Raw genomic sequence first — 121,896 nt, 5'->3', positions numbered from 1 at the left:
ACCATCTTTATATTATTGTTACTGTACAGATGGTAATGTTTCCAGTGATATTAGACAAATACATGCCTTGTGGTCTGAATGACCCCACAATGTGTCTGACCTCCTCTTGAATCTGTGTTTACTGCACTGAATTACTATCAAGCATTTCTATCTCCAACAACTTTTTTTATTATGGTAGAGTTGCACAGTGAAAATTCAGGAGCTCTTCTCAATACCTCTTCTGTAATAAGTTGCTATCATGGCACAGGCAATGTAGAAGGCTTCTCACTAAACTGTAAATCTTTAGATAAATCTATAATTATTCTCAGGTTCAGACCTTCATTTTACAGCCCATATCTGGACCTAATACTTATAATTTCCTTAATCTGTTTCCCAGAAATATTTTGTATCTTCATCATTGTAGTGGAATTCCAGGGTCACAGCCTGAACAAACGTGTGAGCTGGGAGAGTACATGAGTGCCTGGAGCCACCCTATTTCTGTGCAGCCTGAGTCTGTGCAGGTTCCCCCTTCTGCCCTGCCTTTTCTCCTGCAGTGGGACTGTACAAATAGGGGAGTGTCACAGTCCTCAGCTGGTCCCTTTCTCCAAGCTGCTACTGGGAGTGGTGTGTTAATTCCTTCTGATATTTTTTCCTATAGCGCCTATTTCTCAAATGAAAGCTCTCTCACAAACCTTTGAAACTAGTTGATTTAAGAAAAAACAGAAATAGAAAAGAAGCAAAGGCTTAATGAAGTGCAGTCAACAGGCCAGCTAATCAACTTGGGATACTTTGTTCCATTCTAAGATGTTATCCAAAGTGTTTTTTATTGTCAGTATTATCAGACAGAAATAATGTAGAAAAAACAAATGGTTTTGTATCTGTAAAGTAACTTTCAGCCTTCATACAGCAAGCATTCAATTACTTGACCTAAGGAACACTGAGTTGGTTTTGGTCGTTGAATAACAGAATTTTCAGAGGATTTTCTGCATGAAGTTTTTGTTAGAGTGGCCTTGAGGCCACTTCAGGATCATGACTGATTCCCACTGCAGTAAACTTGAGAGATCTAAGAACCTCTTGAACGTGAGTTACTTTTCATGTTTTGTAATATAATTATTTGTTTCTATTCATAAGGCACTTTTCCCTATCTTGATGTCTGTAGTTGATTATGCTGCCTGTCACAGATATTAAAGAATGTGAATACAGATTAAGGCTGATGATGGTGTGGAAAAAAAAGTGAGTTTGAACTGGAGGTTCAAACAGTGGACGCTTACAGGCACTCTCAGTTCCCTCTTATTCCAGAGGCAAAGAAACATAGAGAGCAGCTGTGCTTATTACCAGTGGTATGAACATGACCCCAGAAGTAAAGCAAGATGTGCTTTGAGAGCATGTAGAGTTCTACCCAGAGTTCTGATTAATGTCTATAAAGATCCTAAGCTTTAGCAGGAGGATTGGACTCGATCTCTTGAGGACCTGTGGTTGTGTGTGTGTGTTTCTATCAACTCTAGCCCTGTTGCAAGCAGTGCTTTTAAAGAGCCACTAGCCTGGTGAGGGAAATAAAAGAATACAGAGTTGTTTGAAGACAATGCTTCTCTGACTGTAGGAAATATCATTGAGTTTGGGACTGTTGCACAACACACGCATCGATGTTGCTTAATACTTTCTTAATTCTCTTCAGTCTGTTTAGATATTCAGGAACTGGAAACCATATTTTTTCTGTGTCCTCTGCTTGTAATGCAGCTGTTGCCTTTGCTCAGTTCCTTCATAAATTTCCATCTGCTCTACAATTTACTGTTAAGTTTCAGCTGTTATAGGTTTAAGTATTTTAGAACAGATTCTCATGTATATGCCACGTCGCTTGGTCGTGCTATTTATCATGAGAAGAAAAACGATTCTAGCTTTGTTTAAATAAATATGATAAAAACTATTTGATATGTCCTGCAAAAAAATCAGTATGCTGGAGGGTGGTATTCTCTTCAGAAAAGGCAAACTAAAATTTGCAGCATGTGGTTTTAAGTGTAGCTGATGATACACGCACATGAAAGCATTCAAGATAGATAACAATGAACACAATGTAGCTAAGGAGAGTTAAGCCAAGCATGTTGTGAATATTAGTTTACTCCTTGTACCTAAAACCATCTGGATGCTGTATACTACTACCTAGTACTCATTTAAGGCTCAGATAGAGTATGTAGGATGTCATATACAGTCACATGATGCCAGACATGTGTAGCACTGATGTATTTGGAGGAAAAAAGCACTGAAAGTGCTCATGTGCTGCAGAGGTATTCAAGTAATTAGGTCGAATTCTATTCTGCCAATCTAGTCACAGAATATACTCTTGAAATTATTTTTCTCCTTAAGTACGAGAACTTCTTTGCTTAGCTTGAGTGTTTGTATTTAGGATTTGATAGTAAAACGAATGACAGGCATTATAATTCAGTTCTCTTCCCCACCAAAACCATGTGGTCACTGGTGACCAAAAAAGAAATGCATCATCTTCTGAGACTTTGTATCTGCTCTTTGCTTTCAAAGTAGTTCTCACAAAGATGATAAATGCTCCTAACAGTCTATTCCCTATGCCCCATCACACATCAGCATACATCCCATTGATCAAGTAATCCAACCTGGTGTATTGCCTCTTCTGAAGAGATTCATGCATTTTCTTCCCTGTGAGTGCAATAACTAACAGCAAGAATATGACCCCAAAAAGTAAAGCTGCTATAAGTCTGCTTTTGTCTTCCAGCTGAACAAAGCCTTTTCTTCTCTGAACATCCTCTAGGAGGTTGCCTTCTGAATCAGATGGAATATAATCCTGATGGTTGTTTTGGGAAGCCATGGGGGAAGCACTAGTAGAGAGAGCAAAACTTGAAGAGACAAGGGAAACATGACTGGTATAACTGGTAGAGACAGCTGTTGGTTCAGGAGGGATGGATGAAGTTCTGAGCCCTGCTGAGCGGGTAGCTGTTATGGGATTTGAGGTCACCCACTTGGCTGTAGAAGTAGAAGCTGTGGGACTGGAAAGAAAAACATAAGTAGCAGCAATCTTGGCAGTAGGGATACCAGGTTCAGCTCTAGTAATTGCAGTAAGCATAAAGGTGGTTGTTCTAGTGTCACTACTAGGTGTGGTACCACCTGTAGGCAAAGAAGTTGTGTGAGAATTCAGTCTGGCGGTACTTGCAGGCAGAGGAGTAACAGCTGTACTGCTGGGAACACTAGACTCAGTGGTGGGGAACAAAGCAGATGGGTTTCCAATTTGATCAGTATATGATAAATTTGGTGGTGGATTAATTACTTTCTGCCTTGGCAAGGGGTCTAAGCTCTTGGGACTGTCTGCCCTTTGTGATTCAGGAAAAACTGTATGAAATTCAGCGTCGTCTACATGTTTGGCCATATGGTTCAGGAGTTCAGATTCTTGATGAAAAACAGACTGTTGCAAAGCAGTGGTGAGATTCTGATGGCTAGCCTGACTTTGAGGAATAAAAGCTCCGGCATCTGAAGGTACAGAGAGTTCATCTGAATTGAAGGATGTGTCCTCCAGGGCATGGGTGTCTGTAAACAGAAAGGAAATATCAGTTTTTAATTGCTGAATCTATTTTAAATTACCGTGAGCTTACTCTAATTAGTTATTTCATAGGAATAGCAATATTAGGGGGCTTCAGAAAGTAATGAGTAAACAAACAGAAGCATCAAGATGTTTTATTTAAAGTATGCAGTGACTTTTATGTTGTCTTTGTTGTAAGGCCTATTGATCTCAAGCCAGAACACACTAGACCCTGACTGCAGCTTCTTAATAGAATTTACCTGTGCAGACTGATCATTCCTATCTGTTTTGTACTCATATGGCATGCATGTGGTTATTCAGGGGTGAAAGTAGAGTAAGATTTCATTTACGTGACTGCAACATTTTGATATTTTACTATGCAGATGAGCTGTCCTTGGGGCTTCTATGTACAGAGAATCCCTAATTTTTGAGAGATTTTTCTTTCTCAACTGTAAGAAATTGTTGCTGTTCCTACAAACATATCATACAGAGCAGGAGACCAGGCCTGCTGAGTTTGCAAAATACATTTCTGATCAAAGCACTTAGCCAAAGAATGTAAGATTGCATGTTTCCATGTCGCCAACGCATTCAATGAATAGTGTCACTAAAAAGATTCAAAGGTTTTAATGTATTTCTGGGTGTGCAAACAACTATTGCACAAGTGCTCTAAGTGTGTGGCAATGACAGTGAACTCCATTTTTCACTATTGTGGTAAAATGTACTTTTCTATATAGAGCCAGCTTTAGTCCAAGAGTTTACTAGTCCAATCTATGTCCAAAAACATGAAAGATAGAATGTGCTCTCGTTCTTCTTCTAAAGAAACAAAGAGGTTTGTTAACTGCATTGAAGTTTAAAGGAATAATAAAAAGTCATTTATGTTTTCATTGTCACTTCTTTCTCAAGTAGTAACTCTTATCTAAAGGGATGTGTTTCTTTCAGACTTACTATACACGCAAAGAAATCTAACTGGCTGCTGTTAGAAGATACATTTGCAAGCCCTACATTCCTATAAAAACTGAACTGAAAAACAAATAAAAAAAGGCAGTGCTTTGCTTAAGAGGACAGATACTTAACTTGAACTATAGACACCGATTTTTATCCTAACCTTCCAGTCGGGCACTGGTATGTTAGCAAAGTATAAGAGGCTGACAAATAACAGTGCATAATCAGAAGCTGTTTGGCCAAAGACAGCCAAATTCTCAGCTGCAGTCTGCAGATCTGAACACATTTCCACACCAGGAAGGACATGGCCTGTCACAACCACTGAGTCAGTCACCAGTGCGTTTGTCCCTCTTCCCAGTGCACTCCGATAGCCTCCTCCATGCATTTAAATGAATAATTGATGCTATGTGCCAACCATAAAGCATTTGCAGCATGCTATGTGATCTTCAGCTCACTCTCCTCAGCTACAGCTAGGAAAATGGGCAGTATTCATACAGCTTTCAAAGGACAAAATATGGAGGCAGGACAGTGATGAGTCCTGCAAAGCAGTTAAGTATCTGCTTTCCTGCAGCACTCAGATTAATTAACACAACTGCCTGCATTTACTAATGCTACTTTATTTTCAGCTTTAAATGCTAACTGTATTCTTTGTCTCCATTTTAGACTATAAGCTCCACAACATAACTGCCCGTAACTACTGTGTTAGGTGCAGCTGTGGCACTAAATATTCTTGTTGGCAGAAAGAACAAGGGCACTACAGAAGACAACCTCTAAAAAGAAACTGAAAGAACAAGGTGGTCCTGATGGTCTCTCAAATCCAATAAACCGCATTAGAAACAAAACCTCAAACTGTCAATCTGAAAAACCAAATAAACATCTCTTGAGCATATGTGGACTGTATTCATCAGTCCTGTGTGGCTATCTCGGTGCAGTGGAAAAAGCAAACTCCACAAAAGTAGAGCAAAAAAACCAGACATGTTATTTCTTTTTCATCAATAGCTATTTGTGATTGGAATCAGGAAGTGTTTTACTTCCTAAGACAGAGGTTGTTTCCAGCAGTTAACAAGCTACAAGAATAGTTTAAAATTAAACAAACAAAAATCAAAGCAAAACTAACCAGCAAACAAGTTTGTTACTAACACAATTTCAGTATTTCGATTTATTTTTATTTTCTATGTGATTTCATCAAGATTCCTGTATGTTAAGAACAAACAAACAAAAACCAACACAAAGATTAAGATGTTCAAAGATTCAGTACCAACACCCCCAGGTGCTACCTTTGAAAGCTTACCGGGAACCTGAGGTAAATAAGCTAACAGCATCTTTACAATTAGCATTAACTGAGCAGTACACTATCTGCAGGACAAAAGCACAAGCACAACTAAGTCTTCTTTCTTTCTTTGCATTCTTTATGTTCAAACGGGTCTGCTGCAAGTCAGTGCCAGTCAGCAAGTAAGTCTTGCTATTAAAAATCCTACAGCACATGACAGGTAGTGAGAAATTTGTGACCGTAAAGCCCAAATGCCATAAAGCTTAGAGATTAGTCAGTTTGCATCTGTGCTTCAGGTTCTGTAACTGAAAACAGAAAATAATGATTACTATCATCAATTACTCACTAACATCCCAGTGGTGCTCCAAGACTTGCCTAACATCTGTGTATATATGGTATTCATCAGTGTTGCACGAATCCTTTGAATGCACAGATGGCTGCAAGGGCATCATATTTCTATTGCTTTCAGCACCGCCTTCACATGTTATATACTAGAAATTTTCCTTGGACAGAATACTTTGAGATGGATAAAGCTTCTATTTTTGTTTTAAACAAAAGAAAACAAAAGAAGGAGTTTTGAACTTTATGTGAAGGAATTTCATAATGGTTAGGCCTGTGTAGGTGCGCACCACACACCTGCTTACCCACCTCCCACAGAGCAAAAGAACAGTATTTTCACATTAGAGCACTTGGTTTAAAACATTTTACTGAAGATGCAGCTCCCAAGTGTTATTTAGTCACTGCTGAAAAGACACAGGGTCTCACCAGAGAGGGGAGCTGTGGCTTTTACTATTACACACACTTACCTTGATCTATCTTGTAGCTTACAAGTCCCATTGCAGGTTTCATCGGACATGCCTCTGTGCTAGGGCAATGAAACAGGTAGCAGTTTGGTTGTGTGCTTGTCCTTTGAGCGTCAAAAATCACCAAATTACAGTTCTTGTCTCCTGCAAAAGAGCATATACACTTTTCAGTAACAAGAACTTCTATAGCATCTTGATAATAAATTCTGGTTTGCTAAAAATTAAGTTTTCCTCCTGTGGGCAAGAGGAAAACTACCAACATCTAGCATTCCTATGGGAAAAACAACATGGGACTGCAAAAGAATGGCCGAAGGCCAACATATGAAAGGTTACACCTTCCTCTTCCTGTACAGATGAATATGTGGAAATAATGAGTCTAATCCCTCATTTTCCCTTCACCCATACCATGCTGGCAGCACTTTATATAATGATTTTTTTTGCTTACGAATCCTGATAAATCTGAAAATTTCCTCAATGTGCCTGTGGATACGCACTTTTTCCATCCACTTACGGGTCCCTTTTACACACAGTCATTTCTGCTTGCTGCTGTATCTCCTACCACTCTAAAAGCCTGACGGAAATGAGCAGTCCCAGGGCAGCAAAAGCATTTTCACTTCTGGCTAAAACCAGTGTTACTTTGTAGTGTGTCCACTGAAGTGATGCCTCTAGATCGGAGTGGCTTTAATATTCAAAGCTACCTCCGCTTTACCGCAGTTACTTTCTGGAGTAGACTGATACCAACGCTGTGGCATCACATTAGGCTGGGACAGGCAGCAGCCACATGCCACAACTACTGTAAATGGCAGAGGAATGAACATTTCGGTCCCGAGCATAGCAGACTCCCTTGTCCCTTCCCGGTGAGAACTATGCAAGCCCGGGCAATTCCATAAGCAATTTCCACAGTGTTCATAAGCAGTAAGAGAAAAGGATGAAGAGAATTCGATTACCTGACAGCTTTTTTTCCAAGCAGCAGGCATGTATGCAAGCCTCTGCTGTTGCAACGTGCACCGGTTCTGCACCTCGGATACCCATGGGGAGAGACAAGTTGATATCGACGATGGCGTTGTCCATTCGCTGCGAGGCACAGCTCCGGCCCCAGCTCGGCACAGGCATCGTGCAGCTGACGGCCAGCAGGCAGAACGGGAGGCAACGGGCAGCCATAGCCACCCTCCTGCGGCCTGCCCCGCTCTCACCGCCGCATGGCCGGGCCGAGGGGCGGGGCGGCCCGGTACCGCCTCTGCTGCCCTGAGCTCTCGGCTCCCGCTGGCCGAAGGGTTCGTTGTCGGTGCAGAGCGGTCTTTGAGCCTGTAACAAAAGCAGTTAATATGCATATCCTGGTTTAAATGTATTCGTGCATACTTCAGTGCTTGTGTAAGACTGTCTTGGCTACCTGAGTAATCCTGTTCAAATCCTTGCAAAGCCAGGCAGTGTTTGCTGAATGGGAGTCGTGCACCAAGGGCTGTGTGCTGGCAGTGCCGACTGCTCCTGCTTGCTTAACTCACGTTTGTACTTGGAAAATATTCAGTTCCTCTTTTCTCCTTTTCCCTCTTCACCTTCCCCAGCCCCTCACCTTCATCAGGGCAGCGTTTAGGCACGGAAGAGGCCCAGAGAGTAAGGAATGCAAGGAAGCAACAAAAGGGCTGTGCCACATATTCCTTCTTTTTTTGTGTATCTCATTCTGCATCATATCTACAATAACATAATTGTAAATAAAATGTTATTTTTCTTTGAAGACCATCCATTATGTGAACAAGTCAGAAGTGTCAAAGTGGGTTTCCTTCTCCCTTCGACTTGCTTTTCTGACCCTGCTGTGCGTGTGCTGTTCGGTGCTTTGGGATATCACACTGGGATGTTTGATTGTGCAACCATAAATATTAGTGCTGATAACTAAAAATCCAGATTAGCACCATCTCTCCCAACCCCTTACTCTCAGGAGGTTGTGGATGCCCCGTCCTTGGAGGTGTTCAAGACCAGGTTGGACGGGGCCCTGGGCAACCTGATCTAGTAAAGGTGTATGTTTGGTGGCCCTGCCAGGCAGGGGGGTTGGAACTACATGATCCTTGAGGTCCCTTCCAACCTGGGTCATTCTGTGATTCTGTGTGTGTGTGAAGCCACACGGGACAGACAGCAGCCAAGAGGCCGCAAACCCTACTCCCAGCCGCTAAATCCGCCTCAGGGCCGAGCAGCACACCCCGCCCCGCCGCGCACGGCGAGCAGGCGGGCAGAGCCCGGCCTTGAAGCGGAGCTCCGCCTGCTCGCTGAGTCGCACCAGGCGGGGCCTGCTCCTGCCGCTGAGGCCGGCCGGCCCAGCCGGAAGCCCGGGCGGCTGCGGGAGCAGCGTGGCTGTGCGCTGCAGGGTGGCGGGCAGGAAGGGAGTCGGCGCAGCGCGTTGCGTTGCGGGCTCCGTTGGTGTTGCCGCTATGGGAGCGGAGCAGAGCGCGGAGGCCGAGAGCCGCCCGGGCGAGCCCAGCGCCTCAGGTCGGTGGAGGTGGCTGCCCGCCCCCAGCAGCGCCGCGGGGACGGGGTTATAGGGAAGCTGCGGGGCCGGGGACGTGCGGGAGGGGCTCAGCTGTGCCGTAGGGGCGGGGGAAGCTGTAGGGTGGGGAATGGTTTGGGTGCTGGCGGCTCTGCAGGACGAGGCGCGGGCGTCGTGACCTCTGGTAATACTGATAGACTCGTGCGGGGGAGGGAGATGCTGTAGGCATGGCAGGTACGAATGGGAGCTACGGTGGGTGCTGCGCTGCCAGCCGGGGTGCCTGTCCGGTGGGTGTGAGGATGCTGATCTCAGTAGGGAGAAGTGGGAGGTGTCATAGGGATATAGAGCGGTTTGGGTTGGAAATGACCTTAAAGATCAGCAAGTTCCCCCCCTCCTGCTGTTGGCAGGTTTGACACCCACTAGATCAGGTTGTCCAGAGCCCTATGTAACGTGGCTTTCCATGCCTTCAGGGATGGGACACTCACAACTTCTGCAGGCGCCCTGCAGAAGAAAAAATTAAAATACCTGAGTGTGGATAATAAGGCATGTATAGCATTACAATAAGAGCCTCAGATGTATCTGAATTTAAGTTACTGAGTTGAATCTTTCCTATGAAGGTATCTAAGACTATAAGAGAGCATTAGTGCAGCAGCATAACGCTGGCCAATAAGACGTTTGTTAGTTTGTACCTTCTGCCTTCACTGAAAGCATGTCAAATTATCTCTAGAGTGAGTCGGCAGCACATCCTTAATCAGCGTTGTTATCTCCTTCTGAAAGACTTTGTTGAATGGAGTACGTTACCTGAGAAGGAAGTGTACAGCTAGTGGTTTCAGAGATGTATTTATGTTATAGAAAACATGCTTGCACAGCATTAAATGTGATAGCTTTCTCATAGGGTTAAATTCAGATGGAATCTGCTTATTAACTTGATTGTTCCTTATCCTCTCTCCCTTTGTTCTTCCAGCATCTCCATCCCCAGCTAAACAGCGTGCAAAAATGGATGACATTGTGGTGGTAGCCCAAGGAACACAGTCTTCGCGGAACGTGAGCAATGATCCAGATGTCATAAAACTGCAGGAAATTCCAACGTTTCAGCCCCTTTTAAAAGGTAAGTGATTGTTTCTTCTTTGTTTTTAAAGGCTCCTTGTGTGTGTGTGTGTGTGTTTTTACTTTGTGTATCTTGAGGTTCCTGGTGAAGTTTATGTTTCCATCCATGTTTTTTACTCCCTTGCTTTAAACCTCTCTTTTCTTTTTTGTCTTTCGAAATTATTTCCAACCTTCTACATGAGGTGTGAACTAGAGGTGTGCTAGTAATGATCTCTGAAGCACAACCATCTATTGTGCAGACAGAGTGGCTCCAAGTTTCCCAGTTTGCCAGTTCCATTTGGTTGAAAGGATGTTCAATAAGGATGCTACATGATGTGCTGACCACAATCTCTAGTTTTGCTCTAAGTTCTTAGAAACGTTTGTGTGTTGCTATCTCAGACTAAAGCTACGTGCGCTTGGATTCAGCTACTTGAAATGGGGATTTATTCTCGAGGTTTCCATTCTGGAGCAGATTTTGTCCTTATTTAGGAGTGGGGAAAACTGTCAGTGCACCCTATGACCCGACCTGAGCTATCTCTCTCTCTGGAGGCTGCACAGAGCATCTTTCCTGTTACCTGAAAGTTCCTTGAGAAGAAAAATGTATGGAGCAGCCTGTATGAATTGAGCTGGTAGCAGCTGATTTCTTCTTCCTGTAACATGGCTCAGCAAACTTGTGTGAATACATCATGTAGTGAACACTTAGCTTTGGAAGTTAGAGTTTTAGTGTACGTATGTGCATCGGCTGGGTTTCTTATGCATGCCTTGTAGGCCCGTTGTGACAGTGAGGAGATGCTGGGCTGCTAGTCCTTGCTGCTAGAAGGGAGTGGTTTTGTACAACTGAAGGTTTAAGCACTGCTTGCCACTGATCTGTGCGTGGCTGGTGGGAAGGTGTGGTAGCTGCTTTGCCCTGTGGGTGTTGGTGGAGTGGATGTAACCTTGCTATTCTGGTAAACTCTTCACTTTTAGTTATTTTAATATGGAACACACCTAGGACTTGTGGATGCTACGATAGCCCAGTGGGCCAAATGTCTGACACTTTATTGGGTACTACTGGAGCGGGATCTGGCTCTATGTGACACTGGCAGTACTCTTTCCAGCAGAAAGAAATGAAAGAGGGGATGCCGCTGAATACCAGAAAAGCAACCACTGATGTTTTTAGGGCTAGCATTACTGCCCCCCTTGACTAAGGAGAATGTGTACTGCCTATAGCTTTTCTTTGTGTTTGTTTGTTTTACACTTTACAGACAGTGATGTTATAGAAGTGTGTTTTGATGTATTCCTAATACTTTTACTACCATTTTAGGGCTGGCTGTGAGATTGCTGAAGCTGGTACTGCAGACTTTTGGCAGAATGTTCTTTGCTTGTGTCCTGCCTTACATGAAAATCAAAATCAGGATCTCACCACTGACAGCTTGCAAACCCAATTTCACAAAGGGAGTAAGGGAGCTTTAATCTAAGAGATCAAATTTATGTGTTCAAATCCAGTGCTGAGATTCTGCATTTATGAACGTGTGATAGCAAAGAGCTTCAGTTCCACATAGACTATGTTTGTACAAGAACTGTGAAAGTCTTGAGAAGCAGAGCTGCGCTCACTTGCAGGGCTTGGTTCCTGTGTAGGTGCTGAGAAGTAAGATGGCTTGAGATGGGAAGTGAGAAAGGAGAGGTAGCAGCAGCCATCTGGCTGAGAGAGACAAATTGTAAGGTTGTCAGTCCAGACTCTTTAACTTGTAAATATGCGTGCATTAAGATAATTAGTGGTCCATTGTCTTTGTTTCCGGGTTGCTTTTGCTGATCATATTTTGGACCTGAAATTGTAAATAAAAGAAAGCTTCTGTTGGTTTTCTATCACTTGATCTGCTAAGACGTCCCCTTAAGATGTGGGGACATCTGGTGACTACTTACGAGCATTGCATGCTTAATTGCATCAACTAACATGAACAGATTTTGCATCCTCAAGTATACCGTTGCTTGATCAACAGGACTATGAACTGAGCTAAGTCTTTAGAGATCCCAAGTGTGCCACAGACATAATGGAGAGCCTGTTCTGTTTTGGATTGGTCTCTTCTCTGTTCTTCGCGTGCAAGACCATGTTTCTGGAATGGATAAAGAGGGATACTGGAGTTCTCTTAGGATTTGATCCCAAAGCTTGCAAGCAACTTGGAGAGCTTAAAGCATGAACTGATAGCTCTTTTGGGCATAGCTATACTTTTCAGTTTGCCCTTGGCTAAGCAAAGCTAAGGGCTTTTCAAGTCTCAAGAGTAGCCTAATGGTTAAGTTAATCAATTAGGAAACCTGTCAGACAGTTATTCAGAAAGCTAGACGCTGCTATCTTGAATTGTTGGTATAGCTCCTAGAATGGTGGGCGAGTCAAAGATAGGAGTGTAATTTTTCTTTTATATGCTGGGGAATATCTTCCTATCGTCTTCAGAACTATATTCTTGTAGACAGAAAGGGGTGACTGTTACCAGATGTGGTTAGGAAAGCATTCCAGTGGATGCCTGTTGTATTGCTATTCACAAAATCCTACTCAAACAGAGGAAGACTTTTCCTTAAAGAGTACACCTGGGAGTTAGATGCCTGACTGTTTTTTCTATGTTAAGTGCTGTGTATTTGGGGTACAGAGAAGTTGAGTGCGCAGACTTCTAGTAGAAATACTAGCAGAGAACTTTACTGTTTGAGAGTTTATTTGTTTTTGAGCAGGGAGAAAATATAGAATCTAAACTCCTGAGGGCAACAGAGTCTCCAATGGGAATTCTCCTTTGAGTCATTCATTCCCTGTAGTAACTACTTTGTTATACAGAATGAAATATATGCTGTTTCTTTTCTTTATGCTGCTTCCTGGAGATATATGCACACAAATGAAGCTGTTTCTGTTTAGTGTCCCTGATTCTTGAAGCCTGTTTATAGCATAAAGCCGTAACCAGCTGTGTATAAAAGTCTTCATCTGCGAATTCCAGAGAAAAGTGGATAATTTGCACGTGGAATACCGTGCTTTTAACCTGTACAAATTTTCTTGGTGAAATATGTTTAGTGCAGTAATAATTTATTGTTGCAAACTTCACAAAGCTCTGGAGAGGGGTGTTCAGCTATTTTTTGTGTTGTGGAAGCAAAACTCTTACTGCGTTCTTCCAGAGGGCATCATCATCTTTCTCAAAGTTCAGGAAAGACTGAGATCTGCCTTTCTGATAGGAGTGCAGTGTTATGTTAAACAAAAAAGGCAGACAAATATAAAGAACATGTTGATGCATGTTAGCAACATAAGAGAAAATGTTCAAGAGCTAATCGGCCAAATACAGATGTAATTCCTATTTTGTGCAGTGGTCAGCAAGACCTTTATGCAAACGTAACATGCAGGGAGCTTGATAGCAAGAATAAAAGCCTTGACTGGTGCATCTGTTAAACTTACTTAAAATGAGATGAGAATCACACGTGTTCTTTACTGATCAGCTCTGAGAAAGAGAGGAGGACATGGATGAGAGGGGGGTTTGTTGTCTGAGGGGTCTGTGCAGTTGTGACGTACTATAGGCATCCTAGTGCAAAGTACATTTAACAAGTTTTGTTTGTTTTTCTTTTTAAGGAAGACAACATAATCGATGCCCACTTGTGGCATTCTTCTTTCAGGAGAAACAATTCAGCTTTATTGGCATTGGGTCACCTGAAAAGCAGAAGGCTTCCAGGTTTCTAATAGAAGAAAAGTCATGTTTCTTCATAGCGAGTTGTCAGCCATTGTCACAGAGGTGTTCTAAGTTATGGTGGTTAGGTTGTTGATATACTTTAGAAACTTGAGGTGCAAGAGAATGTCTTAAAGACTTGTCTGTGTGATCTTGAAATAAATTACGTCTGTATTTGTTCTTTGCAGGGAAATTTATTTGAAAATAAATTTGTTTCTACGTATGAGTAGCATCTTGTACTGATAAAAGGTCTTCTCTGTGAAGAAGTAAGCAGAGAGATTAGTGTCTCACAGCAGAGACGTGGTATGAGCAGCAGAATCTTTCTTACATTGCTGTGTCCCTACCTTTTTCCCTTAGGATTTTGTGATTAGCTTAATCTCCAGTCAAATGTAATGATACTTCTGGCTATGTTGGTCGTACCGGGAGCACTTGTGACTTACTGCCTCTGCCAGTGCTGCCTAAAGGGCACTGATTTTTCTTCTTTTGCTCACCAAGCTCAGTTGTTAACTTTAAGCCATGTATGTATTTTGTCATTTCCAAATCCACTTAGCTATTGGAACAGCTAATGGTACTGGGATTGTGTCTAATAAGTTGCTTTCAGAATTCTTACTTTTCGTTTTTAAAGAGAATGTCATAGCAAATGGTCAGTGTGCTTTATTGAGAGATATTTCTGGAAAAGCTGAAAACCAAACTTGTGCTGACCAGTTGCCTGTGTAATGCTGGCAGCTCTTTTGCACAGCCATTTTTCTTGCTCCTTTCCTTCTCTTTTGAAGGAAGCTGTTGCCAATGTCTTGGGAGCTTCTTTTGGAAGCATAAGTGATACTGAGTGATTCTGAATGCCACACAGTGAATTTGCTGAGTAATTCTTGCAGATATTTGAAGATAATTCAGTGTCCCTGTCTTGAGTTCTGTATTGCCTCTGGAGGGAATCATAACTAAAACATAGCATGAAATCTAGCATAATAATTCAATATTTCAATTTCAGCCTGGAGAAGAGAAGGTTGCGGGGTGACCTCATTGCAGCCTTTCAATACCTGAAGGGAACTTACTCCCAGGAGGGGAGTAAACTCTTTGAAAAGGCTGATAATAGCAGGACACGGGGAAATGGTTTTAAGTTAAAAGAGGGAAGATTTAGGTTGGGTGTTAGGGGGAAGTTCTTCACTAGGGGAGTGGTTAGGCCCTGGAACAGGCTGCCCAGGGAGGTTGTGGATGCCCCGTCCTTGGAGGTGTTCACGACCAGGTTGGACGGGGCCCTGGGCAACCTGATCTAGTAAAGGTGTATGTTTGGTGGCCCTGCCAGGCAGGGGGTTGGAACTACATGATCCTTGAGGTCCCTTCCAACCTGGGTCATTCTGTGATTCTGTGAATATAAGTATTGGCTGTATTCTTTATCCCTGCTTATTCTTTAGTGTCTGTGTGTGTATTTCCTCTGATATCTCTACCTGCAGAACTTCACTGAGCCGCTGTGCTACTTACAGCTTGTATGGGAACTGTTCAGTCATGGCCTGAACCATTGATTGATCACCTGAGGTGAATGATGGGATGAATGACTGGGTCAGCCATGGGAGCACAAGTGAAGGCAATTCAGCTGTTTGACTGGAAGGGGTGGAGCACCCCTTCTGGACCCCATTTAAGGGCTGACTGCCACTGGGGAAGGATCTCTTTTGGGAGATCCCTCCTTTTTGGAGTTTTCCACCTTTTGCAACTGTAACACTTATAGGACACCATGCTAACTGTGCTACTTTTTCAACTGTACACAGCTCCATTCACTTTTGTTCTTCCAGTTGTTAATGTCATGAGGTACTGGGTTCACAAGATAGCAGCAACTGTTGTAAACATCTGATGTTTGGATGTATAGAAAACAAAATTGTGTCAAGGATGTGTCAGTCACACAGAGACTGAAGTAACTTGTTGGTCAGAGACTTGATGGTACCTTGAAATGCTCACTGAATTCCTGGGTGAAGCTGACATACAGACAGTAAATTGCAAAGATGCTACAGCTTTCTATGGCAGTGAGCGCTGTAGGCGTGTTAAAGTAGGTGCAGAGAAGATGACCATGTATGCTGAAGAAAAATAGCTGAGTTTTTTGGAAGGAATGCCTGCTGTGTTGGAGGAAAGGAAAAAAAAACCAAGTCTGCTCAAGCCATAAATCATGTTATCAAAGTGCTATTGAGAGCTTATCGTCACTGTGTTCTCACTGCGTGGTTATGTGAGATGAGATCAGCAAGCAAGCAATAGAGCACAGGTCAGCAGGCTCATTGTTACAAAACCTTGAACTCGAGAAACAAATTTGATCTGCCTCTATTCCTCTTAGGGAAGCTTGACAGAGAAGGAAAATGCCATGAATTTCATGGTTCATTTGGCTTGAACAGTGAGGTCTGAAACACTGAATTTTATAACATTCTCTCTATTTTCTCTGTGAACTTAGTTGTGGTATACTTTACTATGCTGTGAGCACTCTTTTACACATACACCAGGAGTTACACTGTTACATATTGAATTCTGAGTAGTATTTTGAAATGCAATTCGTGTGCTGACGATGATTTGTAGTAGTAAAGTGAAATTACTGGCAGTTCTATTACGTAGCAAGTGGAATTCATGTATGTTATAGTGGCGTGTCTTGCTTGGAAGCCCATGTCATTCTGAGGTGGCTGTCAGAGAAGAAACTGCAGTAAGGAAGGACAAGAAGCTGGGGTGGATGTATGCGCTGTGAAGCAATTGTTTGTGTTGGTTAAATGACATGAGCTTCAAATGCTTTCTAGCTTAGGAGAAGGGATTGAGAGCAGAGTTCCTGCTGCCTTGCTCACTCCTGCTTCCCCTTTAATTTCCCAGCCTCTGACTTCACTCTGCCTTCATCTCTCACTCAGTCCTGCATGTGGGGCTGCAGGCTTCCCAATAGTGGTGTGAGAGGTGCTGCTGGGAAGCTGCTTGGCTCTGGTAAAACCAGGGGCATCCTTGGCACCCTTTTTAACAAGGGATTAGTGCCTGGGTGGTTTTGTGGTGGAAAGCCTGTCTCGCTGCTGTCTTAAGGTGCTTAAGATTGCACTAGGGTGATGTGAGCACCTTTTAGATTCTGATGTCTTAGATGCTTGTGGATGGTTTTTGTTCCAGCTTTTCTTTTGTGTGTGCAAGTAATTGAGTTTCCTAGATACTTTTATTGTACTAATCTACCTCTCTTATGTTCCAGAATGTTTACAGACTGCAGTTCTGTCATATAGTTTCCATGGAGGCATGTGAATGCCTTGGTTGGCTTTGATGTGTTTATGAAGTATAAAATGTCACATGGGGCAGTAGTGCCTGCTTGATGGATTGTTGTACTGGACACCCACTTTAAGCTGTTCTGTGGCTCTGTATCACTCTGGCTTTCAACTCTACCAAGTGAAAGGGCAGAAGTTGGTGCACATGTTGTTAACAAGTGTTTTTTGGGAGGTTAAGAGCAAAGATTCAGCAGCAAGCCTGAAATTCAGTGCTGCGTGTTCACTTCTTTTTCTGATTCCTTGCCCTTTGTATATTGCTATTAATATGGATTAGAAAAGACTGCAGTCAGGGCAGCTGCCACTAGGTGCCAGTGTAATACATAAGTGTTGGTGGATTTCTTTGAAAACAGCTGGGTGCAGTGTTGAACTAGCCTGTTGAAAACTGCCTTTTTGCTTATTTATGGGCTTTCATTTGTGTTCTAGTTACAATCACTGGGGCGAACGACCTGGGATTTGGTGGCCTTGCTGGCAAACTGTAGTTGCTACCAACTGGAAATGTAAGCTGAGTCACATATAGCTGAGAGATGACCGTAGACGGAAACAATACTGGATCTGTAAGGAGAAATGCTACAGAGGTTTAGTTCTTTGGCTGAAAGCATTTTAGAGATCTCTGTGGTCTTCAAAAGTAAAAATCTTGGTAACACCTGTCTTGTGTTCATCCTAGATGTTTGTGAAGTGTGTATGGTAAGGAAAAGTGTAAATCAATGGTAGTGCAGGTGAAAGCACTTCAGGTTCATCTCCTGTTCATGTCTGTTAATCCTAAGTACACCTTCTGTAACATGGAGTTTAATAGTATTTTCTTGGCAAGTCTGATCTGGTCATAAGTGTGCTAAAGACTGAAATTGTTGTGTACTAAGTCTTTCTCTAGAGGTCCACTGTTCTGGGAAAGATGTTTTTCCAGCTCAGGGAATGGAACTGGGGAACTGATGTGTATAGAAAATGATTTTAACATGCTCTCCTTCCCACAGCCCCCAAACGTTCAGCTCAATCAAATCTTCCCTCCAGCTCCCCACTGGCCTTACAAACCATTGCTGCTGTCAGAGCACACAGCACAGCATGAACTGAGACCCTCTGCTGAATGGGCAGGGAGGGATAGGAGAAGTGAGAGAGAGGGGAGGAAGAAAACGTATGAAATCTTGATATTCTTATTTTTTAAGTGAGTGTCAAAAATTCCAGTTGATTTGTGTTTTGGTTTTGTTTTGTTTTTTTTTCATCCCTCCTTCCTTGAGCTAGTCAAGTGAATATGTCTGTTTGGGGTGGATGTTTGCATTAATCAGATCTGTGCTCAACTTAAAAGTCTTTTACTGCGTTACTGATTCCCAAGTAATTTCTGTGGGGAGGGTGAGCAGAAGGGGAATTTCTTAAACCTGCATCTCTGTTGCCTTGGAAATGTCATTAAGATATTTTCTCTTGAGTCTATTATGCCAGTAAGGGTCCTTTGACTTTGCAAAGGATTGACTGCGTTCTCTGTTCATCAGTGTACTGTGTACCAAAACATCTGGGCGTCAACTGGGGAGTAATGTCCTTCTTTTATGTGCAGTGTGAGTCTGTTGGTACTAAAGGAGGTGTTGCAGTTTATCAGAAATTTAAAGTTGTAACCTAATTTGCAGGTAACCGGTTTTTAAAAATGTTAATATAGGCAACTTTAAATACTTGCCTAAACTTGTTTGCAGTGAGTCACCATGCTAAATTGCTTCTGTGTGCACTCTCTGATCTCTGTTTAAAGTGAGATTGCTGGCAGCGCATGCCTCCTTAGCACTCAGACTCTGGTACAGTTCTACTGCAGTCCACTCTTCCTCTGTTAAAATTCATTGCTTCTTTAACCTTTCTAAACATACATTGCTTCCTATCCATTTTAGTTGGCATGTATCAAGTTGAAGTGGAAGCAGAGTGCGCAGAACGCAGAGGAAAACCTTTCTCCTTTCTTTTTCAGATGTTATGCAGCCTGGACAAGTAATCATCTCTTCATACTATGCTCTTATTGTTGTGGTGGATTGTTTTGTTTTGTTTCTTTCTGTGTGCTTAGACAAACTCTCAAGGACAGGACACTATTGCAACTGGCCCTGGCCTATACAGGTGTACATGTTCTGTGCCTAGTACGTCGTTGGAATCTGACCCAGGGAGCCTTAGATGGCAGGTGTAACTCGCTGTTGTGGTGGTGTAAATGGAATGTTTCCAGGGAGCTCCCTAGAAAGTGTGATTGCTGTGTTGTAAATTATAGTGGTTAAGAGATTTTGGGGGGGATCGGAGGGGAGAACAAAAAAACCCAACCAAGCTGGTAACTTTTGGCTGTGTTGTTTTGTAAACCCTTTGCTTTTCGTTTTTCTGGGTGAGCCCAAAGAAGCGATATGATGAACTCAAAGAAGTCAGAGATAGGTGCTGCAACCCAGTGATGTTTCACAATTTTGAAATTATATTGCTTAGTAAAATATTTATTTCAATTGCTAGTAAATAATTTCTTTTGGCATGATACCCATCACAAATACAATGATCAGGAAGAAACTAGAGACACTTGTGATCTTGACTGATCAGTTTACAAGGAAGGGGTTGGGTTGTCTGTCTGGCTGGGGAGGAGGGCAGACAAAAGATTGGTCAGATTTTGTATTAATTTTTTTCCTTCATAGTAGCACTTCTGTCATCTAAACAAAGCCTGAATTTAAAGGGAAAGCTGAGTGGCAGAAGAGGGGATTCTGTGATTCTGTGAAAATTAGAATGGCCCTGTTTGGAAGGGGCCTCAGGGATCATGAATCTCCAACCTCCCTGCCGCATGCGGGGCTACCAACTTCCATATTTAATACTAGACCAGGCTGGCTGGTCAGGGCCCCATCCAACGTGGCCTTGAGCACCTCCATGGACAGGGCATCCTCAGCATCTCTGCACAGCCTGATCCAGCACCTCACCACTCTCATTGTGAAGAACTTTTCCTTTTATTCATGAGGCTTCTTGATTTCATCTGAGTAAACCAAAGTTTATGTTTTAACAGGAAGTGGAAGAGATAGTGGAGGTGGAACTTTTTAAAAATAAGCCTTGTTGCTTTCCCTCCTGCAAGATTAAATCTTGATATTCTGTGGCATAAAAATACCAAAAGCAGATCATTGGAGTGATAGTAGGCACTTGTGTTTATGCATTTTATACTTTCGCTCCAACTGGATTCACTTGGAGTACCTGCCCAGTCAGCCTAGCAGGCAACATAGGATGCTGCAGGACCCTGTTTCAAAGATGAAGGAAATTCAGCTGTGCCTCCGAGTTCTATTGAAAGTTTGGTATGTTGCCTGAACCTGGCTACAGAGAAGTTGCAAGAAGTACGAATGCACAAGTGTCTGTCTTTTCTCAGTCTGCATTGTTTTGCCAGTAATGTAGCAAAGAAACAGGGCAGTAGCAAATGCAGTGTGTGCTAAGAGCAGACAGCTGGCATTTGCTTTTTGTATTTCCTACTAAAGACAACAGAAGATAAAAGTTATACTTGGGTTCACATGTTGAGTTGGTCTCAAGCTACAATCATTTCAGTGAGTCCAGATAACTCGTTTGGGGAGCAGATTTTTTTTCACAGTGAGAATCTAATTAAACTGACTGCTAACCTGACTTGGACTAATTGTGGGCAGATGTTATAAAATGATGATAGCTGCTTATTTGATGGCCAGTAAAAAAGAAGAATGAAATGTCGTATGAGTTTTAATCCTTCATAATAAGTAGCTGCCAGTGAAGCAGTAGTGTGTCTATGTATTTAAAAAAGAGATACTGCCTATAGTGCTGTCTTGTGTTAGGAGATAAGTATGTGTACTCCCATCTTGCTTTGTTGTCAAGTGAAATATCTTTAATGCTTGGAAATTAGAATATGTGCTTTTTTTTTTTCTTTCTTTTTTCTTCTTAAAATAAGTAAGTAGAAATAAAGCTCATACAGACCTGTTTGAATAACAGCTTTATAGAAGTAGAGAGGCTCATTTTTGGCAAGAGAAGGGAGGAACTGACTCACTGAATGTTGAAGTGGACAAATGAAGTATTCAAGGGACTTTACTAGATCTTCTAACTTAGAGAGATTGATAAGAAACTTGATAGAAATCTAAATATAATATTTGCCGGGTTATTATTATAACAGTGGTAAATATGGCATGTGGTCAGTAATGAAATGGATCTTGTAACATGATGTTTAATGAAGGCTACCATGTTAATAAGCTAATATATCAGATGTCAGAGGCACTGTAGCAAAAAAAGTAATTAACAGATATGATGGAAAACAAGCAGATTATTCTGCCATAAAGCAGTGATTGAAAGGAGCTGTTAATTGCAAGAATGGATTTTGACTTGTTTTAAAAATGTGGAAAGTCTGTTTTACATGGTTGTTCTGTTTTAAACATAAAGTTATACCTGACTTTTTGCAGTGACAGAGAGAGATGTGATGTTTAGTTGGCCTGGAGGGTGGAGGCTCCAAATCAGCTTTTAGATTGTCTCCAGTATTTTTGTTTTAGAAAGACAGGCTTTCTCATCTTAAGAAACTCTGACCAGAAAGTGTAAAAAAAATTTAAACACCACAGCCTTTCGTACACTCCCCGTTCCTTGCCCCTAGTCAGTTAAAAATGTTTTCTTCAAGTATGTTTCTCCAAGAAGGCTTAAAAATGTGTAATTGAAAATACGTGGCAGGTTAGAAAAGAGCTGGGCTCTAAAGTTGGCTACCATGCAAGCATTGCATGGCCTTGTAGACTTAATTGCTTGAGTGCACAAATTGTTCCTCAGCTGCTGATTGAGCTGTGGTGGTATTTTAGTCTTTTTTTTTCCCATTCTTCATTTTAAATGCCAAATGACTTCATCCTCCAGTTACTTTTGTTACCAGTGTTAACACCTTTATTTGGATGATGAATGTGAAGAATCAGACTAGCCATTAGTGCAGCAAAATGGGGCAACCATAGGAAATTTATTTTTTTTCTTGTCACAGCCTTTACCTGTGATGGAAAAAATCTACAAAGTTGGACTGGAGTTTTGGTTGCCACCAATTAAAATAGTTTTCCTGTTCAGTGAATCTACAAGGGTGAATTAGATACAGAGGCCAAGTACCTTAGTACTTGGGCTTCTGTGATCAGCTTGGTATCCAAATAAAGAGGCAGAACTGGTTAAGTGAGTTGGCTAAAAATGAGCTGTGTATGTGCCACTATGGTCAGTGTGCAACAGGGGAGGATAAGGTTAGTATGCGCAGGACAAAAGAGGAAGGAGAAATTGTTAAATATTGACGGATAAGATATGCTTTTCGAAACAGGAGAAATTGAGGCTGTTTGTTTTCCAACCTGTGATCAATTAATATTTAACCAGTACTCATTGGTAACTCATCTTTTTTTCCAATTCTGTTCTCCCCCATCATGATTTCCAGAGCAGCGTAGCTGAGGCTGCTGCGCTCCTGTGCTGCCTAGTGCTGAGCCCTGCCTTGTACCTTCACTGGTTGTAAAAGATTTTTGTGTAAAAAGCGTCTTGTGTGTCTCAAAGTCTGTTGGGTCTCCTAGTCTCTGTCTCTGATTGCTGAGAGATGAGTGCGTCACCTTAGGAATGCTGCTAGAGCAGCAGGATGCCCACCAGCAGTTGTGGGTGTTGCTGCCACAACAGGAGTGGAGAGCCCACCTTCTCAATGGGTTTTTGTGCAAAGATTTGATATTCTGCTCTGATTCACTCTTGGATTTAGTTTCTGAAAGCAGGTGTGAAGAGAATGGGTTAAAGCTAATGGTTTGGGACTTAACTCCTTAAAGCAAAAAAACTGATGGCTTGCTTCTGGAAAGTGGTCATTGGAGGGAAGTGTGGAAATGCTGACCTTGTTCACAGGCCTTACGCTTAGAAACTGCTTGCTGCCTACTTTGATGGGAAATACAATGTTGATCACTTTGTCTGCTTTCTCCTAACTTTTCAATATACTGAAGTTTTTCAGACTATGCTATATGAAAGATACCATACTAAACTAGCTGATCTTCCTAGATTATCAAAATAAGGTAAAGTGAAATCAAGAAGTGTGTATTATTACATTATTCAAGCCTAAGGAAATAAAAAAGAATAAATGTTGCTGTGCAGTAGAAGAACACAAGTATCATCCTCCTCTTGAGCCTTTCCCTAATTTCTAGCCTACAACCATTTCTTAAATGAAACCTATATTGTGTGTGGGTTCCTGCCTTTTTGACTGAAGTCTCTGTCTACCATTATACATTTTAATGTGACTTTTTGCTCATTGCTTTTTTTCCTTCTCTGACACACCACAACAGTTACTTCCTCTTCTCACAAAATGGAGGTAGAAATACATCCTTAGATGAAATAAAAGGGATTTGGGTTTCTGACAGTGGGTTTTAAAAAAAAAAAAAAAGCTCAGATGCGAGCAAATTCTGTGTATATATTCATCCATTTGCTTTGACCTCTTCCATTAAACAGTAATATTAATGTTTAGTGTCACCCTGCCCTCCACCCTCACTGGCTTTCTTCATTAAGGTGATAGCTTCTGCAGACTGTGACACAGCCTCTTTCCCACCCCACTGGTACTGTGTACTACAATCCCCTGTGGAGAAGACAGGTTAGGATAGGAAAGGACTTGTGCCAAGGTCCTAGCTGTAATATGTCTTAACATACTAATGCCAGCTAGTCTGTAAGTATATTTCAACTCTGTGTTTGTAATAGCAAAAGAAGTTAATGTTTTGAGTCACACACTTACTGCATGTATTGTCTGTTCAAAACAGGGTCAGTATAGCTAACAGGAGGAGCAAGAATTCTGGTGGGAGCTTAAGTGGTACTTCATTAGATGCTGGTATTTTACTCAGTGCTATTGGTATCCTGCTGCTTGCATTCTCAGCTGTGGGATTTTTTCTCCTGAAATGAAGCCAGAATGTGCTCATTTGCACGAAGCTGTGTGTAAATGCCTTTTCCTCCCTTGAGTCTCAGTTATCAAAGTTTTGGAGTCCACTGTGCCTAATTTATATGTTTTTTTGTTTTGTTTTTTTTTTTTTTAATTAAGCAAATGTCCATCATGAAGCATGAGGACAAAAACAATGTTGCGTTAGAAAGAAAATTTTCTTTCACAGGAAATGTAATAAATGACCTTAAAATAGCGTCTTATCTCATATTTATACTAAGCTTCAATTCTTGTTTATTTTTTCTTTCAAAAGAAATAAATATTCTCAGAACCTACAAGGATCGCAGAGCTGGAGGACTCTTGTTTTGGTCTTGTTTTTTTCCTTTCTACTTTTTCTTTACAAAGATATTTTAGATTCTGCCTGCTTGAAGAGTTTTATCCTTAAAATAACACTTTTTACTAAGGTGCATGATGGCTGAAGAGCAGCTGCTCCGCATGTGAATCTTTCCTGTAGACCAACAGACACTTGAAGCAAGGGATGCTGCTGAAGGAGCCAGTTCCTGTTCTCCTGGCCTGCTCTCTTGTGGTGCTGTTGTAAAATGGACTAGGGAAGGGAGATTAGCTTTTTAGAAGTGCCAGTTTATACAGGCCAATACAAAGAAGTCAAATAGCTGATTTGGTTCATTATTAAGTAGTAATGGACCATCAGCACTTCTGTGTGTTGATATTGACACGCCTGCGTTCTAACTTTTTTTCTTCTGCCTTATCCTTAACTGTGTATCCCCATGACGCTTATCAAGCACAAAACAGGCCCACTCAGAAGTGGACAGTAATATTCAAAATTGCCTCAAGTCACACTACAGTAGCTCTTGATTTAGAGCTGAGGTTGGGAAAATAATGTTAGTATTCTCATCCCTTGCTTTGGGATAATCACCATAGTTTTTCACTGGTGCAGAAAGTTGTTCAATCTGCACTGACAAACGTGTTACTCAAATGAAATGTTTTATAGGTATATGAGAAATCTCTGGTTAATGTCTTATCTTGGGATGTTGAGTATTTGGGATTTTTATGGGTCTTGTGTGTGTATATATACACATATACTGCAGTGTGCTGTGTTATACGTGGTTTTAATATTTGGAGTAGGTTAGATAAAATATAACTGAATGCTGATCTAGAGAAGTAGATAACGTTCCTTATACTAAAGCAGATATAACGAGAGCCCTTAGCTTTATCTAGCTCTAATATAATAATGTTGGTGGAAGTGAACTTTGTTGCTAGCTAGATGCATACTTTCCTTGTAGAAGATTTAATGAAAGAGATCTTTGTACAGTGTTTCTTTATAAGTAAAAACTATTTTCATGAGAAATCTGCAATATGGGCACCTTTTGGTTTTTGGATACTCAGTTTTGATAACATCTTAAAGTCCTAAAATGAAGCCTTCCCTTTCTGGAAACTGCAAACCTTTGTGGAGTCCTAGTAATAAAAGCATCTCTGGAATGTCAGGCTGCAGCTCTATGTGTGCTCTAGGAGCAGATGTGAAGCCTTGAAAGGGGCTGAGGGCTGCTGCACATCACATCTCTGGCGTGGCTTGTGGGAAGGCTCTACACAAGGCCTTGCTGACCAGCCTTGCACTTCTAAGAGTAGGTTGTACCATGTCTCTGCCACCTGTCTTTCCTTCTTCCTATTGTTCCCGCTACTGACCTGGTGTGTGGATCTCTATTGGCAGTTCGTATTGCTAACACAGCAGAGAATGTTAGAATCGCAGAATCATTTCTGCGATGCTTGGCTCACCTATTAGTGCCACTGGGGATTATTACTTGTCTCTTATTTGCAGATTGAACACAGGATCTTTGTACCTTGCTTGTCTGTCATGGTGAGTGGGAGAACATTAAAAACAGTGCTGTACACAACTGGAAAACTGAATGCAGTGGCTGATGGAGGAGTGTTGGTATCCTCTCCAAGGCTCAGTGAGACAAGCTAGCTCCTTGGGGTCAGCTTGTGCAATGTAGCCTGAGCTGATGTAATAGCTTGCTCCTGTCCAGCAGAGGAGAATACACCCGCTCATGTTCTTCCTCTGTGTGATGTTCCCCTTGTGCTCATCCTCGTAGTCTGAATCTGATCAGATTGTGCATAAAAACTTACTGTTCTGTCTGACAAGTGTCAGGGTTGGCACAGTAGAGTCAGAGGCAACACCTTCTGTTCCTGATAGTGATGGACCATTAGGAATGAGCTGACATGATGTCAAGGCTTCATTTCTGCAGTACTTCAGCCATTTGCTGCGTGCTGACCCAGTCCTCCCCACCTTGCTCATATGTCTGCCTCTGGGGCTTGCTGCATGATACGCTGAGAAACACAGGCATCCAAGTTGCCATCAAACTACTGTTCCCATGTATGATACAAGCTTTACCTCTTTAACTCCTGCTGAGACACTGATTTTTTTGCAGAGGGACTTAATTTCCTGCTGGCATTAGCCCAGTGTGCGTATGCTGATTGATACACATACATCACACTTTTTCTCTTCTGAGTCCTGCTCAAAACTCCAGGGTAACTCCATCCCTCTGGGTGGAGTCATGCCTTCTATGCCTGACTGCAGCATTTGCTAGGTAAAATTGCCCTAATATTTACATTGATAATATAAATAGCAAAAGTACTATCAGACCTGTATATTGATCACATCAGCTGAACTGTTTGATTTTCCACTCCAGCAGACTGCAATGAGACATTTGGATCCAGTGTGAAGTCTCTAGTGCAATAAAATCAGATTATTATTTTTTATTTGTAAGGGCTGCAGTACTTCTGGATATCAAACTCATACTAATTCTTCTTCTTCTTTTTTTTTTTTTTTTTTTTTTTTTTTCTTTTTTCTTTTTTCTTTTTTCTTTTTTAAATTTATTGGGTAGCCTAATCATTCTTGGCTGTTTTTTTTTTTTCTATTCCTTGTCCTCTCAAGTGGTTATACAACTTGATGTTGAAGTCAGTAATTCTTCATTGATAATTGCTCTCAGGCTATGACATCAGGGTTTCTGGCAATATAAATCCATAGCGTTGATAGCAGACCATATGATTTCATTCTGGGAGCTGGCCAATGCAATTGGGCTCACTGATGTATATAGGATGCAAGGGTGGAGATGATACGCTAGTCTGCTTGTGTGCCTGACACACTTGCTCTGTTTCTAGGGACTGCTGTTTTACAATAGCAGATTTTAATTCAGATGCTCTGTGATTAAAAACAGAGCAGCTCCTTGCTATTAATTACTTAGATATTTTGTTGTTCTGATAGATCTTTCCTGATTCCCACTTCCGTGTATTTGTTGTGGCTGATGGCATGAATTAATTACTCAAGAAAGTTGCTGCAGGGCTTAGTGTCCCAGAAGTGTTATACTTACCATTCTGCAATTCCTGGTAGTCTATCACATGCGTTTTGGAGGCCTGATGTAGACTTGCATGTAGGGCAGAGCTGGGCTCTGAAATAGATATGTTCAAAAGTATTATCAGGAATATTCTTCATTTTGCACGTGGGTGGAGTAGGCTTAGTCCTCTGATGAGGGAGACCACTGCGGGCTGCTCCAGAAGTTAGGAAATGTAATTAAGTACTGGAATGACCAACCACAAGATGCTGACAGGGCCAAGAATTTTACAAGGTTCAAAAAGTAAGTGGATGTTTGCTTAAGGATAAGGAATAGAGGGAGTTGTCAGTATAAATGATTACCAAACGTTTTGGAGGGCGTTTCAAACCTCATGTTCTTGAGTCTGTGCAAATTTCTAGGTATTAGTCTGCATTGTATTGCTTCAGCTGATTCTGGGACTCCTGGTATCACAGAGGAATGGCAGGAGTAGTCGTACCTATAGCCATCAGGGAACTATCCCAAGGCTTTTGGAGACTAAGAACATCACAGTGGTAGGTTTGTCTCCTGGTGTGGTGTCCTCTTGATTTGAGACACTTCCCTGTGATGGGGGAAGAACCTTCAGTAGTAGTGCTGTTCCTGTATGAACACCCAAAATGCCTTTAGGGTGGATAATGTCTGTTAGGAGTTGACACACTGTGTAAAGCTGTCTCGGGAAGACTCAAGCCAAACTGGTGAAGTGGAATCATTCTTGGCTAATGAAGTTACTAAGTGCATCTCTGGGCCTGGGCTGTACGGCTCTTCAGACCAAAGTCTGTAGTTTTTGCTTGAGACTACACTGGGCTTTGTAGCTGTGCTGGCTCATTCAGAGTAACTAGTACCTCTTCACAAAGTGTTTTGTTTTCAAATGTTTGCTTTGCATACGCGTTGTACATACCTCAAGCGATGAAGTGATTGTTGGGGAGCAGTGGCATATTTGATTTTCCAGATGGCTTGCCAGATTCAGTTTGATCTTAAAGCTGGTTGAAGGCAGAATTGCTGTAGTCATGTTTTCCCTACTCCCTTGTGTTATCCCTGCCTTGCATGCAGCCCAGACAGAGAGCTGAGCCAGCTGAAAAGTTAACCCTAACCTGCCAAAAATTAAACTAATTTTCCTGAAACTCGGTTTCCTGATATAGCTGTCCACTGTAGGAGTGCTGGTGGTGGTGTGAAGAAGGGGTATAACATGGTAAGCTAATTCTGGGTAACTGGGATGGCAGATAGGACTTAAGATGCCTGCTTTGGCAGGGGGGTTGGACTCGATGATCTTTAGAGGTCCCTTCCAACCCCTACAATTCTGTGATTCTGTGAAGATGACTTAACCTGTATGTAGAGATACTGCAATCCTAAAACAGTATGCAAAACAGAAACAAGAAAGAGGGGAAACACACACTTACGAAAAACAAAACTTCCAAACTTGAACTTAAACCTCTGTGAACTGACTTCATCTGCAAGAGTTTATTTTGCTGTCCATTATAAGATTTAAAAAAATGGGTAGAAATGTCACTTGAACATTAAAGTTGTCCTGTGGGTTAATTTCAGTGCTTTTGGATAAAAATGAAAAGGAGAGGATTTTCATCCTATTCCTGTATTTATTAGAAAAACATGTAGTGAAGAAGGATAGTGATACTGTGTCAGAACTCTGATTAATGTTTTATTTCTTTAGCAGCAACATAATTTTTTGATATTTAAATGGTAGGTGAAAGTTAGTTAACATATGGATTGCAGCTTGCTTGTTATCATGCAGACTCTCTAAGGAGCAGAGAGCAATAGAGATCACCCCTACCTTTAATGGGAGTCTTGCAGTGAAACCTGAAGGATACACCCTGCTGCAAACCTTATGCATCAACCCGTGCTCCACGTGGTTAAAACAGGACATAATGTTTAGAACATGTGGTTGTAATTTAACAAACTATTTCAGAGAACTGGATTAGCTATTTTGAGGCATACAAGGATTTTTTGCCTCCTTTCAGATATACAGAGACATCAGGGCGCTCCAGTCTTAAAACTAGTGGATCCTACAAAACATGTTTTATTTTGTTGGGCTGGGAGAAAAGTGAGTATACTGTTACAGACTGAAGATGGAGCAGTTGGAGGTAAATGGAAGTTTGGAGTGCTCATTATGGGCAGAGGTTGGGATAAATGTGGCAAAAAGTGTGGCTTTCTGACCTACAGCTCAGGATTCTTTTTTTGACACGGGGGAGCTTCAGGCCTTTCACTTGGGTGTTAGAAATGCACGTGCAGCATGGTTAAAGAAAGTGGCTATGGGTGACTTGCTAAGCTGGTGAGGTCAGTAGTTACTTCCTGTGTGACATCAGGGAGCATTTTTATGTGCTGCAGCTCTGCGTTATAAGCATGCCTGATTTTTAAGCACTTACAGTTCCTGCGACGCTCACGTAAGTGGGAACATCTGTGCTTACTCTGGTTATCTCTAAATAAAGGCTTTATGGATTGAGGTGTTGTGGATGAGTGACAGCTGTCTTTATCAGCCCCAAGCACTGACGAGTTGCACACTAACAGCCAAAACTGCTACTTCATATAGAGAAGATAAATTCGAAAGACAAATGAGGAACTACGTGAAGAACATATGTTTTCAAGTTCTCTGCTGCCAGGATGTCTAGAAGTGCAGGAGATAGCCCTGTAACTTCTCTAAAGCTGTAAGAAAAATTGCTAAACACTGTGAGACTTTCAGAGCCGTTGTGGGAGTAGCACTGAGTCTAAGCATGTGGGATGCTCACACATACAACAGCAATTACAATTCATGTCCCAGCCACAATTATGCTGCTCCATTTTTCAGTAACTAAGAAAGGAATTTGGCCCAGTGAATGAATCTGAAACACTCTCAGTTGGACTGAATGATACAGAAGCATTCCTTCCTGTTATGAGAACCATGTGCATTTTGTGTTCAGCTCAGACTAGACTAGCTTGTATAAACCAAGTGGTGTCAAGAGACATGGTACATGCACTGAATTAGAGCTGGGAATAAGTTTAAAATATATAAATATATATATAAAATAAATCCTTTTTGGTAACAGTTTTTCAAAATTCTGTCAGAATTGCATGGGATGATCCTGCTTCAGAGCAGTAATGTGCAGAGTAGTTTTATAATACTCTTTGATAGCAGTAGGTATTAAAAGGTAAGTACTGTCTACAAGATATTGGTGCTGTTCATAAGCTTCATTTTTGTCTCTGCCTGTGACTTAGAAAATCACAGAATGGCTGAAGCCAGAAGGTGCCTCTGGAGATACAACTGCTCAGCTCAGAGCAGGATCTATCAGAGCACGTTGCCCAGGACTATGTCCTGTGGAGTTTTGAGCATCTATGAGGATAAGAGACTTTGCAGTCTCTCTGGGTTATTTGTTCCAGTGTTTGATTACCTTCACAATAAAAATACAAAACAAAACTTTGTGTAGTATTTTCAGTATTCCAGTTTTTGTTACTTCTTGTCACTTGAATCTTAAGGGGAGTCTGACTCCATCTTTATGCATTTACAGATCAGCTTCCTCCCACGTCCTTTGTGTCCTGTGGCTGAACAGTCCCAGCTTTGTGCTTACTCTTGTATGGCTGTGCTCTAGTGCTGAACTTGGCTGGTATGTTCACGTCTGTCTCACACTGGGAATCTCAACTCTGGATGGAGTACTACAAAGGTAGTTCCACCAGTGCTGAGTACAGGGGAAGGATCATCTCCTGTTGGCTGGCTGCTCTTCCAAATGCAGCCTTGGGTACTGTTGGCTTTATTTACTGTAGTGTTTAACTTGTTGTTTGCAAGGACCTCCATATCCATCCCTCCCTTTCTATAAAGCTGCCTTCCAGTCGGTTGGCCCCCAGTGTGTGCTGGTACATGGCCTGATTCCTTGCAAGGTATAGAATGTCAGATTTCCAAGTGCTGAACTGTGTCAGATTACTATGAGCACGTATCTACAGCCTGTCAGGGTCTCTGTGCATGGCAGCGCAACCTTCTGGTGTTATCAGCCACTCCTAGCCTTGTATAATCTGAATATTTGGAGGTGTTCAAGACCAGGTTGGACGGGGCCCTGGGCAACCGAATCTAGTAAATGTGTATGCTTGGTGGCCCTGCCAGGCAGGGGGGTTGGAACTACATGATCCTTGAGGTCCCGTCCAACCCGGATCATTCTGTGATTCTGTGATTTGCTGAAGGTGCCATGTATTTGCTGAGGGTCGGTAATAACAATCGTAAACGGTATTGGGCCCAGTATATCTCATCATAATCCATTTAGAGATCGTATGAGACTAGAATGTCAGTAAATAAGGATCTGTTGAACTACTACTCCTTCAAGAATTCAGATAAATAGTGCTGGAAAGAAGAGAATACCAATGTAGAAAAAAGACAGAGAAAGCCACAAAAGAACTGGGAGGGTAAGGAAGGGAGAAGTACAGTTTGGAGTGGATAGGGAATTCTGCTAATCAGCTGTGGCTTAGCTTTTCCTTTATTTGTGTTCTTTAGAATTCTGGACTGAATTCTACTTTTTTATTATTATTATTTTTGAAGGAAAATGAGTAAAAATGCTAAGGAAAAGTTTGCAATCTGGTTTTGAGATCTTGGAAAGCTGTTCAACAAGTTGAAGCCTTCCTGTTGCTCAGTTTCACAGGGACAACTGGCTGAAATCAGTGTACTAATTTCTAGCCCTTCTCATCCCCATAGGAGAAAAACTTGCCTTTGATTGCTGGAGATTTATACATTGTTATTTTTTTTTCCTGTACTTAATAATTAGGCATTGTGAATCACAAGGTTATGCATGTTCTGTACATGTTTATTGCAGCTCGTTCTGTTTAAATTGGTACTAATTGATTATGTTGAAAGCAAAGCTTCTGATATCTTGTTATCAGTGTTTCTGCTGAGCTAATTAAGCCCCTGAGACAGTGCTGCTATGTTGTTTTTCTTCCTGATGTGAAGAAGGTATTTATTTTGCTCATAGGAATTCACATACCTGTATTATTACATGAGAGGTGATAGTTGTGTTGGGGACTTATCTTGCTGAAACACTGACACATTCTGTAGTCAGTCTGTCTACTGAGACAAAGCAGCCAGGGACTGCTGGAGAGGTGTTAGTAGTTTAAATGCTACTGTAATTAGGTGATTAAGTCAAGGTCATTTGGGTATTTGTGATCAAACACCCCATTTCCAGATGCTAGAAGTACTCATGCAGATGTCATGAATTGCAGTACCTTAAGCAGTAATTCAGCCCTAGAATGAGCACAGCTGCAAATATCACCTGTATTTCCTATGGAGATATCACTTCATGCATCAAACAACAGTTGTTTCACCTTTAGTAAAGCAACGTGACCACCAGTGCAGTAGCATCAAAATGATGCATTTGTATAATTTATGAATATATATATATCTTTTCCTTCTACCTAAGCTCTGACCACCAAATTCAGGTGTGCTTCAGTGCAAATGTTTGTAAGGAACTTGGTGTTGAAGATTTACTGCCCGTATTTTGGAAAATCTCTCTACTGTTGCTGTTTGGGGTGACGTGTATTGTTTCTGAGTAGGTTTTTTATGTGTGCTTCCTGGAAGGATGTTACGTATTTGGTTAGAGATTGATAGTGTTCTTTCTCAGTGAAGCACTGGTGCATCCTGATGTCTGTTTGATCATTCTGAGGGACAGGTCAGCCTTGAGTGCAGTCTGTTGTAGTGACAAAGAGTGTTACCAGTCATTAGAATGTCCATTCCTTTAAAGGTCTGTCTTATTAGCACCCGCACTCTCTTTTCAGTAATAGGCACATGTCGGACTCATCTGCTAGACTTGTTTTGGAAAAATAGGTATTTTCCAGCTGAGCTAATGAGTTAATGTTTAAAATTAATAATATATAGCTTTGAAAAAGGTATGTAAAGAGCAAGTAAGACCTTGATCTTCCCAGAGACCTTTTTAAATGGTAAGCATGCTTCCCATTGGAAACTGTGATATAGGGTGTCTTGTTTGCTGTTAAAAGTATGTTTAGGAGCTTACATGAACTGCCTTTCTGTTTTTTTTTTTTTTATGAACGTGTTTCTTGCCTGCCCTAGATAGATATTATAGATATTACCTTTACTCTGTGCCTACTTCTTTAGGAGCCTACTTCTTTAGGACACTGAATAGTGATGAAGTTCCGTGGGAGCAGCCAAGGCTTTTAGAAAAATGGGGCTGTGAGTTGAGGACATGAGGACAATGTTTGTTAACATAATCTATCTGAAACAGAATAAAAAACAGATTCTACATAAGGAAAAATGTTTGCTACTTCGTGATAGGATGTTGGGTCCTTTGGCTGCAGGTATCTGTAACGCTTTTGAGTCTGCAGGAGCAGCAGCATCCAGGCAACGGTACCTGCACCTGCTGAGAAGGTAACGTGAAAACTGAAGGGCAGGCTGCCTGGTCTGTTTGAACCCTGGAGCACTACGCTTTGTTTTAAAGTAAATCATAATCTTTCTGTCCTCTAGTGAATGTCCTTAAATGGTGGTGGAGTTTTCTCCGTACTTCTAGAGGTTTACCACAGTTGCTATGTATTAATGATGACATTTGAAAATAACTTTTTTTTTTTTTCAGTTGCGTTCTCAGGTAACTGACTTCAGTTTTTTAGCATATAAGCTGGAAGGTTGTTATTTTTACAAGCTTTTCTGAACAGCTGCAACCCTTCAAACACCAGAGGAGATGTTAGGCCTAGTTTTCTGGAAGAGCAGGATCCTGCAGGTTGATGCTATCGGGGCATCTCTTTCCAATTGCAACTTTTCCTTTTGGAAAACTCTGTTAATTGATTTTTCCTTCTTCTATTGAGCTGAGAAAGAACACAATTGTGAACAGAGTATATTCTTCCTACTGTAAGCTGAGATTTCCATAGCTCTTCCTCATCAGAGGTGTTTTAAGTATAGTCACCACAGGCCTGAAAATGGCAGTTCACATCTCAGGGCTGATTGTTCCTTGATTTTACTCAGCCGTTCTGTTTATGCTGAAATCTTCTCTCCTTGCTTTAATGGTTTGCCTGAGACTCCCACATTGGTAGAAGAAACAATAATGAATTTTGTTGAGAATTCTTTGCTCAAAAATGCAATTTGATGCACTTTGGGTAAATGTCAGCTTCGATAAAACAATGAGGGAGTGAGGAAAGAAGGATCAGCTGCTTTCCTGCTCTCCAAAAAGCTGGCTGCTTTGGAAAGAGGACGGGAAGAGGAGGGAGAGTGAAAGAAGAAAGATTCTGAGGTACATTATTAGAAGGGGGTGAGCGCCAGAAGCACAAGACAGTGTGAGTGCCAAATGTGAGCAAATATTGCTGAGTTTTCATCAACGCTGCTGCTGCAAGGAGAGAAGTTGCATGTACTTTTTTCCTGCTTTTTGCACTTTTTCTTGCTTCTCCACAGTATCAGCCTTTTATTGTTCATGAGGAGACAGATGGACTCTTGTTCCAGAGTAGGGGGAGGAGGGAAGAAACGTGTAAGCGCAGAGGAATGTTCTTTTTAGTGTCTCTCTGGCTCCAGGTTTGACATGTGGGGATTTTAACATATAACAAGCAGCAAAGTGTCAGAGTACAAGTGACAATGAAAACAAAATTCAGTCAGTAACCTTGGGGCTCTGAAGCTGAGCAAATGTTTATCAGAGTAAGATTCTGCTGGACATCATTGAATAAGAATGAGCTGATGTCACACTTGGCAAGAGCAGGAACTGGTTTTTTTCCGCACAAACAGCACAACATATTAAGGAGAAAGCAGAGGGAAGGGTAGGAAAGTGGGGGGGGGGGGGAGGGGGGAAAGAGGAAAAGAGGAGAGGAGCTGTTTGCTATAAATTGAACTATTAAAGATATGTAAAGACATGGTTTGTTTTGTTGGAAGGAGTCTTGGTGCGAGGGTGTAAATAGACAAAGGTTAAGGATGCTTCAAGGCTCCTCCTACACTGTGGCCTTGAAGAGCTGCATACAGATTCCTGACAGCCCTTGCGTAATTTGCTTTGACTTGCTCCAAGTAGACAGTGTACTATAGGCTTGTTTCTGTGGTCCTGATTCAATGAGAACTCATTTGGCTTTAATGGGAATTTTTGCTGGAATGATGAAGTCCAGCTTTTGTGATTCTTGGTAGCTTTAGTGCCTGATCAGTGAATAGGAAGATCTCCGCTCCCTCAGCACTGCTTGCCCTGTTTTTAAAGCTTCATCTTGTTTTGTATTTCAAGTAACGTGATACGTTAACTGCAGAAAGAGAGATCCGCAGCAGGCACAAAATGGAGTAGCAAAACCAGGTAGCATCTGAAGCTAAGAACTAACAAGCTGGTGAATCTGCAAGTGAGCAGAATGGGAAAGTGACTCAGAAGAGGCATAGATATGATACATACAGCATTGTGGGGTGTTGCTCTGTGTTCTTGTATTCTAGATTGGCGGGCTGCTTTTGAAGTGGTACAAGTTTAACTGGAAAAGAGCTCTCCTGTACTGGACTAAGCATCAGTGCCAAACATCATAGCAGTAAATCTATGAGGTGGTAGTTGTGTCCTATCAGGCTCCTTTCCTCATCTCATCAAGTACCTGAGTTGTTAAGAGTTGAGAGCAACCCAAACGTCTACAGGTATTTGTTTAGTTAACAAACAACCTTTCATAATACCAAACAGAAAACTGGGTGTTATTCTTTCAAGATTTAAAAAAAAAAGAATTAAAAAAATGGGCTGTTGTGGGGGCAGCAAGCACAAACTGTACTAATTGGTTTGCAGTTATAATTTACATTCAGCGAGTTGTCATCACAAGGCTTTTGAAGCTCCTGCTTTGGGAAAGCAGGCAAAGCTTTACAACTGAGCCACTCAGCATGCAGTTCCCTCAGGTGTATGCAGCTCTCCAGAAGCATTTGGATTTGATGACTTCCTGCTAGACCACACTATCTCATTCAGAAAAATCCCGCTCATTCAGATTGAATAGATTTGAGTGTTCTCATCTGCTGAATGACCTTACTAGACACATGCACACATCTGACCTCTTCTGCAATGACTCAGCGCTGGGTGTAAGTGAAGAAGAGCACATCTGACTTCAAGACAGGCTGGACAAAGAAAAGCTGTTGCATTTGTGCAAGAGGAGGAACAGTTGTGTTTGTGTGCTCTGTTCGTTGCTGAAAGCTGCTGGAGTCAGATGAGTATTTTAGCTGTTTCTGCAGCACAGTCCTCTATTAAGAGGGCTTTATAAATAACGGCAGAACTAAAGACAGTTGCATATTTATTAACTAGGGAGTTGGATGAAAACATTGAAGGTAAATGTATTTCTAAGAGAGTCTTAAGATTTAATGTTCAATTAAAAGTTTTAACACATTCTAAATTTTTGGTTCTTTTAAGTCAGTCCAAGATTGAGATGCTGTTTTATGTTATGGTTACTAATGTTTATGCACTTAGTTTTCCTATTCTCTTTTTCCTCTGGTTCAAAAAGAGAAGTGTACATGTCAGTACTGCTGTGGTTTGTTTGTTTTCATACCACTTTAAAATGGTTCTGTTGAAATGGAGGTGTAGATTCAAGGTGTAACAGTGAGGGCAATATGAACAGGTACTAAGAAAGCAAGGTCTATTAGCTTGCTAAGAAGTCTAAGGAAGCATAGATTGCATCCTGAAAGTGAAAAACAGTTGCTGTGGGTCAGTGTTAGATGTGGTAGGTTGAGGTCACTTAGATCTGGATTTACCGACTTAAGTATTTTGCTGGATTCGGTGTTAAACTGGGCCTGATGGAGGCTTTCATGCAGAGGATGCTGAAGCTACCTAGTCTTTAGACAGCACAGGAACAAGTTACTGGAGTGTGAGGAGTTAGTGCAGGTGAGCTGTGCTGTAGTGCCTGCCTAATTTTCAGGCTGCTTAGGCGCTTGGAGCTGTGCAGCTGCCTCACCCTCCATGTGTTCATGCAGAAGGAGCAGCTGAGCCTGTATCTGCTTAAACAGCCACAGTACATCGCTGTGGAGCAGCCGTTCTGGCCACTGGTGCAACGCTGAGCAACTGCTTGCAAGCCTCAGAGCTTTATCTATTCTTAAATCTTGACTGATCTATAAAGGAAAATCTTTCAGGTGCTGTGATTTGCTCAAGTTGTCTAATTGCAAAGTTTTTAAAGATGCCAAAAATATTGGAAGTAGCTTTCTCACCTCTGTGGAAATAAAGGAATAAACAGAGATTTTCTTCACCAAATGCTTAATTTTCATTTGTTTTCATGAGTAATCTTGAAAACCTAATTTGGAATCAAGTCTGCTTTTTTTTTTTTTCCTTTTTTTTCCTTTTCCCTATTTTGGTGACAAAGAAGATTTGTCAGGCAGCAAAACTCTTTGGCTTCCGAGATCATCCCTTCCTGCTATTTTATTCCTTATCTGAAGTCAGAACCTTCTGTACAGAATGTAAGAATTAGTAACTGTCTGTGTCACAAGCAAAGCAGTAGTTTTAGATAGCGAGTGAAGAAAAATACTGCTTTATATGCATTTTTAGTATATTAATAAAGAATAAGGTGGTTTTTGTTGTTGTTGCTTTAAAATCTGTGTTTTCTTTTTGTCCCGGTGCTCTGCCACAACCCATGGGTTTACCTGTGGCTGCTGATCTCTTCACATCTTACGGTCCTGCTGTGGCTGCCTACCCAGACTTGCTTCTTGGGGTCTTGAGGGGCCAGGGGGTGGTGGAAGACAGAGCTGTCAGATGGGTGTGATGGGGTGGAGGGTTTGGGAAGGAGGTGGTGCACAGCCTAGGGGCCTGGACTGACAGCAAGCCTTCCTCCTTAGGCCATTGCTTTAGTGGCTGAACCGTGCAGCTCTGTGCTCTGATTCAGGTACTTCTTAAGCATTTTGAAGGTTCCACTGCCGTATCCTTGCTGAGATCTCTGGCTGGCTTTGTGTGCAAGCAGAGAACCCAGTGGGGATGTGGTATTTGAAATGTCAAGTTTCACTTCTATTCAAGCAAGTCAGACAGTCTGATTTGGTTGTTTTTTCTGTTGTTGTTTTTGTTTTTTTAATGCTGAACAGACAAAATGCTGAACAGTTGACTAATATTTTTGTTTTATTTGGCCATTGTGTGTATTTTCTAGTGTAATGAGCAGAAGGAGATGATGTGCTGGCAGTCACACTAGCTAGTATTACAGAACCACAGGGGTTGGAAGGACCTCAAGAGATCATCAAGTCCAACCCCCCAGCTAAAGCAGGTTCCCTACAGTAGGTTGCACAGGTAGGCATCCAGACAGGTCTTGAGTATTTCCATAGGAGACTCCACAGTCTCTCTGGATAACTTGTTCCAGTGCTCTGTCACCCTTGCCATAAAGGGTACTATGCTTTATGCATCCATTGTATGCTATATTTTTCTAACTTTAGTGTGTGCATGTAATGTAGTCAGAGGATGCTGAGAGTTACTCTTGTGCCTTATGAAGCCTTGTACTACATGCCAAGCTCTGGCCCAGGCTAGAAGAATACTTGCCTCTCTGCTCCTCTTAGGGCTCTTGTCCCAGCTGCTCTAAGATTCCTGTTCCATCTACAAGGCTGCTGCCTCTTGTGCCAGCCCTTATAAGAGCTGTGAGGAAGATGTGGTTTGGGTGAGTAAAACTCTGCACTGAGTAAATAGAAAGGTACCTAGTAGAAACACTATGGTGAGGGAAGTAAAGTTTTGCTGTAACATGATTGAAACTTTCTGTGGTGGGTTCAGAAAATAGATTTGCACTCTGTGTGAGTGTGTCATCAACAGATTCTATATTAATAACTTAAAGAATCGGTGTTGGGAGAGGGGTGTGTTTTCACAGCTATGCTGTCTGAAGTAGAGGTTAAGTGGAGGCAGCAGTGAGCTGTTATATCCTGGGTACATCTGACTGCAGAGGGAGTGATGCAGGAGGCATCAGTGCTGAAACATGGAATTTGCCAGCCGTGTCATAAAACTGTTTACTAAGACAGACAAAAGGAAAATAGTTAGGACTATTTATATAACAAGCAACTGCTCTGCGCACCCTCCAACTGATACCCAGCTGGCCCCTTGAGTGGTGGAAGGGAGTGAGATGAACTCCCACCCTATTCAAAACTTCTTCCACATCATATGGTATGGAGTATCCCTTTGGCCAGTTTAAGTCAGCTGTCCTAATTGTGTTTCCTCCCAGCTCCTTGGGCCCTTTGCTGAGAACGGCCTTGCCTCTGTACAACACTGCTTAGTAGCAGCTATAAACATCAGTGTATTAATTGATATTGTTGATCTCCAAACATCATACCAGATGCTGAAGAAAATAATATTCTCCCAGCTGAAACTAAGACACTCTTGAGCTTTTTTCTAAAATCAGTTTTAGTGGATGCAGGAGAGGAATAAAAACAGACTGAGTAATTACCAGAGTAATGCAGCTACTTCCATGGCATGCTTGTGGAGCCTTCAGAGAATACCTTTGTACACATTTCTTTAAAATAAGGGGCTTATGAACTGAAAACTTTCAGATCATGTTACTGCAGCACATAGGGGAAAAAAAATGAGCTAGCAGTTTAGGAAATGAGTATCAGCCCAATAAAAACTTATGTGAAATGGCAGCCCACACTGCTAGCAGAATGGTGGAGTGATAAATTAGGTTGCATGTCAGAAAAGAAAATAAAGTAAAAATGCCAGCTCTATAGCATTTACAAATCTCTCCTGTTCTTTGGTATATTTTTTTTCTGAATGTGCATAAAAGACAGAAAATCCTGTTCCTGGGCCCTGTGGCCAGGTATATTTCAGTTCTTTATGTAGTTCAGTAGTATATTTTAAATAGTGCTTTTGGAAACTTGGACAAAGGCCATGACGTGGCCATAACTCTTTTGTTGTGACGTTATTTTTGCTACAGCAGTGTGCCTTGGCTCAAGCCCTTACGTTGTGGGGCTGCAGTTGTAGCTGAGGCCAGTGTTTGTCAGAGCAGAACTGCGCAGTTTTAGTCCTAACACTCAACTGTACGTTGCTTCGAAACAGAAATTATGGAAGAGGGGAAAAAGTTTAACATCTGCTTTTTGTGATGATACAAAAAAGATAAAGGCACATTAAAAGTATTGCTGCATACCAAGTAGAAACTATGTATTTAATGTACCTTAATGGCGGTTATACCACAATCAGTGCAGTGCTTTTTTTGCAGTGAACATCAATAACTATATCACAGTATCACAGTCTCGTGCAGGTTGGAAGGGACCTTAGAGATCATCGAGTCCAATCCCCAGGATTCGAGCCTCTGTGTAGCAGAGCGGCACTTCTACCACTTGCACCACAGGGGGGATTCGAACCCAGGCCTCTGGGTTCGAATCTATGTCAATAGATCCTGTTATTTAAAAGGAATTATTTTTGTTTCACTCTCTAAACATTTCTCTGCCACTTTTAAACCAGCTGGAGACTTATGCTTGCTGGCTCTGTAGGTGAGTGGCCTGCTCACCATTCTTGCTCTGTGTCATGTTTTGATGTTAGTTCTCTGCTGCTTTAGTGAAGTGAATGGTTATGTGTAATAACAGCCAGGCAGTGCTGGCTTGTGGTGAGCATGATAAAAGTGGGAGTTGGACTTTCCCTTTAGAGGAGCGTATATATGGGGGTCTGGAGGGAGGAATCTTAATTTGGCTGTGGTTGTCTCACAAAGTTTTATTGGATGTCTGAGAAGCTGTGTGGGAGAGACTGCATAAATGTGTTTAATACTGACAGTTCTACAGGAAAACAGGCTGTGCCGCTTCCTGCACTGCTGGAATGTGTTACGTGAGGGTGAGAGAAGGGGAGGGATGTTCTGGTAGTGGAGTCATCAGGCAGGGGGACAGCAGCTTCCATGTGGTCTCAGATAAATCACTTCTCAGTGCTGCAGTTCCTCATCTTCTAAAATGACGTTAGTATTCTGCCCTTTGTACATGCATAGCACTTGGGATAATGAGCTCTGTCGTAGCCTGCAGATATCATCTGCTTACATAAGCAAGTGATGGTAGGTCTTAATGTGTTTGCCACAAAGAAAAAAAAACAAAAGGAGGAGCTGTGGAGGAACTGCAGTTTATTGCGTGAGACAGAATCGCCGCTCTCACATTCCTGTGAATTATGCCATCCATTTTCCCAGTCTTTTCCTTGTGTTTCTCCTTTCAGGTCAGTAGAAGGAAGTGGACTGCACAACTCGGCAACTGCCAAGTCAAGAGCACTCCCGTGTATTACTTTTGTGCTCCAGAAGTTAAAATGAATAAGTAAATCAGTTGAGAGGTGTGCTTGGTAGGATCTTGGTTGCTTGGTTGCTTTTATTTGGTGCGGTGCAGCAGTTGGCTTTTCTTCAGAGCGTGTTGTGAGTCTTTTTCCCTACCTGAAGTTTCAAAATAAGTGTTGACACGTAACTGATTTTTGGCAGCCATTAGCAACTTCTCTGAGGCTTGATTCTCAACCTTGCAGTTACAATGAAGCACATGTAAGTGACTTTCAGTGCACACAAACTCAGGTAATGCTTTCCCCTTTTGGATATTCAGGTTGAGGAAGCGTTTCTCATTTGCTTGTGGTGAAGTTTCTTTAAAAAAAGAGATCTTAATTTAGGAATCTTTTGCATCATTCAACAAATAGGGTTTGCAGCAGTCTTCAAAGTCCCAGTCAGGATCAGATTCCATCCGCTAACTGCTTTGCAGGTTCTTTAAGGTGTGGGGCAGAAGGTACTGCTTTGGAGACACTGTAAACTTCAGTGGTTATTGATTGTGTATAATCATCCCTGTGTGGTAGGAGGAAGTTTTAATGGTATACAGATCTTTGCAGTATCTAAGTCTAAATAAAAATGAAACTCAGAAGGCAAAAATATTTTGCAAATTCTCTCTTTGTTCGATTAATATTAACAAAACCTTTTTTTCTGTGTAAGATCTGTGCCTTTAGTAGGTAGAGATTCATAAAAGTTTGTGGGGTTTTTTTTGTCTCTGCTATAGGAAACTGCATTTTTTAAAGAAACTTAAATGTCTTGGATCTCCTTAAGTTCTGTTGTATTAAGGTAAAGTGGAGGTGATTTCTGTATCTTTGTGAGTATTGTTTTACAGGCAGCAGCTCACAGTGTTGGGAAACTGGAGTACAGCATTCACACTGTGAGAATACTTGGGCTCTTTAGTCAGAAAGGTTGCCTGTTAAATGATGTGACAGGACAAGAGTTTTCAGCCCATCTGTCACCCATGCAGAAATAAAAGATCACATGGTATGAGCTCCAAAGTAGGGGAAAATTTGCTGTTACAGCCAACATTCCTTGTCACAATACAAATATGTTCCTTGCTCACATAATAGCTGCTCAGTTTGCCTACAGTCAATTTGCCATCCTCTGTGCCATCTTCCCTTGTTACACGGGGGTAACTTGCATCACTCATGCTGAGCAATCTATTCTCCAGTTTTTAATCGGTGTTGTAGTGATTCCGGTGTGCTTCTCTCTTTGAACAAGAGCGAGCAGCTTGGAAAACGAGTATCTAGTTTAATAAGAAATGGAAATCTTAGGTTGTTTTCTCTTACTGTCTAAGAGTAGAAATGTGTTCTGGAAGGGGGCAGGAAAAATAAGGCAGTAATCATGCGAATGAAGTTGTGAGGACAGCAGTGAGGTCTGGCGTGCTGATGAACAAGTTCACATGCTGGCTGCTTCAGGAGGCAGCCTGAGCCACCAGGGACCTCTGTCCTCTCCACCTTTTGGCACTTGAGAGACTGACCTAATAAATATTTTGTTACACCAGATATGATCTCATATCCTTTCAAAACCCGCATATTGGCCAACTCTACTTCCATCCCATAGGATGGGCTTATTCAGTGAAGAGTTCAAAGTGTGGGACAGAGCTTGGAGAAGGAAGCAGTGATTTTCAAGAAGAAAGTTATTAAATAATACCTGGAAGTTCACAGTTCTCCAGAAATGAAGCTGTCTCAGTGTTGAATTGCTGGAGGTTTGTGGTTTATCTCCTCAGCTCTCTGTTGTACAGGAACAAAGGATACCAGCAACACCCTTTTTAACCTCCTGCCCTTTTTCTCCATGTCTTTTGGTTGTTTTTTTTTGGTTTTTTTTTTTCCTCCTGTGAATCTTAAGCTTTTCGTGGCTATAGGGCAGCTTGCTGCTCTGCTATCCTGTAGGGCAGATCTTGAGTTAGTGCATGATAGCCTTCTAGGATCACCGCTGCCTGCTTACAAGGAGAGAATGAAGGGGAGAGATGTGGAGCAGCACGTTGCAGCATCAGATCCTTCAGTTCCTCCTGGGCTCCCCAACTATCTTAACTGTTTTCAGTGTCTTCCATAATGTATCAAGATGACTTACTGCTGCCATTGGCTCTTTTGGAGTAAGGCTACTGGCTTGCTCAAAAATGAATAGCTGTGAATTAATAAAAAGTTAATATTTACAGTGTGGGTAGTAAGTAGTCACTGTGAACAAGAAAAGATGGGAGACAGATATTTGTTGAGAGGTTTTTTTTATTTGCCAGATTGAAAAGTATGTGGCCTTTTCCTTTCTGTTGCTTACTATTATTTTTCTTTGCCTATAAATTGAGATAAATTGTTCTCTGACACTGTCAGCATGAACCCAGAGATCTGGAGAGAAGCTAATTGCCTTGGATTCAGCATCGTCCCAAATAATGCCATCTTCTGTCTTTGAACAACGTATATTACTTATTTGAACTTCTGTGTTCACTTGAGCTCATGTTTTGTTGGATGGTCATTCAAGGCTCCTTGTAGTTTATTCATTTTGCTTTTAGCATTATATAACCTGTACATGGTTGTAAGTACACACTGTGAGTTTAGGTAGCATAGTCCTTTGTAGCTCATTTTACTGCCCTTGGCCTATTCTTCCTTAAAACTCTTAAAAGCAGCCTAAATTAGCCCAAATGCACGCTTCATTTTAATTAAAACTATTAAATGGAGCATAATTCTCTTTACTCCTCTTGAAGTTGATGAGAAGTTAGTAACTGAAGAAAATTAGTTAGTTGATAGCATCATGTATTTAAATCAGCGAGGAAACAGGGTAAATGCCTCGGGTGTATGGTGAACTCTTCATTATCTTGTGAACATTCAGCATAGTGAAAGTTGACGATGTTATCACTGAACATTTTTCCCGACAAGTTAAACGTACAGAGGATCAGAGCTAAGAAACTGATGGAATGCTGAAACGTGTCATGTGTACGTTTAAAAAGCCTGATTTCCTGTTCGCACTCATTAAAGTGTTGCACTTCATCAGAGAGTAATTTAGAAAGGTTTGCAATTGATATTGCTGGACCTAAGGTTTTGTTGGAGGTGGTTCTTTAGATACATAAAAAATGCTTTGGTTAATACAGAGCGTTGAGACCAAACAGTTAACAGTATTTCTAATCCTGACCTCTTGACTCACGTGGTGCTGTTGCAATGGGCAAGTCAGCAAAACAAAACTGTCTTTAAGATGAGGAAAAGAAAGGGTTTGTGTAAGGGGAAATGGAGAGCATCCTGAGAGGATAAAATGTTGACTGCTAATGCAAAGTAAACCTACTGTAACGTATTTGATTTTGTTTTCATTTCTGTCTGGAAATGTTTTGGTTTAACTTTCTCAAATTCATAAGATGCTTCAGCCTCAATCTTTCTGCCTTGTTTTTGATCCTTTTGGCAAAATACTTGATGTCATGACTTGTTTGTAGCTTCTATTACGCACCGAGGCCATTCAGATAATTTCTATTTCCCAGTGAGGTACATTCTTAGAACATTTCCAATCCAGTTAACCTGCATTTATTACTTCTTTTAATTGCCTGATGTGATACTTTCTTGCATTTGCTGTTTTAAAGTCCTTTCCTGTCTGTAAATGGAGAGCCCCAAAGGACATGTGCGTGCAGTTGCTGAATTCAACTTACGTAGCCTGGCGGATGTGTTGGAAAAAGCAGACTGTATTTGTGTGTGCTGCTTGTCGCAGATGATTTCCCAGCTAGGAAAGTGTTCTGCTAATGCTGGAGCAAAGTGAAATGAAAATAAATAAAGGAAATAAAAATCATATATATTTTACAAAAAATAAAATTAAATACATGTAGCTTGTCTTGGAGATTGTAAAGAAAAATATTTCAGCACGAAAGGATTCTGAAGCTTCTAAAGGTCAAGGTAGGCAAAGCCTGGACATTTTATCCCATTTAACTTAGTTGGGATCTTTTTTTATTCAGCCTTGCTTTGGATAACCAGTGGATTTTTAATGGTTTTTAGAAATTGGTTTGAGACTCATGCCCTTAGGGGAGCACAGAACTGACCTTCTCTCTTTGGCACACTTAAATGAGAAGGAGGGGTCATTTCTGGAGTTCCAGAATGATTTGTGACAAAGAAGCAGGACTTGTTTCATGCAGTTTACCAGTGTAAAGCAAGCTGTCGTGCCTTATGGTGCTATGTTTAGATTCTCTGTTTAAGCTCTGTCGAGGAGGGCTAAGCTGTATGGCAACCTGTTCTTCACGCTGCTGTGAAACCTAAATATCCAAAAATCCATGTCCTTCCCACTTGTAGCCTCCCTTGGACCTTTGTATTGCCGAAGTCCATTCAGTAGCCTTGCAGCCCAGATTACCTACTAATTATTCCTTTAAAAGTGTGTATTCTGGATGTGCTGTGCTGCTGCTGCCTGCAGCTGGGCTGGTGATGTGAGCAGCTGACTTAACTCCACTGCTTCCCTTGCTTTGCAGGACTCCTCAGTGGGCAGACATCTCCAGCCAACGCCAAGCTGGAGAAGCTGGATCCACACCAAGTGCTGCAGCTGTGTCTCCGATACCAGGACCATCTTCACCAGTGTGCAGAGGCTGTTGCCTTTGACCAGAATGCTCTGGTGAAGCGCATCAAAGAGGTACTTGCTCATTGTGCACCTGCTTTGGGAGGGAGGGCCTGGGCCTCTGCATGTCCCTAGTGAGCTGTGGGTGCCAGTGCTTGCTGTGAGTGATCTGTAGTTGCTTGAGGCAGTCTGCCTCAGAGAAAACACTCTGGAGAAACTCTGTGCATTTCAAACAAAGCCCCCTGACTACCTTATTTTAGATTTTCAAGTGGTGTATTTATTGGTTATGCTCTGTGATTCTTGGCTGCAAACGTTTTGTGTTCCTCTATTATTGCAAGTACTACAAGCGAATGTTGAAGAAGTAAAGGATCATGATTTTTCAAAGTATTGTTCCTTATTTAGATCTCCACACTTAGCACTTTATTAGGTGTCATGGTTAAGTTCTAAGGAAAGGAGTGCCTAGCATAACTGTCATTGCAGGTAACATTTCTTTATTTCTTCAGTGGATTTGTAGAGCTGTATCTTTGTTTTCAAAGCCTCTCTCCTCTGTTCTGTATGGCTTTTAAAGATCTTCCTGTACTGCTGTTCTTGTCACTAAATGATCTCTTGGAAATCACTGTCTGTTTAACTATTTGATGATACTATTAGGAAGGAAATTAATTCTTCATGTGAGCATCCTGTAATATAATTGCCCACCTCATTGTGTGTAGCTACTGATTCTGGAAGTAGAATGGCTGACATTTCTAAAGTTAAGATGGACCGTCACAAGTGGAGATGCTCTTTGAGAGTGGTTTCTTGCGTGTTCCCAAAACTGGTAAATGTTGTAGATGTCAAAAGTCTCTGAGACCAAATACCATTCAGTGTCAAAAGGTAAAACTTTGAACAGGTGGTTAATTTTTATTCGTGTACAATAAACAATGACCTTGATTCTTTATTGCTATATTGGCTTAGAGTTAAGAAGTCCCACGTGACAAACTGGATAATAAATTTGATTCATGGGCTGTTTTGAGAAGCCGCTGTCATCACCAAGTTTTAAGTCCAAAATAACGTGGGAGCCATTAAGAAGGCCTTTTTCCTTTGGTGTATCGTGATCTGGGGCCAGCTGTTACGCAAGATGTAAACATATTTGCAGATGTTGGTAACTCAGATCACACAATCTCAGAAATGGGATTTAATTGCCAGCCTAATGACAGCGTGCAGCATTAATCCAGCAGACTGTAATTCTTCTGGCTATTAGAGAGTGACTGTCCGCATGATTTAAAGTCATGGTAGGCTCCACCAATGCAATCTGCGTTACTTGGATTTACCTTCTATGGAGAAGTTACAGACCGCTTTTCAAATTACCAGCGCTGTTACTTTCTTATAGTTTATAACACTTCTGATGATACGTGATACTGATTTTGTTACTGCACTCTTTATCACAGATTCCTCTGTGACTCTGACTTGGGAAACTGACAAATCATGTTTTTTGGTTCGTTGGCCTTTTTCTGGGATTTTTTTTTTCTTCTCTTGACTCTTAAGTAACTTCAGATGCTTTGAACCCCATTGCCAGATCTGATGGTTTTTTTACTGTTAGATAACCTAATAATTTTTAAATGTTTTTCTTGCCTTGGCTGTTCTGCATGTGTGTTCTGGAGGAGCTGGGTGGGACCCACTCCACTTAAATCATTCTTTCCAAATTGTTGGGACTCTCTTTAGTGCGCTAAATTGAACCAGTGCTGACAGTTGTTATAACGAAGGGTGCAGCTGAACTAGAACAGGGTATGTCTCTTGTTACAAGCGTAGATATAGGAAATCACATTTGTGTGTGACCATTTGTCAGCAATGATTTCGCTTTGCAGTCAAATTTTTGACCATTGGTAAGGAGTAAAAATGAATGACAGCATTGTAAAAAGCAGAATGTATGCGTGAGCTATAAACTCTTATATTCTCTCTTTAGTAATCATTATTTCCCTTTTTTTCCTCCGTAACATGGAAAGCATTGAATTGTTTTTTCCTCTTATAACAGACTTTTCTGATGAATTATGCTCTTAACTTTACTACAAAATATTGAGCTTTAGTCCCTGATTCCTGCCATTTATCTGAGGTCTGTTCACTTCTCAGACTTTAACTGTTTTTATTCAATGTGGCTCTACAGCATCACTGTACAATGTGCTGTAGTCATACAAGCTGCAGCTCGATTTTAGTTTTCCCTTGACAGAAAGTCTCGGGGTAAGTATCTTGTGCTTATTATGTGTCTGGAAAAAAAGTTTCCCAATTTCTGGCAAAACTCATAAGTACTGTTGTAAATTTATTGGCCCTTGATAGTTCATAATTGACTGCAGTGGTTTGTAAATCAGCACACAATCTAAATTAAAATGGTTCTTAATTGAAAACTAAGGAAAACTAAACATGCCAGTTGTTACTGCGGATCTAAGCTGACCCATTGGTGTGTTTCTTTGCTTTGGGGACCAAAACAGTCTAGTGCTGCTCTACATCTCATTTCCTGGGTTAGCCAGTTTGCAGAATGTTGGCTAGGGCTCTGAAACATAGAACCTGTGTGCTTTCCAGGTTGTTCTTTTTCAAATGATATCTACCCAAGAATTTCCTTGGGGAAAGAATTGAAGACATGCTTGAAAGCAGATGACTCAATTGCTCATCTGCCCATCTTCAGCAGTTAACCATTAAGGATCAGTGCCTGAACTGTCTGGTTTCGGAACGATTTGAATGTATCAGGATGGGCTTTGTCTTTATTCAGAAGTGGGGAAAAAAAAAAAAGTGTTTGCGTTTTAAGATAAAATAATCAGTGTGCATTAAATATTATGTTTCGTATTAAGTTTTGGCAACTGCCTCACCATCTGTCACAATACTTTAATTTTTAAAGTATTTAAAAATACTTTGCGTTAATTCCATAGAACCATTGAAATATTTAGAATTCCTTCTAATTTTTCCCCTGTAGTGGTTTGAAGAACAGCAGACTGGGACTGATACACATGTTAATTCAGGGTTATGGCATCTGATAAAACTTGTCAATTCTGGGGGGGAAGAAGTCAACGTGTAGGTTTTTTTTCTGGGCAGTGTATCTACTCTTTGGTATTTTGTAGGATGAATGTTCTTAGCATGTCATATGCTAAGACTTCGGGGGCAGACTGCTCAGATAGGACTGGAAATGGAATCTTATTTGTCTGCTGGTGGTATGTGGAACTTGTGTAGACTCAGCTTATGCAGAACATGATGATTCAGGCAAGAAGTCCCCACTGTAGCCACGAGGTCCTGCTGTATCCCACTTCTGCCGTAACAATGCTGTAGGTCTGTGTTAGAACTACTGCAACACTTGGAGCAACTCCAGCTTACTTCTAGGCTTGAGATCATTGTGCTTCTGTCACCAGGAGTCTGCTTCAGTTTTGTGATCTGTAAAATGGGAGACTTCTTCCAAGGTGAGTTTAGAGGTGAATATTGACGAGCACTAAATGCCAGGTATGCCTGCAGGTAGAAAACAAGTGAAGCAAGGAGAGTTATTACCTGCAGAGAGCATTTGATGTGGATGGCAGGGAGAGAATCTGGTAAATCATTTGATAGGGAATAACAGGAATTGAGGAACAAATGAGATAAGTAAATGCTGGGGAACAGCTTAATGTTCAGAAAGGGACCATGATTTATATACTCAAAACTTTTTAGTTTCAGTGTCTTAAATATGGTTTTCTGTGTGCTGGTTGCTAAGCTTGTTAAAGATGACATCTTTCATAATATCATAAGGTGACTATCTGAAAGTTACTCATCTATTTGAAAATTTAAGCTGAACTTCTTTCTGTGAAAGCAGAATGGAAACTAAAGGCCATCTAAGTTCCTTTCAAAGTTGTTTTGAAATAAAACCACCATTGACATTTATTATTAGACTTCTTATGCTCTTTTTTTTCTCCCTTCTCATTTGATGAAGTGTTATTTATAAACACTGGAATTTTAATGGGATAGACACCATCATGCAAAACTAACTGCACAGTGCTGTTAAGATGGAAAACCTTGATGTCTTTTAGCTGATCTTGGTTTTTTACCTCCAACCTAACGTGCTTTTAACTAGAATTCTCCAATGGTGTGGCAATGTCCTAACCAGCCAACAGCAAAATAGGAAATTGCTTTTGAAAAAGCTTTGTGGTTGTTATTTCAATACACAGAACAAACATCTTGCTGTGTGTGCCACAGGCAGATGGCCAGTGCTGTGCTATATGTGAACATTATGAAGTGATCGAGTGGTTATGACGTTGAATTCTGTTGTATTAACATACACAGCTTCATTTGTTTCATAAAACAGGCCAGTCACTCATTCCCAGAATGCGTATATGAAATCATTTCCATCGTGTTCCTTTCTCTTGTGCTTTGCTGTCTTGTGGCTGTTTGGGAAAAGTTGTCAACTGAAATCCTTTCCACCTTGGTTAAGATGAACTTATAACCAAGCATCTTGAAGACAGAAAGATTTGTGTTACGATAGAAATGCAGTGCTTTAAGAGACTGGCAGTGAAGATCAGAAGTCTGATGTGCTAAGACCCGTATTGATGCTTTCATCAGTATTAGTGCCTGGAGTTTAGGATTATGAAGTATCGGAAGGAGTAGAATGCAGTTTCTTCTCTCACCTTGCTTAAACTAGAAAATTGCGTTTCTTATTCGAGCCTTATTTCCCCATGTAGGAAAACAAACGAAAAAACACTGTGAAGCTTCAAATAGGAAGAAGAGGTATTGAAGTTCATCCCAGAATTAGTTTTGATACTGAGCTTGTGTATGAAATAGATTAGTGAGAAGAAAAATTCAAATCTCAGCCTGGGAGTGTGTCAGGCAAGGTGTTCCCATGAGACAGTCTCATTTGTCAGCATGAGGCAGCTATTTCAACAAAACAGAGTTTGTAGTATGGCAGGAGGGATATAAGGATGCTTGGGGACTGGAGAATCTCTGGGAAGAAACTGGAAATGCTTTACTTGGCTTAGTAAAGTGAATGCAGAAAGTAGCACCATTTGTTTTTCTAATCAAGTTTGGATTTAACTTGGGCTGAAGATGCTTTGCTCCCTCCCTACTGGATTCTCTTGGATACAGAAGGAGTCCCTTTACAAACTGGTTTTAAGCATTGCTTCCTGTTTCAACGTGCAGTGAAACATTTAAGGTGTCAACTCTCTACCCCTAAGTGAGAATTGTGTGTTGTATTTGTTATTGTTGTTGTTTTCAATATTAGCTAACAAATAGTTCAGCAATTTGACATGAATAGACAGGTTAGCCAGGAGCATCTGCAAATACTTGGAGTTGTAATGTTGACTTAAAGATGCCAGGTGAGAGGTTGGTGTAGCAGGTTTGACCTTGTGTTAGCAACCCCGTAATTAGCATTCAGATCTGCAAAAATGACTTCGTGTTAAAATATTATAAAGCCTTAGAGCAGGTAAGGGTGTTGATGTAGTTTACATAGACTTCAGCAAAGCCTTTGATGCTGTCTTCCACAGTGTTGTCCTGGAGAAACTGGCAGCCCATGGTTTGGATAGGTGTGCTTTTTGCGCAGTAAAGAACTGGCTGGAGGGCTGGGCCCAGAGGGTGGTGGTGAATGGACGTAAATGCAGCTGGAGACTGGTCACAAGTGGTGTTCCCCAGGGGTCAGTACTGGGGCCTGTTCTGTTTAATGTCTTTATTGGTGACCTGGATGAGGGGATTGAGTGCCCCCTCAATAAGTTTGTAGATGACACCAAACTGGGAGGAAGTGCTGATCTGCCTGAGGGTAGGAAGGCCCTACAGATTGATCTAATTGGGCTGCATTGCTGGCCTGAGGCCACTTGGATGAAGTTCAAGAAGACCAGACGCTGGGTCCTGCACTTTGCCCGCAATAACCCGAGCCAACTTCACCCTGTGCCCCGCTCACTGAACTTTTTTCTGAACCGTTGATCCTTGGTGATGGCGTACATTCTTTATCATGCTTTGAACAGTAGTCTGTAGCCTCAGAAGAACTTGTTCTGATAATGATTCACAGTCCAGCATTTCCTTGAGGCTTTTCTGAAGCTGAAGACTCACTGTGAAAAGCTGTGATCTCTAGAAAAAATTTTGAACATGAGCCTCGTCAGTGGGAATGTGTGATGGAGCCGGTCTTAAAGGTGACTCTTCTGAGGATGAAGGAATAGATCCTCCCCTTCCCACCATCACTGGGAAGTTGTTGACTTATGTTCAGCTTGAATATGAAAGAACTGATGTAGAGGTTCAAAAGCATATTTCAAAAGTCTTATGGATTATTAGTCATATTTCAAACTGAAGCTTGTTCTTTATAGGAAAAACAGCTTGCTTCTAACTAATTATTCTGACGTACTGAAAATACAGAACGGAGATTTGTAATAAAATAAGACAATAATGGTAAATAACATTTGCAAGTACTTGTAATTTAATATACTAGCTCTGGATGGATATAGCAGTCTCTCGAGTGAGTAGTAAGACGCCAGTGTGAAATGAGGAGATTAAATGCTGTGTTTTGTAGAAGAGTTATTAGGATGCCTGAAATAAGAGTTGTGCAAGTTATCACTTAAGCAACAAATCAGTCTGTAGCAGATAGAGATTTTTCTTTTCTCTAGGAACAGCTAATTAAATGCAGACTAGGATCTGGATCCATGCAAAGGATATTGTGGAGCTCCTCAGTGCTGAGGCCTGCGGGGCTGGCAGAGCAACATGGGCCAGAGGCAGGAGGCCCCTGATGGGAGGTGATGGGGCTGGGGGTGTCTGCAGGGCTGTCCTTGAGCAGTACTGACATCCCAGTGGACCTACTGTCAGTGAATCTCTGGGCTGTACAGGGCTGTGGCTGTGGTGATGAGCCCCTCACATAATGAAGCACCATGAGGTCTTTGAGGCACAGCTGCAGTACCCTTAACAGGACTACCACATTGTGCATGTTCATACACAAGAAGCCCACAACAGTGCTCTCTCCTGCAAGCAAGCACCTCCCACCACTTGCTGCTGTAGATGCTCTCAATCTCTCATTGGAGCTAGTGGAGCAAGAGTTTGAGGTCCTCTGGATGTTGTTGATAAAAGGCAGCCCAGGCCTCAGGTGGGATGTTGTGCTCCAGAGCCAGGAGCACTGTCTTTGCAGGCCATAACCTAAGTGTTTTCCAGCTGCAGATCAGAACACTCAAGATAATATTCAACCTCACCAAGTATCAGATGGTCTTCATCTTGTGCCTGTATATGGTACCACTCAGCTCTTTCTTTGCCTACCAGAATGCACAACTGTAGCAGAGCTGTTGGAGACAGGATCATGAAGGCAATACAGTCCTGACTGTGGCCCACAGACCGGGCAAGTCTAGTCTGATGCCACCTCCATGGCCCTGAGCTGTGCTGGGCTTTTTTGCCTGTTGTGGTTTGGATGCAGTACAAATGCTTTCCTATGCAACCTATTGTAGGTAACTTCCTTAAGGTTGGGGTTGGACTAGATGATCTCCAGTGATCTCTTCCAACCCCTGTGATTCTGTGGAGCAGTACTCATGAGAACTGTACTCGTGATTGGTCCTGAAGGGAAGGATGTGGGATCCTTAACTGAAAAGTGAGGCTTAGACATAAACGACCTTGTTGCTGCAACTGTCCTTGGGTGAGTCATGGGTTTAGGATTTGGATCTGTTTATGTTACAAAGTGTCACTGGCTGTGCAAAAATTGTGTAGTGTGCATACTAGACTGCCGTGAGCAACTGGCCCTGCAGCATCTTGCTGGCCTTCCTAAGCACTGCTGAGCATGGGGTGGGCAAGAAGATGGGGACCTGGACCTCTGTCAGACCTGCAGCCTGTCACAGGCGTTGCAGTTGCTGTGGCCTCTCACAGCAGATGAACTATAATGTTAGGTGTAGGGAAACTATAGGAAATGCTCACTTCCAGTCCTTCTCTGTTTTGTGAGGCAGCTTTTATAGAGCCACTGTGAACATTTCCAAAAGTAGTTTGGAAGGCTACTCTGCTCTTCTTCTTTTTCTGGTCCCCCCCTCCAGCTTTTCTCCATGCTCCCCTCCACAAGTGGACATCACTGGGATTTACCTGAGGAGCCTAAAAGTCACCAAATGAAATTGCTGGAGGAGAAAGGGAGCTTTGTTATTCCAGAGCTGGCTGGAACCTGCCTGGAGAGGAAGGTTTTGAAGCAAGGGAGGTTTCTGCTCCTATCCCCGTGCTGCCATTCAGCTGGCTGCTGTTCCGCACTAGCTGCTGCTTTGCACTGGCTCTTGTTAGGTAGGACATTTTTAGGTACTGGATTGGATTTACTTCCACCCTGTGCAGACCTGCTGGTGGTCTGCTTTTACACGCTCCGATTTACAGAGCTAGTGCCAAGCTACTAAATTATTAAGCTAGGGTTTTAATAGAAACCCCTATGTAGGCTTAAATTGTTTCCACTCCATTTGGTGTTTCCTGCTCTGCTGGGTTTATGTTTTTCCATGCATGGAAGTGTGGAGGGAGGAATTCACAGGAAAGCACAGAGGCAAGGAGGAAGAATTCAGCCTGAGAATGCTAGAAAATATAGAAGAAATGCAAGGTTAATTGGTGCTGCATCCAGCTCTGATGGAGGTGAGAGGAAAAAAAGCCTTCCTAATCCCCATGACGATTTAGCAGAAACTTTTCTGTTTGCTTTCAGTGCTGTTTGTAGCTTTGGTTCCTCAATAAAAGTTTCTTGCCTGACTATTTTTTGTTTTGACTCCTTCCCCAGGGCCTGAGAGCGATGTTTGTCAGCAGTGCAGCTCCCTCTCCAGCCCTGCATTACTCCCTGAACCTCTTCCCCTTGCTGCTGATTCCCCCTTGTGTCCCCAAATCACTGCTGGGTCACCATTACACCTGCTGATTAAATGCTGTCCAAGGCAGCAGTGGGATTTTTAATAGCTCTGCACTTACAGCATTTTTGTCTGTGCTGAGAGCTCTTTCTCTTCTCTTGCTTCTGGCTCAGGGATACCAGCTGTGGGGCGAGTGGCGTTGCTGAACCTAGCTATGGCGAGTTGAAGTAGCTGAGCTTTCAGTGTGCTTTTAGAGAACGGAATAGATCTGTTACGGAGCAGGCTCTGAATGAGAGATTTATGTACAGCGTATCTCACAGAGCAGTGAAAAGCTTAGAGTCTAAGTTGGCTGGTGTGTGTGTGGTGTGGTCCTAGCAGCTGAGTCCTCCGTGGGGTTTGCAGTCTAGCTGTAGGGAAAGTTGAGCTGTGAATTACAAAAGCTACCTCTGTAGTTCAATGGCAGGAATAGCACTGCAGTTCCTGTCATTGTAGTAATGCTCTGGCTGTGTTTAGGTACTTACCGTACTTAATTGCATGACTGATTTACCTAATGTCTCTCCTGGGGTCATTCATAACACTTTTATTTTTAGGATTCAGGGAAATTAGGGACACTATTAAATCTGCTGTGGTGCTTTCTCAAGACAGGAGTTTTCCAGCTGGTAATGGCAGTAACAGCAGTGGCTCAGTCACAGAGCAACCTGCTGAAGCCAGTGATGTTACTGCTGGCAAATAAAGCAAACTTAATGCTTGGAATTGAACAAGTTTTACTGAAAATACACAGGTGTGGGCAGAGGCCATGATTTCCTTGTGTTTGGATATCATGTGTGATCTAGTGCATCCAATAATCGGCGTATAGGTGGTTGCATGTCCTCCATGTACAGCTATAATTTATCCAATTTCGTGGCAGACTGGCTGAGCACCTCTAGATGAGCTCCTACACCGGGCTGGTAGATCTGGCGGGGTGTCTGACATGCTTGTAGGGGAGGTGGTGTGCTGCAAGGACTGTGTAACAGCTGGCCTAATGTGGCTGGCTCCTCTGCTTCTTTTCGAACAGATGGACCTCTCAGTGGAAACTCTTTACAGCTTCATGCAGGAGCGCCAGAAGAAGTATGCCAAGTATGCGGAGCAGATCCAGAAGGTCAACGAGATGTCTGCCATCCTCCGCCGCATTCAGATGGGCATCGACCAGACTGTCCCGCTGATGGAGAGGCTGAACAGCATGCTGCCTGAGAGCGAGCAGCTTGAGCCCTTCAGCATGAAACCTGACCGAGAGATAAAGTCCTAGCTGCTCCAGCTCCCTCCACCTCCTGCACCCCAGTGCTTGGCACAGGCGTGCCTCTGGACTGGCCGATGTTGGGAGCGAACAGCCGTGTTGTCTGACTTTCCGCTAGGGCACCAGAGGAGGAACAGTCCCAGCTTCCAGGGCTGTGCAACCAGGAATCCAGGAGCTCCCCTGGCCTCGTTGTTTGGAGAGGAACACTTAACTGTGCTTTCATCTCCCTCCACCTGCCCTGCTTTCTCCTCTTCCACTGCCACCACCTGTGCTGAGACGTTTGTTTCATTGCTGTAATTAGATGTGGGTTTGCAGAGGAGTTCTTTCATCCATTCTTTTTACTAGAAGAATTCAGTGGGATATGGGGTGTGACAAACCACCTAACATGCTTTCTGTGCTGCATGGGTTTAGAGAATTAGATGGCTGGCGAGTATTTTTGAGATCCTCTGCCCTTGGAAATATGTATGTTTTATAGGTGAAAGTGTGGGAGCCAGGAACTGGCTTATTAAAATATGTCTATTATCATAATTAACACGGCTTGCATGGCAGGGTTTTGGCATGTCCTTTCTTGAGGCTCTTTGTTTTTATGGGCTCACTCATTTATGAGGCTGTAAAGGAATAACTGTTCCAGATATGTCTGTTATTGCTGAGCAGCCTTCATGTTCTCTCCCCTTGCCCTGGCTGTGTCCCATGCCCCAGCTGACGGCTGTTCACGTCCCTTACTTTGCGCTGCGATTCTTACAGACGCTGGTACCTGCCTGTTTGCTTGGCACCCCAAAGCTGGACACAAGGGATCAGATCTTGTGTATTTTTTGTATTTATTGGCATACACCGGATATCTTGGTGCTCTTTAATACCAAAGGGATGCAGTCGGAGGGAGAGATTTGAAAACTCCTTCAGACTCCGTGCTGGCTGAACTGCCGTCATGCTGAGAGCTTGCCTGAGCATGGTGTTTTATGACTGAAACCACACGGCCCGTTGGGATCACGCTCCACAAACTGCTCCAAAGGCAACAGGATGTTCCTGCGTTCCTGTGGACTGAGCCCCAGCTGGTCGGTCGGCAGCCTGCTCGTGGGGCCGAGGCACTGCTCTGGGACTCGGGGGACTGCAGACCGCCAGGACCGCTACTGGGCTGCTGCCACGGGCTTTGGTTTCTCCCCATATAAAATGGGATATTTTTCACACTGCTGTGAAGTATTTACACATCTAGAAATGGTGTTCGAACAGCCTGCGCTGCAATTGCGCAGCAGCTCTTATCCCAGCAGAAAGAGCATGAAAGCAGAAGTGAGGAGCCCTGGGCTTGCAGGGCCGGTGGCAGGTTTGTGTTCATTACAGACCTCCCAGAATGCTGCTGCTGCTGAGGAGGTTGAACTTGAATGGTGGTTTTATTTCAGAGGTGTTCATCCCAGAATTTGAGAGAGTCCCAGCCACAACCATCTGTCAGTACAGGCTTTGGGATTTCCTGGAATAGCTCTTAGCATTTGAGTGTACCTAATGAGCAAAAGGTTGTCTCCAAACATTTGGGTATGAAAGCATCATAGGTTTCTGATTGTGTAAATGGCTCCTGCAGGCAGGGAGCAACAGGCTGTTAGTTTTGCTTCATTACCAGAGGCCGCATTAGCCCAGAGGCCCTATGGGCCCTATGGATGGTGCACAGTGAAGAATGGTTGGCAAAGATGTGAACAGAACATTCTGTGGGAAGGGCTGCAGTGAGCCCATTTTGTTACTGCTCTCACAGCAGCGTTGGTACGTAGTTGTGCATACAGAGTATAACAGTGTGAAGAGCAGGCTCCCACCTGTGCTCCTGTGTTTTGTAGTATTTTACACTTGGTTTGTTTAAAAGAAAAAAAAAAAAAAGCTGATGCTTACAGGAGAATGCAGTGTGCTTCCCATGGTCATGGTATCTGTGCCATCCTTCCTGGAGACATCTCTGCCTTCTGCCACCAGACATGCTCCAGCAGTCAGTAACTTGAAAGGCGTTTTGTCCTCGCTGTTCAGACCGAGCTGCTTGGAAGCACGTAAAGTGCAGCATTCAGCTGCTGTCTCCATCCAGTGTGACGGTCCCTGTGCTTTGGAGTGCAGGCAGCTTAGGCCAGGAGTAGATCTAGATACCAGATCTGCCAGCAGGGGCAAGGTTGTGGGTGCTCTCTCATGTAAAGTTTTGGATGTTTTCCTTGCACTTCAAGCATCAGATGAAAGCGTTGTTCCTTGTGCTGATGCAGATGAGCGAATGGTGCTTCTGTCTGGAATGTGCGGGAGTAGGGGCTGCAAATCAGTTTCTTATTTGCCTAGATATTGGGCTGATAATGGGAGGAAATGTGTATTCCTATGCACTAACTGCCTTTTAAGCTTCTGGGTTTCCCAGCTAGTGACTCCTGAATAGCAAGGGTAAGTTGTAAATGTAATAACTGAACTAGAAGGAAATCAGGGTTGAAATGTCAGCCTCTTCCAAAGAACACAGCTCCATCACTTCCATTCGACAGGTCTCATGTGTGTCCTGCAAAATCCCTGTATCCTCTAATAGTTCTTAAGGGATGGCTTACACTTCAACTTCAAACATCGTCAGCAGCTTTATCACCCATCGTTCTTAGACCTCTTGCAGAAGGGAAGCCTTTTTTTGCTGCGTGTTGCTGTTGCTTGGCTGCTCCGTGCTTTGCTCCGTGTGCTGCTTTTGGATTCACCGTAGGTATGGGTGATGCTTAAGGTGAGACATTGCGTTACTCTCTCACTCCGTGCAGTAAGACATGACTACAGTTACCCTTCTGCCTACATGTTTCCTTTTCCAAGCCAGTCGGTGGTGGAGAAAGCTCAGGTCTCTGTTGTAACTGTACTGCTGCTTTGAACATGAAGGACAGGTTGTTAGTGCTATGAACAGGATTATCTGTAGCAGACTCCTGAAAACAAGCATTTCTGCCCGTTCCTGTTTTGTGATGTGAAATGAAACTCATGTGAAGCAGGTGCAGACAGAGCCTGCTGGTGTGTAACCTGAAAAGCTGGTGAGCGAAGCCAGGCCCTGAGCCATGTTTCTCCAGGGGCCTGAGCTGCTCCAATTCCTTTGCTGCCTTGGGTGCTTGTGACACAAACCCCTGGGGCACCGTACAGTGCTGCACTGGAGGGAAAGGTTTCCTTTGTGATTTTACATGTTCTATACTGTAATGCATTGTCAGGGTGCTGAAGTACCAACCTGTCTGCTGCTCCGTTTCTGTGAAAATCCAGTGAAGGGGACAGAAAATTTGGTTGGTTTATTTTTTTTTATTATTATTATTTTTAATAAATGTATTTTAAATTATACATATTTAAATATATTTAAATATTTAAAAGGTCTGTTCCCTCCTCTAGGCTTTTACACAGAGCGAGCAGAAATAGGCACATCCACAGGCCCCGTTGGCTGACGTTCCACTGGTACTGTGCAGCAGTGCTGCGCCTCCCCTCTGCATCTTATGCTGCCCAGTGTGTGATCTGACTGTGAGCCTTGTGCTCCAGTACCCCTTGGTCTGTGCATTACCATCCTCTTCACTGACTTGCTCTGTATACAGCTGTGTGCGCTACATGTTCCAGCTCCAACATTAAAACGTTTGGTATCGCTCTTTTCCAAGTGTGTTGTTTCTCCAAGTGCCTTTGCTTGTTCTGCACTTAGACTGCTTCCTGCCGTGATGGCTGGGGACTGTGCTGTCGTACCTGAGCTGCCCTGCTCTGTTTGTGTCCCAGAGATGGCCCGGTGATGGTAAGGACATGTGCGTCCAAGAATGAAACAGCTGGTTTCTTTGGATGCTGCCCCAGCTGTGCTTGGCACAGGTATCTACTTCAAGTAAACGAATATTTACAGTGATGCTGTACTGTGCCAGTGGTGGGGCTGCAGCTGGGCTGGATGCCCACCCTGTGCTGGGCCAGGGAATCACTGAGAGGCTGCCCCTCGCCCTGAGACAGGGCTGTGCACTTCCCCAGGGCAGAGGGTGTGGGGTGATGCTATAAGAACATCCCTGCATCCTGCAGAGAAAGCCACTGTGAGATTTTCTTTCCACTCCAGGAATTAAACTGGGATGGTTAAATCAAGAACACAGTGACCTCCAGCCCCTCCCACCAAAAAATCAATCTCCTTCAACAGATTTCTGTTGCCTCTTGAGTTCTCACTGGGGTCGGTCTTAAGGCTGTCTCTGTGAAGAGCCGTCTGCTGGCAGGGGTGAGAGGGGAGGCCTGTTTTGTAGGACAGCAAGCTGATGCCATTTTAACGATACAACCTTGGCATCCGCACTCTGCTGCAGGACTTGATTCTAATATAGGCTATGTGTGTATAAGCTGCTTTCTGAAGGGGCAGTGAGGAGGGATGTACCCTGCCCTTGGTATTTCCAAGCTGCTCTGGATGTTTCAGGACTGGTAGAAACCGTCACAAGTATGAGTGTAGTTCAAGGATGAAGTGTGGGAGACAAGAAGAAATGCGGTGCGTCCCAGGTAAATTGAACAAGCCGAAATACTTGCTCCAGAAAAAGCCAGTGCTGCAATTGTATTCCCCAGCATTAAAAATGGCAATAGAAAGGAAAGTGCTGTTACTCCTCCTCAGTGGAATGGATGGACAGCAGGGACGCACCCCGCCAGCCCTGGCTGCTGCCAGCACTCCTGCTGCAGGCAGGTAGCAGCCAGACGCACACACAGGCTTCTTCTGCAGCCGTTCTGTATAAACAGGTACCATTTCTGATTTTATTTCATCGTAACATACAGGTAATGCTCATGACACAAGATGAGAAACTCACATCTCTCCGAACCATTTAAACACCTTCCATACACCGAAGAACATAATATTCATATTGAACATGTACACATTCCCCTCTCGCACCCTCCCTTTTGCTTGCCGTCCTTCTAGAAACCATTTCCAGCATCATCGAGGTGCAGGACGCTGCTGTAGACGTAAGGCAGGCCGGCACCCTGCATAGGACCTGGATTTAAGGCTTCCTCCTACAGCCCCCCGTCCCCCAATGCTGAGGGGCCAGGCATCCCAATTCCATCCCTCAGAAAGGGTCACCCAACAAAACTCAAGCATACCAATGTACGTATGTAGGGAGACGGGGCCTCCACACACTCACGTGAGCGTGGGGACACTCACAAGAAATCACAAAAACCAGCAAAATTCTGATCCTGCTTGCGGGGATTTCTTTGTGCTTACCCCCAGCGACTGATTTACATCCAAGAAAGCCACAGGTCCCTACTGAAATCTGCCTGAGAGGAGCACAACTAAATGGCTTCCATGTATATATATATTCACACGCACAGTGAGTGTATATGCTGGAAGCGGTCATAGTGTAATTGCTTCCACTTGATACGTACACACAGCCAAGTGGCAGCATGTTTAATGAGCAGCCCCAGCGTGACCTGCTTCACAGCACAGAGCCAGCTGCCCCTGCACACGCTGCCCTTCTTCCTGCACTTCACACACACCTCACAAACAGCCCCTGGGTTCAGCCCCTCCTTGCGCTGCCTCTCTGTGTCTTTTGCACAATTTAGGATCAAGTTAATCACTGCTGTAGCTTTCAGTGCTATTATTTGATACAGTCCGCTGTAGGAAACTGTCACATCCTAGCCATAAAACAAAGGCGAGATTTTTCTCTGCTTTTCAATACAGTAAAACCTGAGATTTGAGTCACAAACTAGCTAAACTTACAGTAAAAAAAAAAAAAAAAGCAATAATATTGTCCCAAGCTGCTGACTTGAATGAGGGCTTCACTTTGCCGCAGACCATTGGTTTTTTTTTAAAGCTGTTGGCCAGGGGTAAGTGTTTGTTGCATGTGATTTAAGGTGTTCAGCCGCCTGCACTGCAGTTGGACAAAACAATACATTTCCCCCATATCTGTGTTCTGCAGGGCCTTGGGGAAGCCCGAGCTAACACTGTGCAGCTCCCATCCCAGCACCAGGGGGAGGATGGAGCGCTGCACTGCACGTCTGCTCCCACTCATTGCCCGCTGCCAGCTCTGCACGGCGGCAGCTGACATCCCTCAAGAATGGCACGCTGCTGGGGGAGCGGCTGCTTCTCTGTCAAAAACAACACGAGGAGGCCGTGCCTCATCTCCCACAGAACACCTCGCTGGCAGTGGGGAAACAACACCTCCACACGCTGGCGCGTTCTCGGTTGGTGGAGATCAGAAAGCAGAACGCTGGCCCGTGGCAGCGCAGCTAGAAGCAATTGCAGCCAAATCCTGCATCAGCACGCTGGGAAAGCGGGACCCTACGCTGGGATAGAGGACAACAGCCAAAACTGAAGTTCCTTTGGATCTGCAAGTGGAGGAGGTGAGCAGGCTTTCCATTAAAGCTGTCTCTTCTCAAACTCTCGTTTCTTTCACAGCACGTTATGAGATGGGACTCTGGAGTTCCCCCTTCTGTTTTCCCTGGACAGCTGAACCGAGGCTCTCTTTCTCAAATGAAGTCAGCAAACCTGAAACGGGCATCTGCCTCAGAGTGCTCAGTCTGGGTGAGGATGGTGGAGGAGGAAAAAGAAAGCCAGAACCATGGATCTCTCTCATCCCACACACAGATTGGAGCTGGGTGTGAGAACGGGCCTGTAAGTTACTGCTCAGTTCAGAACACAAAGCCAGCCCAGCCGAGCTTACCGCTCCTATTTTTCCAGAGCCATCTACTGAATTGTCAGCTGGCAAGAAGACGGCTTTGTGGCGTTGTACTGGCCACTTCTCCTGCATGTAATTCTAAGTGGTAACCGCTCCGTTACAGATTAGAAGTCAAACTGCCCCTCTCCCAGAAGCCAGCTTAATAGCAGAAATACAAACACCGCTTATTTTATATTGCAAAATAATGGGGGAAACAGCCACAAATTGGGATCATTTGTCTTAAGAATTACTGCTAGGCCGACTGAAACACTTGTGCGTAGACAGCTTTAAAAAAAATCCCATGTGGCCAGTTGTTCACATTGCTTACCAACTGACTGCCGGCACCCGGCAGCCATACAGCCCTACCTTATTTGTTATCTTTTTGAGGTACTGGTTTCTTCTCTGAAGCAGCTCTCTAGAAAATCACCTAAAGCCTATCCATGAGAACAATAGTTACACCAGTATCTACACGTGTCTGAATTGTCTTTTCAGAGCAGCCTTGCTGTGATCAGTCCCTGGTTCCTTTGGAATCACTCCCAGTCTCCTTTCTCCTCAGGTCTCCTTCCAGAGGTTGGCTCAGCGTCAGAGCTAAGGTGCACCGGTGAGGACTTGGGGCTTGAGGAGGGGAGAATAAAACTAGCTTTGATGGGTAGGAGCGTGTTTCAGTGGAACCAGAGACGTGGTCTGAGACCAAGAGAGTCTCCTTTCTGAAAACACTGAAAGGATGTGCAACCCATTGCACGTAGCTGCTTCTGGTGTCAGGGAAAGATCTTTGAAACGTTCTGCCCTTCTCCAGGATGGGAGGAGAAAACCCCAACAGTAGGCTCAGTCTCCTCGTGCGGGTGCTCACCGGTTGCCTTGCTCTTATCAGTCTAGTCCTTGTGCTCCCACCAAAGCTCCGTGTCTCCTCCCTCCCCCTTCTGCACAGGGTTTGTCCTTTTCAGACTTGCAGGGAGGAGGAGAGGGAGTGCCTCCGCTCCAGTCACACTAGTCCACTGCTCCTCAGGACACTTCAATGATTTCCATGCTGCCTGAAAAGCTCGACTGGCTGCCCATCTTCCCCAGTTCTTCTCTGGATCTGTTGTCTGATATGATGCTTTCCCCAAACTCCATCTGGCAGCTTCTGCGCTTAAACTGCTTTTCAAAAGAACTCTCCTCGTGCCAGCTCCGCCTGGAGTCTCCACGGTTTCCCTGCTTCGTCCTCCTGCGCACAGCACAGGCTTGCTCGCAGCCCGTGGGCAGCTGGCTGCAGCTGTAGGCAGAGTAGGCAGCGCTGTTCCCATAGATGGTGGAGGCAGAGTAGAAATGCGAGGACTCGGCTGCAAAGTACCAGCTGCTGGTAAGGGATGGGGCCGATGTCTGAGGAGCCAAGATGTCCGAGTGCCAGCCTTTGAGGCCCAGCCCTGCCGCGGATTTCGCCAAGTGCTGCTGGCTGGTGGACAGCCCAAACAAGAAGTTCGTTCGGTAATTGTCTTCCACGCTCCCACTGCGGTGCAGCGGATACAGGAGCGCCCGCTGAGTGACTGCGCCACTGCTGGATCTCCCCACGTGCTGCCGCTTGCTCTGGCTATCCAGCTGCCAGGCATTCTGGGGCTTCTTCGGAGGGTTTGCTTCCTCCTTATCTGGGCTGGCTTCTGGGGTCTGCTCTGAGACCTCCTGCACAGGGGAGAACTGACACAGCTTGCTGCTTCCCTCTAAAGCTGTCGCGTGTTTGTAGTACTCCAGGGTGTCTTCAGAAGAAGCAAAGCCTTGCACCGACGCAGCCACACAGCTGCTGGTGGCAGAGTAGGACACAGATTTAATATCCAATGAAAAGGAGCGCTTCAGCCGGTTACTGTCTTCCACCTTATCTAGGGAGACGTGCAGCCCATTTATGCCCTGTACCAGTGGGCTGTCCTCCAGTGAGGGCAAGTGTGTGCATGGCACGCTCCCAGGGTCTGCAGGCTTCGGTTCTACGATCTCTGAGGTAGCAGTGATGCAGAGCTGACTTGTGGCGAGGCTGCTCTGCCCCCCCTCTGGCACCAGCACGTGCTCGCCGCTTTTCTCCAAGTGCAGAAGTTTCAGCTTACTGATGTGTCCGGGCTGACCGCTCTGATTCTTGATTTTTTTCTCAAAGTCCAAAAGCTGGCCCAGAAAGTTGAAGTTGGGGGAAATGGTTGGCCTTTTCTCTTTCACAAATCTGCAAAGGGAAAAACAAAGTATTTTAAGAACTTGCTGCTCAGACTTGAAATAACATTCAGAGCAATTGGCATAAGGTTAGCAGCCTGATATTTGTTAGGATGCTTGGCCTGAGGTTCCGACAAGGACTGGTAACTTACTTATGGATGGAAAAGAGAACAGCTTTTATGCAAGATGATGATGGGTTCTCCCCACTCTTTTTATTACCTAAAGGCAGCTAAAGAGGGAGGAAAGAAAGCTTTTGGTTGACCTCTTTATGGTGTCTGCAGCAAGGTTTGAGGAAATCGTTTAATTCACTGTGCCATGGCTACCTTTGGTCTCTGACTTGACTGAATTAAGCACTCCTCAAGTGTTGTGAACAGCACCAAAGCAGAAAGCAGAGCACCTGTACCCACTATTCAAGTGGATGGAATCTTAGACTCCTTTCTCCTCTCTCTTTCACGCTGTTAGTGCTTCCTATCCTGTTTTACCTTTGTCAAAGAGATTGCTCTGATGAAAGCTGACATTGTACAGCAGCTGCCAGTCATTTCTGCCATACACTGGTATTGACCACTGATATGATCATCAAAAAGGAAAATGAGCAAATGCTGCATTACAAAATCATTCTACCTGCATTCAACAGGAACAGTGTAACAGCATCACCAAATCCACGCTACACTTTTATTCTCCAGTTACGAAGGAAACAGCCTAACTCTCATATACGAGCATAAATACAAGCAAGCACACAACAGAGAAGAAAAAGGAAGTTGGTTTTTGTTTTGTTTTGATGTTGCAACAACCTCAAGGACACCAAGCTTTCTGAACACAAAAGACACTCTTATTTTCTGCTAATCAGCTGAACAGCAGCAAATAGTCAAGCTGATGTTATGGCCTGCAAGAGCAGAAGGCACAGTGATGGTGCGCTATGTGCACTATGAAGTGCAACCCCATTCCCTCAACTTCTTCCTCCTCCCACCCCAAAATATGAGACAGTTTTAACTTTAAAACTAGCTTTTCTAACTGGAAAAAGGCATCAAGAAAGTCTCCTTGATCCCCCCTGCCAAGTTGTAAGGCTTTGAAAACTTTTCATTTCCAAATACTTGCCTTTTCTAATTGAGAAACGTGCAACATGTTTAAATGTTGATGATTGTTCTCCTTGTTTAGTCCACTGTACCAATTAAACAAAAGATGCAAATAGTGTATATCAGATCTTTTATTTCAAGTAACCTTTAGTGTCACCTTGTATTTCTTTAGAAGCTCCAGACAAGCATTTTATCTACTACCTTTCATTAAACTAGAAGAAGTATTTCTCTTTTAAGCTTTGCCAGCAAAAGATCCCAAACCAGTAAGCGAAATGTGCTGCAGACCTTTCTCACTAAATCATATCAAAGGAAATACATAAAGTCAAAGATTCACAGAAATTGTTCAGCATTTACAGTGCAAAGACGAAAAGAAAAAAGGTCAAGGATGATTAATCTTTCACACTCAGTTCACATTTCTGGCTAAGAAACAAATGAATTTAATGTAGAGAAAGTGTCATGGAAAGAGCAAAGAAGCACTTCTTGCTCAGTGAAAGTTCACCGAGGTGTGTGTCTTTAAGAAGTGCTTAGTACTGTACAGCTCTCACCTTCAGCTGGGATCAGATCAACTACTTAGCGCATCAAGCTCACGCCTTGCACAGTAACCATCTGCATCCAGCAGTGCATCCCTTCTATCTCTCCCTGTGTCCCCATGAAGTTTCACCTCTGCTTCTTAACAGGCCGAACCTACTTCATCATACCTCACTAACCAAGCGGTCGGGGAGCAGTGGCAGAAATCTTCTTTCTGCAGATTGCTAAATACTGTGGGAGGCATCTGCAGTTCTGGCACCTCTTACATGGAAGAGACAGCATCTCATACATGCCGTCAGCAACTTAAAAGGAAGTATCCCATTAAAACTGTTCATCTTTCTGTTCCCATCCCTGTTTTTAGAGATAGTGGTAGGAAATACAGCAGTGATTTGGGAGGAGCTCCTCTCAAGCTGCTCCAGCACAAGTGTTCAAACTGCTTCTGCGTGACGCATGTAATGGAGGTGTGTAAGCTCTGCCTGCAAGGTCTGTCAAGAAGGAAGACAGCGCTTCCTGTGCTACGCAGGAACAAAAAGAACTTTGTCAACTGAAACAGAGAAGCCACGGTAAACTGCAATCAACTCACATGGAATGTAGTGTTCACAATACATGTACAGAAACACTATGATCTAAAAGGTAGAAAAATACTGCGGGCTTCCCCCAAGAATTCCCTAATCCCACACTGTGCTGATACCTGAAAATACCTTCTCTGAGAGTTTTTGTTGGAGATTAATAACAACAAAGTTGTTTCCTTAATTCCTATTCATTTTACTTGCAGGTGCTTCTTTGAGAGCATTGCCAAGTACCAAACTGAAGTAAATAAATCCAGCCCAACATTTGTCACAAACAGGATTATACATATCCTCAGTTCTCATTATTTATCCCTTTCATTCTCTCTTCAGCTTGCAGGACACTGTTCTGTATGATACATCTGTGTCTACATAGGCACACATGCAGTTTAAATTTCATTTATTTGCCAGCATCAGCATTTTGAACGAACATTATTAGGCACACAATGTCTGCACACAACCAACAATTTGTTTATGGAAGAAGCCTGTGTTTAAAGCAAGAACACCTACAGGCCAATGAACTACAGCATAAAGTCTTCTGCTCTTGGTCGTACAACCTTTTACCACTTCAAAAACAGGCTGCCAGACACAAGAATTAACATGAAGGGAAACTTTCTCCTTACCTGTAAGCTTCATCTAAGGACATATCCATTCTCTTCATGATGTATGCAATAGCGATTGTGGCAGAGCGAGAGATTCCAGCTAAGCAGTGCACTAACACACGTCCATTTGATGCTTTAGCTTTCTCTGCATACCAAAGAAATCAGCAGCATTATATCATGATCAAAACTTTGCAAGGAAAGCAACGTTATTTATTTTGAAATAGTTCAGAGCTTCCAAAATTAGCTGCCAATTGCAGATCTCATGGAAGCTTTGAACAACAATTGTTTATTTTCTTAATGGGTATAGAAAGAACATGTGACCACACACAGGAAATGCGCTGCAGTTACAGCATGCTGCATTTACTTCAATGTGCATATAAACAACCCCATCTAGATTTCTGGGAAAGCTGACTGTCCCATCACAAATGCTTGCTCTTTTACTTGCATGTAAGATCAGAAACAATTTGGCCAGTTCATCTGTTAGCTTACTGCTCAAAGCCAAAGACAGGATCTGTATGTCTAATTCACTCTCTGAAGGCATATATCAGGCGTCTACCAGGTTGCCAGAAAGCAGAGCTGTGCTCTTAAAAAGTGTCTTTGTTCTGTAAGTGCTGGAACACGCAGTGACAGACTCTCCCCATTACTTTGGTTCTGTGCTTATTAAGTGATGGTGATCATATATGCAGATCCTTTAGGGTATTTTCATACCGCCCAGAAAGAATTCAGGTCTTCTCCAGCCAAAATAGGAGGCAGACACACAGAGTAATCCAGAAAGTGCTTTAGAGAGCCAATATAAAGTTTCTTCTCACCTATAAAATCAACTGATTTATCCAACCAAGGCAAAATCTTCTCACAAAAGCTGTCATTCACAGGCACTCTCAAAAAATGGGATTCTGGAATGAAATCGGGCTTTGGGCAGGTATTACTGGCGTTTAGTACATATCCGATATCATTCTGCTGGATCATCTCCTGTGAAAGAGAAAAAGTAAAAGCAGGTCAGTCAAAGAATATATTTGGAGCACTACAAAGAAATAATGAACTCAAAAGTATATAACAAAAAGGGGCACTGTTTTTTGAACACTGTTCAGCCTTTGACTATTCAAACAACTTTTAACGACACATCCGGAACGTTCAAATAGCCAACGAGCTGCAAATTCTAGAAGAACAAAGTTAACAACAGAAATAATGGCAGAATACCATCTCTTACTACGAAGCATCACTTCCAAGAGGATCAAATTGGTTCTTTGCTACTTTGGTTTAAATTCTCACCATGCACAATGACAGCTTACTTAATCAAACATTTCCCACGTGCAGTTCGCTGACCTGAATACATGTGTGCAGGATCACTTATCTCAGATGAGATTATCTCATCAGAGATAATCAGAAACGTGAAATGAAACTGATGCTTCCTGCAGTCACCTCTTCAAGTTCCCAACACTTCTTCACTTCTAAGGCAATGTGTGAAATTCATCCGGAACCAAGACCTTGAAGTAGGCTGCTTCTGCACAGCACCTAACTGCAGTTTTACGGTCTGCTTTATGGTCTGGGATTGCCCCTATTTCAGTTTTCAATCGTTGGTCCTCCAAGATATGTCAGAGGAACAAGAAAAAACTCAAAGCATGCAATCAGCTGGGCCTTTTACGTAAAATTACTTTCACGGTTGCAAAATAAGCAAACAAATGGTGCACCTTGCTATGTTCTTTGTATTTAGAATTGTGCCACAAAGCAGCCTTTGATGCAGCAGGCACCTTGGTGCCTCAATACAACTGCTAGGTCACACCACAAAACACCCACACAACCTCCTTCAATTAAGAACTTTGCCACAGAAAAATAAATAAGTCAACATATTCATTATCAAACCACGATTCTGTTACAGGTACAGAATCACAGAATTATCAAGGTTGGAAAAGACCTAGAAGATCATCTAGTCCATGCAGTACGATGTTATAAGCAGTGACAGTAGTTGCACAGATACTTATAAGGGGAAATCTTTTGCTAGATTTCTATTTAAATCACACACAAACACACACACACACAGAGAAAGCAAAATAAATAAATAAAATAAAATAAAAAAATCCCAACCTGAATTATTTCTTTAGCTTTCAAAGCAATTATATTAAAAAGTACAATTATGCCAAACTGTAGGAGCAATAGCAAGAAAAATCAATTCTTATGCTGCAGATTTTAACTGGAAGTCTAGCAGTATTAAATAATACCCTGGAGGTATAATTGCTCGCTTTCTCCCCATGTGTATTTTTTTCTGCAAGTGTGAAGATGTTTTGTGAGGAGAAACATGGCAGCCTGTCTGAAGAATCTATCTTGTTCAAATCAGTGCAAGTTAATAAAGTGTGGTATTTACTACATAGGTATACTGCATGTATGTTGTGGAGTATATGTAGAAGGGCTGAACACACACACAAATATATATACGCAAGCTGAAATCAAATTTTCAGCGAGAAGTGCTGGGAAATGCTGTTGAATTTAGAATCTGATTATCCGAATGGGAATGAAAAGGCTGCAGGCACCAAGTCTGAAATTAGTGATCCAAAGAGACACCCAAAAATGTATCAAAGAGATACCCAAAAAAGTATTCAGCTTTGTGACCAAGGCTAAAGAAAGAAGTTCTGCTTCCTTCTGTTCTAAAGAATCAATCTTTCCTTGTGCAACACGCTATAATACAATAACCACAACAGTCTCTTCATTGCAAGGCACTCAAGAGGAAGAAGTGCGTTATGATGGAAGGAAAGACCCAGAAATTCTAGTACTAACAACTTGGTGAAAAGAAGGTAAATGCTCTTTTATCATCTTATTTATATTTTATGACTTTTTGTTTCTCTATCAACTACAATAAAAAAACAGCTGATAATGGTGAAAAAAAGTACACTTTTTGCAAATACACGCATTTAGTTAAAGTGACACCACTGATCACCAAATAATTAAAGAACACATTGGAAAGCTATTTCAGAAACTCCATGAGGTTCTTAGTGTTTCATCACTGCAGAGAATGGTGCAGGCATTTTCAGAGTTAAGCATTTAAAAATAAATAAGTTAAGCAAAAATATAAGCACTCTCCTAATTATTTCCTGAAGCAAACATTGATCTTCCTCAAGGACAGAACCCAAACATTTTCTAGTTTTCTATACACAAAGTCATTATCAGTAGAGGCAGTAGTGGCAAATAGCATCAGTGTTCCTAGAGGTCACGTTACAGGATAATCTGTTCAAGAGAAATTTTTCCTCCTTCATGCACTCAGAGATTATCCTCTAAAAGATCTGAAAAGTTTACCTCATCTTGACAAACCACGCTGAAAATTCACGTCTGTCAATTATTGTGCTCAACTGAATTGCAAACAGATTTTTTTCAAGTATTTGAGGCATTCAGATTTTAGAGAAATCAGCATGTCTGGTCAGCAGGGAGATAACGGGACCTCACGTGTAGCAATGCAATGTCAATGTCAATGCAAACAGACACATTTTACAATGCTGTGAATCTTACTTGATTTTTTTAGAGAAGTATTTTTAAAAATCTAAACTTGAATTCAAGACACTATTATCTTCACACCACACTGACTTACTGTCCCCAGTAACTGAGAAAAGCTGCAAGGCTATTAAACGAGAGCACCCGAACTTAACCACTAACCATCTTCTTGACTGTCATAATGGAGGCAGACCTCTGCTACTGATCACTGTTCTTTCCTTTCTCACTGTCTCCTTTGGAATGTGCTTCACTTCCCAGCTTTCATATCATGTACTGGTAGTTCTGAGCATTCTGTGTATCGCAAGGCATCCTGCTTGCTCTTCCTACAAGCCTAGTAAAGCATCCAGGCTACCCACAAAGCAGAGTGTGAAAGGAAGAGCAGCAGAAATCACAAGGAGCATCTCTCTTCCCTAAGCATTTCTACACTCCTGATCTCTAGCTATCACTGACTTTGAGCTAAATCTCAAAAAACTGATTAAAACCAGGGAACTTGGTGTTACCAATAGCTGGGACAATGTCAAATGCATTCTGAAAGGCAGAAATCTTCATTTGTTCCCACAGCTTCTCTGGGTTAATTAAGGTAACAACATTTAAGCTGGGAGCCACTTAAGACTTTCCACTAACAGCCACCAAAACTGAAGGCATGAGATGAGCTACCAAGGCACTAAACTCTATTTCATTGAAGCGAACAAGTAACACATTCAGAATAAAGAACTGCCTGTTACTTATATTATGTAAGAAAATTGTACAAGCAGATATGAAATCATAAAATGTATATTTGTCCTAAAAACAGATAAAAAACCTACAAGGCGAAGAAGTACAAATCTGACCAACTCCCAGGGGTCCTACATTAATTCTAAAGTATATGCAGCTGCAGCTGTGATGGACACATGCTGACATAACATCAAGGTTGTAAACTGATCGTCATGGGAGACACTGCCTTGTCTCTCTTGTAAAATACTCTGCCACACTCAGGCCTTTGAGTGGCACTTGTGGTTTTGGACTCCTCCAGTTCTATAATGAAATTCCTGACCACCGTTACCACTTGGATTACTTTCCTAATGAGGCACATGTACCATGCTGGTGCGTAACATCTACTCACCGAAATCAGATTACTGCAACTAAGGGGAACATCCTCTTTCATCTCTGGGGATTATTCACTCAAGAGCCACAGCACAAGAGTTCCAGTCATACCCCCAAATACTATGGCATTTCCCTGGCCACACTGGAAAATAAGGGCCCTCCTCTCTTCCAAACCTAGGATAGCACTTACCATTCATGTATTGAAACAAATAACATCAAAGCATCTGATTTTAAGTTTACCTTATGTCTTTTACCTGAGGATGACAAATAATTTTTGTAGTAAGAAAAATAGTAAGTTGCTTTGACATCCATCTTAAGTGAATCAAATCTGAACTGCTGACTTGCTGCCTGGCATCAAAGTTGCTGAAGATCTTAAAGGATGAAATATACAAAAAGACTGCTGACAGTCTTCTGTATTAAAAAAGCTTCTGTATGTTCTTTATATTATATACATCCCTTCTAAATGATTGCCTGTTTGTCAAAGATCCCATTTAAACTGTGGAATATCCCCAAATAGCCTTTTAAAAGCAAGACTGGGATGGAGTGAGAAGTAGAAAAAAAAACATGAAAAAAATGATAAAAATAATCATTGACTGATGGAATATCCCAAGTTGGAAGGGCCCACCATCCAGCCAGTTCTTTACCCAGCAATTTTTTCACTCCTATCATCTAGATCTACTTTAGATGTTCTATAGCTGCAATGATGCAGTACGACAGAGGCACGGATAGACACAGAGATTACATACTCATCAGCACAGCATGCAGAATGCTCACCTTGTTGAGGACATCCCGCTGACACCCCAGGTAGAGATGAGGCAGAATCCTGGTTGGGCCAATGTTAGAGACTGGTAGGCAGGGTTGAGAAATGCAAGTAGGGACAAGCGTGGATTTTCCTTCGCAGAGACCAGGGAAAGAGCTGGAGAATTCAGCAAATCCACCTGTGAGAGGCATAGTTCGTATATTATTGACATGCATCAGTGCCCATACAGATTCTCAAAAAGCAGTACTTTTTGTATGAGACAGAGAGGCACAAAGGGCCAGCAGCCTTAACAGAGGAACTTGTACAGATGTATGCAAACCTCATCCATAGGTACTATGAGTATGTACAACCATCCATTAGAATGCAAGGCCTGGCTTTGTATTCCCACGCTGGCTGGCAAGTTTATAATATTATCTCTTAATGATCAGATTTTTTTATGCTTCTTCCCTCTTTAAATGGTATGTAGAATTGAGACTTTTAGAAGAAAACAAAACACAATACCAGCAACACAAAAAGCACAAGCACTTTTGCCTTTCTGCCCCAGCAAACTATTTTCTGAAGAACTATTTCTCACGTATTAGGTCTATAATTGGGCTATGCTTAGGAGGTATTGTGTTTACTCAACTGGTAAGAGCACCAGCATGTGGTCATTAACATTTGCTTTTAGACACTGCATAATTATTTCCTATGCTGATTAAAAAATTAATATACCCAGCACACACTGCAAGGAACTTCATGCTTCAAAACCGCACCAAGCCAAGTATTCTCCGTCAAATGAGTGGGAGTTGAAGCAGGAGGGGACTACAGGAGAAGATTATATCATCAGCCATGGATTTCCCTGGCAAATCTTGAGTCTCTGCATACCCCTGACTGCTAGGTCAGTTCCACTAGTTAAGGTATTAGGCCCTATCCATACTACAACTCCACAACATTTTCATTATCATTTCTCACCTCTACATTAAACCACCACATTAAACTAAACTGGAATGACTGATAATACATTTAAATCCTGTGATGGCAATGGCCATCATAGAAGCTTTCAGGTGGCAGAATGGCACCATTGGTGTGAAACATGTTCAACCTAGAGGAGACCAAGGGGAGATCTCATGGCAGCCTGCAGCTTCCTCATGATGGGAGCTGATCTATTTTCTATGATCCTCCTGGAAGCTATGTTAAGGCATACAGACGAGAGTTGTTATGAGATAAACAGCATGGCTTCAACAAAGACAGGTCCTATCTGACCAACCCTGTTGCTTTCTATGATAGTATAACTGTCAATGGACAAGGGATAAGCCACTTCAGTAAGGCTTTTGACATAGTCCCAGGCTGCATCAAAAGAAGTGCATTCAGCAGGTTGTTGGAGGGGATCCTACTCCTCTACTAGTGAGACCTCATCTGAAGTACTGCGTCCAGATATAGAGTCCTCAGTACAGGAGAGATATGGATCTGTTAGAGCGCACCCAGAGGAGGGCCATAAAAATGATCCAAGGAATGGAACACCCCTCCTATGAGGACAGGCTGTGAGAGCTGGGGCTGTTCAGCCTGGAAAAGAGAAGGCTCCAGGGAGACTTGATATTGGCCTTTCAGTTTCTAAAGAGGGGCTACAAGAAAGAAGGGGACAGACTCTTTAGCTGGGTCTGTGGTAACAGGACAAGTAAAGATACCTTCAAACTAAAAGAGAAGAGATTTAGACTTTTGTTTCTTAGAATAAGGGTGTTGAAGCACCGGAACAGGTTACTCAGAGAGGTGGTGGAAGCCCCATCCTTGGAGACATTGAAGGTCAGGCTGGACAAGGCTCTGAGAACCTGATGCAGCTGTAGAAGTTCCTGTTCACTGCAGGGGAGTTGGACTAGATGACCTTGAAAGGTCCCTTCCAACTCAAAGGATTCTATGACAATGACAGGTCCTAAGGGAACAGCATGGACCTGAATCAGGGGAGGGCCAAGTATGGCATTAGGAAAAGGTTCTTCACCAGGTGAAGCCCTGGAACAGGCTCCCTATGGCAGTGGTCACTGCCCCAAACCGAGGGAGTTTGAGAAGCATTTGGACAGTGCTCTCAGGCACAGGGTTTGAGTGGTAACATGTGGAGCCAGGAGTTGGAGTCCATGATCCTTGTTGGTCAGCTTGGCATGTTCTATGGTTCTGGGATTCTAAAAAGCAAGGCAGAGCCTACTGCAGACACAAATGTGTAACACACAGCTGAAGTTGTGTTTCTTTTTCTAGCTTTGCCAGGTTCCTGTGGCAAAAACTGTATTATATATCTGTGCTATCAACTGGGCTTCAACCAGCCCTACTCACAGCTGAAGAACAAAACTAGAACGAGACTTCCAGCAACCAATCTAAGCTTTGACTAAATATTTTCTCTCAAAAATGTGGCTGGCTTTTTACAAACTAGCTGAATCCAAAGTTCAATCCCATACAGAATTTAGTCTAAAGAACAGCACGCAGCTGTTCAGCTCAGCAGTTACAGGCTTTTTTTTTTTTTTTTTTTGGCAGTTTTTACCATGTAACAGCCAGTTGGTAAGGATCAGGCACAAATGCAAGTCGAAGTTCCCAGCTATTTTCTCTGATTAAAAGCATAGAGACAAGTGGAACTCTAAGTGAAGGAAGAGTAATTAAGTGTAGAACAAGACACATTTTTACCATCAAGGAAGCACAGTATTAATGTATTAAAGTCCCAGGGATGACCAATGATGCTTTTTAGGAGCTGAACTGTGAGCTGCTTTTTCATGCCAGAGAAGAGAGAGCCCCACACCCTACAGAGCAAACAAAAGAACAGGACTGGGACCTAGTTAGATAAAAGAAAGCTCAAAAGCACAGGTCCAAGTACAGCAATCTGAAGGTTCAAAGGCCAGTAGGCAAATGCAACAGCTGTACCATCCTGCGTTACAGCTCCATCTTCCATTCCTGGCTGTGTAATCCATGAACAGTACTTCTGTGATCTGATGTTACAAGCACTAGTCTGTTAAAAAATACATGTGTATATGCTTTCTCTTCCCTGTCATTTTTAAATGTGTTTATTTCTTGCTGAAGTTAGTTTCAGCCAGGTTAATGAGTTAAATGGGCTTACAGGAGTGTTTCACAATCCAGTGCGAGGTGGGCAGGAGAAACTCCCAGCTGGGAAATAGGTCAGGCAACATGAGATATGGTTGGACTTAGGCATGGGCTGGGTACACTGGAAGATACCAACCCAAGGCACTGCCTACCACAAACCATCATCGTAAACTGAAGCAAATATGCTAGGAACATTGTAAAAGTTTGGCTCCGACATTTTTAATTCTTGTTAGTAGGCTTCCTCCTTATTTTACAACCTCTCTGCTCAGTAGCACAGATACTGCTTATTTAATATATTAATCACGTGACAAAAAGATCCCAAAACTTGCAAATTCTCTGATGTATAGCATAATGATTTCCCTCTGCTGCCCTACCAGCAGCTTACAAGATTTCATATCAACAGAAATTTGGCAAGATCTGGCATCCTACTCTATTGCCATGGTTCTGCAAAGTGCTGACTAGAGACTTCCTCTGATTAAAGGCGCTGCAGTTTCCTAACCTTATACATGTGTTACAGTTTTCATCATCAAGGTATGATTGTTAAAGGAATCTCAATATCTGAAGCTTTGGCTCCCTTCTCAGCCAGGTCAGGAAAGAAAACAGGAACAAAACCAGAAGAGATGAAAAGATTTTAGCAGACTTCAACAATGTAAGTTACTCTTTCTTATATATTCATTGCATAAATCCTTGTATAAATAAATCTCCTAATTAGCATCACCAGCAGAAGGAAAAGGAGAGGAAAAGACAACGGGATCAGGTGGCAACACATGATGGCCAGAGAATTTTTGTTGATTTGGGAACTACTACCTTCCATTAACGGAATGGAACCCATCCAGATACTTAGAACTGTTTAGTTTAACTACCATTAGAGAAGAATTCTAAACGGATAAAGAGAAATAATCACAAGTATTTATATCTGTTTTATTTTACATGGAAACAGACGAGGAGCACTCCACAAAGCTGCCAGTTGCCACACTGTAGTTGCAAAGACAGTAGCTATGAAATCTAATAGGGATGGTTTGCAAATGAAAGGATAACTAACCCTCCGTTCCTTTTTATTTTTTTCTTTCAAACACTTTTAATACAGAGTTGTGAAGTACAAACAATATTTCATGGTTTTATCCAATACTCAATAAAACCATTCAAGATAAATAGAAACATAACGAGATATGACACACAGGGGAAAAGGGAATACGCTTCTTTGGTTTATTACACGTTAAGCTGCTTTTTCCTTGCCCTCATTTTCATTCTTCGCACACATTGGTTCCATCTTTTGGTGGAAGCATGGCTCCATCTGTCAAAATTTAACTGCTTCAGGACACATTCAACAAGAGATTCTGAATTCAAAATAATTAAACAAATAGATAAATAAAGTTGGTATTTTTGGTTTTTTTTGTTGTTGTTTATTTCGTTGTTGTTTTTTCCTTAGGGAAATTCGAGTATCTGTGAAAGATTTAGTGTATGGGAGGGTGCAGAATTGAGCTGGAATGATAGTCAGGAGTGGTGTCCCCCAGGGGTCAGTACTGGGGCTGCATCTATTTAACATCTTTATTGATGATCCTGGCAAGGGGATTCAGTACAGACAACACCAAGTTGTGAGGGACCATTGATCTGCCAGAAGGGAGAAAGGCAGTAAGAGGGACCTGGTTAGACTGCATTGACGGGCCAAGGCCAAATGTGAGAGTTACAACAGGGCCAAGTGTCGGGTCCTGTATTTTGGTTAAAACAACCCCAGGCAACCCTACAGGCTTGGGGAGGTGCGGCTGGAAAGGGACCTTGGTGTGCTGATGGACAGTCAGCTGAATATGAGCCAGCAGTGTGCTCAGGTGGCCAAGAAGGCCAGTGGCATCCTGGCTTGTATCAGAAATGGTGTGGTGAGCAGGACTAGGGAAGTCATCCTACCCCTGTACTCAGCATTGGTGAGGCCCCACCTGGCATACTGTTCAGTTTTGGGCACCTCAATACAGAAGGGACATTGAGGTGCTGGAGCAAGTCCAAAGAAGGGCAACAAGGCTTGTGAAGGTTTGGGGAACATGCCCTATGAGGAGTGACTGAAGGAACTGGGGCTGTTTAGTCTGGGGAAGAGGAGGCTGAGGGGAGACTTTATTGTTCCTTTCAAATACCTGAAAGGTGATTGCAGAAAGAATGGGACTGGTCTCACTGATGACAGGATGAGGGGAAATGACCTCAGGTTGCACCAGAGGAGGTGTGGGTTGGATATCAGGAAAAACTTCTTTACAGACAGGGCTGTTGAACACTGGAATAGGCTCCCTAAGGAGGTGGTTGAGTCACCATCCCTGGATGTGTTTAAAAACCACTTGGATGTGGTGTTCAGGGACATGATTTAGCAGTGGGTTGTTAGAGTTGGGGTAGTACGGTTAGGTTGTGGTTGAAGTAGATGATCTTTTCCAACCTGATCAATTCTATGATTCTACATACTAAAAGTCAGTTTTTGAAACTCATGCATTTTCATCATTCCCATCAACACACATTTCCTTCTCACACTAACACAAGTTGGCTTTATGACACTGCGGCTGGTCCAATAAAATTTCATCTGCCGTTATGCAGATCAGCTCACTGGTGCTTACACAACATTCTATAGTAACCAGGCCGTTGGTCTCATGTAATAACTAGCAAAGAATTCTGCCAAATGTGCCTGTTACAGTAACATTCATCTCCCCCATCCACACATATTATTTCCTTTGCATACATATAGAATATATCACAGATGATCTCTCATACATTCATCCTTTGCCTCAATCTACATGTTATTTCAATGATACAGAAAAATAAATCAGAAGATAACCCTAAAATCCTGCCTTCAAAATTACTGTTTCAGCCACCAGTCATGGCAGAGTTCCACTTTCCATTGATTGAACAGGTTTTCCAATCAAGCAACTAGGGGGACTGCAGAGCTGTTATATGGTGGATTCTTCATCTGGCTCTCATAGCTGGAGCTCCAAGACTCCTCTTGCGTCACTGGAACCCACGTGGTACTGCTGCTTTGTTCTGCTGGAAATTCAGTGCAGCTTGACCTGAAGTTACTTTTCAGAGGGAGACGCTAATTTGAAGCTGTCCACTCCACTGCAGCCTTGCTCATTTGCATAGGGCTTACAAGAACTTCCATTATTTTTCCAATTTAATTACTCCTTTTGTAAAGCCTTATTGAAGCTGACCAACAAGCTTAAAACATCTTTTGTTGGTGACAGCGGAAAGACAGACAACATGGCAGTGACTGTGAGGTTGGTATGAGTTAATCTTTGCGCCAAAAAGAGCCTACAAAATGTTCTATACAACGTGCCAGTAGGTCCAGCTGTCCCTGCAGCACAGACAGATCTCATCTCTTGCTTCTGTTGCAAAGATGAAAAGCACACGTCTGTTTTTACAGGTCACGGAGCTTGCAGAAAAAGCCTAATGACCATGTACACTGGTAACAGAGAAAATATTGACGTTACTCTTAAATGCCATCCAAATTAGGCACTTCTTTTTCATTCCCTTTTGGATTCCAACAGTTCAAATTACACCAAAGAGAGACACTGGATTTCTTCAATGAACTTCAATGAACTTCGAAGCAGACTAGAACCCACCTCCCTCCTGTTCTCACAAGATCCTGTCTGCCAGTTCATCAGCATTACCACTGTCAAGCTGTTATTTTGAAGTAGTAAAGTAGTGGGGAGTGGAAAAGGTTTAAAACCCAAATGATGAGTCAAAAACCAAAGATAACATGCACAACATAGGAGAGTTGCAAAAAAGAGATTTTAAAGCCTTCTTATTTGGCAGAAGATTCCACTACCTTATTTTAATCCAGAATCTACTTCTTCATTACAGGCAGTAATCATAAATTTTATACAGTGATATACTAATAAATAAATTAGTAATATCACAAAATTTGCAACTACCTCTTCAACATAATTTAGATCAACAAAGTAAGCCTTTCCAAACTTCTGCATACAACAAGGAATGCAATGGAGCATACTCAGTGTTCAGCTGCCTTGTCCCCGACTCCTACCCCCATAGCAATCTGGAAGTTGATTCTGTTCATACTGATCAGTGCCAGGAACAAAACATGTATAATGTTGCTGAAAACGATGCAGAAATCAAACACAAACAGAATTGTAGCAAAAACAGAAAGTGTACAAAACACAAATGTGTAAGAGCCTGTGATCTGATTAACATCAAAACTTAACACGTTCACAGTCGTGTTCCCACTGCACGTTAAAATATTTACCTAAAAGCCGCACTACAGATTTCCCCCCTGCCATAATGAGTAGAAGATGTAAACTCTCTGACTCAGTTTTAGGAATCTCCAGTGTTTCCACGCTGTTTAAACGAGCTGCAGAGCTCTGCAGACCATCTCAATTCCTGCATTCCAGCTCAGCTGGCAGGGCTGCTTGCCATTTTCCATTACACAAGCTGGGGCTGCAGAGCCCTACCAGCAGCACGGCAATCACAATGGACAGTACTCCTCCTCCACACCTCCCTTCCAGTTCCCTCTCATCAGTCGCATGCACTTTGTTCAGTAGACTCAAGTTTCACCCTCAGAAAACTTATTATTATTATAGCAGTGTTTAGAAAGTGGCTCTGTTGCACTAAGTGTTTTACAAGCACGGTAGTGAAGGGAGTTCTTTGCCCCAAGTGTTTTTGCCTTTGGTAAGAGAAGGTTAATAGGCAGGTTAAGCAAACAAGGCTGAGGGTACATGAACAGAGCCAGCCCCATCCTCCCACCCAGGTAGCATGTAGCAGCAGGAGAGTCACACTAGCAGCAAGCAAGGGGAACAGACTGGACACTCACAGTTGACCCTTCTGCCTTTAAAAGAAAAAATAAATCCCAGTCATGATTGCAGTCAATTAAGTTTCACAAACACCCAGAGGTATCCCAAACAAAAGCCAAGTTAACAAGTTATTCTTGGGTTTGAGAAATGTTATGAGAGTTTCATGCTAGTCAAACTTTGCTCTCTTACAAGATAGCAAAAGAATACACATATGAAAGTAATAAACCCTACGCCCATTTTTCAAGTGCTTAAAACAATCACAGCACTAAGCTAACACTCAAAGCTTCATTTTAAGTACACGAGGGTTGAGAGAATATTAGCAGAGGAGCAGCTGTAGCCAAGGGTACTAATTTTTCTATATTCATAGAGGGAATACTGCATCAGGTCTGCAAGATTTCTGCCTTTTTCATTAGACTTGCTTCTAATGGCATTAACAGAGTACAAGGAAACCTGACAGCCCTTCTTCCTCTGAAGGTCAGCAGGATATTTAACTGCTTGTGCTCTCTGTTATTATTCCAATGTGCAAATAACTTGAATATGTTAATGACCACTATATGGGAATGTGCTCTTCAAGGAATGTTCCAAAGACTTGCTCACAACCTGAGCCACAACCAAAGATTATTATAAACTCCAATTCCAAATGTTAGAAATGTACCTGATGCAGAAACTGCAACTATCTCATGCCATCTTTTAGTTCACACAAGGCACCCTCCTCCCTGGAATGTGGGGCTGCAGGAGGGAGAAAAGCTTTTCAGCTTTTCAACTCTGCTCGCTTCAAGAGATGGAAATGACTAACCCTGCATATAAAAAGAACATCACAGAATCACAGAATTATCAAGGTTGGAAAAGACCTAGAAGATCATCTAGTCCAACCATTACCATTCTTAAGATTTCCTTCTCCTCTGCCACAAGACAGTTTTCCTAGTGAGAAAGCAGGGAGAGAACACTGTGCTCTTTTCCACTAAGGTCTGTTTTAGGTAAGTAGAGAAAATACTATGGTACACATACCCTGGAGATACTGACATTAATGCATTAGGACTCCTTCACATCAACTTATGATTTCAAATATTTTTAAGAAAAATGCCAGCATAAACAGAACTGTAGAAGAGCTCTTTGATTTGTTTCCTTCTCTGCGTCCTGCATGCAAGTCTACCACTTTGTACACATACTGTTAGTGAGGGACAGACAGGTCACGGGGAAACAGTGATTTAGGGTTTCAACTAAAACACTGCTTACAACAGTCCCTGGCTAATCCCTTACTATCTTGTTTCCAGGACCTTTGCCCAGTCACACTGAACTCATTCTGTTTGTGTTTTCATACTCACGCATTTATGATTCCATTCATTGACCACTGTATGTCACCAGCATTCATTGCTGAATGCAAAATTAATAACTAATGCCTTTCTGCTTATCATAGCAGCTTTGTGCTCTGTAAAAACTTATCAGAGAGGTCTTATGAAAGCAAAATCCATCAAATCATTTAATTGCTCACAGATTTCAAAAGCAGAACTGTAGCAGAGATTAGCAGACAACTCACCTCTTGAATTTCTATTGCCATTCAACGCAACTCTTTTATGGGGTGATGACACCCACACCCAACGGAGGTTTTGGAATGGTGATGTACAGCTCCCTGACTCTGTGAGTCACATATGAGCCTTCACACTGCCCACCTAGAAAACCTGCTATTCTTTGCTACTGATTCGTACAACTACAAAAATAACTCACGTAGTAAGCACTAAAGTCTGCAGAAGTCCATGGACTCCTTTTCAAGACATCTCCCATTTGACTTGGGTGTGAGACCAAGACAGTATTTAGGCATACACAATCCTGATTACATCTGCACATCAGGTCTATACTATTTAATGAGGCATGAATCCAGAGAAATGCAGTCATATACATAAGTATACCACAGGTAGATCCAGAAGCTCACAAAGGGCTTTTAAGTCTATTTAACTCTCCTTTTCACACACACCTTATAATCTGGTGCCTTATTTATATAACATTTCTTTATGGGCTGTTCTTAGTGGCACTCAGCACTGGGGTACAGCAAATCTAAGTGGCAAATCAATGACAAAAAAAAAAAAAAGAAAAAAAAAAGAAAATATGTTTTTCATACTTTGCTGGCAAAATATACTGTTCTTGCAGCAGGAAACTCCTACATAGTTCAGTGAAACTCTTTCAGTGATACTAAATTACCTGTAATGGTTATCTCACCCCTCTTAGACATTTACCATTGTTCCACATCCACCTGAATGCATTAATCATTGCTTTAAGTTTTAGTTTAGAGTAAGCAGAGTGTTTTTGTGTTTGGCTGTCATAATATTTAATCTTAGGTTGGAAATACAGAAAGGTAAGAATTTCCGCTTCGTTGTTGGGTTGTTGTTTTTTTTTTTGTGAGGGTGGGAGGGGGGACGGTAAGAAGGTCAGAAGTCCTATTTAGAGTAAGTTTTTTTTACACACAAACATACATGCCCTTAAATATCTCCACTTCACTCTCATCAAAGGCATCTGTCATTAAGATATTTGTACCTGCACAAGTAGGAACAAATAAGGATAAGAGAAGGGAAGAGCAAATGTTTTAAGAATGCAGAACGTGAATGTTTTCCACTGGCAAAGTGGAATAGGATTTAAACAAGACTTTTGCTGTTTCCCACCTTAATAATGCTAATTCATCAAGGGAGTCAGTAATCCCTCTCAGCTGTTTCTGCAGAGCAAGCAGAAACATCACAAAAATACTATAACTAGGACCAGGACTCCATAAAACTAAATCCAGTTCTTAAATTTTGTTAAGATTGCCACATCTCCATGTTTAGGACTTATTTAACCCAGCAGAGTAGATGCAGTGATGCGAGTAGGTTAAGCCTTCAGTATGCACATTTCAATATTTTGTGTACAGTTGAAAAGTAAGAATCAAAACAAATCTTTAAATTCCTGAGAACGTTCCTCACCAGATTATTTTTATGAGGTTAGATCAGAAGCTTAAACTAATTGGTAGGGGGTCCCCTGAGGTCTTTACATCAGTTATTTCAATGGAAAACTACCTTCAGGGTTGAATGTAACTTCACACAAAACCTAAATAGATAATAACAATAATAAAAAAAACTTACTGCATGCCCAGTAACGGGGGGAGGAGGCAGGAAGGAATGGAGGAATTTCAGAAATTTATTAATTGCTGCTTATTCAACAACAAAAAATATTTTCCTACGACATAATATTTATTTATGGTCACTGTTTTAAATAAAACTAATCAAGTAGCTTAGGGAAAACTGGAGTACAAAGGTTTTTTTCTTTTTACATAGTACACTGACCCCTACTCTCATTATAAGCAATAAATGTTTATGAGCATTGGTCATCAGGTCACTGAAACAACACGTTTTATTTAGTTTTCTATCCACATATCAAGAAACTCCAAGCAGCACTGTACAACCTAGAATCTAGCACTTCCTCCTTCACCCCATACACCAAAAGGTCTCTTCTGTTTGTTTTAAGTAGCTAGTTTTTTAATTGATATCAAAGGAAAAGAAGGAAAAAAAAGACACCGAAAGCTACTTTATTACCCAAGGATTAAAGCCAGAACAAAAACACTGTTACAGAAGAAAAACTACTGTCACTTCACCCTGTTGTATTACGTTACTTTACTACAGAGTCATCTTAGCTGGTTTTATTTCCTTGAACAAGCATTCAGCTGTAATAAATCAGTAGTAAACACTGTCTTTACATTTTTCTTTTTTTCCTCTCCTCTATCATCAGCTCATCAGAGTTTCAGCGATCTGCTGTTTCTACACTTATAAACATCCCCTTCACCATCTCTTTAATCAGAAACGAAACTCAGATCTAATCCTTGTAAAGAAACATGTACTTGAGACAAATCGTCTCAACACATTTCAAATAAAAATAAGGAGACCTTTAACGTAATAGACCTCTTCCCTCCCTCTAATATCCAAACAAACCTCTACCAGCTGAATGTGGCTAAATTCACCTCTGCTAGCTAACAGATAACAGACACTATAATCTTGTACGTGCCTTTAGTTGCATTTTCAGTTTGAACAGATAATCACCATGAACTAGATATAAGGGAAAAAAGTTCCTATAGTATTATTTTGAGATGCACGACTGGTGCTTGCCCAGACTATGCACTGGGGAGCTGCAACACACTCCTTTTCTGGTATTATCCCTTTCTACAGAAGCCACTGTGTAAGGATGGAGACACTATGACCATCTTCTTCATTGGACCCAGCAGGGGATGACCAAACTAGTGTTTTATGACACTAATCTACAGAGGTACAGAAGAAGAAGAAAGGCAAGTTTTAGGATGATCTGCTCTGCTTTAGGGCGTAATCCTTATTGATTAGAGCTGATTTTTTTCCCACTACCCACATTTTTTTTATGTGGATAGTCTATAAGATTGCGTATATAACAATATATAACAATAAGATTCCTTATTTTTCTTTTTTATTTTTTCCCTCCTTATTCAAGAGCTTTTTTTCTCATGGTAATCATACCTGAAAGCAGATATACAGAGATGAAATTCTTCTCCAGTTTGCCCAGGAGCACAGTAAGAAAGCAGTCAGGTGATAGAGAGGTCACATCTTTAGAGCTTTGGTCATATACTACCACTTCCTGCTTGCAATCAATTTCAATCTGAAAAAATACGTAATTGAGGATAAGACAAGGAGGAAGAAGATGATTTTAAAAAGCACCACATTATCATCTTCATGGAGTCAGGCTAAGTCCTATATGTTTGCTATGCAGCATTTCAGATACATAGGTTTCATACATGGCTGGATGCACACCGATTTGTATTATTAGCAAGTTATTTTTTATTCCTGGTCAAGTGTACCTCCTTTGAGAGTTTTTGTATTGATTATTTGCTCTAAGTTGAAGCATACACTCCAAATGTCAACCATTAGATAACTTTATATCACCTGTAAATGCTTTACCTTCAGCTAGGTTTATTTTTTTCAAACAATAACAAATGAGTTTTTTTAAAAAAGAAGATCCAATCTCATTTTCTGCTTCAGTATTTTACATTTATAAATACAAAAGAGACCTTAAGCTGCCTATGGCCACAGACATTTCAGCTATCAATAGGAATTTGTGTATAAAACACACACTTTTAATACGTGAAAGCAAGAACACAGTACATATATCATTTCTGTCATCCAAAGTATTTGAAACAAGTACTAATAGATTAAAGACATTAAAAAAAAAACAAAAACAACACAACACCACTAGATAGTTATTATGTTTAAACAGCTTAGTTATTTTCTTTTCACTCATAACTCTATTTAAAAACCCATCAAACTATTCACATTGAAAGCACTTTAAACGGGAAGCAAGAGCCAGGATTGACAGAGCTACAGTTTCTTTCTGAACTGTATGACCTCCTGCTAGCAATCCCCACCACCACGGGCCCTTAAGAATCCTTCAAGGTTTAGAATGTGAATGTTTGTTGCATTCATTGCATACATTTAAGGGACTGTAATCTACATAATTTACAAGAACCCTGAAAATATTATTTCTCATTAATTTTCAGATTTCTACACATTAATTTGTCATTCAGAGGAGAGCGCTTCTATTAAGTATACCAAAGACAAACTTACTGTTAGCTGACAGTACGTCAAATCTAGCAGTCTTTGTAAAGCTCAACCTCCCCATTTTTTTCTTTATTTTTTATTTTTTTTTTTCAAACTAAAATGCCTAAGGTGAAATAAGTTGCTCTCTGGGCATGTTTTTAAACAAATAGAAAGAATAACAGGAAAATGCCCCCTACCTTGTGTTTTGCTGAATGCTGAATGAGCTCTGTAATCAAAACTTTGTCCTGCTGCAGCCTCCGCTTCATAAGCTTTGAGCAGTTGATATTGATGGCATCCAAGATGTGGGACGTATTGTATTCCACAAAGGGGCGGCTGTCAATCAGCAGCAATTTTTCAGTACCACTCTCCAGCAAAGCCACCAACTTCTCGGCGACAATGAGTTGAGTGCTGATCATCTCATCGGCCATGACAACAATGAGGCCTCTTTCACCACCTCCCTCTCTAATTTGCTGCGATGATGTAATGGCTGTGTACTCAAAGGCTTAGCCACAGCATTGTACTAGAAGTGTATGAGGTCATGCTGGTAGTGACTGGCAAAAGAAAAGTTAAACCCATTTTCAGAAAGAGCTCTTCAGCTGAATGTCTCCTCCTGCTTCCAGTTGATGTGCCTTTACAAAGGGCTCATTCCACAGAGCAACCCTTCACATCTGATTCATCAGGAGATGACTGGAGTAGCCATTGCACAATTCACACAAAAGATGCTTTCTGGCTGCCGCTGCATTACATCATTCTTTACCTTTGCTCCCAACCATCATCTTTACACTGGACTGAGTGCCTGCAAGAAGGGGAAGATAAAAAAAACAAGGCATAAACCAGATGAGGTTATGAAGCGTGCAGAACAAAATGTTCACCGTTGAGGCTAACTGCACAGCAATCTGTACCACATCATAAATACACTCCTGAAAAGTTCCCCTCTGCTGAATATTCCAAACATCTGAGAGTGAGAATTTGCAACTACAGTGTTTGAATCCATTCCAACAATCTTGCCTGCACAATTATATTATATTTCAGACAACAAACCCTGCCTTAATTGCAGACTTTTGTTGCCACTAGCTCTCCCTCTTCATCAGACTTGTTAGAATGTAATTAAGAGCCACTACCCTAAATCTGTTATTCCTTTCAATAGCAGAATGAATTAGATGCACTTCAGCATTTCGCCCTTTAAGTAAGAAGTTATTAAAAACTTACGATACATTTTTAAAATGTAATGCTTTGGAAAGCATTTTGCAAACCAGCAGTGCAAATCTGAAAACTGAGTACAGAGGAAAGGACAAGCTTACATCCACATTTCTCCTCTGAGAATATAGTTGAAGAAAAACCAGAAAAGTAAGACGCTGCATCAGGGCATGTGCATTTTACTTGAATTAATCTCCAAACTTGCAACAGAGGCCTTTTAAACACACTGCTGCAAGGTATGGTACTGAGGACTGTCTCTGGCTCTTATGGAGCCCATGGGATCATTACGTGAATTTTTCACACATTCTAATAATAACCAAAGCAAACTATAGTTTTGTGAAATTAGATCCTCACCACTCCAACCAAAATGGCATCAGCTGTACAGCGGTAAATAGACTACCTGAGACGTTCCATCATCTAATAGTAGTACTGACTTCTGCTGTACAATCTCCCAAGATATACTTAGATGGAAAAGGTCTCTGTAGGAATACACCCGAGGAACAGCCACCACAGTGGCTTACCTTCCAGTTCAGTGTGTTTTGTGCTGCAACTATAGAACCTATAGAAAGCAGGTGTCACCCAGCTTTCCTCTCAGTTCAGCAGCACTTGGTTTCTCAATGTAATGATGCACGTTTATGTACGGCCATCTATATAAAGCTACAAACTGCAGCTCCAAAGCACAAGCCCCTCACAAGCCCTGCCTCAGCTCCAGCAGAATAGGACAGCCAGGTGTGATGGCTTTTTCAGCTGAGGTGGTGGTACTCGCATGTTGGAGCCTTTACACCAAAGCACTAGCCTGGTAAGAACTCCTCACCTTATCAGCATGGCAGCTTGGTTTGGTATGAACAATCTGGGCTCAAGCCAGAGCCAGCTAAAGCCAAGAAACTACATTTACTCAAGTTTGTGTGTTTCACACCATAACATTCCCTCCTTAGGAAGTGATTTTAGGTCAGCAAAACTATGCAACACCTCTCGCACAAGAAAGCAGATGCTCCAGCAACTCATATGTCAACAGCAGCCCACGCTATCTAGCCTGAGACCCAAGCAGTCTTTCTACCTGTGCCTTCTGCTGGCTGTTACAAAGCAAAGAAACTCAACAAAGTCAAATCACAAAGATAAAAATCTGATTCACTGACACTCTTCTGACACATTTGCAAAGTGTAGCACATCAGGAAGAGACATTTTCCTGGATTCCTAATGCACATCCAAGTACATAATGAAGATTTTTTAAAAACAAATTTTATATATGCAGATTCTTACATTCTCACTGTAACAGGCTCAGCTGAAAGTTTCTGCACTTTATTTGTACTGTTGGCTTATCATTTCACTTGAAAATGATTTCCTTCATTTTAATTTTTACTAGGAGTCCCATTATGGCAACAGACAACTGTGTTTAGCAGGTACAAACTTGAGATCAGCAGATACTTTATTAATCAGAGATAATATATAAACCTACATGTATGAATTCCCAAATGAATTAAGTTTATAAAAAGTAAAATACTTCACCTTTCACAATGAACAAATTTTGAACAGGAAAATTACAACAAACTTAATTCCGTGTTTCAGCAAACACAGTTTTATGTACCCATATAAGAAAAACATGAGGTTTCACATACACAACCATGAGGTTCACAGAACGTGATAATCTAAATGCTATGACTACTACTATATAGCATCAATAATGATTTTAAGCTTGTTCGAACAAACAGGAGCACATAGCAAGGAAAAGTATATTGTTTTCACCTACAAAATATATTGGAAAATTTACTATCCAAAGCCTTAATTAAACCTATTAATACCCTCTATCTTTACAACTTGATTGGAAAGTGTGCTTCTCCTCAAAGAGCAGCCATTATTTACTAGCCTCAGGCTCTTTGTAAACAGGCTGAAAGGTATCAAAAGATTGCACTACTATGCAGGGGGGGGGGAAAAAAATGAAGCTTCATAGTTGAATTTTTATTTTAAGGAAAGAAAGAAAAAACATTCTGCATTTTTTTGTTTCTCTTAACATGTCCTGTCATGAGTTGTGAATCTCTTTCTCTCTTACTCTTTTTTTTACCCTGGGGGAGATGTTTATTGCATCAGAAGCTGCCAGATACTAAACCCACTGAAATTAATGAAAACTTTTCCACTGGCTATAGTGGGAATTGGCTGTAGCTCTTCTGCGAGCTAGACAGTTTGTTCATGAACTAGACAGTTTGTTTTGATGGGTAAAATGCTGACTTAAAGTGACAAAAGGAAAATAAAGTAGCTGAGGCTCTAGAAACCACAGAATATCAAAATGGAGGCTATTAGAAACAAGTAATCTGTAATTTGCGACTTTCAGCTTGGTATATTCTTTATCTCCTAAGCACTTTTTGCTTGCTGTCACACCCTTCCCTCTCAGATGATAATTTCAGTTTGTTTCAGAAATCCCTAAAACGAACTCAAGTCCAGATGGAGGCCAGTGATGAGTGGTGCCCCAGGGGTGTGCCCTGGGATGGGTGCTCTTCAACATCTATATCACAGACAGTGACAGTGCACCCTCATCTGCACCCTCAGATTTGCTGATGACACTAAGGTGAATGGTGCAATTGATACAACAGAAAGAAGGGAAGCTATCCAGAGGGACATGGACAGGCTGAGAAGTGGGCCCATGTGAACCTAAGGGGGTTCAACAAGGCCAAGGGCAAGGTACAGCACTTGAGTTAGGGCAATCCCATGTTAAGTATACACACTGGTAGAAGAACTCATTAAGAGCAGCCCTGCCAAGAAGGACTTGTGTATAAGACTTGCATCATCCATCAGAATACAAGCCAATAGTGTACAATCTGAGCTTGAAAGGAAAACTGCATACTGGGTTGCATCAGAAGACGGGTGGCCAGAAGGGCAAGGGAGGTGACTGTGCACCCCTGCTCTGCCCTCATAAGGCCCCACCTGCATTACTGCATCCAAGCCTGGGGCTCCCAGAGCTAGAATTATGTAGAGCTGCTGGAGTATGTCCAGAATAGGGTGACAAAGATTATCAGAGGACCTGAGCACCTCTCCTACAAAGAAAAGTTGAGGGAGCTGGCCTTGTTCAACCTGGAGAAGGTTCCACCTAGATCTCACTGTGTCCCTCCAGTACTTAAAGGGAGCTTATAAACAGGAGGGAGACCAACTTTTTACAATAGTAATATGACAAGGGGCAATGGCTTTAAAGTAAAACAGGAGAGGTTTAGGATAGATGTTAGGAAGAGATTTTCCTCAGCAGGGTGATGAGACCCTGGAACAGAATATCCAGAGAAGCTGTGGATGCCCCATCTCTGGAGCTGTTCAAGGCCAGGTTGGATAAGGCCTTGGGCAACCTGATCTAGTGGATGGCAATCCTGCCCATGGCAGGAAGGTTAGAACTAGATGATCGTTAAGGTCCCCTCTGACCTACACCATTCTATCACTTTATCATAATATGGTTACTAGGAAAAAAACCACCTTTCTTAATGAAAGTGGACTATCAGTTAAAAGTCCTCTCGAATAACACTATTACTTTAACATTTAGCGATGTATTAACACAGTGGAAAGCTTCTCTGCCCATGGCTTGAAAGCAATAAACTTAACAGTAATGGCATCTCAAATTACTGTGGCTGATAACAATGTTGTTCCTCTCCTGCCCAACAGAGCTGATCCTGTCAAAACAGTATTTCAGTTATAGGTTTTTGCTCTTTCCATTTCTGGGACTATCAGACTTTTGGACTCCTCCTTTGGACCTATCTAAACAAGAGAAACTGGCGGTCTCCTGTTTTAGGTAAACACTAGAGATCTCCTCCCTTTCCTGGCAAGTACTTTTATCATCCAGCTGTTAAGAGGTGTTGAAATATCTGTTTCATTTCAATCACTGTTTGTAAAAAGGTCAAATTCAATTTCTCAACTGTTTTCTTTCTGCGTTCTACTTGTGATTTAGATTGCAATGGTATGTATTGTCACCATGGTTTCATTGGATTATGCAATATAGTGCCCTGGCCATAATGTGGCTGATCTTCAAACTAGAAAACCAGCTTGGTCACAGGATGTCCTACACTGAAATCAGCTTTGAGAAAAAGTGAAACATAGCCCAGCTATGAGAATACTGAATGAAGTCACCCATATACACATCAGTGATACTGCGTGGCTTCTTCCTCATTCAGATGGACTGAGGTATACGGCACTGTTTCTTACCTCTTCTAAAGAAGAAAATGAAACCTTTAGCTCACTCTAAAGCAAGAGACAGCTCCATGCTTGCTCAATATCTTTACAAATATCTCTACAATATTCTTTCCTATAATCAGATTAATTTTTGTATTTCTTGAAACAGACATCAACACAAAAAAAAATCAAAAGCTGAACCAGGACACGGAGATATGAGTTTCTAAACTGCAGTATACATGCCATTGTGCGCACATCAGCTGTTCCCTAAGGAATACCGAATTTCAGTTTTACTGAGCAGAGAGGTGCCAGTGGTTCAATAGCTGGTACCCCTACAAGCAACACCATTCACTGCATACAATACTGAGCAAATAGGTCCACAAAACCTCTCGCATCAGAGAGGAATTCTCAGTCTAGGGGTCACAGGAGTTAATTCCCACTCACAAGACATTTTTCTCCCAACATCTCAGCAATGCCTCAGCACTCCCTTACCAGTCTCAGAAAGATGGAAATAAAAGAAAAGATGCTTGTCACTTAAGCTTCTAGAGGCTGAGTGAACATCAAGGACAGGGAAAGATCATGCTTGAAACAGAAAGTGTTTATGGAGCATAATGGAAATAAGATTGCTAGTAGAAGTAAGGGATGGAAGTACTTCCCATGAATTCACCAAACATGCTCATACATTCCAAAGGCCAACAACTGAGACATCCAGAGATGGAGACAGAAAGGAAATCAGTTTCCCAAGAGTAAGGCACATAAATACACCTCCAGTTTAGATTTTTAAGTTCTTTGGTTCTACGTCTATTGCTTCATGACATTTTCAGAGACAGCACGCTCAGAGAACTAGCTGAAGCAAGATAAATAGAATTTCCATGTAGAAAACAGTGAGCTATTGCTTTTATACAAGTGATAGAAATAAGTTAATCTGTTCTTCTGAAATGAATATGAAAGGAAAAAAAAGACAGAACACCACCACATGTTGGTGACCTACTCAACATATTCCACAAATACATGCAATGCTTTGGCACAGATTATTCATATGTCATCACCAACTCAAAACAATGAGCCAGATTATCATCATCTGCACTTACCAAAGAAGCCAACCAGTTTGACATTCATTGTGGAATAATAAACATTTATCTCATGTTATAGCAAGGAAGCCTGACTGACAGAATATGAGAATCATGAGAAGTGTCAGAACATGCTGTCGATACGTTACATCATTCTGTTCAACAGCTCAAACACTGTATGCAGGGACTCTTCTCCACCCATACAAGCACAAAGCTCTAGTACAATATACTTTTTCCACTGCAGATTGACATCATGTAGTTGTGTGACATCTAGAAGAAAAGCTTAGCTAATTCACTTCAAAGAAATGCTATAATGTGTAACATTTTATTTTTCCTGTCATCCAGGACACTAGACAACCAGGAAAACTTTCAATGGATTTTATAAGATTATTCTCTCATATGGCATCTTAGTCAGCTCAACCAAAAATTCTGGAATGCTTTCACTGCAGTCTGTAATTCATTACTGTCTCATGTCAAAAGTAACTACTCACCTACCCTTGAGTCAAGTTCTGAATGGGCTGAAGAGGACAAAGAGTGGTCTGCATACAAAGGCCGGCTGAAGGAAACACCTAAAAGAGGAAGAAAAAGATCCTTATTACAAGTCCAAAAATGGAAATCATACTTTGTGTGGTCATTTGCTGTAGAAATCCCCTCAACTCAAAAATCTAGGTGAGATCTCTAAACTGCTAGCACTAACGTAAAAGGGAAAGCAAGCGTCTCTACAAGCATTAAAAAGTGAAGACTCTTAAAAGTAGTTAAAAACAACACAAAAAAAAAAAAAAAAAACACACAAAAAAAACCAGAAAGACAATTCACAGTAGCCTTAGAAAAAAAAGTGACATCTCCGCTAGATAACTGATTTGTAACTAGCCTTCATAAGTGATGAATTTGCATGAATTCAAGCAAATTCACAAAATCTCGCTCAGTATGCAACAGTGGAGATTGCTGTCAGTCCAATTCTAGCTGTATTTTGAATGAGCAAAGTCTAATAAAACAAAACATCTCCATTAGTTAACACCACCTCCCCATACACTAATAAGCCAGCACTGGAATATGGTAACAATGATGTCACCAATTGTTTCATGTTGTGATAGCCAGACAAACTCCATGAAAAGCACTTGTTGTTCCTACAGGAACAAACTGAATTACAACCTTCACACGAGGAAGTAAAAATAAACACATTAGTGCCAATTCCAAACTGTTTCCTGGCCAGCTAAGCAAGACTCAAATAATTACTACCAAGAGATGACAACCTTGTTTAATCACTGCAATATGAACCACGCTAACAAACTATTGCCAAGCACTGACATATTATGAAACCCAGGAGTGGTTTTCAAGCACATAGCAAATGATATCACAACTGTGCAGAGCCACTGCTGCACAGGGCAAAGCGTGTTATAAAAGCTGGTGAACAGATTCTAAACCAGTGTCACCTTGCAGGGAAAGAAGCTACAAGAAGCACCTTGCTTCTTCAGGTACCTGCTCTAAAAACCTTGCCGAGGCAAACAGCAGAACACTGAGCCAGGGCCCTCTAGGCAGGTGACTGAATCTTGCTGCCCAACCTCTGGCTGGATGAGATACACACCATGAGAGGGACCTACATGCTAACTACCACCTCTAGCAATAATAGAATACTTTTCCCCTCTTTATTGAACAGAAAAAAATCAGGAATTTAAAGCAGCCCCCAAATCCCTCATTTCACCACACGGAAGAATTAATTATGAAGAGCAGATGAAAAAGAAGTATGCACTTCATTTCAATGTATTTTACTGGAATGAGGTGTCATACTTTTAGAACACTACCCACTCATGATTGAAGACTGAGCTGCTGCAAGTTCAGCCATAAGCATTAAGTATATTTGGAAATTCCCTGGCAGTGCTGTTAAAGGAACAGACATTTCCTGTAATTTTCGGAAACATTTTATATCTCCCCTCCTCCTTCTTAGCCTTGGTGGTAAGGGGGGAGGGAAAGAGAGGCTGCTGTATTACAATTGAATGAAATATGAATGAACCACCCAAGTTTAAAGGGAAAACTTCAATTATTTGTGTTTAAGAGAGAGTTTAAAAAGAAGTCTTTCATCGTTTAGAGGTGAGGATTTTTTTTCTGCTGACTTTAGGAAAAGAAATCTACATCCTTTAACTTAGGGTGAATTACCTGCCTTTTGACTTAATTCTGACAAGCATGGTCCTCCAGGCCTTATTTAAATACCTTTCTTTCTTTTCCAGAATTAGAAGTGTAAGGCTTTTTTTTCCCCTTTCTTGCTCAGGGCCTTCCCTAAGCTGCAGCTGAACGAACCCAACCAGTTTAGTCATAAGGAGTGTTCTTCCCACAGCTAGAGCGGCGGCTCTCCAAAAAACAGCCAACAGCCAAGACTGAGCAGTCAAGCACCGCAGCATCCTTCTAAGGACCTCAGTACCTCTCCTTCCCTGAAGCATCTAGCATAAAACCTGTTAGTCTGTTCAGCAAGTGCTAGCAAGGTTTAAAACTCAGCTGCTTTATTCTGTATAGTCTGAACAGGTCCAACTGAAAGCTATGTGAGCGATAGTTTACAGATTGTACTCAAGCTGGGAAGACAGTCACCTATTCTTACAAATCACACCATGAGCTCTACCTGGCTCCTGCGCACAGGATCCATCATTTAGCTGTAGCAGCTGGCAATTTCCACACCTGCTGGTCTCTGACAGCAGCTGAATTTTAGCAGGCAATTCAAATACACAAACTCAACCCCTTAAAGAGTTAAACTGCTTTTTGAACGTTCACTATTTCCTTATTCTTTGTTTACAGCAGCCACTCCCATAACAACAAGGTTTCCATCTCCTACACCACCTGCATGCCCTGAATCACTGACAGCATCCCCTGCATCTACACAAACTAACATAAGCAGTGATGCTGTACTTTACACTAAGAAGAATATTTGAATGAGTGCCCTGAAGAGTAGTGCTAAATAAACATCAAGCCTAGCAGTTCTAGAAGTTCTTGCTATTTCCTTAAAAAGCTTTCTGTAAGGGAAAATAAGATAGGACCTCTGAGCCTTCACATAATGGTTAGCCTTAAAGTTTAATGCTTTTTATCTAGCAGAGGTTTTAAAGGGGAGATGCTCCAACAGAGGCGATTAACTAAGGTAGACCTGTAAACAAAGGAACCAAAAATAAAAATCCCAATTCTGATCTGCAAAGTGGTCACTCTACAACAAAGAGTGAAGATAGATCTGAAGCCTCCATACAAGCACCAGGACAGATTACAGGCAGACGATAATGATTGCATTTTATTAGGGAAACAAATCAGAATAGCTCCTGGGCAAGGCAGGGGCAAGTTTCTTACAACAGACTTTTTAATGACGCTTCCTTAAAACCAAATGACTAAAGCTCACAGTGAGTCAACCTCCTGTAAAGACAAGAGCCATGTAAACTGCTTTTATGGTAAGCTATGGGTTAAAACGCAATGGCCTTTCACCCATTTGAGGAAATGACACCAGTTCTCCCGGAAGGCAACATGCGCATTCAACCCCTTCACATCGGGGCATGAGAAAGTTTGGAAGGAATTTTTTTATTTATTTATTTTTTTAACTGTCAACATTAATACTTTGTTTCTTCCTGCTTGTGCCTGAGAATGCCTGCATGTCCTGTCAGCAGGGTAGAGAAGCATCTACCAGTTTACAAAGCTTACCTAATCAGTGTTAAAACTATCCTCAAATTCACACCAAAAATCACCGCAAGCTCAACTTAACATTTTACACAATGCTTGCTATATAGGGATAAAAAACACAGAAAAGAACCCTTTGAGATGTACCACAGCAGCCACATGCTTGTGGCTCCCAATGGGAAGCCGCTGGAAAGGATGCTGGGCCCCACAAAACATCTAAACGAATGTGAGCCGAGCCCCATGCAGTAAAGAAGATCAGCTTAACCAGGTTTCTCCCTGAGAGCATAGGATGACAGCGCACAGCCAGCATGGCAGAACAGTTTCCAGCCATGAGTACTTGGCAGCAATGAGGCCTTCTCAGTGCCCACAGGCTGTGTGGATCAGGAAAGGGTGAAGCCAGACAAGGAGTAACACAGAACTGCAGGGGAGGCGCAGAAAACAAACTAGACATGGATGGGAACCAAGCTGATTGCCACAGTGTAATTCTGATAGCAACACTGGCAACATAACATGGGATGAAGCAGCCCTGTTCAAAAGCAAAAGCGTAACTGATGGCAGTTCGCTGGGTCATCTCGCACATCATGTGTACTGGTAGTTCCTTCCCAAGGGATCCTAAGCATTTCTGTGAATTTGAGTCATGCTGTAACAGGGCCTGCAGCAGTGCCAAGGCCACAATTCTTGCACAGTAACTGCATGACTGAAAAAAAAAAGGAAGCCATACTGATCTTTACAGTGGAAGGAGAAAGCAAAAGGTGACTTACATTGCTGAGCTGCACCTCTTTTACCTTTATAAATACTACACCTTTTAAGAAGAAGGAAAAAAGTGGTACCACCATCAAACACATTAATCCCCTTTATGAGCTTCTGACAAAATGTGAATTAAAAATCAGAATTAAGAGGGACTAGGATTTTAAAATTGAAAATTGCAAATGCTTTCAATACTAAACAAGGCAAAGAAACTGTTGCTATCATCTGATTTAGGTCTTCATCAAGAAACGTTCTGCAGCAGCCTTGCTTGGCCTCCTACAGGATTCTGAACAGCAGAGAAAAACAAAAATGATTCAATGAAGTTGTATTTGTATTATACTGTTTGAAATGTGCTTACGTGCAAGTACAGTTCCATACAAACATATAAACAACATTTTATATTTACCCAGAATGTCTAGAGGTGCTTTGTTTTATAAAGTCCTTCAAGTAGTAAACTGAAAAGAACTGACTTTTGTCAAAGGAATCCCAAGCTAAGAGGGTTCAATGTACTCCTGCAGTAAAAGTGATGTATCTAACACTTAGAAGGAAAGATACCACCTTCAAAATGCACAATCCTTTTATTGGGTATTCAGCAATGGAAGAAGCACCAGTTACTTTTCAGTGATCATGTATATATCAATAAGTAATATCAATCACTTTTTTAACACCTTACTGACCATAAATACATTCCTGTTGATACTTACAGCAAGTGCTCTGACAATTTTCAGACACAGTTGCACTAAGAAACTCACACATGAGCAGCCTATATGACTGAATTAAGTTTTGGTATGCAATCCTAAACTTGTACCTCCAGGAAGCTGATCCTAAAGGACAGAGGTATATGATGGGTGGTCCCTAATCACTTCCTTTATTTGAAGGCTGAGGTCAGGGTGGAAAAAGAGCCAAGGAAGGAAGCTGGAGAACCCCTCAAACACAAACACCTTCCTGAACAACTCCTTTGACACTTTAGAGGGCTAACTTGTAGTTTAAATTAAGTAGCGAGAGACTGAGCTAGAAATAAACAACTTGCACAAGCAACACACTGTGTTATTAAATTTTAGACGTGACTTACAAATTAGGTCAGTCTAATTTGTGGCTGATACTTTGTTCTTTCACTACTATGAACTCACAATGATGTCAGTCTCATGTTCAAACGTGCCACATTTAGCAGTGTACAGGCTTCCTGAGAGACTTTCAGCCTTCCTTTGTGCTAAAGGCTTCTGCCAGATTCTTAGCTCATACTTCACTGACTCAGGCATGCCACTCAAGTTTCAAGTGAATAATACTGACTTTCCATTAAACACTGCAGTTTTGCTTTCTGCGGGAGGTTGGTTTTATTTTTGCTTTTTCTTTAAAACAAAACAAATGAACAAAAAACTTTAACAAGGTTTAAGAAAGTGTAGCCACATCCAGTTAATCCTTCTAGACTCCACCTTTATTAGACAACATCCAAACCAGAACCGAACATTAAGAAATCTGCGAAACTGCTGCTTTAAACTAATTCAAGCCATCTTTCCCCATTCTTACTTGATCTAAAGAAACCCTAAAGGTTATTGTACTCAAGTTCAATTAACTTTTGAGGATGCACCCCACTGAATCGGGAGTTACTACAGAAATGCTTCCTATGCAGTCATTCCCTTCCAAAAAAGAGCACACAAGTACAGAAACTGACCTGCCTACACAACTTAAGGTGTTGAGAGTACGATGTATTCTCAGTATTATTTCTGACAGAAAGCTTGCCACAGGGTTTTTAAGAACGTTACCAAAGATGACAGCTTAAGAGGCATAAAGATACTTTAAGTTTGTAAAACTACAAAACTTAAAACAAGCCTATCACTCAGCTACAAGCTTTTGCAAGCATTTTTAACAAAGCCCAAGCCAAGCAGCTGTCTGAACTAGCATCAATACTTACTTTACTTGAATGACTAAATTAAGCTGGAAGAGATAAAGTTTTAAAAGTAGCTGTCCGTCCCACTCTTGCCCCATGCACAGAGGAAAGCCCCAGCAGGCAACGCTGCCAAGCAAGCACACATCATGGGTGGACAGACTTGCAGACACTGTAGAAGACTTCTCACCTTCCAGGAGGAGACCCACCCTAAGGTTCACCCTATCACTCCCTCTACTCTCTCAGACAGTCTCCTTCAACATTTTGTGTAGCTGCCCTCATAAAGGGGACACAGAAAATCCTCAAGAGGAACTAGGTGAAGGCCATCATTAATGACACCAGACTGAATTAACAAATCAATTAAAACCATCTGAAAAATGGCTATCTGCTCACTGTCAGCTCATTGTAATTCTCACAGTTTAGCTCCTGTTTATAGCCATCACTGACCATGTATATATAACATTACATATATCCTTACTACAGTAAATCTGCTTCCTTCCCACTGCTACAGCTAAAGAAACACTCCCTTGCTACGTTTATAGCCAAAGCAGAAGTAAAAGGCTTCACTCCTCTTGGGGCTACACTGCAACAGATGCAGTATTATCCTGGATTCACATATTCCTCTTCATGATGTTGCGTTTCCCATCTAGTACAGAGATTTAAAAACAAAAGAAAACCAAGTAAATAGACCATTACATCAGCATGTTCAAACCTATACTACACAGGCTTTTATGGAATAACACTATCACATGAATTTCTTCAACATGTTTAGGAAAACATCCTATTCTGTGTTAGGAAAACGTGTGTTATCTCACAGACATTTCCAGCACATTAAACTTCAGCTATTCTATGAAAGAAAATGCCCGGACTTGGATCGCAAGAGTTGCATCCAATCAATTCCCACTATCACTGTTACATCTGCAGCTGCCCAAGGGCACAGGAGAGACTGGTCTCACATGGAGAGGGAACATCTTTTACATGACTAGTTAATATAAAGAAAGAAGAGGAAGGAAATAACATCTAGAAAGCACAGGCCCTTTCTTTCACACACAGATATGAAACAGAACCAAACTGTAACACAGGAACAGAAGCCAAGACTGCCAAAACGTCTCCACATCCAGCTTGTCCCTCTTCCCAAACAGGAAAACAACAAGTTCAAAGTACATTGTGGAGGTATGTCATAAACTACCCAAAGAATCATATTCCTCATGGAAACAGTCTGGTTGAAGTCACAACATTGAAGATATGCAATAGAAGACAAAACACCAAAACAAAGAAATCATGCGTTCATCACAGAATTACTAGATTTGTAGTATGTATTTGCCACATCTCGATTCCTACTAATTCTTTGTTATTTGGAAAGTTACCTGCCCCTCTACTGTACAAGGGATAACAATGTTACTACAATCTTCCTTAACAAACCTTTCTCTGAGTTACCAAAGTCTATTACCCACAAGAAATTGACCTGTGTTTACCTTTATATTCACAACTTTTGTTTTAAGGTCCTTGTAGGGTTTACCATCCTAAAGTACTGCTCATCTTCCTCAAAATGACCAGCTTAAACCAAACAAAAAAAATCCCTCTCCATAAAAACCGCAAAAACAACTCATAGCTTCTGTTTGTTAAAAGTTGCCATTCTGAAAAACAAACCAAATAATCACTCTTCCTCCCAACACACAGAAGAGGTCATATAAAAAATGACAGTTTTTTATATGTTTTTCAACATTGTTTTAGGGTTGCCAAGAAGATTTGAGCATTGCCAGCTACAAATAAAATGTATTGCACTATAGTAAAAATTAAGAACTAGAGGTCTCATTCCACAGTGCAAAAAGAAGGCAATAGCTTTACTCTTTTAACACAACACCAATTTTTTTATCCTCCAGTTCTATGACTTAATGTAAAGATATCAGTGACAAAGATTACAGGCAAGATTAAATACAATTACTTTTATATGGATATGACAGCAATATGTACAGTTTATGTGTTGTCCATTTTTTCTTTGTTGTTTTTTTTTTTTCCCCCATTCTATTTTGATTGTGAATAAATGTTGGCAAGAAACCACACCACCTACAATGATGTAGTTTTTCCTATCAATGAATGCCAGAAGTATTTTTCATATGCAGACATAAGTGAGAAATCTCTTCCAGAAAAATATTAATCCCTGACAGGATTATAGCATGGGTCAAAATGTGCAGCTATGGAGCATAATCACTCTCCCCAGGAAAAGAGGGGAAATAGCAGCACTCTTGCCACCTCTTTATGCTTCTTCCTCTGCAGCCACAATCCATGTCTCAGAGCAAGGTATACAATTATGAAACTAAATCACCCAAAGCCTGGAAGGTGGGAAAACTCAAGCACAAATCCAAGAATTTTTAAAGAATATATGAATCTTATATAATCTTAGACTGCTATGGAACAGGCAAAAGAAAGAAAAAACGTGACACAGATCTAAAAGAAAATGCAGTGCTTACTTTTCCTGTACTTAATATACAGTTCACCCATGTCTAAAACACTGTTCCTAATCATTTTCTCACCATCCTCTTAAAGCATGGCTTTGCCCAGGTTCAGCTTTTTGGCACTTTGCTGAAAGCATAACTACAAAAGACCTTACTGAAAAGAACATATAAGTTTGGAAAATAGAACACCTGCCACCAGAGGTTTATGCCTTTTGGGATGCCTATGGCCATACACTTGAATTTTAGTCAAACAGCAAGAAGATGCAGATATCTTTTATTACCTTTTTTTTTTTTTTAAATACATTTGGCAGCTAATTGTTCCACATGCACTGAGCATACTTTAGTGTGGGGACATTCAATCTGTCACACAGCTCATCCTTACCTAAATCCAAGACTCACAAGCTAGTTCTGAACCAAACCAACAACTTAGTGCTGTTCAAGCTACCCTTGATAGAAAGGAGGGTTTGTCTTTGTATACAGCACAGCTACAGACTTTCCTAGCCCCAGTTAGCCACTTCTGCATTCCACACTCAGGGAACATAGACTAGGATGAGAATCTTAAGCTGCACTGCCACATCCAGAATGATTTGTTTTGCAATTGCTGCCATGTGTAATCTCAGTACCAGATCAGAGAAAGCAGATGATCTCCTAAGCTTGTATTATTGTTTCTTCTAAAACATGCAGAACAGGAATAAAAAACAGAGAATAATCTTACCATCAGTACACAACAGTTGCTGCAGATGGCAGGGGTACACATTTTCAAAGTGAAAAAGTTCAACTTTATCTCTGCTCTGTTTCAAATCATAACAGCATTTCAAATGAAACATTATGGCAAATCTGATATAGGAATTTGAGAATTTTGAGAACAGATTTCAAGATTACTCAAAAAATATTTTTTTTTTTCAATACATCTGCAACACAATTTTCAGTTTACAAATACATTACCTGCACGTTTTCAAAGTGAATGCATCAAGCTGCAATCAGATATTCAACTCAAAGAAAAACACAATCATTTCTCTTTCCTAGGCTTTCATAAGACCTATCTTACCAGAGAAATATATCCCTCGCTTCACAACCACAAGTCAAGTCTTGACTTCTTCATAATACGTACACTTGGGAACAACTATTTTCAAGCATGAAGCAGAGTAACAGGAAAATTTCAAAAACCTCTGATAACACCTTGAGAACTCAACAGTGCTACTGAACCACACATTGATGCATTAGTTTCACAAGGTCAAATATGCTACTAGTTTTATGGTTTTTTGCGCTCTTCTTTTTAATGTTGTAATAAAAATATTTTTAAAAGAGGCTTTGTTGATTATATAAATTAACTATAGTATATGTTTTATATGCAGCACAAGACAATTTCTCTTCACTTACTGTGGCCCATGCAAGCCAAAAGGTCAGACAACGACAGGCAAGGTGATCTGCACAGGACTTCACCAACCCCTGTGTTTTTATAATTCTGTAAAAAGGAGACTTGACTACATAGACAATCACTGCTCTGTTGGTACAAATAGCCTGAGTCTGCTGCCTGCTTCTGATGATCCAAAACCCTGTAGCATGGCTCAAAGAGCACTCTGACCCTCAGTAGTTTGTGTGTTTAAGATAAAATCTCAGGTTAAGTACTCTGTCTAGCAAGAGTCCACAGAGTAGAGTGCTCTGGAACGAGAAAGCTCTAGCATGAAGACCGCTTGTGTGATCTTCATGTACAGCTTCCTTGCTCCTACACCACATTCCATAGGTTATATAGCCATGCTCCTAGAGGCAGCACTCACTCAAACAGAGCTAATTATTTAACCAAGATCCCATCTGCTTTGCAGTACCATTTAAGAAGATCTTACGCAAGAAGGTAAGAGCTTGGCTATGATTCCTTGGCACAAATATCCATTTACCAGTGCCAGTTCATCACTGTTTGTACTACAGAAGTTTACAGCTAATAGACAATGCCAAATCCAAAGAATTTTGTCATTAAAAGAAAAACATTGAAGTTCACAGTAGGAAGTGCTCTCCATGCTTCGTTAATGCTGTCAAACTATACTATACAGACAATTACAATTATCGAAAGTATTCTTAGGAAGCTTCGTGAGAGCTTCGGAGCTGTGTTTTCCCTGCTTCAAGTCAATTGGAACTAGGAAAAGAACAGGAGATAAGAGATCTATCCTGGAACTGCCACTTCCCTTTCTGCCGACAGAAAGGACACCACCACTACTATCAGCACTTGAGCTTGTAATCACAGGAAAGCACAAGCTAGTTAAAGGTGTTTGAAGCATTATTCCAAAAGGAGTGAACAGGCAAAGCTTGTGAGATCCCAGAAGAAAATCTGAAAAAAAACCACACTTGTGCCATCCCCATTCAAAGATAGAGAGGCATGCAAAATATACTCTTATTCCCTGCATTTTGTACTTCCCGCTGTAGGTAATACCCATGACACTTCAAGTAGTGCCTCTGGACTAACCACCATCACAGTCCACGTAAGACTCTTAGTACATTTCTGTTTTGAAGGTAATATTAATTTATAATTTATCTTATTTTTTAAAAAGGATGCAGAATATAAGATCAACAGGCTAGCTAAAAATCTCACTATATGTACCTTCTACATGTTTTTAACCTGCAATCAAATATTCATAGTGTCTGCCACAGGCTGCTTCCTATCAAGCAAGGCTACAGGCCAATTACCACCACATTCTCTCCCACCCTTTCTTCTGTTCAGGCATTAAAACACATTCAGATTTATTTATCCATGAGAAAGCTTCTCTTAAAAGCAAGTTCCATGTTTGAATTCAACAATGAGATTATCATATTAGATCTTTATAATTTCCGGCAGAAAAACTTGCAAAATCCAGCTGCAGGCTGCTGCTGCCTCAAGCAGGGATTGTGCATAGCATCACCATAGCAGAAGCAGTGAGAACTTTACAAAGAGAGCAACATGCATGCAAAGACCCTAGAGGTAACACTTCCATCATATTTACATAAACAGACACCTTCAAACTGTCTCACGGTAGGGAAGAACACCCAAAAGATGAACAGTTATAATGGAAAAGAGCAATTTTGAGCCATCTTTTGTGTCTCTTAAATTTCAGCTAAACCAGAAAGAAGTTAAAGCCTCCTGGGAGGTCTGGTAATTCTGCTGCCTTATTTGTACTACCATTGCAATTCTAGTTTTATTTATTTATGAATCCAGAGGCGAGTTACTTAATCCTCTATAAAACTATATACATAGTTAAACCCTTCATGGCTGATGGCCACACTAAGAGATAAATGAATTTATGGTATCCTATACAAATATCTCAGTTAAAACCCATCATTACATACTAGCAACTGACAGGCCTTTTAAAGATAATATCAGATCTGGAGATTCAATCAGAAAACTTGTCAATTCTGTTTTCCAAAAAACACCTTTAAAGGTCTGAAAGCAAGCTGCTGCTTAACACGTGTGCACTATTTCAGCAAGTTCATAAAGAACACACTGATAACAGTAGTGAAAGGAATTTACCATCCTAAAGGAGAAATAAGTTTACATGGACTATGTTTTGGGGAATGTCAGGAACCACCACTTGCAAGTCCATTACTTTGACACCTCATCTCATGTTAAATGACTACCTCAAAATTCAGATCTGTTAAAACCTCCACAGCAAACCTAATCTCACATAAAGGAAATGGACACTACTTGTAACAGTCTCAAAGGAAAAAGAAGAAAGACAGGAATTAACACCAGAAGTTACAGAAGAAAGGTGGTTTTGTTTGTTTGTTTAAGACTTACTTTGAAGAAGTTATTCTGTGCATGCCACTCGTTGGCAGCTATTAACAAAAATAAATTCTTGCTGCTAACAGAAGTGAAGAGACAGACAACTTACAGTGTAACTGCACTTTCTTGTGGACTTCAATCACCACACACTGTTAAACAAAAAAAAAAGGCATATGAAAGAAAACAAGATAGCCAGTATAGAACAGCGTATCTCAAGCTTATGGCTTCACCTACAAACGACGTCACCACACATTTAAATCGTTCCAAGTACATTCTTAAAAGAGCTAAAAAATCTGCTGCAGTTGGGAAGCTGCCCTTTTTGCACTCCCCCTTCCCATCTTTGCGACTCCTTGGACTTTGCAATTCCTTGCACTTTGGTATCAAAGCCAGAGTTTGCCTCCTGCTCATTCTTTTCTGATCAGTATTAAGAGAATTTACACAATGTAAATGGATGAAAACCACTCACCTAGACATGTGATCTCTTTGCTCATAGCACATCGGAGTTTCCTTTGGCCTTCACCATGCTGTTCACACCTACTCAGAACACCACAGCAGATGTAATTCTCCAAACCACTCCCTTTGCCCAGATGAACACCTCTTTATTTTCTTCTTGGGCTGTACAAGGCTACACGAGGGCTGACTGAACTCACAGTCCTTCAAAATATTGCTCCAAAACTACTACTCTGCCACAATATCCATCCAGACTGCAGCATCGGTGGTATGACTGATTGGCTCTTGTTACATCAAGCAGAAGTTAATATCACTCCTTCCTGCCTCTGGGACCACCAAACACAGCAGAATCCTTGCTCTGTGACTGGCCTCCTGGACTCTGTTATATATATCTCCATTACTGCATAGAAGGGATACTCTAAAAGAAAGTATATATTTAGGAAAAATAAGCTGCGACTTCAGTTTTAGATGCCAAAGCAAACAAGATTAGTACTCCATAAAAAAATAACTGAGTTATTTACCACTCTGGAGTTCTACCAAGTATTCGATACAACCAAGCTAAAGCCTAGGATTTTAGTATATTTTCATTACAACTTGTTTTTTGAGTAACTGGGTCTCAGGACAGCACTGATTTTTGTAGAGGAAAGATGTAATATTTGGTGCCTTTTTTCTGCTTACGGAGTAACACTCCTCAGTCACTTCATTGCATAACAGTGACCTTAGCAAAAAGAAAGGGGAAAAAAAAAGAAAAAAAAAAAGGAAGAAGAAACAAGTATTTTGATAGCAAGTTCCCTGTGCTTAGTGTTTCAAACCAATTTTATGCTGGCAGACGCCACCTCATTCCAGACAGTGTATTTTCAAAATGGAAACCTGTCAAGAAGGAATTTAAGTGACTTACGCTCCCCATATGAAAGGAAGACAGCTGACATAGAAGTGGAGAGGACACTATTACTACGTGACTCCTCCAGATGGCAAAACGGCATGGACATTACAAAATGTTTGAGGTCAGGTGAAACACTCTGTATATGAGGAAACATAAGTTGTCACAAAAGAATGAGAATAAGGAATCTTTTCCTAAGGGAAAATAAAATCTAAGAAGCCTCGAGAAGCCTGTATGTGGCTGTTGGAAGGAGAAAAACAAAAGAAGGAAGAAATCACTAAGAATATGGTATTTTTAATCCAGGAAAATCTCAGAAACCAAAGAGGAATCAGACAGCTAATGGGAAAAAAGGGGAAGAGTCCAGTTAATGCTGCTTAGAGATGGAAGTAAGGGAAATACCACACCAAATGCAAAAGGGATCTGATTTGACCAAAGGATTCTACATTCTAATTTCCTCTTTGAACTATGGCAAAATGTAACAAAGGACATTTTGGATTCCTTGTTTTTTCTTCAACTGGAAATAAGAAACCAAGCTTTCCCTCTAGTCATCCTCCAATGATCGTAGTACTAAGTCAGAAAGCCAGCTTGTCATTTGTGTTAGTTCACTGCTAAACAATAGCAGCCATAATGTAGCTGAGTTCGCCACAAAAATCCTGTCAAAACAAGTACCATGTTGTTAAATTTCAGAGATGGGGATTAACACACTGTCAGCACACAAGATCCTCAATTCAAGAAAAGAGAGGAAATTAGAAGCTGCAAGTTCAGCTGCCAGCCGAGTCCGAAGTTACTGAAGTTATACCTATCACTTCACAAGGAAAGGGCACGGGAAGCCAGGGAAGAAAAGAGTCATTATGCCTAAGTGGTAGTATTTTTATGATGTTATACAAGCCAAATAAGCATATCCGAGAAAAAAAAAAGAAACAGAAAATAGAGAAAGTGCCAACAGATTTTTAAAAATAGAAATCCTTAGGAAAACAAAGAATATCAGATTGGAAAACATATCAAAATAATAATAAAAATCCTAAGAGCTGGCACACAAAATGTAAGGGTGCAATTAAATTCAGTACTAACACTGGACAATAATAATAGATGAAAAGGCAAAAATAGATTTCTTTGCAAGAGTCCTTCCCACACAGGATGCTGGCAAAAGATAAGTTCAAGATAGACTAAGATTATCTACTGCCAGGGCTGACATGTCTAATGAAGAGAAGATAAAAATGATTAATAAGCAGTAAGTCACCATGTCCCTAAGATTTATGAGGAAATTAAAGAATAACAGCTCAGCAGATAACTGAAATATATCATTCTCATTCAAGTGAAATATATCAGAATAGGTATGAAATGTTTGTAGAAACATATTTAATTTCTCCTTTAATAAATATTAATCGTAGTAATAAAGTCAGTGATGTTCAATATTAGGAAAACTGATTATAAAGCAGCCACGCAGAATATACATGGATAACCTCAAGATAGGCATAAATCAGCATAGAGTAAGAAACTGAGGAAAACACACAATCAATCACCTTTTTCCACCTCACCTGAAACCACCATTAAATTTACTCGTGTATCTAGGAGCACACCAACTCAACTGTTGAAATGAACCTTACGTAGACTTACTAGAAAGCCTATTTTATAGTTGTCTATACCAAAAAGTTCCAAAGACTTGGAATTACAGGAAAAACATACTACAACTATACATTCACACACACACACCTATTTCTGACCACTGAAAAGACAGAGGAAATTAAGAGCAGTAGTAAAGACGGGGAAAAAGGGGGTAAATGGAAGTATGTTGATAACAATGATACTGGATGAAGTTACTGGAAATGAAGCACTTTTTATATTAATTCTAGAGCTTTGCACCTGGCTGCATGGATGTGACAGCAGAAGGCTACTACAGTTGGTTTGTTTGTACAAACCCATGTAAATCTGCTGTTTATCAATAAAACTCAAGTCTGCATGGCCTGAAAAATATATAATTTTTTTTAAAGTCTCTTCTCTGAATTACAGAAGTCCTTGGCTGACAAAACATTACCATGAACAAGGTTAGAGACAGCATGTGTTTACCCTTGCAATATAGCAATGCAAGCAGCCATACATCAAGAGGAGCTCTGGCCTGCAGAATGTCATCAATTTTGACACAACCTCACAGAGATGATTCTGTTACCACTATACTCGAAGTAAATGAAAAGAGCATTCAAAAACAAACAAACACACAAGTTGAAACAAAGTATATTAAAACAACAACAACAAAAAACAAACAGTATTATCATTAAAAAGTCAGAAACACCACCTGAAGAGGAATGGAAACACTAAAATGGGTTCAAGGTGTAATCAACACCTCTTCCCAAGCAGCTGGCAGAGATGATGCAAGAAAACAATAAGTGAGGAAAATAAGAAGTCCATGTGACAACTCTGAAAACACTGATACTATTTAAATTACTAAAATGAGGGAAAAACAGAAAAGAAATAAGACAGCGTAAAGGTGGTAACAGAGGATGGTTTAAAGGTGGCTAATATATTGTCCAAGATGGTGATAAATAGTCAAAGGTTATTAGTAAAGAAAACTCCCCAATATCAATGCCTGGACCAGATAGCTGAGGCAGTCTCCACTGGGGAGCAGTCTCCAAGAGATGCTGCCTCAGTGGTGGTCAGCCCTTAAATGAGGTCTCAGAGGGGGTGGAGTCAAAGTCCACCCCTTCCGGGAGCACAGCTAAATTACTCTCACCTGTGCTCCCACAGCTGACCCAACATTTGCCTCAGCAGATTAATCAGTGGTTCAAGCTGTGATTTCCCATACAGACAGGTAGAAAATAAATAAGCATTACTAGCCAGCTTTTTTTTTTTTTCATTTTAGCAAGTAAGCATGATATCAAAGAAATGCTTTCAAGTTATCAGTAGAAGGGTATTAGTCTTTCACGCCAATTTCCTCATGAAGACCAGGTGATGATCAGAAATGAAAAGCCTGTTCAATTAAATGCACTAAAAGCTATGTAACATACAAAATTTATTTGCTAATTTCATATAGCTACAGCCACTAAAGTTATGTACTCCACATTACATGAAGACTGTGCATCTGGATCTTCTAGATTTGTTATACAATGACATAGCCATGAAGACATGTCTGCAAGACTGCTTCTCTTCAGTAGCTAATTCATTGCTTTTCTCTTTATATAAAATATCAAGAAATCACTGATAGGTTTATAAAACATAAGCTGATCTGGACAGTGTGTATGTATACATATATCTGTGTGCGTGTTTATATAGACACAGTTTGTACATGCATGTGCATATACATGAGTTTTTATGTAAAGCAAGCATACACACATATACATACATGTGTCCACCGCTTCTAAAGAACGAGCACTCTCCTAGAACTCACTTCCAAATTGTCCAGTTTACAGACAACAAGAGACTGCACAGAGCTCCCAGCAGCCAAGTTCATCTGCGTGCAGTTTCAAAAGAACATATGTTATTAGGATTTTAGCTTGAACCAATGGTTCCAGTCTTAGATGCAAAGGGAAATCCATGTCACAAACGTATTGCTGTTCCAACAGAAAAAGAAGCTTGGGAAGGAATTTCTTTGAGTTTCCACAGTTTTCCTCAGTTTGCCATAGGATGCAATGGGAGAAACTGCACTGTAGTATTTTGCTTCTAAGACTTCTCATTGCATTCAAAAGGCAGATAATTTTAAGTCTACCATAGGTGTGAAGGACCGTCTAGAGGCAATGACTGCACAGCAGATGTGTGGGCTGCTTCAAGCAAAAACAGAACAGTTTAGCTATTAAAGCAAAACAGACTTCTCACAAGTTCATCCTCTGACCTGGCCTCAAGTAAAGTACGAACAGCCACAAGAATTATGCTAGCAACAGTCTCAGAACTGCAACTAGTGGCTGAGGGGTTATGACAAGCAGCTCAACCTTGGTAACCTTTTCTACCTGCACTGCTGGGTGCTGTGACAACATCCTTTCCACAACACATCTAATGAAAAATAAAATCCAACATTAATTCACTAGCAGCACGAAGAAAAGTCATTTCACAACAGAAATGCATAGGCAGGATTTTCCCTACTCCTTCCCACCCTCTCAGTCACAATGAAAGACTTTCTTTTCAAGAGCATTCTATTTGAGGTCTAGGCCTCCAAAACTTACCGATTCCCAACAGGAAAACGTGACCAATGATACATTTTGAAATCAACTCATTCTTAAATATTTACAAATGACTAGTGATAAAGCAACAATACACAAACCCATGCTATATTATACCCCAGCAGCTACCACATATTTATTCCAAACCAGCATTCATAGATTTGAATATGTATTTTCAGTTACATGACTTATAAATCGAAAATACAAACGCAGGAAGGCAAAACACACAACTAATCACCATTCAAATCTTTAGAAGATATTCTCTAGGCAAACAAATAGTATTTACATGACCTCACTGGAAGATGCACTTTTCCCTATACTTCCTAAAACCTGTCATTTGTCTTCTATCAAATGGTTCTTTCTCACACACAAAGAAAATAAGTTCTCCATTATGTGCTAGAACAAGCTCAGTACTACTAGTCAAAGTGGAACGATCTTATCCTGTAGTCATATTAGAAGTGCTTTTCCTGTGCCTTGAAAGGCTCATCATCATATACAATGCAGATGTGGGTTTTTTTAATAATGATTTTTATCTCTGTTACCTCCATTTTCTTCCTTTTTTACCTTTATTAGCCCCTGTGGTGCATTTTTTCAATATATGATCAACATCTCTTCTTTTTCATTATCCCCTGTTCCATATGCACATCTCCCTTCTCTAGTATTTCCAGTGACAAAAATACTGACATCACAGAGATTTCACAACTCAATGTACTGCTTCAAACTTCAGCTCCAGAAGTGATGAGCAACTCAACAGCATTTTCAGTAAAAGCAGAAGGGTCACGGCTCTGTCTGCGTACATCAGACGTTACTTCATTTTGAATTAAAAGTTTAAACATAAATCAGCCTGTAACGCTGAGAGAGATGGTTATGTGGTGGTATTTAATTACATTACCTTTACATCACAAAGCAGGTGATCTATGCAACAAGTGTCCCACTCCACGCCTTCTAAACAGTAATGCTCCTTTCTGCCAGTAGGTACACTTCTCCAGCTGAGCTTTGTGGTGCAACAACTGACATCTGAAAAAGAGAAAGACCTTTCAAGGAGGAAGTTACACACACACAATTTGACAATACAGACCAAAAACCAAACAAACAGGTAGATAACTAAGAAAATAACTAATAACTAAGAATAACGTTTGGCTGCACCAACAAGCAATGTCATCACCTGGAGCAAACATTAAGCACTCAGTAAAATACATCTTAACTTGGTGGATATAAACAAGATTTTTACAAGCATGCTTTATAGTTTGATTAAGATATGCAAAAATGTATGACAACAAGGCATCTGCTCCAGTGTCAGGTAAATTTCCAACCATGGAAAGCGTTAATATCTATTTATTTCATGTTGTTGGGTTTCTTTTTTTCCTTAGCACCACAGGCATGAAGCTTTTTGTTTAGTATGATCACATGTCAGTACAGAGGTTAACTATTTGTTCAGCTTGCACACACCTCAAAAAAATAAGAAGCGCTTGGCTTCACCTTTCTCTACCCCCCAAGTTAATCCATAACAAACTCTTGGCTTTGAAATATTCAGACTTAAATTATCAGGAACCTTGATTTTCTTGCACTCTGTCAAGCCATGGAAGACATTTTTCTGCTAAAGTAGATAGCCTCTTAAAGGAAAAGGAAAAAAAAAATGCAAAGATGAGAACATAATTGCAGGATTAAACAGCATTTAAAAATCCCCCAAACAAACACTGCACCTCTCTAAACTAGCATTTGCTATCAGCGTCACTTTACTTGGCTCCTTCTGCGCGCCTGTCACTAAGCAGCACTAAGTCAGAACATAGTCCAGAAGCTTCCTGAAAGGACAAGAACCGAACCTTTAACCTGAGCAGGCTTTCCCTTCACCACCCACCTCTCTGATTGCATTACATCTTCATTGTTGACTGAAACAGTTGACAAAGTCGGGAACTGAAAAGAATGTTCTGCCTATTTTAATGCAAAATCTTGAAAATCTACACCACAGCTCAAATAGAGAGATCAGACAATCACTGGTGGAACCCTCTCAAAATACCCTAACTAAAAGAAAAAGATTTAGTTCTCAACAGCAGATGTGTTCCCACTTAGCTATGCAGACATTTCATAGCCGCTCTGCCATACTGGCCTATGTCTGGCTGTATGAATAAAAATAGCTAATGTGCTTGCTTGTTACGCCATTAAATAAAGAGCACAAAGGAATTGCCAGTACTGTTTTTGTCCATTAAAGGCAATGGTCATTAATAGCTTGCACTTGTAGAAGGCTGTCAGAGGAACAGAATGTCTAAGCTTCCTCAGTGTTTTTCTATAGGTTTAACCATACATTGGGCAGAGGATGGGAAATGATACTGCACACTTCCTCATTCCAGCATAGGTCACATCTGCAGGTGAGCTGGCAAGTCACACCAGTCTCAGCCAGGAAAAAGGATTCCAGTCCTGTATAATTGAGGGGGCAGAAAGATGTGTTCTTGTCAAGGGAAGAATATTTTGGCTTGCAATGGTGCAGTTTAATTGTTACACTTCTTTTGCTGTCACAGAATCACAAAATTGTCGGGGTTGGAAGGGACCTCCAGAGATCACTGACTCCAACCCCCCTGCCAAAGCAGGTTCCCTACACCATGTCACACAGGTAGGCGTCCAGGCGGGTCTTGAATGTTTCCAGAGAAGGAACCCCACAACCCTCCTGGGCAGCCTGTTCCAGTGCTCCGTCACCGTCACTGTAAAGAAGTTCTTGTGCACATTCATGCAGAACTTCCTATGTTCCAGTTTCTGCCCCTTTCCCCTTGTCCTGGCTCCACACACTGCTGAAAAGAGTCTGGCCTCACCACTCTGCCCCCCAAACCTCAGATATTTATAGACCTGGATCAGGTCCCCTCTCAGTCTTCTTTTCTCAAGGCTAAACAGACCCAGTTTACTAAGCCTTTATTCACAGGGGAGATGCTCCAGGCCCTTTATTATCTTTGTGGCCCTCCTCTGTCCTGGTTTGTATCTCAGAGACTTGCATGCTATTTGTATTACTATTCTTTCTCACCCATTTTTATGCTTGAAGAAGTTAACTTTCTTTCATCAATATTCTAAGAAACAGGCAAAAAAAAAAAAAAAAAAAAGAAGTTGATGACAACTACTCATATAATCATGTCTGGGCTAGATGAAGAGATTTTTTTCAGACATCTTCAAGTATGTCCACCTGGAAATCACAGCAAACATGCTAAATAAGCTATAGTGAGGAAACAGGCTATGTCAACTGGATGGCATCCAAGCACAGATCACCTAACAAGCAAAATAGAGGACTGGTAGGCTGACAGCATGCTCTCAATGTGTCATCCATGAAAAGTGGCAATGATACCACAGAATGGTTGAGCAGCGGAGCTCACTCCACTGACAAGAGACAACGAAAAAAAATACATAAATATACATATTTAAATGAAGAGTTACGTGCAAGGGATGGGGGGGGAAAAAAAAAAGGCAATGGCAATGGCAAGAAACTAAGTGGCAAGGGATGCCCTATCTAGAAGAACACAGAACTCATCAGCCCTCATCAACACTACCTGTTTGCCTCCAGCTGATGTGTCTTTCTGCAACATGAGATCATGAACCTAGAGACCAATTTTTGTTGATTATATCTCTCCAGTAACACCTCAGAGAACTCAGCACGTACAGCTTGCAAGGTTCTAAGAAACTGAAATGGTGCAGGATTAGTTTGGTACAAATGGAAGAATGTACTTGTTCCCACTACCTGAGACGAGACGCGCCATCAGTAAAGAGCTCTGAATAGACTACGGAAAGAGACACTTTCACAGCCTGTCCTTGATTTGGAGCACGCCCTTCTTGTATCCAGGGGTCTATCAGAGGAGTACTACTAGAAGTGGTCCTCTAGTCAGGATTCATTCTAACAGACTTGTTTGAACTAGTCATAGTAATAGTCCGATGCACTGGGAACACTGCACTTTTTTGCTGGAAGATTTTAACTCATCACTCAAAAACTAGCACAGATTTATAAATCCCTATTAAAACCAAGATGAAGTTCATATTCTGCTTGCTCTTATTTCAAAAGGGCACTGTTAAGAAAGGTGGGATAACAAGAGTGACTTATCAGAGTTCTTCTATTCCAGATCTCTTCCAGACCAGTTGTCTGAGTTTAGATTCTAGAAAGCAAGAGAAAACAATATGCCCAAGCAACATTTTTGAAGAAAGAAGTTATGAAATCCCAACACTTAAAGGCACATTCTCACCTGTAACCAAATACTCACAGGAACAGTAAGGATGATAGGTGCTATACTTAATCCAGACAGCATTAATACAGTGACTGAAAAACAACCTCATACTCATTTCAATGACACATACTTTCATAATGTTTGAAATTAAGGCTTATTTCAGTAGTGGGATGGCAAGCTGTGAGAACCTATTAGGATCTTCGGATGTATTCAGAAGAGAGTGTTTAGAAGATGGATAGCTACCATACTTAAAGGACTACATAAGGCCTAGCAAAATACACACTATCAAGAAAGTAAGTCACTTGTAAGCACCACTTGCAGGTAGAAACGCAAGTCCTGACATGGCATTTGTGTCTTTAAAGTCTAGAGTGAATGATTCTTACTCAAACAAACAATCAAGAAGCAAAAACACCACCTGGGCTATTAAAAGCATGGTGTTTACACCTCTAACATTGTGAATTATTCAGCCTTCAAGCATGCTTTACTAGGAGCCCAATAAGAGCAAAATGCAGTAACAAATCAATTTTATCTGGAATACCGCTGGGGGAGAGAGACAAGCTCTCCTATTTTGAGAGAAACATCTATGTTATACATACAGAGCCCAAGCCTTGTTATCTGGCAGGCTGAATACATACTAGTTATTCAAACTCAAGAGCACGTGCATAAAAGGAATTTCATACAATTAGTTTCTGTTGCCCACCTCATTTTATGCCGTCTGTAAATTTCTCATTCCAGTGTTGCTACATTACACATTCAGACACAGCTTCTTACCTCCCACGTGCCTTTAGTAAGACAAAGACATTAAGACAAGCTGGTGAGGATGCATTAAAAAAAAACGAAAGAAAAAAGAGCATTTGCACAAACCACAAGCCTGTCATTTAGTCCAACACGCTTATTTCATAGATTATTATAGTAAAGCCAAATCACGGGAAGCCTCATGAAAATGAAAAATGATCCTATTTTAGTCTCAGTATTGGAAATGTGTTAGAATTTCCTGCTGGAAAAGAGTAACAGAACAGCTACCATTCGGTGAAGGAAATTAGAAAACTTTCACCCTCAAAGCAGGTTACCACCGTGAGCAGCACGTAAGCAAATCTTACAAAAGAAAGATGAGGAGTATTCTGAAATAATGAGATCCACTGAACACCTCCACTTGTGCATCTTATTTGCTGAGCAACTTACAGAAGTTTCTAGCTGAAGCTTAAGAAAAAAAAATGAGAGTATAAACTTTTCTGAGGAGGTCTATGCAGGAACTGATCCCAGTTTCTGAGAACTTGTACTACATAGGGCAAAATCAGTTAAAAGAGCAAACCACCAAGAAGATGCGTCCTGCCTACGCACGGCTCCTATTGTGACAAATAAGGAGCAGAGATAACCAACTTCCTCCCAGTGAAGGACCTTGTTTCAGCAGTTCCTTTGGTATACCAACACAGCACAATGTTACAGCTTCACGCTGGGCAACAACAGAGCAGCCACAATGCATGATCTTGGGCAAGTTTGTCTCAGACCAGGTTCTTTCACATCCCTGAATTAACTGGGGCAGCTTGTCACTGAGGAACCACTCTCTCCCCTCTTCCCTAGCCTGCTCAGTGATTCAGTTTTGGGTTTTTTTCATCTGCAGAAGTACTTCATAGGGACACAAAATGGAAAGACGCCAGTCTGCTGAGCCAACTGTGAGTAGGTCAGCCTTGGCTCAGCAGCAGACCACATAGAGCAGCGAAAGGAAGTGTGAGGCCTTGAATTCATGCCTGTGTTCTCTCCTGCCTTCCATCTGCACATCCCAGATGCAGATTCTCTTTGATCACTGAGCACTTGTAATTTACAGGTGATCAACGTAATCTCTACTGAAGATTACCATAGCTGCCAGCAGGCCCTGTACAAGTAAACCAAGAAGTGCTCTATTAAAACTACACAAACTTAGAAGTTAAGATGCCAAACTTTATCATTAATGTACGTTTTTTGCTTCTTTCAGGTGTTACAGGAACCAGCAGCAACTCTGTGAATCCAGGCACCTCCACTTACAGCCTTGCCTCCTCAGCCTCCAGAGACAGTTCTATCACATGAAGCTTTCACAGCAGGGCAGTGATGTTATTGATATAAGAGGAAAACAAACAGTACACCTGTATCTGAGGATAGGATCTCTCAGGTAACCTCTAGGAATCAGTCTGAAATTGCATTGCTCACTTCCCCCTCACATGAAGAACTTCTGGTCTCCAGTAACACTGGCCTTAGCCCAGTCTTGATGCACGTAGTCAGGCCACCTATCACTCAAGCCTTTTGACTTGTTCAGAAAGCAAAGACCATGTGTGCAGGCAACCCTCTGTCCTATGAGTGCTGTCCTTACGAAGAGAGACACTAAGTAAATCACAAAAACATTACTGCCATTGGTATTTAAAACACCGGTTTGCAGTTACTGGTATTTAAAATACTCTATAGAAACTCTCCACATCACTACACTAAGCCTGGAAGCAATCCATAAGGAATCACAGGGAGAGAATGTATCACTGATATAAACATTTAAAAAGAACAAAAGTGGACTCGCAAATCCCCTCCTTCCACCACTTGGCCTTTGACAATACCTACTCTGTACAATCTGGCTATTAAAGTTAGTCAGCATGTCAAGAATGACCATGATGCATTTCTGACTATTCTTACCTGAAAGGAGAAAAACAGCCCTAGACAATTCAATGGGCGTACTAACAAATAAAAGCTGTCACCGTGACTTGGTTTCCTTGAGGAAAAAGTGCTTTGAGAGTACTTACTGCTTTTCTTGGACAATCTGTCGTTTTGCAAACACTTTAACCAGTCCTGAATAAGCCCGGGGAGAAAGGAGATTAACTCTGACAAATCAACCCAGCAAGGTAGTCACCCTGCAAAATGCTCTTGCTGCATAATACATGAGAACAGAGCCCACCTGAAGATCAGTGCAAGTACATTTGCCAATACACCATTTCTCAAGAGAACTAGCACAGCACCTATGTTTGCTCTCCAATGGCTCCATCAGGCCTACCCTTATAGTACATTGCTCTGAAATTAATGCCTCCTGTTTATTTCTATGGAAATAGCTACAAGTACACAGAGCACAATAACACCATTTGATAAAGCAAATCCTCAGCTACGAAACACTATTTTTCAACACAGTCACCACTGTTATCTATGCATTTTCACCAGTGATGAACAAGAGCCTGCATGCCACGCTCGTAAAACTCTACAACGGGAGAGACGACCCATTGCCATTGCATCGCTGTTAAAATGCAGCACCCACCAGCTCACTGACATCCACTGTTTGGTTTCCATAAACAGTCAGCAAGCATCAATGAATGCCAATGGGTGCCATTTTTTTCCACATGGTGTAATTTAATGACCCACTAACGTGCATTTCCATCTCTGGCACCATTTTGCCAGGCTGACCCTTTGCTGCCATTTGTCAGACAGCAACAAAATATAGCAGAATACTGATGGGAAAGTTCAGCCCCTGCTGCCATTATCACCTCGAACATCATGGCACAACATAATAAAATAGGAGGCATTACATTTGGAGCAGCTCTCATACTGCTCTTGAAGACAGCAAAGCAGCATATCGGTTCCCACTATACAACCCCCATCAATTCTCTACAGTATCATTCCCCCACATTGGCAGCTTTTAGCCATGAAGAGGTGGGCACAGGGCCATCTAGCTGAAAACGAGCAGGGCACATGGAGATGAACCCAAGACTCCAGCCATAGCTAGTGACTAATGTGAACCTGAGAGTACCTTGAGAGTACTGGCTAGGCAAATGGAGCTTCTAGAGAAATCTATTTAACGCACTCCTAAACAGCCATGACCCTTCCTATGGTCAACTGCAGCTACTCTAGCTAAAAGAAACATCCCCGCTAGTCTGGATGACTTCACTAAAAGAAGAGCATAAATTTTACAGAAACAAAAATAACTTGATCTCATTCTCTCCTACAAAGGTTGTTCTGGTGTGACTTGATTCTGTTTCATCCTATCTGCTTAGGAAGCCAACAAAACAAGACCAACCACAGCAGGAATGTATTTATGTATCTACGCACAACACAGGATGAGATTTTTAATGCTTGGTAGGACCTTGAGGACCTTCTCACATGTACTAAACCACACAGATTTTTGTGACTTCCACCTCTAATCAGCACAAAACCCAACATCTTCTCTGCTGCTTTTCCTTACTTATCCATTTAAAAGGGGCACAGAAACTGTGTATTAAGATATACTGAAGCAGCTGTACTAAACAAGTAGAATGACCACAATTTATAACACCTCAAACATTGTTTTTAGATTCATTCCTAACAATACGACGGAGCATACTCAGTAACTACGTAATTTGTTTCTGAATATCACTATTCTTTATATCTTCAGTGATTCAAAACTAAAGCTAAAAATACCCACACAACCATCCTGTTGCATACTTCCTTCGCATTCAAACAGAAACCCCTAGCCAACCAACATAACCAACTGTGATCAATGCTTCAATTTCCAGCGGGCAGTGAGATGAACATCATAAAAAAAAGAAATTAAGACTTACTATTTTTCCACCTTCCCTCAAAACACAAGATTCTAAACTAAGTCCTGTTCGGTCAGTTGTGACTTCATAAGTTCCGCATCTACCAAGCCACATGCTGCCAGGAATAGCATAAAACTTAAAGCAACAAATACAAAATCATTCTGGTGTTTAGGATTTGTTGGGTTTGTTTGGTTTTTTTAAGGTTACAGAAAGAACCCCTCCTCCCCCCGCCCCCCCCCAAGCACATTCTTAGAAGGAATAGTTCAAACTACTTTTAGTTTTAAAAGTTCAGACCTATTTATTCTGCTGGGTATACACACAATGTTTGAACAGAGAGAAAAAAAAAAAAAAAAAAAGCCATAGGTCAGACAATACAACTTACTATGACTACACCCTTTGCTTGAAGGAAAAGTACTAAAGAGTCCTATTTCAACCAACCGTAACCACAGCAAACTCAATCCTCCTTGCTTTTGCTTTCTCAAAAACACCTTTCCACTTGACATCGTAACGAAACGTATCTGGACGCTGAAAGATTCTACCTCCAGTCCGGCTTTGCCACAGGCACGTCCGATACACCTTGTTCTGCACACGCTGATGTGCGCCGAGCTCACGTTCCCTCCCTACGTTTACTTCTACAAAAGAAGTAAATTAAGATCCGAGGACGGTATTTGTCGGGCTGTGCCCTACCGCCGGCCACAAAGCTGCCGGTTGATGTGATCGCGCTGTCAGGTTAACAATTCGCCTCACTCTTTTGATTCCACAGCAGCCCTCCATTTTGTCAACTGACTCGATTTAAACGTTTCCCAAATTCAGACCAGAACTTCCAATTTCTCCGCTTGTCCCGCGGGGCTGTTGTAAACGCATCCTCGACCGCTCGGAGCGGCGAAACTCGCCCTCGGAGCCAACACCGTTTGCTCGCTGAGCTCCGAAACGCGGCCGCGCACACCGAGGCTCTCGGACACGCTCCCCGGCCGCCCTCCGCAAAGCCCTGGCAAGGCAGAGGTCCCTCTCGCACCCCTACGCGGCCCTCTCCGCTCCAAGGCCGCCGGCCTCCCCGGCCCCGCGGCAGGCAGGTGGCCGGTCCCCTCTCGGAGGTAAGCGGGGCGGTGCGCTGCGGAGGCCGGGAAGAGCTGCCAGTCCCCCGCTCCCTCTCAGCCCCTCTCCTTACCGGGAGGAGGCGGTCGGAGCTGCCGGTGCGGGGCAGCGACCTGCCGGCTGCTGACTGTCCTACGGAGGTGAGGGGGCGGCGAGTAAGGGCATGGTAGAAGAGGACGGGCGGCGGGATACGTCCCTCACCTCCCTCCTCGTCCTCCTCCTCTTCTTCCCCGCCCAGCCCGGCCCTCAGCCTCAGCTCCAGCCCCGGCCCAGGCGGGGTCCCGGCGGCGGCCTCTGCCGGCACTTACTGTGGCACCTCCCCCCGTCCCCGCTCCCGCCTGTCTGACTGCTGCCCCGGGTCTCTCCCCACGGCAGGGATGAGATCTGCTACCGGCCTCTCACCGTTCTCTGCCGCCAGAAAAGAACTTTCTGTCTCCTTCCAGACGCCGGGGAAGCGCCTCTTCCATACAAAATTTATCCTTCCTCCGTGCAAAAAAGTATCAGAAATCAAAAATAAATGTATAAATAGAAGAAAATGGTCTTGTTACACGAGGGGGAAAGTGGGAGGGGAGAAAAAGGAAATACTGGGAGCTTTTTTTCCCCCCCCTTCTTCCTCCCTCCCTCTCTGGATGGCTTGAGAGAATTAAAAAGGGACAGTGTGGGGGGAGGAAGTTTGGAGGTTTTTGGCTATTTATCTTTTTCAAAGCCTTAAGTTCCCAAAAGGAACCGAACAGTTACTAATAAATGAGTAGAGCAAACAGGGAGAAGGAGAACGAGGAAGGGAAAGACAGTGAGTTTTGCTGGTCAGTAAACTTCAGGCTGCTGGGATGAGGTCATCGGTGTAAAAATAAAGCGATGGCGTCACTTGAAACCAATCCCAGTGAATGAACTCAGCCGAGGGGGGAGGAAGGGGAGGGAAGGAGGCGAACAGGGGGAGCGGAGCTTCGCCAGGAGCTCGGACAGCAGCGGCCGCGCACAACAAGCTTCGCTGCGCGAGCACATAGGGACCGGGGAGCTCCGATACAGCCCTGCCATGAGGCCCAGCCAGCCGAGAGGAGACCACGATAGCACAAGACCACGATAGCACAAGACCTCCGCTTCGAACTCCCTCTCGAGCTGCCCGGGCCGGCCCCTGGGAGGAGCCAGGGCCGCCGAGCGATTCAAACGCGTTGCCGCGCCCGCCCTGCTTTGCTGGGATGGAAGCGCCTTATCCGCGCTGTACGGTCCCAGCCCTTTCTGTATACAGTCTCGTGCCCGGGTCCCAGCGGTGTTCACTCCATCACCGAGGCAGGGAGGGAAGAGATGGATTCGTGTTCCAGCGCCCCTGGTCCTGAGGCAGACCTCAGAGGTCCCATGGCCTCTCTGGGCCCGAGCCTGTGGTGGATGTAAGCCAAGATTGCCCTCACAGAGCTCTGCCCACGGTCAAGTGGACTGTGCCATCTTGGCTCTGGTGCTGCATAAAATGCAGTCCTACTGGCTGAAGGGTCTCTGGTGCCACCTTCCTCCTTGGCCAGAGGTGGTTCAAGTGACTGTTTTCATCTCCCCAACAGTAAAGCTGTATGTGATACAGAATATTTAAGAAGTTAGGACTTCTTGCCCTGCTGTAAGGTAGCTTGCTCTGTGCTACTGGCTCCATGGAAAGCTA

At 41.8% G+C, this 121,896-nt stretch overlaps 3 protein-coding genes across 15 annotated transcripts; 1 reads left to right on the top strand and 2 right to left on the bottom strand.

The window, feature by feature from the left end:
- Positions 1-784: 784 nt before the first annotated feature.
- Positions 785-7,737, bottom strand: MANSC1 (MANSC domain containing 1). Its single transcript, XM_015870830.3, has 3 exons — positions 7,483-7,737; positions 6,539-6,679; positions 785-3,528 (listed from the first exon to the last, which is right to left on the bottom strand). Exons 1-3 carry the CDS (start codon positions 7,694-7,696, stop codon positions 2,564-2,566), a joined length of 1,320 nt encoding a protein of 439 aa, XP_015726316.2. The 5' UTR covers positions 7,697-7,737; the 3' UTR covers positions 785-2,563.
- Positions 7,738-8,828: 1,091 nt separating this feature from the next.
- On the top strand, positions 8,829-67,037 carry BORCS5 (BLOC-1 related complex subunit 5). 5 transcript variants are annotated; one of them, XM_015870920.3, is made up of 4 exons: positions 8,829-9,013; positions 9,976-10,119; positions 45,749-45,906; positions 66,340-67,037. In XM_015870920.3, the coding sequence occupies exons 1-4, from the start codon at positions 8,956-8,958 to the stop codon at positions 66,736-66,738; spliced, it is 759 nt and encodes a 252-aa protein (XP_015726406.2). In that variant the 5' UTR covers positions 8,829-8,955; the 3' UTR covers positions 66,739-67,037. The 5 variants fall into 5 exon arrangements, with proteins under 5 accessions (XP_015726406.2, XP_015726441.1, XP_085399822.1 ...); XM_015870955.3 differs by lacking the exon at positions 66,340-67,037 and adding an exon at positions 55,615-59,428; XM_085543696.1 differs by lacking the exon at positions 66,340-67,037 and adding an exon at positions 53,793-54,472.
- Positions 60,500-121,075, bottom strand: DUSP16 (dual specificity phosphatase 16). Of its 9 annotated transcripts, none has more exons than XM_015870850.3 (9): positions 120,654-121,075; positions 111,336-111,460; positions 92,983-93,056; positions 86,278-86,876; positions 85,007-85,145; positions 72,693-72,856; positions 68,168-68,327; positions 67,380-67,503; positions 60,500-64,602 (listed from the first exon to the last, which is right to left on the bottom strand). In XM_015870850.3, the coding sequence occupies exons 4-9, from the start codon at positions 86,506-86,508 to the stop codon at positions 63,426-63,428; spliced, it is 1,995 nt and encodes a 664-aa protein (XP_015726336.2). In that variant the 5' UTR covers positions 86,509-86,876; positions 92,983-93,056; positions 111,336-111,460; positions 120,654-121,075; the 3' UTR covers positions 60,500-63,425. The 9 variants fall into 9 exon arrangements, with proteins under 9 accessions (XP_015726336.2, XP_015726343.2, XP_015726330.2 ...); XM_015870857.3 differs by lacking the exon at positions 120,654-121,075 and adding an exon at positions 120,325-120,483 and having other exon boundaries at positions 92,979-93,056; XM_015870844.3 differs by lacking the exon at positions 120,654-121,075 and adding an exon at positions 120,325-120,483.
- Positions 121,076-121,896: the final 821 nt, after the last annotated feature.

This window comes from Coturnix japonica, chromosome 1 (assembly GCF_054131305.1).
Source record: "Coturnix japonica strain WE chromosome 1, WE-NBRP24, whole genome shotgun sequence".
In the NCBI taxonomy this organism is placed as follows: domain Eukaryota; kingdom Metazoa; phylum Chordata; class Aves; order Galliformes; family Phasianidae; genus Coturnix; species Coturnix japonica.
This window is presented reverse-complemented; position numbering and strand designations above follow the sequence as displayed.

Bases quoted from the DNA above. Each gene is read 5' to 3' on its own strand.
- MANSC1 (XM_015870830.3), bottom strand. From the start codon at position 7,696: ATGGCTGCCCGTTGCCTCCCGTTCTGCCTGCTGGCCGTCAGCTGCACG. The intron at 6,680-7,482 runs GTAATCGAATTC...GCTCTTTTGCAG, and splicing joins CTTGGAAAAAAAGCTGTCAG to GAGACAAGAACTGTAATTTG. The intron at 3,529-6,538 runs GTAAGTGTGTGT...TTCTGTTTACAG, and splicing joins AAGCTACAAGATAGATCAAG to ACACCCATGCCCTGGAGGAC.
- BORCS5 (XM_015870920.3), top strand. From the start codon at position 8,956: ATGGGAGCGGAGCAGAGCGCGGAGGCCGAGAGCCGCCCGGGCGAGCCC. The intron at 9,014-9,975 runs GTCGGTGGAGGT...TTGTTCTTCCAG, and splicing joins GGGCGAGCCCAGCGCCTCAG to CATCTCCATCCCCAGCTAAA. The intron at 45,907-66,339 runs GTACTTGCTCAT...GCTTCTTAACAG, and splicing joins TGGTGAAGCGCATCAAAGAG to GCCGAACCTACTTCATCATA.
- DUSP16 (XM_015870850.3), bottom strand. From the start codon at position 86,508: ATGGCCGATGAGATGATCAGCACTCAACTCATTGTCGCCGAGAAGTTG. The intron at 85,146-86,277 runs GTAGGGGGCATT...GTATTTTTTCAG, and splicing joins AGCATTCAGCAAAACACAAG to ATTGAAATTGATTGCAAGCA. The intron at 68,328-72,692 runs GTGAGCATTCTG...TCTCTTTCACAG, and splicing joins AGCGGGATGTCCTCAACAAG to GAGATGATCCAGCAGAATGA.